This window comes from Phasianus colchicus, chromosome 1, assembly GCF_987193195.1.
Source record: "Phasianus colchicus chromosome 1, bPhaCol1.hap1.1, whole genome shotgun sequence".
Classification (NCBI taxonomy): domain Eukaryota; kingdom Metazoa; phylum Chordata; class Aves; order Galliformes; family Phasianidae; genus Phasianus; species Phasianus colchicus.
Window position 1 is genome coordinate 58,966,932 of NC_143436.1, and position 124,674 is coordinate 59,091,605.

The 124,674-nt window shown below is 39.1% G+C and overlaps 1 protein-coding gene and 1 long non-coding RNA gene across 3 annotated transcripts; one reads left to right on the forward strand and one right to left on the reverse strand.

Moving 5' to 3' along the window:
• The first annotated feature begins 4,416 nt into the window (after positions 1 to 4,416).
• Positions 4,417 to 44,698, forward strand: MTPN (myotrophin). Its single transcript, XM_031589812.2, has 4 exons — positions 4,417 to 4,743; positions 30,393 to 30,506; positions 31,690 to 31,773; positions 41,487 to 44,698. The coding sequence occupies exons 1-4, from the start codon at positions 4,672 to 4,674 to the stop codon at positions 41,571 to 41,573; spliced, it is 357 nt and encodes a 118-aa protein (XP_031445672.1). The 5' UTR covers positions 4,417 to 4,671; the 3' UTR covers positions 41,574 to 44,698.
• A 19,304-nt stretch (positions 44,699 to 64,002) lies between these two features.
• LOC149919646 (uncharacterized) lies at positions 64,003 to 86,053 on the reverse strand. Of its 2 annotated transcripts, XR_016468504.1 has the most exons (4): positions 85,982 to 86,053; positions 84,525 to 84,701; positions 72,570 to 72,730; positions 64,003 to 68,900 (listed from the first exon to the last, which is right to left on the reverse strand). It is a non-coding gene; the product is annotated as an uncharacterized LOC149919646 (long non-coding RNA). The 2 variants fall into 2 exon arrangements; XR_016468503.1 differs by lacking the exon at positions 64,003 to 68,900 and having other exon boundaries at positions 72,292 to 72,730.
• Positions 86,054 to 124,674: the final 38,621 nt, after the last annotated feature.

Genomic DNA, 124,674 nt, shown 5'->3' on the forward strand with positions numbered 1-124,674 from the left:
CAAAACTGAGTGCTAGATCGTGTTTACTAAATAGTGTTCAAGGCAAAGGCAGTCCACTCTATGGGAAGATTAATTCCCACAGAAAGCTGCCTTCCTCACTATCAAAGACTGACACTCAAGTTACTATATTTGTTTCAAAGGTCCTGCCATGAACAAGTGCCAAAGAACTAGAGCTATATGTCTTCATCTGCTTTTAGTGCTATTTCAAGTACCACAACAAATACAGTCAACAGTTGCTGGTTTTCCCTAGCTGAAATCTTGTTTGATATCTTGAAGGAAAAAAAAAACAACAAAACAAAAAAAAATTCCCTTTCCTTTTTACCCCCTTTTCCTTCAGATACCTCATCTCACTTATTAGCTAAGCAAAACCTAGCCTTATATTTATGTTTCAAACATTTACACAGAATTTGAAAAGGTCAGGAATAAATTTATGTGCAGTAGCATCAGCAAACACTAAACTATTTCACTAGAGATTCATGTGACTAAAGAGAGAACTCAGGGAGAGAGGAGCTTCTTGTCTTTCACATGCTGTATAATATGATTTAAGATGCGTAGTCCAAAATCCAAGCCTTGTTGGCTGAGATGTAAGTAAAACTACTTCTAGATTGAAAAATTAAGGGGAAGATATTATCTATTCTTCTCAATGTCTAACAATGTTCATCAAATAATATAAGTATGGAAAACTAATAAGCAAAAAACAGATCAATTATCCAATATTCATCTGTCATTCTTAGATCTCCTGGGTCAGTTTCATAACTTTATTCAGTCTACTATTTTTTGTTAGCTTTATTATCTTTTCCTCAACAGAATGATCCCTTCATGATGATATTTTATGTTACTGTTTGAGTATAGTTACTAAACTAACAGCTGTTGCATATGAACTGTTTGGTATTACTGAAAAGTAATATGGCAACTGCGGCATCAAATATGGATTTTACAAAAAGCCTGTAAGAGGAGCAGCATGAATTAAAGTCTCCTGCTTGGGTTTCTGTGTTGTTCTGTTTTTCATTTGGACTGTTAAATTCACTGTCTTGTCTCACTGCATTTATGATTTATGCAATCACATGCAATACATAATAACACCATTGTATAACTGAATACAGCTTATAACAATTAATTACAATGTGCATGTTGAAACAGTTACGTGTAAAACTACATTTATATACAAAAGCATATGTGAAAATATATGAAGATACATCAAAATAAATGATACCATATTCAGTAAGTGAGATTCACTCTGGTCAGCAGAGCAGGATTAATTTAGGAGACACTCCATTAGTTATGTAGGCCTTCAAAACAGGTCCTAACATGTAAGTGAAAGCAGAGATTAATTTCATCTCACTAGGAATAACTGGGCCAGAGGAAGCATAGTTTCTAGTCCATTGATCTAGCAGTCCTCCTACATCTTAACTCATTCTCACTTCTTGTCTCCTCCAGCCACTCAAATGATGAGGCATTACATCTTGTGGTTCTTGAATTTAGGATGTAAAATATAGAATGAATAAAAAGTTTTAAGTCTTCAAAGCAGGCATTCAGAGTGAAAACACAAAGTTATGCTGACTGGGAAAATATTTGTTCTTGCTTGTAATACATTTGTATTGTATCTCTATGAAATTACATATTAAGTTTATATTTAATATGTATTTACCTACATAATATAACTTTGGAGCATGACTTGCATGTTGCATTGAAACTTCTGCTGCTAAAACTAAAAATACTATTTTGAAGTGTATGGAACTTCACCAGGTGAAGGCTTATATCCAGGAAGCCAACATAAACTCTATGACTAATAATTATGACCGTCTCAGCAATGAACTAATTCTCCACAGTGAACATAGTCCTCGCAGAGGACTTTGGCTAGTACAGTTAAATACTGCAGAAAGAGGAGATCCATTCCACAAAGAAACTGATTCTACTACTGCTTACAAGAAAGACAAAGTAAGCTGTTGGAAGTGTAAAGCTCCTAGTTTAAACAATTGCTAGTTTCAGGCTTCTAATCAAGCCCAAATCTCACAAACTGTATATTTATCTGCATTTGTTTCCAAATATCTGTAAATTTACAGTTATTTCAGAAGAAAAATGTTTGTGTTTAAGAAATTCCTGTGCTAAATGTGCATTTCTCTCACTTTTTTGCCAATTAAGATGCATGAGAAACAAAATTCTTCCATGGACACAAGCTTCTATAGTTAGAAGTAAACTTGAAAAAGATACAAGGAAATTAATGAGAACTAATTCAACACATACAGCTTTTAAGGTACATACCGCACAACTAGAAAGCCATTCAGAATTGGGGCCTAAAGCTCACCTATGAGTATGCCTCTAGAAAAGACATGTATCAGGTATAAAGGGAGTAATGTCTGAGTAAACCATGTACTTTTGGTAAGAGGACCATTAGATAAAGAGGGAAGTGTGAAACCTTTTCTGTTTCAGTGACGCAGAATGAATAAGAAAAAATTGTTGGTAAAATTGAGAGATTGGATTCAGATTTGTTTGTATACAAACATGGTAATCTGAAAGTCCAGCAACATTTACAAACAATGTGGTCAGAACATGGCTCCTTGATGCATATTAAAATGCCTAAATAAGTATGCAGAATTTAACATATGTTTTCACCAGATTTATTAACTCAGGACTACCTGGACTTCCTAATTAAGGAAGAAACTGAATTTTGCATCTTATTTACATAATCAAAGCTACTTACCATTTCTGCAGATTGAAAATTAAGCACTGAACATTTTTATACATAAACTAAGAGTATTTACAAAACAATACAATCACATTTAACAGTTTGTTTTTCAGAAGTTTAAAATCATAGAATCATTAAGGTTGGAAAAGACAACTAAGAATATCTACCCAGTCCAACCATCAACCCACCACCATCAAGCCCACTAAACTATGTCCCTCAGTGCAACATTTACCCTTTTCTTGAAAATCTCTAGGGATGGTGATTCCACCACCTTATTGGCAGACTATTCCAATACCTCATCACCCTTTGTGAGAAATAAATTCTTCCTAACACGCAAGCTGAATCTCCCCTGACGCAACTTAAGGCCATTATCTCTCATCCTACCTCTGTAACCTGGGACAAGTGGCCCAAGTTCACCTCACTTTAATGACATTAGTAGAAGGAACACAGACAAAATCATACATGCTCCAAAACTTTTCAATTTATAAGTGAAATCAATAAGTGCCTTGACTTAAAAAGGTATCGATTTTTATCTCCTTGTGAGTAATATTCTGTCTATTTCATATAAATACGGTTTAATTCCTATCAAAAGTCTGCAAACCCCTACATGTTCAACATTTCTACAGTCAGAAATGCAATGAAAACACAGAAACATCACATGGCAATCTTCACTCCCTGACAGAAACACAAATTTTCTTTGGCCAAAGAACATCCTTTCTTTGTTATTAACAATACCATAATTACTTTTTACGTTGTCTAATAGTGATAGGACAAGGGGAAAAGTGAAAGACAAGAGATTTGTGTTAGATGTTAGAAAGAAATTCTTTACTCAGAGGGCCATGAGACCCTGGCACAGGCTGCCCAGAGAAGCTGCGGGTGCCTCATCTCTGGAAACAAGGCCAGGTTGGATGGGAGGCCCTGGGCAGCCTGAGCTGCTGGGTGGCAGCCCTGCCTATGGCTGGGGGTTGAAACTGGGTGGGCTTTGAAGTCCTTTTCAGCCTAAGCCATACTATAACTCTCTGAATGTTTAAGCAGTGTTGTACTTTCTCAGCATCTTGCCAGACTGGGCGCAGTCACAGCAGCTCCAGGGGCATTCCAGGGAAGATGCTTGGTGGTTAGGAAGAGCAGCTGCCCGTTGGCAATCAGGTATGATTCACATAACAGGCCGTGTTCTCCATACGCAAAACATGCGGTATGAATAAGCAGATGCAACCGCCAAGTGCCAGCCTATTCATTAATGATCACATACTTCCTTTTATGCCTAGCCGCTCGTGTTTCTCAGTATAATGATCGTTATTCACAACGTGCTCAGCGCCCCGGGTGTTGTAGGACAGATAGGCCTTTCCTCAGAGAGAACACCCAAACGTGCAGCGCCTCGGGCAGCTCTGGCACAGCGGGATGAAAGCACAGCGTCGCCCGTGTCGGGCTATCACGAGGCTCATCCCGCGGCCGACCTCCTGCCCACGGGCAGCCCGGCGAGACAGCCCCGTTGCCATAGCAACCACCGGGTCGCTAGAGGCGGGGCCTACGGCTGGGAGAGGCCGCGAGAGCTAAGGGCGCATGCGCGGCACCTCTTCTCCCCCTCCCCCCTCCATCCCAGTCTCTCCGGGAACAGAAGGATGCTCAAGTCGGGCGCATGCGCAAAGCGCACTCGGAGGCAGCCAGCCGGCGGCGCATGCGCCCCGCGACCCCCCCCCCCGCACTCGTCGCGTGGGTGTGCCGGCAGAGTGGGTAGGGGACCGCAGGGGGCTGAATGGAAACCGGAAGCGGAAGTTCCTCGCGCCAGTAAACCGCTTTTCTCTCCAGTTTAGGCTTCTTCTCTCGGGCTGCCCCGCTCCCGCTGTACCGGGCCCCAACCGTCCCGACCGCTGCCCCGCCCAGCCCGCCCGCCACGGGAGGGGCTCCTGTCCCGCCGCCCTCGCTCCCTGGAGGCGCTGCCGGCCCTTCGTCACCTCACCCGCCCGCCTCTCCGCTCGGCGGCCACGATGTCCGACAAGGAATTCATGTGGGCCCTCAAAAATGGGGACTTGGATGAGGTGAAGGACTACGTGGCCAAGGTTAGGAGGCCGGGGCCGGGCGAGGCGGCGCTGAGGAGGGAGGGATGTGCTGGGGGCACCGGGGCCGGCGGAGGGCGGCTCGCTGGGCGAAGGGCGACCAGGAGCCGCCGCCCGTCTGGGCACGGGTGGTGCGGGAGCTCAGCGCTGTGCCGAAGCCCGGGCAGCGGGACGTGCTTCCCCTCCCCCCCGGCGGCCCTCTGCTTCCTGGGCTTCCTCCTTGTCGCTCCGCCGCCCTGTTGCCCTCCGGCCCCGCCAGCCCGCTGCGTGTGGCTGCCTGGCTCCGCAGCCCGTGTCCCGGTCCTGCCTTGCTGGTTTCGTGTGTATGCATATGTGCGGCCTCGGTTTGGTTACCCTCTCTGTGCCTCAGGGCTCATCCCTAATAGGGTGATGCTAAGCTACCAGGTGTGCTAAGGCTTAGTTTATTAACCTTCTGTCAAGTGGCTTGAGATCCAGTTAGAGCAAGTGCTACAGGAACAGTTGACACATATGTAATGGCTGAAAAAAAGATCTACTGACACGTTATTTAGAAGCTGGATTCTGTCCTTGTTTGCCTTCAGTTGTCAGTGAGTTTTGTGGGAAAAGTCTCTATATAAAAAGGCAAGACAGGGCTTTGGAGAGCCTTTAGCACGCAGGAAATACTGTCTAGAAGCTGTTACATCATAGCAGACGTTCACAAAGCTCTTTGGCATAATTTCATTTACGTAATTTACATAAATTACGTAATTTAACTGTAATTGTTTAGATCTCTGAAAAACTTAATGACTGTCTTTGGCAACTTGATGCATGCTGACATACCTTCTGATGACTTAAGTTCTTCCTGCTCCACTTGTCAAGTTTCGTCCAGAGTTACCCAAACTTGTAGCACTCTTGGCAGAAAGAAATGTGTACAAGTACTTCCAGCTGCTTTAGTACAAAGTCCAGCAGCTTAGCTTGAATAGTCCTCTCTCACAATTTCAGCTAAGCAATTGGACTTTGCATCAAAGTAGCTGTATGCTCACATGCTCTCCTCTGTCCACAAAGTCCTAGAGGTAATAACAAGGAATAATATTATTCCACTTCAGCTATTTGTTAATAGTCTTGTATGTAACTGTGTCTATGCAAACATTGACGCTTCCTTGTTTTCCTCTCTCTGACTGCCTCGACAGTGTTTCAGCTGGAGCCTTCTGTTCCTGCTACAGCTTTTACAAGAATTACATATAGGTCTACAGAAATCGCTGCACATTAGTGTTTAATGGATCCCTCTGTGTCTGTTATTGAGACAAAAAGTTTTCCAGTAGCCATCTTGAGGCAGGTTGTATCTACAAGACTACTGCAGTACTAGTTAAAAAGATTATTATTTTTAATATTCTCACCCTTCCCGAAAGATAGGGTATAGCAAATGGATTTCTTTCATCACTTTTCATCTGCTTCAGTGCAAAGTCAAATACTTAGTTCATTCTGCTACTGCTTGAGCCATCCTGGTGGATGCTGTAATGAAGAGGCTGAAGGTTCATCTTTGACATGCTCAAATGGGGTAGAAGCCTTAAAAAGAGAGATACTGTTTAAGGTTACTTTACTATAATAAAAGAAGCCTACAGTTCTTGAAAGATTTTGTTTTAGAATGGTTTCTAATGTAAAACATGAATAAACCTTGGGAATTTGTGATCTAATCTTGTTCAACCCCACTTGCAAATAGGGCTTTTTTTTATCTTTATCTGCTAAGCATCTTATTTGCCAGTAAAGCAAGAAGTAAAATGTTTTCTTTCAGTCTGTTATGTTTGTTTGACAGATGGGCTAGTAAACTTTTAGTCTGGTTTCCTGAGGAAACAAAGCTTATAAGAGCAAGTTTTGGCTGACCTCTTCCTTACTAACGCTTTGTTAGTCTCTTTCGGTAGGTTTCTGATAAGTTTTACAGGAACAAGGGTTTCCAAAGGTATTAGTGGGTTTTGTGAAACTAAATGAAAGAGGAGGAGGCAAAGTGTGCAAGGCTGAGCTTACATTTTACTGGACAGAAGGAAACATATGTTGAGGAAGGACAAGAAAACTCCAGAGTTCTCTGACTGTAGGGAAAGCCTCAATTAGTATTTCACCTCTTAGTTCCTAAATTGATGAATTATGTGAGGACAAATATGACTTGATATCTACAGTTTTCAGAACAATACTTTCTCCATTTTCCACGTTCTCTTTTGACTACCTTATGCGTGACCATCTTAAGTATGATTTAATGTTCTGGAATTTTATTGAGTTACAAAGTTTTTACTGGTAGGAATTTCCTCTCCATGTAATGTGAAAAGCAATCTTACGTATCTTAGTTTGCATCTTCCTGAAATTCTAACTTTCTTATCCATTTTTTGGGAATTTTTAATTTCCAACTTCTTTCTTTTTCTTTCCTATAGTCCTTGTTTTAGTTTTATTTTCTCATTACTTGAATTGACACAACAGCTTGCGATCTTGTGGCTTTGTTGCCAATTACATCATGAAGTTCTTCATCTTTGATTTTGTGTAATATGAGTGTTAAATCCTGACATGTTAACCAAATGACCTGAGTGTTTTAAAAACAAAAGCATGAATGGTTGTCATCAATCAGACTGCAAGAGTTCAACCCTTGGTAATGAATTAAGGCCTTTTTTTCACTTGTGTTCTTTAACCTATGGATAATATTGTCTTCGGAATCATCAGCATCTTCTATTTCACCTAAAATTAGTTTAGAAGATACAAAGAAGATAGCCCAATGACTGTCAGACTATGATTCAAACATTAGGTGAAACGTGATGTATAATGTGAAAACCTTTATTTTCAATGGCTGTGTTTTCTCCTCTTTACGTAGAGAAAGTTTCTGCCAGTTTAGCAGACGAGTGACGGGTACAGAGGCAGAAGGAAGAGTCTCAATTTGTGTTTTATTCTGTGTAAGGAAATCTTGTATTCTTTTAAATATTCTTTTCAAGATTCTGTCGTTAGAAACGACATCTTCTTTAAAAACAGAAGTTCTGAGGGGTGGCAATGAAACAGGCAGTTGCCACGTAATATTGCTTTGTTGCTTTGCAAAAGTGTGTCAATCTGTGCTTTTGGAAGACACAGCTGGCTTCTACTTGATACAAACGTGAAAAACTATTTGTATCGTTTGAATAATCCTGAAAGGCTTCTTTCTTTTCAGTAAGAAACATCTCATTAGTCTCTACATTTCTAAACTTGTAGCCTTGTAAATTCTTTGTGGTAAATGTTAATTTCTACAGATATACTGCAATTAGTGTGTTAAGCATGGTGTCATCTATTTTTACTATGGCTAGATTAAAAAGTAGCTTTTAGTGTTTGCTTTCTTTGATATCTTCTTTTTTAATATAGCCAGCATATGTTGCCTTCAGAAGTATCTTTGCAGGGTTGGGATTGAAGGAATTCTGTGCTCTTCCCACATACATCCACTCAAATGTTTAAAATTCCACAAGAAAGCAGAAGCTTTCATAGGAACAGATGAATCAAACGTGCACTCAAATGGATGAGGAGTACCCACGCAGATTAGAGAAATTTGCTTCCCTCAAGGGAGGAAGTGGGGTGCTTAAAAAGCACTAGTTAGAAGAAGGGCAGGCTATATTAAGCCCACAGAACTTCTTAACATGAGTGGCATTTGTGCTTTTCCCTTTCTTTATCCTCCTTTCCTCTGTGGAATGACAAGTTATATAACTGTTTAACATGACTTCTGTATCAACGTGCAAGTTTTCCAGTTAGCAGCTAAGCACAATTTCTTCTGTTCAGTCACTAGGGAACAAAGATTTTGGCAAGATAAACCTGATTTTGTAAGAAAGAGGCTACAGTAAGTGTTTTCCTGGAGTAATTCAGTCTTCAGTGGCTTAACTGAGAATTCCTCACTTCATGAGCTGTTCTAATCCCCTACATTGTTGCTTCTTAATAGTAGCACTGCTTACAGATGTATCTGGTATATCAACTAAGCTAATACTATAAGAAGATAGAGCAGTCTACCAAACTGAAAGTACTGTATTCTTACTGCTCAGTGGAATGGAAAGTTGAATTGATGGTAGGCCAGAAGTGTTATCGTTTAGAAAAACATACATGCTGTGCTTGCTTACTGGGCATTCCTGTTGGGGGCAGGGGAGGTCTTCATTTTAACTTTCTGAAGAAAAGAAGAAAGAAAAGAAAACCAAAAAGCTCGATGGACCTTCAATAATTCAGGTGGAAAATGGAGCAATGTCCTTCACAAAACTGTGATACTATATGAGGTCTTGCACTTTAGGATATAATATTTGTATGGATGTGACTTGAGAAATGAAGTTTGCTACTGCAAAACTAATTGGAGAGACTAAAGCAATAAGCGTGATTTAGAAATAGTTTTTTGTGGAAAGGACAGCAGTGAGAAGAGTGAGTGTTCAAATCTGTTGTGGAAGGGCAAAAAAGAAGAGACTTAAATATGCCTAGGAGAGCAAGGAGAAATAACTAACTTTTTTTGAGAGTAGCTTCTTTTCTTTTGAGTATCCATTGAAATAATTTCTTCTAGAGCAACAGACTAAATGAAAGGTTATTGTATGCAGGTGGAATGTATGAGTTGGAAGTTAATTACGTTCTGAATATACTGAAATCTACCTTAGCTCAGCATGGTGTATGCTGAAGTTCACTTTGTTACTGTGCCTGTATTGATACCTGGTTTGCCTCTTGTATGGAAGTGGTTACCTTGCTTTTAAGTGATGGGGTCTTGAAAGCTTGCTGGATTACAGTGTGATGTAAAGGAACCAGGCAGATTTGCAGGGACTCATTTGGAGTAACACTGGAGCTGCTGGTCTGAGGGTATCTCTAGTGGAGCTGCTCTGTGTTGTGGTTCCCCAGTGTTCTGCTATTACTTGCGCTACGTGGGGTTTTTCTGCATGTAGACTATTCTAGGCGTCCTGTTATTTTTCTTGTAGTTACTCAAGTGTGTTAGAATGTGGTTGCTTAAGATAGTTTTACTGCTTAATTACACTAACCTGAAAATTATATTCAGTTTGTTCTGTCAATTTGTGTTAATAGAAATATTTCTTCTGTGGAACAGTACAGTTGCTTGCTAGTGAATGCCTGCGAAGGGCCGAAAGAGAGAGGCTGTTAACAAGTTATATGTTCATGAGAGTTGTTCTTAACTAAAACACTGAGAATGTACAAGAATATTTTTCTCAACTACACAGCAAGTCTGGTTTAGTAAGATACAGGGTCAATGAAAAACACCCCTTTAGCGTGGCTGATTAGTTTCCCCAATGTGATTTGAAAAGAGTCCGAAGACGCACAAGCTCTTTGCCTGTGTATTATTGGTTTATGGGGTAACTAACTCATGTGATGCAAAAGAGGGCCTGTTTGCAACTGTGTAGTGGCCTTGGGTTGCAAACTGTGATCGAACTAGTCAATTCTAAATTGTCTAGTTCTTAATTGCTTGAGGGTATATGTTGACTTTTACTGTTTGTACGTAGTAAATGGAATCCTGAAAAACTTGCAGTGAGGTATGTGAAGCATAACAGTGATTTATTTTTTTCCAAAGCCATATGTACTGCCTCCACTGAATCTTATCAGTTAAGACAACAGTAAAAGGGGGGAAAAAAATAGGATAAATGTCAGGAAAGTCACCCTGACTTAACATAGAATGGATCAGCCTGGGAAAAATAAGAGTCTGTTAAACTGTAAGCCTGATACTGCAGTGGAATTCATGGCTTGCTGACTGGATGGGCATCCCAGAATCCTTGGATGTATCAATTTCCTGCCCAAATTAAATTCTCCCTTATTTCTCTTTAGGCTATTGTTATACTGATGTACCTAATTGCTGTTTGAATGCATGTAATTGCTGTTTGCAAAAAAAAAAAAAGTGTGATCAAAACCAGTTTTGAATAACAGTGAATTAATTTGAATTTTTGTTGCTGAAAGCTTTGCTACTATATTCAATTCCATAAATGAGAAGAAAAAAAACTATTCCTGCTGTGGATAAATCCTGTTTTGTCTGAGTCTTTAGTTTATATGTCACTAGCTATAAAGCTATAAATTAGGAACATGTTACGAGTAACTGTCAGAAAACTCTAGGTGTGGGGAAAATACTTTTAGTACCTTTAGCTCTTTTTTTTTCCCAGCCTTCCTCATTCTATACCCAGTTTTCTTTCTTGTATCCTTTTTTTCTTTATTAAATCTGTGTGTTTTTTTTATATAAGCTCTAATGTTTTGATTCAGATAGTTACTGTTGATTTCAACAGGAATGCAAATGGAAGATGAGCTAAGCTTCTTTGAAATGCAAAGTTCCACAGTGGTCTGCATCTGGAGTCATTGGTGGCAAGTTGTGTTAGTTGTGAATATTGTCTGGATATTGTGGAATTGGTGAGTCATGCAGGCTACATAAGTAAAAATACTGAATGAGTAGGTCTTGTAGCACTATCAAAATGCACAAGTATGGAATTACAACATGAAGGTCAGATAACTTACTCATGCTTAAGGAGAATGTAGTGCACTCGGAAATACAGGCTTCACAAGTCCTGTAATTTTTATGAGAATAAAAGGCGTTGTAAAGATGCATCTGAAAGGTCAGAAGAGGAGGTAGAGAAAAAATAAAGAAAGCCTGGGGATGCATCATATTTTATTACTTCAGTCACATATTCATTTTCTTGTATGTCCCTCTGTTCTTAATATTTTTTCTGGTTTTATGTTTATGCTAATACGAGCTTCTGGTGAAGCATCCAGATGAAAATGTGAACAAAGTTACTGCTTTTACCTACTTTGCACACTTTCAAAACTCAAGGTTTGTGTAAGTTGTTAATTTTTCTTCCTTATGATGGGATATTGCTGGGATATTGCTTTTTTACATACCTATACTTCTCTATGAAAAGGATTAGTTGTTATTTGAATGGGAAGATCTCCTACTCAAACAACGCTGTTACGAAGACAAAAGCATTAAGTGGAATTAAGTGCCAATAATCATAGAATCATAGAATGGCCTGGATTGAAAAGGACCACAATGATCATCTAGTTTCAATGCCCCTGCTATGTGCAGGGTTGCCAACCACTAGGATAATTGAGCAGTCTGTTGCACAACAGTTGTTTTTCTTAGAAGTTGCAGTTTTGGCAGTTTTAAACTGGTGGATGTTTTTCTGCTTTAGCTTGTTGTGAGGAGGGGCAGGTACAGGTTATCATGGCTGATATGTTATTGGATGCTGGAATGCTCTCTTCTTTTTATTGCAGGCTAATGCTGAAGCCTACATTGTTTGTGACCACCAATGGTGAATTCTTCAGTCATATGCCAGAGGGGGAGGGGAAGTATTGGTTTCCTTACAGTGTTTAAGAGACCAGTATGTGCAGTGCTCTCTCATTCAGTGGAGGTCTGTAGCTCTGCCTAGAGAAGTAATCAGTATAAATGAGCCCTGTTGACTAAGATGCAGTACTTGTCTTAATTTTGACTGGAAGCAAATTGTGTGAATTCTTGTTGGATTTCTTTTTTAAAAAAGAAATGATATAATAACTTGGTGTTGTCCTGAAAACGATTGAAATCCTGATAAGTAGAGCAGGGAGAGAAAAGAAATGCGATCTTGTAAATTCAGTATCATAATACATGTACATATGAACATGGCTTTAAAGCATAGTGGGGACTTGAATTTTAGAGCTATTTGGCACTTCAGCTGCTTTTATGCTCTTAATGTTTTTCTATTAGTGTTTTGTGTGCAGTGTAATTCTGAAGTTTGGTGAAGGTACGTAGCACACCAAGAATCATTGCATTTCTTTGAAGAAAAGATTTTTGTAGCTTTCTTTCTGCAGTAAGAATTACGGTATTGTCTAGACTTTTCTCTTTGCTTATATATACATTTGCTGCCTTTTTCAGTGGCTACAGGCCGAAAGGGAAATGGTGAAATCATTTTATTTAGCCTTCAGCTACACTTTGAAAATCAAGTAGAGTAATTGCACGCAGAGGCTAATAAGCTGAACAGAACATCAGTAGAAAGGTATTCTGGAGATTTGCCTGTCATACTCCCAGCCAAAGCTCAAAGAATATTCTAATATGTTTCTAATTATGGAGGCAGTTTATGAAACAGAATTGTGTGCTTAAAGTTCCCTATGAACTAAAATAGTCTTGATAGCTATAGTTGAATGACTTTACTCAAAAATCGGTCATTTTACTTTGTTTTTACTTTCTTTTTAACATGCTTATGGTCTATAAATTAGTGATCAGTGTAAAAGAGGAGAGATGAGCTGGAAGACCATTTAAGACAAAAGACAGATGTCTATAGAACAGTTATCATCAGCGTATCTATTCTAAACGGATTTGCTAATGATTCTATGAATATAAATCCTGTAGGCAGTATCTGTTTAAAAAAAAAAAAGTATTCTGTACTTACAGTTCTTAATTCAGGTAGTGGAGTTGGGAGGAGGGAGTTTCAAGTCCTTCTATTTAAAAACTAAAAAAAGAGGGGGAACAGGCAAAGAAAGTTATTTCCTGTGAAGTGAGATCTACATTTCTCTTTGAGCATACCCTGTTAAAGAACTTTGCAGGGTCCTTCTTAGTCATGTAGTATGTTCGGGAGTATCTTTATTTCTTAGGTTCCTAACTTCTTAAAACCTTCAGTAATAATATTTCTTCTGCTTGGCTAAAGTGTAGCTTAAGTTTTGTAGGTGGCTCATCTAAATTAGAAGAGTGCAATGTCAATATTAGTATGCTTTAATGGAAATGTTGCTATAAAACTAAATACTGCACATTGGTTTGGAAGGCCATTCTATGAATCTTAATGCATTTCTTGGATTTTTGTAGTCAAGTGTTTTATTTCCAAGGTATCTGTTGTTGTTTTTTTTCATGATTTTTGTCAGTTGCTTCAGAATGTCAACAAAAGTCTACATAAGGCTTGGAGCTTCTAGAAGTCATTAATACAGCTGATATCTTGTTTTTATACCTTTCTGTGTAATCAAAATGTAAACTCAAGTTACAGAGAAAAATGCCTTCTAATCTGAAAACTTATTCAGAAGTCAAATTTGATTGTTTTAAGGATTGATAGAACATTGTGTTTTGCCTTGAATGTGTTCCTTGTTTAGATGCTGGAGAGGGAAGTCATGCTTTTAATGCCTGATACCAGTTATAAAGCCTGAATTCAGTATCTTTTTAAATTATAGCAGTAAATTCTGAAAGGTTTGCTCATTTTCCCATTTATCCTGCCATCTTTATGGTGGAGTGCAACTTCAACTTTCAGAACGCACATAAATTATCATGATTTTTTTTTTGGTTGTAATAATTTTTAGACCACATAATACAAATACAAAGGTGACATCGGTGGAAACTGAAATTCAGTAGCTGGCCTGTTCTCCTAGAAGGAAAATAGTCATTTCCTGTGCATTCTTTGGACAGTATGCACTGAGAATTTTAATACAGATGTTGACATTGGTGCTCTTACAATAACTGAAAATATTTTCATTCAGAGCTAGCAAGTAAATGGAGATTGGGTACTTAGTCTTTGTTCATCTGCTTAACTTCCTAAGCAATGGTCTAACAATGGAAACTGCCCAAATCCTCCAGTTAAACCCCTACATGTTTTTATCCCTGACTTATTATATTACCATAACACAAGTGTGGAAGGAAGGAGATGCAACATGTAACAGTGTATTTTTTCCATCCAAATCTGTTTCCAGAATTCCATGGCAAAATGATCTCATGTATTAAGTGTGAATTTGTGTTAAAGTACATAAACGGGTATTTTGTAGGAGACTGGTCTGATTTGGTGTTATTCTTTGTCAATCTGCTGATAGTACAGTAGTGAATAACTTTGTTTCATGTGTTGTTCTTGTCTGCTGTTCAGCAGTCATCTGGCACCCCCTGAGGCCTGGAGTATTTTTCTGCTTGATACACCCTTGAAGTGGTAAATCCTCTAAATCAGATCAAAATGTAGCAATGTTAAAGCATAGACTCTAGCCAATCACTTCTGGAGGAAAAAAAATCCTTTTAAGGCCATCTCTGTGTTGTCTGTGAAAATGGACACTGCAGCATGCTCAGTGGATATGGTAATTAACATATCTTTTTAGAGTGAATATTAGTTTTTTTGTCAGATTAAGACATGTAGTCTTATATTCTGGTTATGGTTCCTTAAGAATTAATTAAACAGTTTAATTTTTGGTTGTGCTCCTATGTTCAAAATCAAGCCTGACAGACAAACATTGATGCTGTAACTAAAGCAAACATTTTAATTTCCAAATTCTAAACTTTTTTCAGGTCAAAAAGACTTAGGAGTATCTGATTGCTGACAGTTCAAGTTCATGATCTTGGTGTTTAGCATGCCAACATTCACTGACTTTAAGTAGTTCTTGTGGCCAGCAGGGAGAGGGAGGTGATTGTCCCCCTCTACTTGTGTGGCCCTCTGAGATGATCAGAGGGCTCGAGCTCTTCTGTTAGGAGTAATAATATCTCCGTCTGAAGCAGCTTATTCTGACAAAACTAGTTGCTGCCATTAGTCAGAGCTGTTCCCTAAGTAAAAGTTGAGTGCTTTTTTGGGTGAAGCTTTTTAAAAATGATTCATGAGAAGATGCAAAACCGGCCACTACATTGTTTTCTCATTGCTTACTAATGCAAAGTGAGTAGTTTCCACTGTTTATCGCTGAAATCTTAAATAGTTAAGAGTCTGGGGGAGAGTAACTACTTTCAGTAATGCAAATAATTCATACATATTCAAAGCTAGGATTGTAGCACAAGTTTCTAGAAAGTCTTGCTAGAAAACATTTGTTTTTTTTTTGCTCTACAAAACTATATCAGGTTTCTGTCTCTTAATAACGCTGATAAAACAACTGAAACACAGATGGCTCAGTAAGTCAATTTGTTTCTAGAATCATATTCTTTTGACTGAGACAAAGGACTTCAGACTGCATCCACTGTACAGTGGATAAGCTAGAAACTTGTTTACCACTAACAAATCCTGAAAAGAAGGCTATTTAAATACCTTTTTGTTGGCTTTATCAAAAATAAGTGTAAGGATGCCTATAAAAGCTTTTCAGTATATTTAAAATACCATATTAAAATAAGCAAGAACATCAGGTTCATAGTTCATTTTCTTAACTTGTGTTACCATCGATTGAGGCTTCTGTAAAGCAGAGGATTATATACATCAGTGAGAAAATAGTATCTATTTTTAAACATTTGGTTCTTCATCTGTCTGCTCTGGTTGTACTTGCAGGAAAATGTGTACTGGAGAAAACTCATGGTATGATCAGAACAGGTGTCTTTCAGGATAAACTAGTGAGTCTTCTAGAGGAAATGTGCTGAAATTCTTTGCCTGTTTTCAGCTTTTTAAATAGTGAATCTCAGATGGATGTTGCAGGCGAAGCTAATTGAAAAGACTAGATGTGAATTCAGAGCAACAGTGGAAACTTAGCTGGCTGCTGATGTCTGAGCATCTTCCACAGAGACTTAACTTTGTGTATTCTAGAAGTTCCATTGTCAGCATCTGTTAACTTGAAGAGGTAAGAACTTCTAGATCTTAAATTCTCTGAGTGGAAGCCACTATCCCACAAAATAAATGTAGGTCACTTGCCTCTGTTCAGTTATCCACAGACAACTGTGGTCTGCTCAAACCGCAGCTGGACAACTTTTGTAACAAACAGCATTTGCTTCACCACTCAGCAGCAGCAGTCTTTCTACTGCAGATTAAATGAGGTAGGGTTACATTCATTTATTTAGTGGACTGAAAATAAGTAATTTTCGAAAATACAGTACATCTTAATGAAAACCAGGATCTTGCACAAAATTGTTCAGTTGCCATGGGAAACTACCTACTTGCAGTTACCAAGTTGATTTCTTAGCCTTGGCAGAAATATACTGCTCTTATTTTTTATCTGAAGAAATCTGTTCCAAAATCATAAACAACTTGCAAGTTACAAAACTTGCAAACTTTCCTTCCCTTTCCCTCTTTGAACTTGACCCAACCTTTGAGTTATCAGTTGCTTAAATGTTTTCCATATTTGCATTTCTGCTTCCATTCTTAAGGTGAATATTGACTGGAAACAAGAGGGTTTATTTTTTAATAAAAATACAGCATAATATTCTTGTTGAATAGAATATATAGAGAAAACTAATACTTCTTTAGGTTTCTTCTGTTGTTTGCTGGATGGTTTTTGAATACATCAAGTTGAGGATGTGTTGACTTGATCTTTTTGTCTCATCCAACCAGTTCTTAGTTTTGCAATCCTTGAATTGTTGTATGTGATTTTTTTTTTTCTTCCTTTTACAGGAAAAAATATGTAAAAGTTTAAATAATGCTCCTTTTTGGCTTGTTATGTGGCGGTTATTTGACCTCTTTTCTTGTTCCTAATAAATTAAAAATTTCCAGATCTGTGAAAATAGTGGCTTGTTTGTACTAAATTGTTGTTTCTGTTAGCTTCAGGCTTGATTAGGAAGGTTGATGTGAGTACACTGCATTGGTAGCAATTTAAAACAAAGCCTGTTTCAGTAGTAGATGCAGATGGGTAACTTCTCTGGCCAGCAGAAACTGCTTCAGGCAAGTACTTCATTTCAGTTACCATGACAAAAATCTCCAGAGAAGCTCCAGGTAAGAGACTAATTTGTTGTCAGTACTAATTGAAGGTGTTTTGAGGCAGGAAGTCATTTTAATACTTGAAAACTAGGAGCAAGTTTTTCCTGGAGGGGGTGTCAATAGCTCTAGGTAAGTGAATTAATTTTAAGAGTGCATCCATCGGCAGTCTCAAAGGACCTGTGAAAGTTCTTGTAGATCTTAGCTGAATGAGCTTATACTAGAGGTCCCTTTCAACCTCAATTAATTCATGACCCTATACATCATGAAAGGAATGAAAACTTCTACCAAGTCAGTGCTGTTACTTGCCCCCAGGACTGTTCTCTAAGGGGAAGAAACTGTTGAACCGCAGTACCATCTCCAAAGACTGGAATGTTATGAATACTGTACTGAAGACATAAAGCGCAGACTAGGTGAAGAGTGTTATATAGTGAGCTCTTGTTAAGATCTGGTGTTTTATAATGATGTCAATGAACACATTTTACAGCAATAAGTATTTTGGAACAAAGTACTGTCTACAAATCCAACTTTAATGTCAGCAGAATGTGAATCACTTCATTGGCAGTCATTAGGTAAAACCTAGAGTTAGAAAATGGAAAATGGACCACCTCTAGTGGCTGATTAAAGAAGATAAAAGCTTTCTCCAAGAGGTCACATGAGGAATCTGATCTTTCTGTATATGAACCCCAGGAATGTTTCAGTAGAGAGAAAACTAAGATAGTAGCACTTGAGTTTTTAGAGTACATCTAAGCTATTTTTATGCTGCTGAAAATAAACAAAAACTTTTGTATTTTTTAGAACTTGTATAATCAATGAATATTAAGATGTTAAAATTATGAAATAAACAAGAATTAGGCGAAGTGGGTTATCATAACAAAAAGAGAATAGATAGGATGCTTACCTGTATCCTGGGTTTGCTTATGAAACTCCAGCAGAGTGAATCTCCAGAAGAGATCCTTCCCCACTGGAAGTCAGCTCTTAAATGGGTCTAGGAGAGGTGGAGCCAGGCTCCACCCCTTCTGGCAACACAGGTGAATTGCCTTCACCTGTGCTCCTGTAGCTGACTCATTGCTTGCCTCAGGTGATCAATCAGAGGTTCAGGCCATGATTCAGCAGTTCCCATACACTCTACCCCTTCACAATGTGAACCAATGATCAGGTTGATTAAAGGGTGAGCTTTTCCTAATACAGGGATCTGCTATATCATGATGCTTATACAATTTCCATTGCGATGCATGTTGGTACAATTCAAGACAAGTGATGATGGGTGAACATTAATATTCTTTTATAGGCCAGTGCTCAATGGTGTTACTGGAAGCATGCGGTTGTGAGGTGCAGGTCCATCCTATGTTCCATCAGTCCCATGTAGACCATCACCAGGTGTTGCATGTGATCTGACAGTAACACTGGAACACTTTGATGGCATTTTGTTCCTTCCGGTGATCCTGAAGGCTCAAAGACTCACGGGTAGTAATACAGACGTTTCAGGGGTACCAGGAGGGGAAGGTCTGCCCTCCAGGGCAAGACACAGGCCGTATTTCTATCTTGAGTCAACACTTCGGCTTGTACAGGGGCATGTCCCAGCTGCCTATACCACACCTTCTGGCCAGATGTCTGTGGCTGCATAACTATATCAGGCACCAAAGGAGGTGCCCTGATCTGCTACAGGGACACAATGGGGGTCCCTTTAGCAATGAAGATTGGAGTGTTGACCACAATATCAGTAGGCCATATACCTATTACTGGGGACTACTGAGCCTCCCACCTCCAATAACCTCCCCCAAGGTGCAAGTAGCCCACACCACTTCGGTCCTACCTGCACTTTCCAAAGCCATTTTCTTCTACGGGGGCCTGGATCTAAATTCTCAGGGGCAAGGAGCAGAAGGTTATTTTCATTACCAATCTGGGGTCTTACCTGATAATCAGTGCCTATAATTTGGATCCTAAGTGGGGTGGCCCATGTTGTCTGCAGCATTCACAGGGCACCGGGTCTGCTGTCTCAGGGCCTTTCATTCAGGTCCTGCAAGGTTTCATACAGTCTTTTTGTCCACTCCTGCAGGGACTGGGGAGTCTGTCTTCAGGGCAGCCTTAAGAATACCGTTGTAACATTCAATGAGTCCTGCCTCGGTTGGATTACATGGCAGGTGGAATCTGCATTCGATGTTATTTTCTTCTGCCCAGTGCTGTATTGTTGCACCAGTAAAATGAGTCCCTTGGTCGCTCTTAGGGCCTTGAGGTGTCCCGTAGGCAGACATCAGTTTAGTGAGTGCCTGGTTTGCTTTTGGTACTGGATAGGCCTGCAGTAGCCCACTTGCAGTGTCAATGCAGATCAGGGCATATCTTGCCCCCTCAGACCAAGGAAGGGACCCAATATAATCAACCTGCCATCGCTGGAGAGGATTGTGTCCTCTAGCAAGATGGGCTGTCATTTCAGGCATCGATCTCAGTCTCATCTTAGAGCAAGCGTTGCAATTCTGGCATGCCTGGATGATGTCAGGTAGCTGTATGGGCAGCCCCCATGCTTTAGCGGCTATCCACATTGTCTTTTGTCCCACATGCTGTAGCTTCTGATGTAACCAATGGGTGATGTTCTCAGATGGTGAATTCTCAATCCATCAAACTCAGGCCAGCGTGTCGGCTCCATCATTTCCCGATGACTGTAGAGGCTGATGACCAGAAACATGGTAGACACATATAGTCCTGTGTTTGACTGTATTCCATATGTCTAACCACGTGTCTTTGCTAAGTCCCTGAAAGTAACCTGCCATGCGATGTGGGGAGATACTTTCCATAACAGGTAGGGGACCCCATTTTTCAATGATAACTGCTAATTCATAATAGGGAGATGCCACAAATCCCGTGATCTGCCCTGGAATTATTTTATCTAGGGGGGTAGTATTCTTCCCCCTGACCCATTTATAGAAATTCCAAAGAAAGGGCACGATGTAAGTTTTAGTATTTTTTGCCTGCCTGGCTCACCAAGTGTATAATTAATGAATATTAAGATGTTATAATCATGACATAAACAAGAGAGTTAGGTAAAGCAGGTTATAATAACAAAAAGAGAACAGGTAAGATGCTTACCCATATCTTGTGCTTGCTTATGAAACTCCAGAAAAGATCCATCCCCGCTGGTAGTCAGCTCTTAAATGGGTCCAGTCTCCACCCCTTCTGGCAACACAGGTGAATTGCCTTCACCTGTGTTCCCGTGGCTGACTCATTGCTCGCCTCAGTTATCAATCAGAAGTTCAAGCCATGGTTCAGCAGTTCCCATACAGAGATCATTCTTCCATTTTAGTTCTGCTTGAGTCTTTAAAGGAAGTTACTTATGAATGAGGGTAGGTGGAGCTTGAGTTTTGTCTTCATCAGCTGATTAATTGAAGAACAATTAAGGAGAGACAAGCAGTAAAATTTTCTTTCTACGATGGAAGATCAGGCTCCCTTTTTTGGTGTCTTCAGATATAAATGGGACAATACCACAACCTTTCTAAAGTAAAGTTAAGAAACTTCAGGGGGCTTTCTTTGTATTTCAAGATGCACCCATGACTGTATGAAAACCTCTGAGTTGAGAGTGAATTCCATAGCTGGTACTTGGAAACGCGAAATGAGTTATCTGTAACAGTTAAACAAAAGGTGAGAAGAAAGTGGTCTACTGGAAGGAATGCAGAAACATTGTACAAATGTATGGGGTGGGGTGAAGATGTGAAAATCAAAGTTCAGCTGATGTTGAAATTAACAAGGATTCTGAAGGATATTAGAAGAGGCTAGAAGAGGCAAAGGAAGATGTGGACCACCTGGGGCTGAAGACCTGGTGATACATATGTAAAGGCCTTTTTTGCTGTTGCTGTTATTTGCAAGGCCTCAAGACCCACAGTCTATGTAGAGAGTCTATGGCAACGGGGTACTTTTGATATCATAGGAAGATGGAGTTAGGGAATGCCTTAGAAGCAAGCTGGGTATGCATCTGTCCATGGGATCAAATATGTGATGGATCTGAGGGTGCTGAGGCAACTATCTCTTGTCTTTGTGAGGCTGTTTGTTGTCATTGTTGCTAGATTGTGGTGGCTGGGGGGGGAATGCTGCTGATGATTCTCAGAAAGTAAACATAATGCTTGAAGAGTGGTGAGAAGGAAGGTGTGGGAAACTAAAGACTAGTCTGCTTAACTTCAGTCTCTATGAAGGCTATGGAGCAAGTCTTCCTTCTTGTTTAGCAAGACCTTTGTTACAAGCATACAGGGGGAGACTGCATCAAGTTCCATAATATGTGAACAGGTAAGTGAACTGTAAGGTTGGTGGAAAATTGGCTGAGCTGTGGGACTCAATAGGGTTATGATCAGCAGCATTACTTTTAAGTGGCACTTGTCTACCAGAGGCATCCATTAGGCGTTAGTTTTAGTAGTACTGCTTAGTGTCTTTGTTATGTCCTAGGCAATGGAATGCCTTTAACACTCAGAACAATAGTTTAGAAAGCAATAAACCCATGGCTGGGGTTTAATTAGGTAGGAGCTTTTCAGAAAAGAACTTCAGGGTCCTGATGGATATCAAGCTGCAGTTGAGTCTGCACTGTTTTCTTTTGTCTCACTGGAAGACAAGCAGCCAGCATATGAAGGAAATTGTTCTCTTCTCCTAAGTCTGCATCTGAGTACTTTGTCTGGTTCTTACTAGTTCAAGTAAGGTGTTGATGTATTGGAATGTGTCCAGAGTCAAAATTGTGCGGGAAGGTTTAATTGTCTTTCTGTAGCAAGAACAGGATACAAAGAAAGTTGCTTATAGGTGCACAATAAAAATATAAGAGGCAACCATTCCAACTGGAATATGAAAAATTTAAGTACTTTTTCCCTTTTATGTAACTGAACTGTGAGGATGATCTAGGTCTGAGAAAGACTGCTTAGAGTTTGTGGAATCCTCAGTCCTCATAGAAGCATGGGTCTCAGCTGTTCTGTATCCTGAGGAACCTGATCTAATGGGACCGATCTTGAGATGTTGGACTAGATAACCTCCAGAGTTGTCTTTCAGCCTTAAATAGGCTGTGATTCAATGAGTCTGTGATTCAGTGAGTCAGTAAACTCACAAGCGTGTAGTATTGAACTGTTGTTATATTTTTAGATTATTAGTCACATCTCAGGAAGTGTAGTGTTTGTATTTCCTCTCGCTAGTTCAAGTATTTCTGACCTGTGGATTGGTATAGCATCTTATGTTTTTACTGTTTGAGCAAGTAGAATAAGGGCAGAAGTTTTTACTTATAATGATCATTAAACTCACAGTGACTTCAGAAATTGTAGGATGACTGAAGAATAAAAATATGTAGAAAACAGGTTTTTTCCTTCAGTTGTTTTTTTCATTATTGTCCTTAAAGTTGTTTTCAATCAAGGGGCTGCAGTGCTAGAAAGAGAACTTCTGGGTTAAATGAGCCACAACTGAGAAGTGATAGCAGTAAACAGTTGGAAAGGCTATGAGGGTGCAACTGAAACATGAGCTAAACTGAATTTTGACAAATTCTTAAAATACAGCTATTTTCAGAATATAAATAGAATTATGATGATAACTTAGGTATTTTTATTTTTGGAGTATACTTGGGGGAGATTTTTTTTATTACTTTTTTTAAAGTAGCCTTTACCTGCGTGAATGAATCTCGAAGAAATGACACTGAGGGATGAATGAAGGGATGTGGACCGACTGAAACTTTCATGAGGAAGAAAGGGAGAATTGACAGAAGATTAATACACAGCAGTTCTCTCCCACACCTCTCATTGCAAGAAAGCAAGGTTGTTAGCTAAACCCTGCTTGAGCATACATTGGTTTTATTGGTTTTTTTTTTCCTCCCTTTTCCAGCTCAGTTTTGTATAAATTTGCTTTCCCTTCAAGGGACTGTCACTCTTACATGCTTTCGAAGCTCACATTATCTATTCCACTTAAAAACACAAAGCTTACTCTTTAGGCAGTGGTTTAGATGTGGCTAGGGTTATAAGGAAATAATTTTCATTCAGTGGATACCAGCAGAGGATATTTCATGGCAAAATCCGTCTTTAGATTTTATTCAACATGTACTGGTTTCATTTTACGAGGTTAAAATGAAATTTGCACACCCTACTGGTATTTTTAATTAGAAGACTTCTGAGTTCAAAATATCAAAATACAAGAAAGATTTTACATTCCAAGTGGAGGAGATCACTTCCATCGTTGTTGAGTGTGTCAAAGTTTACATAGCTATCTACGAGGAATTCTATTTAAAAGGCATCACGTGGAAAACACAAAAAGCAGATGCTGTTTGGAAATTTACCTGTTTGTTTTCAAATGTTTTTTTTTTTTTTCAGCATGGAATTTCTGCAGAAATTTTTTGTTAACTCCACACACTTGTAAAGTGCAGAATGTTGCTAACATTGGCTTGTAACATTACTTTATGCATCCTTCTGATATGAAGGCCATGCACCATCATGTGACAAAGAAACAAAAAAATATGGAATACTTTTATTACTTTTTTAATATTTTTAATACTTTTAAAAATATTTTAAATAATTTTTCTCTTTTGTCCTCAACTATTTGCCTACTGTTCTTATATTCAGGGAATCTCAATATTCAGAACCTGAGATGTTCCTGTTTTCTGTGAGTTGAATTATTATTGTTTTTGCTATAGATCTGTACAATGAGGTTGATTTGAAATATTGCTGGTAAACTGTATCTCAGTTCATCTTTTTGTTGAATATTAAAAACAAAGTTAGCTAGTGTGGACAAAGGCCTGTGGGAAAAACAGCAAACTACTGAGTGTTTGGAAACAGTATTCTCAAGATGCAATAAGATCTTCCTAAATATTTCAACCTTAGGATTTAAACTTTACAGAATGATGATTTCTCACTTTTTATTGTTCAAATGACACCAATGAAGTTATTGCTTTATCTAAAATGTAATTATCTGATATTCTTGTTATCTTATACCTCTTTTTATGCTAAGATATTGGAGTAATGAAACAGACTGTACAGTGAGTCCATCTTTTCCCAAGGTAATGAGGACTAGAATTACTCTGTAATGAAGCTCCTGTAGGATGCTTTCCTGCATTATAAGGACATCTGAGTGTATGGAAACTGGTTTTCTTAATTAAAGTCACAAGGAAAGAAATGTGTGAAATAGGGAGACAGTTATTTCTGCATGATAGGATAAGTACAGATGGGGATATAGATTTGTTTCTAAATTTGAAAGAGCATTTTAATGCCATCAGCATTACAGATATTGCTCTACTAATACAGTTAACCTATGCAATAGGATTTAATGAGGTCACCAGTTTCAGTTTCTATTCCTGTGGTAGAACTGTAGTGTAAATCCCAGCTCCTTATTTCTGGTGTGTTCGAGTGCCAAGTGGTGAATCAGGTGAAGGAACGTTTGTTTGGAAGGATGAAGTGATCAAGTGAATTCTCTGACTTGTTAGTTGCTTCACTGAATTCATTCAGCCCTGTCATTCATGTAAGGATAGGAAGGATCAAACTGTGGCTAGAAGTAGTGGTATTGTAACTATTACCCAGGAAAAAACAATACAAAATTAATTGAGCTAGATAGAAAGAATGTAGAAGTTTTCCCCAACACAGATGAACTGGGAAAGCCAAGGCTTTGCTGGAAAAGGGTATGAGACAGCGGGAGCTTTTGTGTAATTTTACTGACGAGAAAAGATAGAGCTAGGAATAATATGTTGGCCTGCAGATGACCTAGTGATAGAAGGTATTAAAAACAAACAAACAAACAAAAAAACCTGGAGAGTCCATGCAGTCTTGACCTCATTTCTTTTAACTTCTGCTGTCAGGTCTTGCAGGTTCTTGTGCCCAGCTCAGAGTCTGGGCTAGAAGTGATCTTTGTTGTGGTTAGTGAGTTAGAAATCTCTTAAACTAGCTTTGCACAGATCTGTGTAACTGGTGGTGTGCAATCAGGAGTATTGACGTTGTAAAGCTGCTTTTTGTCATCTTTCTACTTTGAACCATGTCAGGTAGTAACAGTTCCCGGTGGCTGAAAAAAAAACAAACAAACATGTCATACTCATATTCCAACAGGGCAAGAAGAAAAGATCAAAGCAGTAGACTGCTCAGCCTCACAGCAGGCCTCGGAATGACTGTGCAACATACTATCCTAGAAGACTTTTCCAGATCCGTAAGAGTGATTAGTAACAGCCAGCACAGATTAACAAGAGCAAAACATACCAGATAACCCAATTGCTTTCTGTGATTGTTTTCTCTGTTTTGGGTTTTTTTTATTGTAGTGGAAATGGGGGAAAGGGAGGGAGGAAATCATTTGGATACAATAAAATTCCATTATATATAATTAAGTACTGGGATAGGGATTCTGAACAACACTGTTAGGAGTTTCAAGGCCTGACTAGACACATTTCTGAGCAGTTTAATTTTAATTCAATTTGGACCTTGCTTGAATCAGGAGATCAGATTGAGACCTGCTGAAGACCATTTCAATCCAAACAGTTATGTCATTCTGAATCAGTGATTGTAATTTACCTTTTGCTCTTTATTTCTTTCGGGAGGAGGGGGCTGTATCTCGGGACTGATACTATATAATCATCAGTTGCTGAAATAGCGGAATGAAATACACCTTTATCAGATTAGCAGATGTCATTAAGCTGAGGGGAATTGGTTTATAACATGGAAAGTAGAACTGCTGTTCAGTGGGACTTCAAAAATACGTTGACAGAACCTCAAATTGTAGCAAAGACAAATGCAGTGTTTTCTTGGGGGTGAAATAACCTTCATCTGCTAATACAAGCTAGGGGCTAATTCTCTAGAAAACTGCTTCTCAAATAGAACAGGTGGACACAAATAGCACTGATTTTGCAGGATGTGCAGCTGGCTTTCAACAACCAAAGAAGTCCAGTGGTTTGAGAGAAGAGTCCAGCAAGTTTGAGAGAAGTGACTATTTCCTTGTCAGCACCTCTGAGCCCACACCAGTAGTGGTGTGTACAGTTTGGTGTTCTTTGCTGTAAGAGATGTAAACTGGAGTGAGGTCAGAGGGGGGCCACGTGTTGATGTTGAAAGGAGAATCGGATCATATGATACATAAGGACAATGTTTCTTCAATTTGAAGTAGGGACATTAGAAAGGAGATTAATAGCAGCTTTCTAGTATTAAATCCAGGCGTATAGAGAAAATGGAACAAGACAAGTTGCATGGATCACGAGTTTCAACGAAGGAAACTGAATGGACACAAGTGTGAAAATTAACCACTGCCGTAGTGAAGTAAAAGGTGCTGTACAGAGGGCTCTGTGAGGTTTTATAGTACTGAAATGGACAAGGCCTTGATTGAACTTCAAGGATAGCTCTTTTTTTGGGCAGGAGGTTGTACTAGATGATCTCTCATGGTTCTTTCTGACCTTACTTTTTCTATGATTGCTCTGTTTTTTTCTAACTATCTATTTGGTGTAATTCAAAACGCTGGACAAAGCTGAGGTATCAAATTAAGCTTATTTCACTACAAGCTCTTGTATAGAGGTTAGTGGAAGAATAAAGAGTTCATAATTTTGACAGTACTGACTTAAGAAATTATTTGGAACAGGTCTCTTTATGGGTTTAATTGCTCCACTGAGGGAAATGAATGTGGTGGTTGCTTTCAGAGGTCTTTATTATGAACCGTACTATTAGTTATTTAAAAAGCATGGAGAACTTATGAAGTATTTAGAGTCAAGCTTCAAGTTTTTGTTTTCCTTTTCCATTGAGTGTTGATAGCCAGTTTTCAACTAAAGCTGTTACTTTAAGTCCTTCTAAATGAATCATCTACTATTCTTCATGTATGCGAGTTTTCTAAGTAGAATATGAGATGATGTGTTGTAAACATCTTACATCCTTTCTTGTTTAGTAATTGGAGATTCAGAGAGAGGCTTTTCTTTACCTGTAATCAAATGTTAATAGAGAGGATTAAAGCAGATACCTGCTAACTGCTGGTTCTCATGTTTCATGCATTGAACTGTTTTTTGATGTTACTAAGTAGATTGTGACCTAGGTCTCTACAAAACAAAGAACATTAGTTTATGCCAGACTTAGCCTCAATTCTAACTAAGTAAACTCAGTGCATTCTGGAAAGTCATTAAAATAGCTGATGGTTTCTGTTTGCAAAGACAGATTCATTTCCGAGCTTTGTACTAGCATTTGCACAACTGTGAGTGAATTTGCAACTCTACTCTAGAAAGTTGACTTCTCTAGTGCATATTTACTTCTTGTTGGATAATACTATATACACAAAATGTTTGCTATGCAAAATGTGGTCTGTCATTTCTGACCAGTCTTTCAAAACTGAGAACCCATCTGCCCGTATAACTCAATATCTCTACCTGATAGCTGAACAATTACTTCAAATGCAAGAACGAGAGAATTCATTGAAGACAAAAATCACACCCATTTTAAATTACATTTAAAGGAGAATGGCATCTTGTTTAGATAATCTTTGACAACCTCATCTTGGATGTGTGATGTGTTCTACAATGCTGTCTAGCCAAGTAAAAAGCTTGTTGCAGCTGACTTTGACACCGATGTACTACCAGTTTGTATCATATATATGTATATTATTAGAACGTATCTTGGTTCTGTTGATTCCAGCTGAAATATTTTAGTGCTTTAGTTTGGGTTTGAATGCTGCTGATACTTCCTCAGTGCTATTGTTCATATCTGTGGTTGCATTTTGGGACATCTTTGCAGTGTCTGTTAGGTACTCACCTCTGTAAACAAGCTTTAATCATCTGTAAGGACAACTTAGGAAACTTGCTGCTTGGATGACATTGAAGTTCATTGTCCAGTAGGACTTTTTCATGTAACTAGTGTAGGAGAAAGCAGAAGAATCTGTTGTATATTATTTCAGAAGAAAAATATACTTTAGTGTAAGTCAAGAAGCCAAATATGTATCAGCTTAGAAAAGATGAGCTTTGAACTGTTGTAATTTTAAAACATGACTCTATAGTACAAAGAACATGAACTTTGTATTGTCTCCAGAGTTAGAGCTTGTTTGTCCTTCTCCCCTATTCCCTTTTTACTGTGTCTTTGCATGTGACAGATGTTACAGGTGTTTTAGGAGTATCTGCAAACATCCTGTGCTATTCAAATGCCAGTTGTTTTAAAATTGACAGGAAGTGGTGAGATGCAAATAAGAATGAGTGAAGTTTAATTTACTAGCTAAGGAAGCAGCACACTTAGCTTACGTGCCTTTCAGACTGATGTGACTCTTTGTATGCTGTTAGTGTATTGTGATCTGAATGATTTCTTTTTTATTTATTGGAACACATTTGTTAACATTCCCTTGCCAGTAATTTGTCCTGCAGTTTAGCAAAGCAAGGGAGGAGTTGCGTCACAAGACTTGTGGTGCTGATAACACTATTTAGCAAGTAATTTGTCACAGAGTTGGAATTGGGATTTCACGTAGTACTGTACAGTGTTGACTATCCATGGTTGAAGCTCTGGACTGTTTAGAGGTACAACACATTGCTGTTCTGAAGAAGATACATTATATTAAAACTTTTTTTCTGATGTCCAGCATTCTTTAGAATCTGTTGGTTGGTAAAAAAAAAAAAAAAAAAAAAAAAAAAAAAAAAAAAAAAAAAAAAAAAACACCTGTAGGTTTTCTCATGTTACTGCTTTGAAGCAGGAACATTCAATAATGCAAGAACAAAGTCCTGATTTCTGAGACCAGAAAACAGTATTCTAGTTAAACACTAGAAGCTAAACATTTGCTTTGACTTTTAGGGGAGCTTATTATGGAAAGAGTCAAATAGCCTATTGGAAAGGAGAAGGGAATTGCCTAGCCTCCATTGTAGAACTCTGGCAGTATAGAGCATCAAATACAGAATAAGATTTCTTTCTGACAGCCTGCCCTTCTACTCTCAGAAGAGAGCTGCTGTCTGGAAGATGCAGTTCACTCTATTATTTGAACTTGAAGAAATTTGAAACATTCGTGAGAGTATTTCAGAGGTTCTACAAAGAACTGCTGGTTTGTGCTGCAGCTGAAATTCTTTGATTGTTTTTTCTGTGGAGGCAGAAAACTTGAGGCAAGGTGCTAAATTTAGCTGCAACCTAAAATATTAAGCTCGCTTGCACAGATGAACAAGAAGTTACTTACCATGTAGCCTGCCAGTATTTGGTATTTAGTAATTCCTTGTCACTGAAGTGCAGCAAATCAGTTTATCCTTAGTTGCACAACCCAAGGTGAAGAAACAAAGCTGATTAGGCACTCAGTAAATTAAGTTTCTCCTAGGCCTTAAGAGATGTCTCAATCCGCAAATATGAGTGGCGTTAGAATGTAACTTCCTTTGTCCAAAGTTGGTTGGCTGTCTTCAGACCTCTGTTTAATATTATGGAATTGGAAAATGCAATGCTACTTATAAAATAGGATGGAAAGTTTCTTAACTGGTGTAGTGGAAATGCTAAGTCATGTCCTGAACCAGTGATTGAGCACCTGGTGGGAAGGCAGGGCCAGCTCACGGAAGCTCGGGTGCATGCAGTGCTCAGAAGGGGTGCAGCCAGGATCTACCCCCTTCACAGACCTCATTTAAGGGTTGGCAGTGGAGGCAATGGTATCTTGCTGGAGACTTCTGCCTACCTGAGGCCTTTTCCTTTGTTCCTGTGTCTACAGCTGCTGCATTTGGGCTTGTTCTTATTTGCTGTAGCCAGAGACTTTGCCACCCACTATTGTCGTGGTACTTTTCATCCCGTTACAGCATTACAATTGAGTTTTGGATTATGGTGGTTTATAGTCACTTGTTTACTAGCAAGATGTGATGCTTAGTTCTATGCATGTGACTTCTCTGTGTGCAGAACCTTAATGGGTGAAAAGCAGGGAAAGTAAATTAGAGTAGCCAGATAATTAAAATCCCAGTTAGGGGTAGGAGAAGCAAAGCAAATGAGCATTAGCATTTCTTCCATTCTCTGATTTTTTTTTTTTTTTTTTGTCAAGTTGCATAGTGCATTTGGGCACTCATAACCTGTGATGCAGTGTGGAAGAAGGAGCTGAAGCTGTCACAGTCTTAAATGTGCAAATGAAGAAGGAAAGGAAATCAAGCAACTTAATTTTTACTTTTGCTAGGCGATGCTTTAAATTTTTGGATGGAACTCTCTTCAGCGTATTGTTGAATTTCTTTTTCAAGCTCTTTTTGGTGTAATAACTCTTAATTTCACTTATGAATTGTTGTTTACATTCAAGGGAGAAGATGTCAACCGGACACTTGAAGGTGGGAGGAAGCCTCTTCACTATGCAGCAGACTGTGGGCAGCTTGAGATACTGGAATTTCTGCTATTGAAAGGAGCAGATATTAATGTATGTACATCAAAATTTATAATCGTCTGTGTTTTTTTTTCCCTCATGTAAGAGATAAGTGCTTAATTGATTACTGGAAGAGTTAGATGAAACAAGCAACTTGATGCATTTAAGAATGTTTGAGAAGTGGTCTCCTAAAGTTTAGAAGCTTAAAATCGCATTTAATAAATGTTCTAACACTTTTGTACACACATAGGGATAACTATCTATAAAAATTAATTTTAATTTGACAGTTATTAGAAAAATAGAACTGGCAATTGCATCTAAATGAAGATGTTATTAAATACTTAATGAATTTGTCTTCTGGAGTCCCTTCCAACATTATAATACATCCTTGACCAGGACAGGACCTACTCTGTTTAAATTGGTGTACTTCTCTCTTCATATTTTATTGATCTATTTGAGACATTCTTTCTTTGGGAAGCTTTGCCATGGCTTCACCTGCACAGTTTTGTGTCATTAAAAGATTTGTGTGAGTGTATGGCTCTTCAAAATGATATAGTCCTCCATTACATGAAATTTCTAAATACTTTAACTATACATTTCAAATCCTATGCTTTAGAACACCTGTATGAAAATTAATGTACATCTGTCTAATGTGCATAATATGAAAATGTACATTTGAGACATCTACAGAATGTCTCAAACTTTTTTTGGTTGCCTGGAGAGATAGGAATTTCCTTGGGAATACTCCTAGTTCTCCATAAAATGGAGGAAAAATAAGGACGTTTCATATGCTCCTTTTCTTATTCTTTCCAGGACCATAGTTCAGAGAGTTGAAATCCTGGAGAACATTTCAGGCCAAAGCAGCTTTCTGAAACTAGATTGTCTGAGAAATGGGAGAATTAAGGGTACTGTTTTTAAACTGACAAAACTTCTTATATGAAACATTGCAATTTCTGTCATTGGAAAAAAACAAATAACACCAAATATGAATTTGAACTTTTGGATTCTAAGCAGACTCAGGAGGAAAAATCTTACTGTTCCCTACCTACTTTTATGCCATGACTTTACCACAACTTTTATTTTTAAAAAAGGAGTAAAAATTTCTCAAGGAATGTATTTCTGGAAAATATTTTTAAATCTTCATTTCATTGTCAGAAAGACAAAACTAAAAAAATTAAGCAAAGCCTTTTAATGCTGTGTAAAATAGTTCTTCAAATAACTGTGTCTCAATTTACAGGCTCCCGACAAACACAATATTACACCACTCCTATCAGCAGTCTATGAGGGCCATGTTTCCTGTGTGAAATTGCTTCTGTCAAAGGTGAGATACAAATGTTTAGAAAAAGTTACCCATTCAAAGAGTATGATTTTTTTATTTTTTTTTTCCCAGTAAGATCACACCACTTCAGCTAGGTTCAGAGCATCAAACAAATGCTGTTTACATTACTGAAAGAGAGAAAGTACTCTTGTAATGGAAAAGTTAGTTGAAAGAAAGTTCTGTGACTTTTGCAGTGGAACAAGAGGGATAACAACCACTAAAAATACTGTGAACTCTAGCTGAGAATTTAAGAGAGAGAACTGAGAGCACATCAGGCAAGAATACAGTATATTTGTTCAGAAGACAGAGCAGGATTTAGCTCTGGCAGCTGCTTAGGTGTCTTATGATGGAGTCTCCAATGAAGTTGTGCAGAGGAGTGTTTTCCCTCTGTTTCTGCCAGGTGGATGAAAACCCATCTGGGTTGGAAAAGTAAAAGTAAGCAGGAAAGTAGCAAATTCTTTCTGCTATAAAGCTTGTAAATTTCATCCAGAACAGAGTAGTCTTAATCTGTTTCTAGTCTCCTTTTGATTCGTGTTACAAAGGTGATCTGCTTTACGAAGCAGTATTTAATTGTAGAAATGTTTTGTCTCTGTTCATACATTCTCTTTCTTGCTATGCCTCACTTCCTTTGAAGACAGGAGGTTTAAATTGTGTTTTCAGTATGCAAACATACCTGAATCAATCAACTAAAGGATTATAGATTCCTTGCTATGCATAACGTCATCTTCTGTGGTGAAATGGTTCCTCTTAACTGCCTTGACGCTATATGTGGGTCATCTTTCTCTTCTTTGCATCCCTAACCCTGTCTAATGTTAATTTATCTTTCTGTGAAGAAATGCTGTGACTTTTAATTTAGGATTCAAATTTGCTGCGATGACTGATCTGTGAATTCAGATAAACGAAGAAGAAAAGGTTTTCATAACTAGATTACAATTCTAACATTTTTCAGTATTTCTCCTCATGGCATTCATGAAACAGTGTTTAATTTGCTGGACAAGGTATATCATCTAATCATTTAAGAGAACACTTTGTTTCCTTTCTGAGCATCTGCTCTGTTCAGAGCTGAGGCATGTAAGTACAGACTCTTGTCCTCATGTCGTCTTGTCTGATTCAACAGCATTTTTGATACAAGCCTCAGTTCTTGAAACTTACTTTATTCATAAGCAGACTAGTAAATTTTCATATCGTTTTGTTACCTTGTTCCATGATGTTAGTCTTATTGCTAGCTTAGAAGGCTTCATATTCTCTTTTGTAGTGAAGGCTCCCTTCAAAAGTAGTCCTTTGCAACAAAGTCCCCACATAATCCATAACCAGAAGGATCTTAATATCTTAAAGGACAGTGTACATTCTGTGTAAATACTTTGTTCTTCAAACTGGAAAGAATGCAATTCAAAGCTACCAAATATTCTCTGCCTTGGATTCCAGTGGTCAAATGTTTAATTTTCTTTATTTCTCTTATGTGATTTCCATCATACAGCTTGTTGTAATTTTACGAATGTTTGATACAGTTACTCCAAGCAGTAAACTGCTAATGAATTGAATCACTAGAAGTCGCTTTTCTGCCTAACGCTCAGAATGCTATTGAAATGTACTGAATGCTATTCAAGGGAACGTATTATGAGAGAACTTCTAGAGGTGCAGGTTTTCAACTCATAAAATTTAAATTATTTGTATGGAGTTAGCAGATACAGTACATTACTGACCTCTGCTTTTTAAACGTTAAATCAAGTTAATAGCTAGTGTTCCCACATGGCTGCTTTTTCTTGTTGATTAATAGTTATTGTGGCTGTAATGCTCAGAGTGTCAGTGAGTTAATTTCAGGATTTCTATGTTATTTTAGTGTATGGTTTTGTATTAAATTGAATTTGCATCAGTGTTCGTCTGGCTCTGTTTGATTTTTATCTTGTACTGAAATGGGAAATACAGGCCTTGATGGTAAGTTCTGTGTTAATTTAAAGAAAAAGTGTGGTATAAATCTTTACTAGTGCATCAGTGTCAATAATATAAAGGAATGCCTTTTTCACTTGTTGTATTTCTTACCATTTCTATTTTGAAGTGCTTTGTTATTCTGAATACTGGTATCCATAATGCAGTCCCATGTTACAGCTAAGCCAATGCCAGGAGAACAGGGGATTCTGTTCAGTCATTTAATACTATTCCCTGCATGTTTTAGCTGCTTCCTCACAATAGCCCTGGCATTGTGTGGTGTATGTATGTCACTGACAATGACAGTACCTGTCACTTGTCCCTACTGCAAGTTATTTTTCTGTAGCCAGAGTCCTGCAAATTGAGCTCTTCGAATTTAAGTTATATTGTAAATTTAGTTCCTTGCATTAGTTACTGGAATTGGAGAAACACTGATCCAACTCAACACAGAACAGAACTAATTTCAGTTTCACTTCTGTTGTTACCTTAGGACATTTTTCAGTGCTCTTGCACTGTGACATACCTGTTCAAGAGAGCTGTCTCCCAGGTTTATTTGTAGTTTTTGTAGGTGTGCAATTAGAACTCAGTTTGTCTGTTTTACAGCTCACCTAGTATGTGTGTTGCTGTCTTGTGAAGGGCAGATACTTGCTTGTTGCTGTGTACTGTTTGCTTACTTTGTTGCATCTGTTGTGACAATGTTGTTTGGGTTTTTTTTTGTAGAGGATGGATGAATTTCAGATAAAATTTGAGAATAAGAAAAAAGGAACAGATGTGATAATTAAGCTGTAATCTCTCTAGCTGGCTCTTTGGTATATTTTATGCCCGTGTTTGCCTTTTACCATCACTTCCAAAGACACAAGTTGCTTCATTTTCTCCCTTGCCGCACTTCATGATTATTCTTGAATATCTATTGGGGAAAATATTTTCACTAAATACTGAAAATCTTTATGAAGAAATAGGGGGCAGTAACACTCCAAATGCACAGTGGTTTTGTTTAATAACAAGGTTTTGACCTTTGTATAGAAAATAATATTCAGCTATAATTATAGGAGGAATGAGACTTTAAGGAGGTGAGAGTGAAATAGGTTATTGAAAAAGTAGCTATTGCTACATGCTCAGTGAGAAGGAATTTCACTGGTAGGGATAATGAAGTCTAGAATATTATGCTTGCTAGAACAGTGTATACCATGTTATGCTACTTATCCTCTAATGCATTTTCAGGGAAATGGAACTGATTACTTTCATATGAATTTAAATTTCCTAGGCCTTACTTCCTTCCTCTTCCTTCTTTCTTCTTATGAATGCATTAAATTATGTTTTGTGTCAACCACAACTTCAAATTATGACATAGCTAACATTTTCTAAACTACCTGCAGGTCCCATGGCATTTGGCTACGTACTAAAATTTGAACACTGTGAAAACTCCAATGTAGAGTTCCTTCCTTAATCTTGTGCATTTTGTAATAACTTATGATAGTTTCACACCAGTACGTAGCCAAGCTCCACTGTGCCACTTCACTCTGCTTCATCAGAAGGATGGGAAGAAAATAAGATGGAGGAAAAAAAGTCATTGGTTCATATTAGTAGTGGGAGACTACTCATAAATGATTGTCGTGGGCAAAACAGACTTGGCAGGAGGAAATGATTGCTTTTTATTGTGTATTGGTAACAGACGAGCAGTGAGAACAGAAGGCAAACTAAGAACACCTTTACCCACCATCCACCCTTTTCTACCCTCTTCCTCACAAGGGCACAGGGGAACAGACAATGAAGGCTACAGTCAGTCTGTAACACTTCATCTCTATGCTCTTTCATGATTACTCTCTGCCCCTGCTCCACATGAGGTCCCTCCCACAGATTTCTGTCCTTCTCAAACTGATCCTACATGGGCTTCCCACAGGTTGCAGCTTTCTGAGCACTGTACCTTCCAAGCACTGTACCAGCGCTGCTCTGTGCTGCAGGGCCTATCCTTCAGGAAGTGTTCCAGCTGCCATGGGTGGCAGCTCCCCTGGACCTTTTGTTTCACTGTGGGGCTCCTCTCCATGGGCTGCAGCTCTGGTCTGGAATTGCTCTTGTGGTGGCTCTCCATGGGCTGTGACTCCTTCAGGACATGTCCTCTGCTGCACTGCAGGCCTCCTCCATGGCTGCATGTGGAGATCTGTTCCATGTGGTTCCCGTGGGCTGCAAAGAACAGCCTGCTCCTTCATGGGCCTCTCCTGGGCTCCAGAGGACTTCTGTGCACCTGGAACACCTCCTACCCTACTTCTGTAGTGACCTTGCTGACTGAAAGGCTGTTTCTCTCACTCCTCTCTCCCAGTCACTGTCATGCAGCAGATTTTTCTTCAGTTTGCTCTCCCAGAAGCACACCCAGCACTGCTTGTGGTTCAGCTCTGGCAGCAGAGGGTCTCTTTTGGGGCCATCCCTAGCTGCCTATGATCTGCCATGGGTCAGTTGTTCAGCACTGTACACACTGTACCTCTGCAGCTCTCTCCCATTAACAGGACGTTGTAGTGTAAACCCTACAGATACGGTGACTTCAGGAATTGCAGGATTACTGAAGAACAGAAATTCAGATTTCTGTCTTTGGAAGGATTTAGCTCAAAATTACTTAGATTCTCTGCAAGCATTTAAATAGTGGTGTTCTGTGAAAAGGCAGATTAACCCTGTAACATTTGATTTGACCGTGGAAAGTAAGAATATTCATCAGAAACAGTGAAGTGCTATGAAGAATCACTTGATGGAATTTCCTACTAGGTTGTATAGAAACTATTTGAAATATTATTTAATATTAGTGATTACAAATGAGTATTCCAACAAGTTGAAGCAATAATTATTACAGCTGTTTGTTTTTTCTTCAAGTTTTTACTATGTTGGTTGCATATACTTAACTCCCCATGTTTTATTTGTGTAGTATTTTCTTCTATTCGTGAAACACTGCAAAAACAAGTTACTTTGAACTTAATCATAAAACCATATGTGAACTGTGGCTTCACATGTTGCCATAGTTCATGGTGATACTTAAGTTCAGACACTTTTTTGTGTATGAAATCAGATATAACCTAGATGTGGTTATTTTTTGTAAACAGTTTGACTTCACTGTTTGAAACAAAATGCTGGTTGCACTTTGCTGAAAATGTATTACAGTATATTAGAAGAAAACAGTGTGAATGTAGTTAGCTTCAGTCTAAAGAGCACTTTCCATTTGAAGTTCAAAGATACGGCCTCCTGTCTTACTACTGCCTTAACAGTAATTATTTTTATCAATTTTACAGTATTTCTTCCGGGACTGAGACAGTTTAAAATATCTGTGGTCATTTTAAACAATGAAGTGGTTTGCAGCAGACAGTGCTTTTAAAGAAGGGCAGAACTGTCATATCTCACGTTCAGTTCTTTCACTTCTGCCTTTTCACTATTATTAATGTTAAGTAACGTACTGTTTGAAGATATTCTACTCTTCCGGAGAAAATGAATTCTCAGTAGCTTTTGACAAATATGGAAATGAATTGCCTCAAATACCAGATGTGTGTTTAGCTCACATTACAAGGGAAAAGTAAAAGCCTTCTACAAAACAAAATAACAATTAATGAGTACTATTAGCTAAGGAAATAACTTCAATTTCCTTTTAATTTTTGCAGGGATAGCAGAGATACTTAAGTTTTTCTGCATTACAAGTAAGATTTAAATTGTTTCATGTTCTTCATGCACATTTCTCATGTGAAAAGATTTTTTTTCTCGAGTGTATTGCAGGGGAAGCCAGTGTGATTACAATGGACAATCAGTTTGAATGCTCCAAAAGAAGGTCTCAATTTGTGGCAAAGTTCTTATAACAGAATACTTCTAATGTTTTGTAGCATATCTAGCAACTTGATCTCTGCTGACTGCTAAAAAACAGTTACCTAATTCATGTGGATTTGGATTTTTTTTATTTAGCACCTTTTTTTCCTCTGAGAATGGTAGAATGGATGTCTTTGGAGAAAAATAAATTTCTTTTACTACTTTGGCTCATTTATTCCTCTGCTGTATTAGGGATTTCAGAGGCTCACATCTACATAGAAGTTTGCAAGCCTACTGACGTTAGAATGTGTTCAGAAATTTATTGTCCAGGAATGTATCCTGGAGCGTCTCTCCTATGAGGAAAGGCTGAGTGAGCTGGGTCTGTTTAGCCTTGAGAAGAGAAGACTGAGTGGAGACCTGATCCAGGTCTATAAATATCTAAAGTGTGGGGGGCAGAGTGGCGAGGCCAGACTCTTTTCAGCAGTATGTGGAGACAGGACAAGGGGAAACGGCTGAAAACTGGAGCATAGGAAATTCCGCACCAATGTGCGCAAGAACTTCTTTACGGTGAGGGTGACGGAGCACTGGAACAGGCTGCCCAGGGAGGTTGTGGAGTCTCCTTCTCTGGAGATATTCAAGACCCTTCTGGACACCTACTTGTGCGACCTGGTGTAGGGAACCTGCTTTGGCAGGGGGGTTGGACTCAGTGATCTCTGGAGGTCCCTTCCAACCCCTACAATTCTGTGATTCTGTATCCACATCCTTTTTCAACCAGCTGCTGTTTGCCTCCATAACTTCATCTGGAACCTGGAAGTTCACTCCTTGCTGTGTAAATCAGCCTTCTACTGGCTTGCTTCATCAGAGTATTTCCAGTTCCAGTGAATTTAGTAACAGCTCTGTGTTGACTGTTTGCCTTTTTTTTCTGAACTGCAGGTATACGTTTCTTAACTACTGTGCTCCCTGCAACATGTTTTAATACTTGGTATTATAAGAGTGCAAACATTCTTGTTTGCTGTAATTATCCTGCCAAACAGGTTTTAGTGTGTGAGTGCATATATAAATATATATATATATACATACAGGAAAAGAATATATACACACACACAGGAAAAGAGACTTAATGTAAGAGATTAATATGTTTTTTACTTCAAGGAAGTAGAGAGTACTGTGGAATCTTTTGCTTTTATGAACTTTTAATTAAATTTGCTTCCTGGCAGTGCTGTGCTTCTGAAAATTAAAGTTATCATGACTTGAACTTTATTATTTCCTTCTCCTATTGAATGCAGGCAGGAATCTTTCTGTCTAGCTTTGGGGCCATTCTCCTAACTTAAGAACACCGACTTTATTAAACGATGTCTTCCTTAAGTAGTTGCGGCCCTCCTATCCTACATTCAGTAAAAATGTTTTTAAAAACTTCAAGTTTTGTGTTTTTGTAACTTCTCTGAAGTACAAATACATGATGGCTATTCTGAAACTAATGTCTCCTATTTAATTATGTAGGCCCGTGTTGTCAAAGGTGGATGTTGGTGGTATGGCAGTAGAGGTTGCACCTTCCCACCAGTATTCCATTAAACTTTGCTGCAATGTGACAGATGACAGCAGAAGGGCAGCCTGTCAGAGTGATGTCTGACATGAAAGTGTATACGAACCAAAGGTGTGTCATATTTGCATTGCTTGCTGAACCAAACAGAAGATGTGACCGCAGTGAGCAGTGGCAATAGTAGATAACCTACACTAGTGCAAATTTGTACAAGTACAGCTTGCAGGCTCTTTGTCACTGGTTTTTCATCACTGGCTAATGCATACCTAGTGGTGACTATATTAAAAAAGAGTATTTTGTAGCATAGAGTTTGGTCTATCAAATAGTGATATTGTACTCTTTGTAGCTATTGTAGTTTCCTTGGAAATAAATAGGAGGTATTACTTTTGAAACAACCTTATATAAGACAGTAAAACAGTCTTATCTCTTCACTAAAAGCTCTTGTAAGTTGTCTTTTAATCCTAAATATTGTATGCTGATGGAGAGTTCTGCAAGTTGTGAAAGCTGTAATTCAAGGTGAAGGATAGGTCACTTACTGCATATATGGCATAGAGATGCTGTCTAGAGGGATCTAGAATGCCTTGAGAAGGGAACCTAATGAGGGCCAACAAGGCCAAGTGTTCAATGTAGGTCAGGGTGATTTCAGATACGTCTACAGACTGGAGGAAAAACTTGTTGAAAGCAGCCCTGTGCAGAGGTGCTTTGCAGTACTGGTGGATGAAAAGCTGGACAGGAACCAGTTGTGTGTGCTTGCAGCCTGAAAGACCAACTTTATCTTGGGCTGCGTCAAAAGAAGAAAGGGTAGCAGGGTATGAGAGGTGATTATCTCTCTATACTCTGCCATGAGGAGTACTGCATCCAGGCCTGGGGCCTCCAGTACGAGAAGAATGTGGAGCTGTTGAGCAGGTCCAGAGAAAGGCCACAAAGATTATCAGAGCACTGGAGTACCTCTCTTATGAAGGAAGCTTGAGGGAGTTGGGTTTGTCTAGCTTGGACAAGATAAGGCTCTTGGAAGATCTCATTGCAACCTTCCAGTTCTTGAAGGGAGTTTTTAATCAAGAGGGAAACTGTTAACTCAGTACAGCGGTGATAAGAAAAGGGAAAATCGCCTTAAACTAAAAGAGAGAAGATTAAGCATAGATGTTAAGTGGAAACTTTTTGCTCAGAGGATGGTGAGGCACTGGCACAGGCTGCCCAGAGAAACTGTGAATGCCACATCTGTAGAGGTGTTCAAGGCCAGATTGGATAGGACCTTTGGCAGCCTGATCTGGTGGGTAGCAGCCTTGCCCACAGAATGAGAGTTAGCACCAGATGATCTTACCCAAGCCATTCTGTGATTCTTTAAAGAAGCTCTTGAATTTCTAAGTCCAGTGTGTTCTCAGAAAACTGTGGGATGTCCTTTATGATCAGTTTGTCCATTTTCTTCCATGTAGTGTACAGGAAGGTTAGATTTGTACTTATTCCATGAACAGGTAATACATGAAACTGAGGACAGAACTCTGCAACACGTGTTCTTGCCAAAGTACGCCTATATGCAGTGTTCTTCCTGTCAATTCACTGAACTAATGTAAGAATGCTTATCTTTCATGACGAAATGTTTTGGAATCTTCACTTATTTTGAGGAAACATCTCTTTCTTGGTTTCTTGTTCTTTATTCTCTAGTACTTTTAATTATTAATTTAACTATTCTTTTATAGTTTAGTTTGGGTTTCCATTTTTATGTATATGACTAAACAGTGCTCAAAACAAACATGACTCTTTCCTTTTGTTATTTTTTCTTGTTTGCCTTCTATATTTTTGGTACTGTCTGCTTCTGTGCTTACTGTTCTCCTACTGCCCACTTGGCACATTTCTGTTATCCTCTATGAAGTATTGACAGATCTGTAAGTAAATTGTTGTATCCTTCTATGTTTTTTGTTGTTTTGAAGATAGGCATACAATATTTAAAAAGCTTCCTCACTTTTGGCTTTTGTGATATTCTCTCCAAGTAGCAATAAGACTTTTTATTTTCCTTTCACAGAAGTGTGATGCTAGATGGATGTAATCTTTTATGATGTAGAAAGGAAACATTACTATTTAAGTAAGCTCTTCTAGAGCTTACTGTTCAATTTGGCATGTGAAAAAGCCTGTTGTGCCATAGATTTCATGGAAGTTCAAGACTAAATTTTTGCATTTGTGTAAGTAGTTGCTGGGAACAAACAAAAGTCTTCTGGTTTTATCCTAGATTAATTGGTAACTTCTTGATCTTGTAGCTTGCTGTTCGATGAAAGTTACTTGACTTTTTTTTTTTTCTAGTTATCAGGTTTGAATGTTAGCTGTGTGCTATATAGTTAAATGTGGCCCATTTAATTTCTATGTGAAAACTGGACTAAAAAACTGTGATGTAATCAGTATATTCAAGGTAAGTGGTGTGAGACACTTGATACTAATACAGCCTACCTTTTTGAATTCACAGTACTTCTCAATGTCTTTACAGGGTGCTGATAAGACTGTGAAAGGACCAGATGGACTAACTGCCTTTGAAGCCACTGACAACCAGGCAATCAAAACTCTTCTTCAGTGACGGATGGACTGTTATCTTATATGTCTCTCCTGTGGCCTCACACTGCTGCCTGTCTGTCACTCTTTGCATCTTCCAGCTTCTTCGGCTAAATACTTCGGGGGGAGGGAAATTCTTGATGAATCAGACTAGTTAGGGGCCTGTATCAAAGGTGGTTGTTTTGGAGAGGGTTGAAAACTATTATGAACAGTGTTGCTCTAGGACTTCTTTTCTGTGCACAATCTCTTCCCGTCTCTAGTGAAAACAGAAGACCAGGATCTTGAATTTTTGGTTGTAAACTGTCTATGTTAGTACTAAGGTTTCCGTTGAAAGATTCCCTTAGGTGGAAGTACTGTTCTATGTACTTGAAACTAATTGTGAAGAGGACAGTAGTCCCATGCTATTAGTATCTGCCACAATCTGAAGTGTAGTAATGTAGGTGACTGGGTTGCTTTTCCCTTTTCTCTCTGTGGGTCGCTTTCTTCTTCTGACTAAAGCTTGTGTTGCGGTTTTGAGGACTTTTGATACTAGTTATTGGAGCAGGTTTTTTTATTGACTAATTGGATGTCACACTAATGCTTTTCTGACTCTTGAGTAATCCAGGAAAGATGACTTGAGGTATGGTGTTATTACACTCCAGAATATCTGCTAATATACTTCTGGAGGCATGAATTTGAAGTTTTCCTTCCCTTTGTGTGTTCTACTCCAGGATAGAGACTTAAAACAACTGTTTGAGAGAGTTAAAAATATCATTGTACTTACTTTTAAAAGGATTGTATGATAGAATTTCCTTACCATGTCAGCATAAAATCTACAGATGTTTATGAAAGTATCAAACTGTTTGGTACACAGAGATAATCAAGTTGTGCAAAATGAACAGTAATTACTTAGACATTCATGTCAGGTGCATACTGTTGCTGAACTTCTCTGGTAACCATTTGAGTTACTTGTAAACTCTCTAAGTTGAGATGTTAGAAAGAGAAAGACTTACAAGTCAAAGACTTAACTTGCTCTTATTACTGGAGAAGGCAAAACTATTAATTGTGGATATCTTTGAATTAGTATTTCATAGTTTGCTGAAGAAATGTTAAATCTCATTATTAAAGTATGGGGCTTTTTCTGAAAGTTCCCACTGGAACCACACCATATGAACTTTTAGTTATTTTACCACTAAATATGACAGTACTGGGACAGCTGTGATGGAAGATATTTAAAAATTGTGGTAGAGATTCCTGTCACATCCTACAGTCCTCAGGAATGTCAGACTGTGGCTTTCATTTTGAGAATTTTCTCTGCTGATTCACCCAAGTCTGAATAACAGATCTTATTAAACAAAAGCATATGTCACAAACTTAAACATCTTCCTTTATTTGGAATACAGAGTTCAAACTTTCTGATAACATACAGAATACAGAAGACAATGTATATAATATCTCATGCTGAATTCTTTAAAGTAGCAGATATTACTTTGATATCACTGTTGAAATTGAGAGGGTATGTAGAAATAAATAGGCTGGTGACTACCACTCGTAAATATTTAATGGAGACTTAGTTTTACTTGAATCATGTTGCATATTATTATTGAATGTCTCAGATATAAAAAGCCTTGCATTTAGATTGTAAAGTGAGAGCAGAAACTGATTTGCATGTACACATCCCATAAGAAAAGCAATGGAGAAAACAATCAACTCTGGCCATAAACTGTACTGTGCAATTACTCTTTGCTTCTTGGATATGGATGGCAGGAAGAGCAGAAGGACTGGAAGTCAGTGATAAAATAAATTGATGAGCTGCTGATAAAAGATGAAGCATGTTTGGTGAACAGTGCTTTCAGTGACTATTTAAAGAACTCTTTAATCTTATCTCTGATCCGTGCTTAATTGTCATGTCATTGTGATAGTGTGAACACAAAATATAGGTTTAACTTTTTATTCAGCTATGAAAGAACCACCTTTGGATTAAATTTGCCTCCATGTTATGCTATTCAATACTTAGCTATTAGAGTACTAGTCTAGAAAACTGCAGTCTGTTTTTACATGGGAAAACTTGATTATTCAAGTTCTTTTGTGTTAATTAGTGTCAAGTTCTCTGGCTATAGCGTTTTTGATATTTTTTTCCCTGTATTCTTTACTGCCCTTCCCTTCAACTCACTTAAGTGAGTACTATCATAGTAAAGAAACACCATCTTTGTACTAACTCTTGTGGTGATTCACTGAGGTAATTTTGCCTCTCTTTTTCTACAGCTATGTGAACACCTTACTTTTTCTTAATTTGTTTGAGCAGAAAAAATGCAGACAAACTTCAGTGAGACAAATGTTAATCTGGCTGTAGTATACACCCAAGCTGCCTTTCTGGATAGTTAAAAGATGGTATTTACTGTTTGACTGTAAAGAATAAATATTTGTTTCTTTTCTTTTTGCATTATGTGAAAAGTGATTGATAGTTTTGCCCAGGACTTTAAAAAATAAAAAAATTATTTTATAATTCTCTAGAAGCTTAGCTTGTTCATTCATTCCCTTTTTGTTAGCTACATTCTGGGGGGAAAAAAAATTGATAGGTGGCTGCCTGTATCTTTGTAGAGGTCCTAGCTAGATGGAAATACCAAACTAAATTATTTTACTTTCTTTAAACAGCATTTAAATACATTGTCAGACTGGATTCACATATGTTTGGAAGATTGCTGTTCTTAAACCCTTACCTTTGAAATTTGTGCTAAGTTATAACCTAAAATGTATTTTGGATTTTGTGCCCTCTGCTCCTTCTTGTGAAGGGGAGCAAATGGGGAAAAATGATGTGGTAGCTGAATAAAACTTTATCTTCAAATATAATATTGAAATATTAGCAGAAGAGGCTGATAAGAGTGGAGTGTCCTAGGTCAAGCAATTGCAGTGTTGCATGCAAAATTTCAAGATGAACTTGTCTTAATTATATTTTGTAAATGGATAAACATCTTTCTACGCAGTGATGGAAGAAAAGTAGTGCTTTGTGCATTTTGATATTTGACTTCCTCTTTTCACCATTGTTACCTGTTTTGACACAATTGGGTTCATTATCATGGTTCATAGACATCAGAATGCAAAATAATACTGTATTTTTAAGTTTGTGTTGCAAGAATGAATGGAATAAACTTGAATTGTGCGGTATGAGTATCCGGAGTTTTATTTCCCTTTTTGCTCCTGTGTTTTATTAATTTCTTTGGCTACAACTCTAGTTGCCTGGAGGGCATCTAACCTTTCACTTGCATTCACAGTGATTGAAATATAGAATACATAGAATTCAAATGAGATCTAAATATGTAAAGCATTTAATTCTGTAGCTTGGTAGTCTACAGTTTTCATTTTTAAATGATGATGCATAATAAGGAAGAATTTATCATGATTAACAGATCTAAGAGCCATTCTGTGGGTGGGAGGACATCACTCCTACTGCATGTTAGGAAGACTATAAACTACTTCAGTTTTTATCAAATAAATTAAATGAGTTGTTTACAGAAAGCACAGCTCAAAACTAAATAAAATTGTCTGAAAATGTGTATTCATTATTCTTGTGCACTGTGAGCTTCCAGTTAGAACTTAGTCACTAGTGATTTAAATCCCACTGCTTGAGTAGTTTGATACTGTTTATTTTAAAATATAGATTTCTGAAAAAAAAAATATAGGAAGGTACTGTATTAAAGCAATGAAATGGTATAAATTTGGAAAAGAGTATTTTTAAGGAAATCTGCTAAATTTTGGAAACAGGATCTTAATGCCATATGCACAACTTTTCAGTCAGTATTGGGAAACAGAGATCAGTTCCCGTGTACATCTTTTTTTTGTTTGTTTTTAATGGAGAGCTTTTCTGTAGAATGAAATACCAGCTAATGTTCTTGCTAACCAACTTTGTCTGTTCATGTCAACATAACCTCATGTTTATCTAAGGGCGCTGGAACTAGCTAATCCTTAAAGTCCCTTCCTATCCAAACCATTCTATATTTCTTTGATTCTGTGATTTTTTCAGCTGCCTTCCTTTTGAAGTTGAACTGAAAAAGCAATTTTTTTTTTCTCTAACTGAATAATTTCATTCTTCTCTGTTTTGAGAAAAGTATATTCTTCTTAAAATAGTTTTGTTACAATTGGGCATCTTGGAACAGTTTTCCATTTCCACTAAGTAATACTATAAAGTGGGAGACTTAAAGGACTTTCATTATTTGGAAAGCACTTTAGTGCCTTAAAAGACTTCAAAACCAAATAGCATTAGCCCACCTGCTAAGTGAATGGCTGCTTTTCCCAAGAGTCATGCTTCTCTTTCCTTTGTGCTAGCAGTCAAAACAATGTTTCTATTAATTTTAAACTAGAAAAAGTTCCACTTAGCTACTGTAATTTGCTGTTGTGATCTAATGTTAATTTGGAAATCTGGAAAGCTTTTTTTCAAAAAGGGTAAGTCCTGGACTTTTTTGATTCTTCACTCTTAAAATTGGTTCTGGAAAGCACCTGTGTACGCGTGTCCATTCTCTTGTGTCCTGAATATCTGGTTCTCTTGTTGCAGGCCTTTTTCGACAGATACATTCCTTCTGCACACACCTTCAGAAAGCCTGCTGCTGAAATTACCTGAATTCTGATGCAGGCACACAAATCATTTAAGAGTTCTCTCGCACTTGGTGATGTTGCTGTAGAGACCTCCAAAGTAGTCTCTCCATTCCTGACCTAATAGATATGGGATAGATCAGGTATCTACAGAGTTGTAGAGAGGAGTCCCAATATGAACTTCCTGAATCATTAAGGAAAGAGAATGGCTTATTAGCATCTGAAAGATGTTAGTGTTTTAGGTGTATTTACTGGAAGGTATTTGTGACATGTACGCATGCAGGTATTGACTGTTACTAGAAAGATGTTTTAAACTTTCAGGTTTTTCGTGTCTGTGTCTTAAAGCTGCTACTTCTAAGAATATTCCCTATATTTTAGTATGTAGGTTGTGCCTAAAATTATACCTTATATTTTTTTTCTTATCAAAATACAATAGAAACAAAAAGCACAGTAACACTTTGACAGAGCAAGCAAGTTCTCAGCTACAAAACACTATTGTTCATTGTAGACACCACCATTAACTATGCATTTTGGCCAGCAATGAACAAGAGCCTGCATGCTGCACTAGCAAAAATGTGTGGCTGTCAAGGCCAGGGCTTGTCTTTTGCATTGCTGTTGCCCCTGTTGAAGTGTACCACCCACACCTTACTGTGCTGACACCGTTGTTTGGTCTCTGTAAACATTCAGCAAGTATTCATAAATGTCAGTGGGTGCCATTTTCTCTGCGTGAAGGAATTCAGTGATATACCTTCGCTTCATGTGCACTTCTGTAGCAATGGGACAGGTTGATACGATGGAAAGGCATTAGAACAGAGGTGTGATGACAAGGACTGGCGCAATAGGAAGGTGCTATAAAAGAAGAGAGGATGATTATTCACCTGTATCAGAAGATTCCAGGTTTGCAGGGGGAAGCCTCGACAAGGAGGGATCTCCAGAAGGAGATCCTTCCCCAGTGGCACCCCTTCTGGTCGCACACATGAATTGCTTTCACCTGTGCTCCCAGGGCTGACCCAGTCTTTTCCCCAGGTGCTCAATCAGTGGTTCAGGCTGTGATTCAACAGTTACCATACATTTTATCTCTTCACAGCATGAACCAATGATTGAGCCAGCTGGAGGGTTAGCCTTCCCCAATACAGGGATCCAACACACCACAATGCTTGTGCAATTGCTCATCATTATGCAGGCTGACAGAGTGTAAGACAACTGATAATCAGTTTGTGGTTGAAATTTATGTTCTCTCATGGGCCAGTGTTCAGTAGTATTACTGGAGGCATGCAGTTGTTCGAGGCAGGTCCGTGCTGTGTTCCATCAGACCCACATAGGCCATCACCGGGTGTCACGCTTGATCACACAGCAACACTGGGATGCTTTGATGACATTTCTTTCATTTCAGTGATCATGGGAACTCAGAGACTCATGGAGAGTAGTACAGATTTTTTCAGTGGTACCAGGAATGGGAGGTCTGCCCTCCAAGGCAAGATACAGGCTGTATTCCTGTCTTGAGTCAATGCTTTGGCTTGTGCTGGGGCGTGCCCCAGCCTCCTGTACCTCACCCTTTGGCCAGATATCTGCGGCTGGATAACTATATCAGGCACCAAGGTACAGAGTTCTTATCTGCCACAGGGACATGATGAGAGTCCTCTTAGCAATGAAGACCGAAGTGTTGACCACAATATCAGTAGGCCATGTACCAATTACTGGAGGGACTACCAAGCCTCCAACCTCCAATAATCTCCCCCAAGGTGCAAGTAGGCCACACCACTTCAGTCCTACTTGCACCTTCCAAAACCATTTTATTCTATGGGTACCTGGTTCTAGATTCTCAGGGGCAGGGAGCAGAAGGTTATTTTCACTGCTGATTTGGGGTCTTACCTGATTATCAGTGCCCATAATTCAAATCCTAAAGAGAGAAGCCCATGTTTGCAGCATTTTCATGGCACTGGGTCTGCCATCTCTAGGCCTTTCATTCACGTCCCACAGGGTCTCATAGAGCCTCTTTGTCTACTCCTGCAGGGATTGAGAGTCTGTCTTCAGGGCAGCCATTGAACGTTATAACGTTCAATGAGTCCTGCCTCCGTTGGATTATATGGCAGGTGGAATCATCATTCAATGTTGTTTTCTTCTGCCCAGCATTGTTTCACTGCACCAGTAAAATGGGTCCCTTCATCACTCTCAATGACTTGAGGTGTCCCATAGGCAGTCATCAACTTGGTAAGTGCCTCGATGGTGTATGCTTGATTTGCTCTTGGCACTGGACAGGCCTGCATTAGCCCACTTGTGGTATCAATGCAGGTATGCAGGTCGAGGCATATCTCACCCCCTCAGACTGAGAGAGGGGCCCAATGTAATCAACCTGGCATCGCTGGAGAGGATTTTGTCTTCTAGCAAGGTGGGCTGTTGTTTCAGGCAACAGTCTCTGTCTCATCCTGGAGCAAGCATCACAGCCTTGTCAGGCCTGGATGACATCAGAGAGTTGTATGGGCAGCCCCCATGCTTTAGCAGCTGCCTTCATTGTCTTTTATCCAGCATGCCGCAGCTTCTGATGTAACAAATAGATGATATTCTCAGATGGTGAATCCTCGGTCCATTGAACTCAGGCCAGTGTGTTGTCTTTGTCACTTCCCAGTGACTGTAGGAGTTGTGACCAGAAACATGGTAGACATGTACAGTCCTGTGTTTAACCACATTTCATATGTCTAACCGCATATCTCTGCCCCAGATTGGTTAGGAGTGGATAGTTCATTCCTGGGTGGCCCACTGTGCAATCCAAAGATTGAGCTGCTGGTACAAAGCCCAACTATCTGTGCAGATATTCAGAATACCATCATCAGGTTCCTCGGTTATAACTGTCCACACGGCTCACCGTTCTGCCTACGGGCTACTCTGACCATCCCCCTCTTCAAACCAGATTGTTTCAGTGGAGGGATGGTATGCCAATGCTCTCTACTTGCTTGTGTTGCCCTTGCTGGACCCATCCATTTACCAAGCATCTTTAGGAATTGAATAGTTCTCCTCCTGAATGAGATTCTTCTCTGGTGGAGCAACCACTGTTTCTTTTGGTGCATCACTGTGATATATCACTGGGCCTAAGATCTTTTGAAGTTCGTCTTTCAGTGGTGATAAAGACAGACGACTCCTCTGGCTGAGACAGGTGACCTATCAATGCCACTGCTTGTGCTTGGACCTCCCCTGCCTTAGGAAACTGTGAGTCAGGTCTTTCACCCACCCCTGAATTGGCAGGGTGGTCTTAACTATGATCTCAGCTGTTTGGGTTATTGGCTCTACCACCTGTCATGTGGAGTAGGCAGCCAAGAACTGGCTTTCAATCATACTGTATGTTTCTTCTGCTTTGTGACAGACCTGAGACTAGAACCCCATCAGATTCTCTGGCACTGCCACTGGCCCCAGCCAAAGCCATCCTGAGTGACATAAAGATCCAATTCAGCTGGGAGAGTAGGATCAAATATACCCAATACCTGGGTTTGTTTAACTGCCAGTTTTGCCTGTTGGAAAGCCTCGTGCTCCATTCTCCTCCAGTCCTGTAGTTGCCCCTTTTTCATGAGTCTGTATGATGATCTCAACAGCTGTGCTAAATGAGTTGTAAAGGAATGTGAATATCCCAGTATACTTAAAAACACCTACAACTGCTTTGGTATTGTAGGGAATGGGAATGCCTGAACGTTATATATGACAGCACTGGGTAGTACTTCGGTCTTTCCTGACCAAATTACTCCCAGAAATTTCACAGACAGGCCCGGACCTTGCATCTTCTGAGGATTTATTACCCATCCTCTTTCTTGCAGATAGGTAGTGAATGAATCTGCCACCTGTGAGTGAGTCAGACGTCAACAAGTGATCATCAATATAGTGATACAGGCTAACATTATTTTTTTCCCAATTAGCCAGGTCACATGCCACTAGATTATGGCAGTATGTTGGCGAATGCACATACCCCCGTGGCAGGACCTGAAAGGTCCACTGTCTCCCTCCCCATGTAAATGTGAACTGGTCTTGCAATTCTTCAGCAATTGGAATACTGAAGAACGCATTTGCCAAATCTAGGACAAAATGGTACCTTTTGATCTCCCTACTCAGTGTGTCCATTAGGGAGGCAACATTGGGTACAGCTGCATGAACAGGCAGTGTGACCTTATTTAATTCTCTATAATTTCTGTCATTCTCCACGTGCCATCTGACTTCTGCACTGGCCATATGGGGGAATTATATGGGCTATGTGCAGGTTTTATGATCCCTACTTTTTCTAATTCCTGCACAGTCCTCCATATTTCATCTTGCCCCCCCTGGGAGTCTATACTGTCTCACACTAGTAATCAGGCATGGTTCCAACAGGTGAATAGGTTCATGCTTTGTATGACCTCTCAATATTGCCTGCACAACCCAGACACTAATACACCTCCGTCAGAGTGTGAATTCTCCTATGGTGTCTGGAAAGCCAGACCCGAATAAAATGTCTGTGCCCAAGATGTACTCTGGGACTGGAGCAATAGACACCTTATACTCCCAGGGCAGGAGGCACCCAACCCCCCAGTTCCAACCATATCTGGGTAACTGGAATGGTCCGTCCCCCAAAGCCACCGATCATCACTGTATTCCCATTAAATTTAGTTGGATGCCTGTAAATGGTTGATGTTTCCGCACCTGTATCAAGCAATGCCATAACCCTTTGTATGTTCTTTTGGGACCAACAAATTGTCAGCTCGACATAGGGCCTCCAGTCCTGTCTGGGGGTGCTAGTTACAGGGGGGCCGGCATCCCCTGTCATGCAAGTAACTGCACAATTGCCAATTCTTTTTCCTCAGGTGGCTCAGGCATAGTGGCCCGGGTCACTTGAGGAGGCTTTTTCCTTTTACTGGGTTTTAGTTACGGGGAGGACCTCAGCCCCTTCCAGTGTTCGGATATTGCACCTGGTCTGAAGGCACTCTGTCTCCCCTAGATCAGACACCAATTGGGCAGCTTGTTGGATGATGGCCTCAGAGGCCACTAAGGGCTTTAGTATGGACACCAGTGTGCCATACTGGTGAGGAGGAGCTTCTTGTAATACGAGGTTCTTCATCCCCACTGGAAACTTAATCTTAAGTCTGGACTCTCAAAGGAATAGTCATATATTGCCTCTTTCATTCCTAATTCTCTAATATAATTTTAAAGTTCCTCCGTTGAGGTCCATAGACCAGTATTTATCAGAATATCACTTCTGTTTGGCCGTGTGATTCTATATGCCAGCATTATCCATTGTATTAGAAAACGGTTTTTGTCATTATCCCCCACAGTGGCATATAGCCTTTGTCTGAGAGCTGGATGCATGGTAATGAATGCCAGTTTAGAAATCTGAAGCCCACTAATTACCACACTTTTGGCTCCCATGTCCCATAATCTCAACCGTCAAGCTACTATGCTCTCTCATGATCTTTGCTTAAATCGTTGTAACAGATCCATGAGTTTGGCAGCTGTGTACAGGCACGCCATTACACGTAATGTGGTATGTGCAAGGGGCCACTCCTTGGGTGCCAACCCTTCTGGTTGGTGTTGGATTTTCTTTTTCTTCTGAGTTATTACCGGCCTTATTTCTAAAGGATCTGAGGTTCCCAGATTCTCTAGTTGGTTTTTAGTTTGCCTAGCCTTCTTCGGTTCAACTAGGATCCAAGAATCCTGCTGATCTTTTTCCTTTTCTAATGATGCGGATCTTTATTTCAAAGGGGAAGTTCCATTTAAAGATGGGGTAGTTTGCCCTGTCAAAGATGTAGTTTTATTTTTCAGTTGTCTAATATGAACTTTCAGAAGCTCATTTTCATCTTTTAAGTCTTCCGCTGCTGAATGATATGTATTAATAGTGAGAAGCAGCAGCCATGCCACAGCAGATGCTGCTACTATTCTTTCTCAATTGTCAAAAAGTTTTGTCCTAATTTATTCAGGAAGTCAGCCATTTTTGAAGAGGATTTAATAATGGAACCATTGTCACTTATGGGTTCCCATTCATCAATAATCCAAGCAGCATTTAGCCATAGAGAACCTAGGAGACCCAGGGTTTCCCCCAGGAATTCCTCTTGTGGTGTATTTGGTTGTCTTTCATCCAACACATAATTTTTTTAAGGTAATCCATCATAATTAAATATGCAGCTTTCATTGAAAGCTATTCAGTTAGGGAATATGATTGTTCTTAATTGATAAGTCTGTCATTTCAAGTTGCAGGGGACTCCATATTAGCCTAAGTTAAAAACTGCAGTTTTAGGACTTGTAGTATTGTGTGATGAGAACATAAGAAGTTCATTTAAAATGAAGTAAGGCCACTTCCCTCCTTGTGGTTTGTTATCTGTTCTTCTGATGAAAGTGAAAGATGAAGAAGATCTGCTTCTACCTTGGCGTACTCATCAGTATTTTGCTACCTTGATTTGCTGTTTATAAGTAACACACACACAAAAAAGGGATTTGCGAAGCCTGCAAGAAGAAGGTTCATTATTCCATGTTAGAGGTAAACGTTGGAGAAGGAAAGGAGAATCAGAGTCTATTATATAAACAGGAGGTTAATCTGAATTCAAAAGCCAAGAATGCCACAGCAGTGGTATCCACTCACCAACAAGGAACTTCCACATATACAATGGGAAATGTATCATGTTGTTTTTTTCATATCAATATACAAAATACAGGATCAGCGTAGGAAGTTTGTGAATTGACTTGATCTAGCAATAACAGATTAAGTCACTGCAACTGTGATTGTGAAATGAGTGGTGATACTGATCTAGTCCTAATTTAAGGAGCCTAAAAACTTCATGTGATTAATTGATGAGACAGTTTGTATGAGACAGCTCTTTAATACCAAGCAGACTTTGACTAACTGCAGTTTCCAGTGATGCATAGTGCTTCTCTAGCCTTCTCTAGAATTGCTCAAATTCCATTTGTAAGAAATAGTGCCACTGATAATATGGCCTGCTTTGGACCAATCAGAATGGGAATTGTATGTATTAGAGGATTGGGTTTTTTTTTCAAGGTATTTCTTGATACTATGAAGCTGGGAGTCAGCCAAAATCACTAGCATAAATCAATTTTTCTACCAAACTTACTATTCATTAAAAGAGAGGTCATTTTGTTTTTCTCAAGCTGAACATAAATGTGAAAGATCCAGAACCATTACTTAGTCTACAAAATATTTTCTTGGCCTATGATAAATTCAAGTTTGGTGCATGTATATAATGACTTTTGAATGATTCCTTCATATATTCTTCTCATAAACTTACTCTAACTGAAAATAATTTCTCAGTACATTCAGAAGAATCTTCAGTTTGTTCACCAAAGCTTTTGTTTCAGAACAAACCATTTTCTAGTTTGTACCTAGTATTTACCTATTTAAAGGCAAAAGTTTATTCAGGAAAAAAGACAAGAATCTGAATGATGCTATTACCTAATTCAATTTCTGCAATGCAGAAGACTTCCAAGTCTACACCTACATTCATCTACATTCATACAGGGCAGTGAATGCAGGAAGCTGCCAAGGTTAAGCAGCAATTTCTCATTAAACCAGAAGAGCTATGACCATCGTTATGTGGTTGTCTTTTAGAAGAAGCAAAGTATTTCTAATATAAGGTTATAGAAGTCTTTCCCAGAGTTAATTCTTGTTGCTTGTGTGTGCATATATTTCCTTTTTTTTTTTTTTTTTTGTCTTGCATATTACTAAAAAAATAATTATTTTTAGCTTTCATTGCTCCTTTTCATAAAGCAAAATAGTAACTTTCTCTTTTACAGAAGAAATATATCTTTTATTTTTTAAAGATGTCTCATAGGTATATGCTTGAGTTTTCTTATTTATAGCACAATGACAGATATGCCAAAAAATACTTCTCAACTACAGTTTTGGCACATTATTATCAAAAGCTATTTCTACACCTACATGTAGACAAATCCTGAACAGCAGGAGTAAGTAGAATACATGAGGAGATGTATGAGGCACAGGGTGAGATATCATTACAACTGGGATTAGTATAACAACAACATATTTGTGACCATGCCCAAACCTCTCTGTATTTCACTTCTCAATTTGAGAGAGTCTCTTCTTTTCTTCTTTCCTTCGTGTTTTATTTGTGCTCTTAGCCTGCAAGCTGGCTGAAGGATTATCTCGCAGAACCTGATGCACCTTAAAGGCTTTTTGTGTGTTTTGCAGTCGATGTCAATAACCTTCTCAACTGCACAAAAGAGCTTGGCTTAAAAAGGGAAATGAAACAGATGGGAAGCACACCAACCTCTAATGTCAGAGGTATAAAATGGAAGAACAAAACGCAACCTTATAAATTAATGAAATTTCTGAAGATAAATTTAAATTAAATATTTACAAAGCAATATTAAATGACTGGAGGGAAAAGGAAAAAAAAAGAAGTAAAAAACGCCCTACAGCAATAAGGCTATACAACCTGTATGCTTGATAAGCAGGTGTTTCTAAGGCTGTGTTCTCATTATTAACAGCTGATTATAAACTGACTGTTCTCTCGTCTGTTTCAAGTAAAATAAAATTGACACCTACTTCACAGGCGGTTGCGCTGGGGGGAGGCAATTCCCTTGATTCCAATTTTCAAAACTCAGAGGTTAAGTTTGAGGATGTTTTTTAGGGTTTTGGATTTTGTTATTAATTAGTGTCAGAAGTGAGATTTACAGAGAGTGTAATATTCTGAAAATTAATGTCAATCTCCCTGAGTAGTTTCTAAATACCACATTTAGTCAGGTGCGTTCATTCCCCACATGCCAAAGCTGACCTGAACTGACACTTCCTCTCACATGCTCAACTTTATCTGCCCTTCATTAATGGACAGCTTTCAAAAGCATACGTGATTGCTTATGACACATTCAAACCCTGGGACTCTCTTCCGATGCTATCAGCTGGTTTTATAAAAGATAGTGCCCCTTCTTTATAAATCTTGCTTCATTTGTATCCTTAAGTTTTTGTGGCTTCAACATTACGTGGTGCAAACGAAAGTCATTTCTTCTCAGCTTGCCCTCCTGAAGTTTATTAAGAACTATTAATAGTGATATGACTCCTGCTATTGTAGATTATTATTTAAAATCTAACATTTATAATAAAACTATAAGACATTTCCCATGCTACTAAGTTTTTTTATCCTGAGATTTACTGTCATTTCAACACTCTTTCAGTGTCCTATTCATCCACCACATCTGTGCGAAAGAGCTTAGAGGGTAGATTTAGACTAGGTATTAGGTATTAGGAATAAGTTCTTTACTGTGAGAGTGGTGAGACATTAGAGCAGGTTGCCCAGCAACATTATGAATGCCCCCTTCCCCTTCTTGGAAGCATCCAGGTGGGATGGAGCTTTGAACAATAGCAGGGGGGTTGGAACTAGATGATCTTAAAGGTCCCTTCCAACCCAAACCATTCTAAGATTCTATGATTGTTCTGAGTATTTTAGCTCAATGAACTTTGAGTAAAAGTTGTTAACCAAGTACAACAGATGCATATTTTATAGAATTATCTACCTTGGAAAAGACCTTCAAAATCATCAGGTCCAACCATCAACCTGAGCTATCAAATCTCATCGTGAAGTCCCATGTCCCTGAGCATCGCATCCACTCATCTCTTAAAAGCCTGCAGGGATGGGAACTGACCACTTCCATGAACCACATGTCCAATGCCTAACCACCCTCTTGGTGAATAAATTCTTCCTGATATCGAATCCAAACCTCTCCTAGTGTAACTTGAGATCATTAAGGATTTTTCTACCTACTGTCCTCCTTAATGTGAGAATTACATTCATAAACCCCATTTTCTACAATTTACATGGTAATCACATCCACGTTTTATTTGTTGTGTTGATTTTGAAGCAGTTCTTCAGCCACCAGTGTTCAGTCTTGTGTTTCTTCAAGAAAACATATCCTACCTTTAAAATTCTGGAATTTACCTCACGTTTGTACAGAAACTTCTTTCCTAGGAACTTGACTTAGCTACTCGTAGGGCGAGAGCTGAATTGAGAGCTGTGGGCAGCAATCTTCTTAGCATCTATCCTAACCTTCCCAGTGCAAGTTATCCATGACTGGGAATCACAGTTGTCAGAACTTCTGACATTGAATGAAGACTGTAATTATCATTTTTTTAACCTTTGTAGCAGATTAATTTTCTTAAATCAGCACAGTCCTTAATTTACATTTTAAGCTGTTGGAAGTTAATTTGTCGTAGGAATAGCAGAAATGGAAGACTTCTTGAATGCTGTTGCTTTTTATAGTGTTTGTCCTTGCAATTCCAATGTTGTTAGTTTTAATACAGCATAACTGAAAATATACTTGGACAGATGCACTCCTTGAAGATCAGGCATTTTAGTGAGCAAGACGACTTAGCAACAAGCATTTTTAATTAACTGGCCATAACAGCACTGTAAAGAAGAGTAGGAAAAAGTATTTAGAAGAGCATCCATGAAACAGGTTAAAATGATAAACCTAGAAGCCAGATCAAAGATGGAGCAAACTTTGCTGTATTTTAGCACTTTGCACCAGGAGACTAGACATGCAAATGAAGGATATAAAAATGAAACAAAGATTTAGTAGCTTTTCTCAGACCACTTTCTATCTAGAATTCAAGTCTTCACAATTAGCATTAGAAAAAAAGCACTTTTCAATAACAATTGGAAGCCAAGTTCATAGACATCTGAGCTTCAGACTGTATGGGGAAAAAAACCCTAGATGCTGAAGGGATAAGGCAGAGTTAAGAATTACATACAGTTTTTGTGTTTAACAAGACATCTTATTTTCCAGAACATCCAGTATTTTAATGAGCAAAATTTGTGTGTGCATTTGTGAGATACAGTCCATAATCCCAATGGCTGAAACATCTTGGCTTTTCTTACCATTACTATTTTGACTTCCAGTGTTCCAGTGTTCTATAGCACTTTTGTATGTTCATGCTGAAGGTGTTTTATATTGTTTTCCTGCTCTGAGATGATAGATGAAACATGTTCTATGAATTTATTCATTCAGAAAATCTTAGATGTCCTTTGTTCCTCAACCATTTGGACTGAGAAATGCTGCTGTGTTGAGCTGCAGTTTTGCTGCAAGGCAGAGGCCCATGTCAGTGCAGAGCTGTCTGCTGCGTATATAAGCATTTTTGCTGCAAAGAGCAGCTGAGATGGACTGTGGAATTCAAAACGCATTTTTCCCTACTGGTGGCTGTGAAAATCAATCAGTAGTTGTGTTGGGAGAGGAGAGGGAAGGGGAATACTCACTGGATGTGTAAGAGAATGCTGGAGTAGCAGGTTTGTTCAGAAGCTAGAGCAACAGTAATAAAGGCTAACAGCTAGTATGGAGTTGACCAATTAAGGTATTTAATTAAACAAAAATAAAAAACACAGAAGATGTGAAATTTTACTAAATTTTCAGAGCAAGTTAATGGTAGGGAGTATTGGTATCCCTTTTTAATGTGTTATCAGAACTTGCTTTTTTCTAGACTCTAATTTGTCATAATGTGAAGTCTATTTTCTCCTTGTTCTCACGTTTCACCTGTGTATAATGGTAGGTTGTTGGTTAATCTGTCATTCTCTGTTCTCTGTTTTAAAACTGGGATGTATACTTTGTATACTACTGGGACTTAAAAACCAAAACAAAACAGAAAAAAACTTTATAGCCAGGGGAAACTTTTAAATATGTAAACAGGCAGAGTGATGGCCAGCATAGTTGATTTATTTAAGTTACTTTGCTTTTGTTTCAGAAAGGGAAAGAGAGACAGAGTAATTTATCTTACTCATGGACCATCGATCACAAGGTAATAAGGAGTAGGAATTTCCCCAATTCGTGGAAACTGGGGACAGTTTTCTCATCAAAAACTGATACCTTCCTTATCAGGATATCTTTGGCAAGTTAGCATAACAAGAAGACATGATGAATTTTTTTAAGTTGAGTTCTATATAAATGGATCGTGTTATGGATCAGTTTCTTGTCACAACTGGTACCTAGTATATAAGAATTTCTTTTTGAGAGCTGAAGAATTTGGGGCAATTTGTTCCAACCACTTTCTCTATAATGAGGAAATAAATTAATGCACTTGGTTTTGAATGGCAGCTAATAAGCAGGGATGGAAAAACCCATGGGAATCTTCAACTTCCCTTGCAAATATCTGACTAGATGTACTGCTGGAAAACTTAAAAAGCAGAATAAATGAACAAAAAAGAATACATAGCTCTGTGCTCCTGCCTGAGAGAGCTGAGAGATTAATATTCTGTCTACCAACATTATAGGTTTTGTCTTCGTACCAATGTCAACAGTGGTAGCATCTTAAAATTGGTTTCCTCAGTGTTATGTGACTTGAAAAGAGGTACAGGGGATATCAGGCCTTAGTGTTTGTGTTTTAGCAAACTGCTCTTCATTTCTACAGTGTCTACAGATAAACTTTTTCACATGGCACTGTTTCAGTTGTTAGGCAGGCCAAGTGTCTACAGGGATGCCAGGTCTCCCAGTCTGCTTCTATGAGATGTGGAGCTTCTCTTTCTTCAGAAATATTAGGGGAAAATATTACAGGTGGGGCTGATTATTCTATCTAATTTGATCTGTGGTGTTTAGCTTTGGCAAAGCTGAAGGCGAGCTTCAAATGTTGTTCTTATAATAACTGATTTTTTGCAATAAAGGAACATATAAAAGACTGCTCCGGAAGTAATGCCTCCTATTTTATTATGTTGGCCCACAATATCAGAGGTGAATGTTGGTGGTACGGCAGTAGAGGTTGAACATTCCACCAGTATTTATGTCTTATGTTACCGCGTAACAGATGGCAGCAGAGGGGCAGTCTGACAGGATGGTGTCCAACATGGGAGTGTGTATGAAGAAAAGGTGTGTCATTGAATTCCTCTGTACAGAAAAAATGGCACCCAGTGACATTCATCAATGCTTGCTGAATGCTTGCGGAGGCCCAACAGTGGATGTGAGCACAGTGAGGTGGTGGATGATGAGTCTGAACAGTGGCGACAGTTTGGCACCTCTGCAGAGTTTTATGAGCACAACAATGCATGGCTAATGGAGGTGACTGTGTTGAAAAACAGTGTTTTATACTTGAGCATTTTCTCTATCAATCAGTGTTATTGTGCTCTTTGTTGTAGTTTCCATGGACATAGAAGCACTCTTTCAGGCATTCTGTGTAAAACAGCAAAGAAGCACAAAGCAGACGTTGATTTTTGTTCTTGTTTGTTTGTTTGTTTTCCAACATATAAGTAAACTTAGACCTTAGAAAATCTTCTTGATCATAGTTGTGTAGCAAGACACTCCTTTAAAACATTGTTTTGATCTTGCCAACCTCTGGAAAGAGATGACTGAAAGTAGTTACAGCACGGTAGTATAGCTGCACAAGGTACCTTTACCAAGGTGATGAAGTCTGAATTTTTCTTGCTTACATGCCAAGAAAAGGTATTTGGTTGGGGGAAAGAAAAAAGTGTGGTTGAATAGCGGAGTGAGGAAGATTTTGTAATGATGAATCTCAATTCTTGACTTTGAATTGATGATTTTTGGAGAAAATTACAATGGAAAATGACAGATCTCCAATGGTAACATATAAGCAGAGCAAAGCACAATTTTTTAGTATTTTTAATGAAAACAGACCACTATTGAATAAAACAAAACAAAAGCAAAAAGAATGCAAAGTATATATCACAAGAGCAGTTGAAAAAAAAATACAGAATGGCAAAATATAGCCAGCATTTCTGCCTGTGATTACATACCTAGGTTCTAATAGGAAAGCTGTCTTTATGACCAGGGCAGTGGAAAGAATTTTTACTCCCTAGGGAGGAAAGCAATGAGTAGCAATCCTGTCTATTAGAATGCATTTACTAATAAACTTCAGGTTTACACAATCCAATGGATATTAGCTTGGTATGGGGAGAAAAGAGCTGAAAACATTTTTAATGCTATAATTTGGGGAGTCCAAACTTGAGGAGAGCAATTAGAATCTTATTTTCATGTGGATGAATTATGCCATTTCGTTTACTTTTTTTTCCTCTTAGTTGTGATTTTAAGTATGTAAAAGCTGAGTGCATGAAAGTTGCAGCTTTGAAGTCCTTAGGCTCAGTGTTTACTTTCTAAATGGTGTTATTATTTAATCTTGAACTGTAAAACCACTGTATTCTGCAGGGCTGATATTGTGAAACACACTGTTGCAAGAAGCACAGGAAAGCATTTGTAATGCTTATTGCTGAAACAGGCAAAACCAGCAAACTCTTTAAAACACAAAAGGATGTTTAAAATTTGCAGTAAGTGAATAACCCTTTCCAAGCCATGCTTCCCACTTTCTACACTTGCAGTCTCTCTTCTCATTGGGAATGACCAACCTCCAGTTACTTATTTGTAGCTGGTCAGAAGTTGAGAAACTTCTGTTTTGACACAGACTCTTTAGATAGAAATGTTTAAGAACCAGTCACCAAGTCCAATGATGCTTTATATAGAAATAATGAAGGCAGATGTATATTTCAACACAATAAGCCTGCACTAAACTCTTTCCTTTTGTAACAGTCAGTCCCAGGAGAGGTTAGAAAGTCTGATCTGTTTGGATGAAGGTTAACCAGTGTGGTGTGACAGAGCTTTTGTTCTCCTGCTAGTGTCCTGTCCTGTCCTTGCTGCAGCTCCCTCTTGCAGCTAGCAGTGGCAGCAGTGTCTGTGTAGGCTGGCTGCAAATGACTTCATTTTTCACAGCCATCACCTCCAGGTTTTCTGTAAGCGGTGTTAAATTCCTTGTTAGTATATAATCTTCCAGGCCTTGGATGGTGGGTTTTTGTGAACCACAACAGAAGAGGAAGAAAATTGCTATTCAAAGGCTAATGCACCGGGAACTGCCTTGAAGGATCCTTATGCAACTCGTAAGAGATAGAGTGGTATGAGCTGTCAAAGCTTTTACAGGTGTGTTGCCATCATTGCAGCTGTGGTGGGAGAATTACAGATACCCAGAGTACAGAAGAACAAGGGGGACAGCCCATGGATGTCACTACCTCCACCGAGAAGCAATGTTCCACATGGCCTAGTGGCTCTCCCCAGCTTCATGAGAGCTGATTTCCTCAAAAGACAAATTGATCTTCAGACAAATACTTTACAGTACAGCTGGATGGAAGGGTTGAATGCTGCTGAAGAGACAGGTTCCTCCCCCTACACCAAGCCAAACCCCAGTCTCTTTTCTTGCATTAGCACTAATGCTCTCCTGGTCCTGAAGAGAGCTGAAGCAGCAGAAAATATTGCTTAACAGCAGTAACAGAAATATAATAATCCTAAAACAATATTTCAGCTCTTGTTAAGGAGCAGAAGCAAAATCCTTAATTTACAGCAATGACAAAAATCATATCTATCTGCAGATTCATTGCATCTGGCACTTTCCCTAGGCTTGCCAGGTCTTTCCAAATCACTGGCCTCAATAAACTAGAATAATAAAGGAGAAGTAGTCACCTCGCTTTTCACCTCTTCCAGTTCTTTAATATGTAGGTAGAATATCCTCAGTCTGGACCTAACCCTGGTACCTAGGTCACCCCAGTATTAACCTCTGTCAACAGTGAGAAATAGCTACTTATGTCTATTTCTCTGCCACACAGGCTTTATAACACATCATTACTTTGCCTTGTGATGGCTGACAAGTTTCTTCAATAACTTCTCGTGAAGGAGGCTTTAAAAAGTCTTTGAAAAGTTTAAACATCTTCTATCTGTAGGTTGGTCTATTTAAAATCAATTGGGTGTTGTGTGCGGAGGGTCAATAAAGAAGAAATAACGGGAGGATTTTATTTAATATGGTTCTGTAACAATCAATAATTACCTTGCAGCTTTAGCCCGTTAGGTCCCTCAACAATAACTTCAAAGGAAATAGGTATGCAGGTATCCCTAAGATGCAGATAGAGAATCAATTAAAATCCAGCAAGAAGTTCTATTTTCCCTCAAAGTCCTATTTTAATCTAAAGAAAGGATCTTACTTTTTAAGCTGCTCCCTACAAGGGTAAACATATGCTTCGGGCATTAATCGATTCTTTTTCTAAATGAATAAATTAACTCCCTGTCCCTCATCTCTTGTAACACAAAACAAATTACCACCTACTGTTAAGGCAGCTTCAACACAGTTTCATCTCCACCTAAACTAAATTTGGACAGATCACTGATAAAGCAGATTCAGGAAAGGAGTGAACTTGCATCTCTGCAGTATTTTGAAGTCCATTTTTCCAGTGGAAAATCCTGGGTTTCTCAGCAGTCTGACAGTCCAAACAGCATGGGATGAGCCATTGGGCTGTCCTACATAGCAGTTATTTATCATTATGCCGTGGATATTCTACACTGTCATTTAGAAGTTAAGCATGCACTTTGAATGATGTGTAATCAGTTCAACTCTACATCATGGTCCAGTAGCTGAAAAGTATAATTGGTAACTCAAGGTTCCTGTGCATCATTCTGCATGTGGGAAGCCTTACAGAGGGTGTAGGCACCCTCCTGATCAAAGGCAGAAATAGAAGAGTTCACATCCACAGATTCAGTGCTATTAAATCCAGCTAATGCTCTATGGTCAAATCCAGATGCCCTATCCAAAGACTGACATCTCTTTTCTTTTGTGATATAGTGCAAACAAATTAAAAAAAAAAGAAAGAAAAATTATAACAAGCTCAAGTCTTACACCTACTGCTATTCCAGGTAATTCTGGCAGGTCAAAAAAATTCTAAATTTCATTAAGAATTCTGAATGTGTCTTGATACATGCATAAGGAGAGCAGCGAGAATGAACAGAGGTCAAGAAAATATAACAGACATAGTAACAGACTTCCAGACATGTAAAATAGTTATTTAAACACCTAACAGTACCATTACCATAAATATTTCTTCCTAGAACAGTCATCTTCTGTGCTGCACATGCCTGTGATGATTGCAGTGTTTCCATGTGATACAGTGCAGCTTCTCAACATGCATGTACTATGCTACACGTAATTACAAATGAATGACCTGAATCATCTCAATGCCAGCTCTCAGTGCCATTTTTATTACAGATTTCACCTTCTTCTGAGGCTGACAAAGGAGATGAGAGATCAATGTAGACACAGGGGAAATGAAGTGGAAAAGAGAATTAGGAAAATATGGTTTTGAGAAACTGGATGTACGTGTAATCTTCAATGCTACACTATTTTGGTCTTTAACAGAAAACTCAAAGCCAATGGTTGATCTGTGTAAGAGAAAGGGCATTTTGTTTGTTTGTTTGTTTCTTGTTTCCCCCTCTCTCTCCTCCCTTTAGTATTCTTGCATATCTTGAGAATTTATGTCATCATTTATTGAACTGTTCCATATATCCTCATCATGAATAGTTAATGCTGTGATATTAAGTGTCTGATATCTCTGATGTGAAAAGTCTCAGTTGCAGTTCTTATGAGATGTGCACTTCACTTTTCATTTTTAAAGCGTCCTCTTAAAGATGCATATAGAAATTCTTAAAAGTACTATCAGTGTCTTTTTATCCTAGGCTAGTTCTCCTTTTTTTTCCTTTTTTTTTCCTTCCTATTATTTTGGACATATTTAGTTTGTTTTCAGTCAGATTCTGTGAGTTGTGGAGGCACTAAAATACATCATGTAAGAATGAAACTGAAGAAATAAGTGCCTATACCTCAAGGACAAAAGAAAACCTCGGTTAACAGGCTTTGGGAAGAAACATAACAGGAGGATAAAATGCTCAGCATGCTGAAATGGGCATTTATATATATATAGCTAACAAAAAATAAAGATGGGGAAGGGAAGGGAAGGGAAGGGAAGGGAAGGGAAGGGAAGGGAAGGGAAGGGAAGGGAAGGGAAGGGAAGGGAAGGGAAGGGAAGGGAAGGGAAGGGAAGGGAAGGGAAGGGAAGGGAAGGGAAGGGAAGGGAAGGGAAGGGAAGGGAAGGGAAGGGAAGGGAAGGGAAGGGAAGGGAAGGGAAGGGAAGGGAAGGGAAGGGGATCTCAGGTTATCATTTCACAAAGTTTTACTGCAGGTAAGGTTTCTAGTTTAATACATGAATATCTGACAGTGAAAAAAAAAAAAAATTGTTAGTTTTGGAGATTTCACTTGGATAAAGTTCCCAAAAGTACAATTTGATTTTAATCTTTATCTGAAAGTACTGTTGCTTAGTTAACTTTGATTTACGGGTATTCTTGGATCAAAATAAGTGTAGCTCATTTTGTACATATTTTATCATTTCTGAATTCAGCCACTGTTAGAAATAAGCAGTGCAGAATCAGACAACTGTGGCCACAAAACTATTTTAAAGCAAATCAGCTTTATTTAGCTTTGCTTTTTGAAGAGTGGAGAAAGATCCCTCTGAGAGCAGCCATTGTCATTAGTTAGAATATTAAACATGTGAATGACTTGTAGCCTGACTACCCCCAATTTCACAGTCATGTCTATGAGCCTCAGGATACATCAAAAGACTGAAATGGAAGAAAGAACTTTCTAACTCAAAACCTTAAAGTAGGGTCCCAGCAATTCTTTTCTTTTTCCTGTCCTGAGCTTTCAAGTCCTGCTCCTCTTCCTGGCCAGACACTGGTGCTTGTGTGACTGACTGTGGAGGGACAAGAAGGCAGCCATGAGAACTCCTGACTTTTTGGGGAGCCCATGAGAACTCCAGACTTTTTGGGGAGGAGCTCTGTTGGCTCAGGATGTCCTGGACACAAAGACTGTGGCAAATGAGTGGGTTGGAATGTGTGTTTCTAGATGACAGCTCCGAAATGGTTCATGTGAAACATCCATGCAGCTGCACAATGAATTATTTAAGTGTTATCATCAAAGTGGCTGCAGACTGAGTGTGGGCAGGAGACAACACTTGGATTCAGCAAAAAGGCATAGCACTGAGATTCCAAATCGATCTGCCCATTCTTAGTGTTAAAGAATAATGTTACAGCACTCAAAGTTGGGAAAAATAAGGATTTATACGCAATTTGAATTCAGTTTCCCATTGAGTTATTTTGTAGTTTTGTCTCAAATAATCAGTCTGGAACACTAGAAGGAACTGGCAGTTTTCTAACAGAAGGTCCTGTAGTATGTCATGGAACCACAGTCACATCATCTAGTTTAGGGGATTTTTTTTGTTTCATTTTATGATTTTGTTTGTGTGTTTTGTTTTTTTTATTTATTTATTTGATTTTACATTAAGCACTTGTTTACAAAGGCCTTAGTGTTGGAAAAGGCTTTCCCTTGGGCACCTTTCATTTCTTGATAAATATTTCAGGCAAGGGGAGCACACTCCTCTTGGAAAGGAACATCACATCTCTTCAGTAGCCCTCTCTGGTCACAGGTTGTGTGCTTTTCTCATGGTTATATGGCTCGTGACACTGGCTTTCTCCCCAGTGACGATGAGGATGAGGAAGAGGGAGCTTTGCTGTGTACTTTACATCCAGTGTTTGGAAGGATCGTTGCTGGGGAGTAGTGCAGAACTGCTGGAGAGCTCCAGTCACATCGTTGTCACTTATAGACTGAGAAAGTGAATCACAGTGAAGACCTGACCTATAGATGAATACAGGTTTTGTCTCTTATTAGAAATGACTAGTTTGAAATGCAGCTTTGCTTCCTTGCAGGAGAGGGAGCAACCTAACTCAGTGCTAATGTAGCAACCCCATCCTGTCCTGTCCTGTGACATGTGATCAATTGCTTGCTCTTTTGATGTGGATTTAATGCAACTTCAAGCATGGAAATGCTTGATTTAATCAATGCATGGATTTAATTTTCCTATCATTCCTTTTGCTCTGTAAAATATGTTTCTGAGCTATGGCAAAGGATTTTTTTTTTTTCTTTTTCTGGGGAGGAATGATGGATAAGTGGATACCTGTAACGAACTCATATTATTAATTGCTTCTTGTCCTGCTCAAGATGTTCTCTTTGATCATCAGTGACATGTAAGATTTATTTCAGTGTTATGAAGTCAGGGGCTGAATGAAATAAGTAAACTCTTTTTTCTCCCCTTTTCCTGCAGGATTGTTGGTTCCTCCCTAACATGTAGATTGGGTAAATTATGAGTCACATTTTCCTGTTGCTCTTTCTGGAGAGAGCTTTGGTGGAGGGTTTTTTTTTTTTTTGTGGTAGGTCTTCTGTGCAAGAAAACAAGTCAGAGATTTGGCAAGTTAGTACCATTTGAAGGAAAGTCTGTTAATGTTTGTTAAAAAGCACAGTAAAACATAGTTCTACCAGTTGTCTATTACAAAGATCAGCAAAAACTTCTAAACTTCTGAAGTTTCAGTATTACTCAGTTGAGAGTTTGCAGAGGCTTGCAAAGGTCAGCTTGACTTTCTGAAAGCTTGTCTAAATTATCTTACATAGGGGAGTGGTGTCCTTTAAGAGAAAAATAGTGTCCTCAGCTTTAGAAGTGAAGTGTGCAGGTGGAGTTTCCTTTGCGGTCACATATCTCGTTCCTTTGATCTAAAAATAAGAACTCTAACAACAGATTTTGTTGTAGTTTTCAACTTATTTTCAAGTTCAGGCAGTGTTCTTGTGCTTCAAAAGTAATGGGACTCTTCAAACTGGATTAACTGGCATCCGTCTTGCAAGTGCATTCTGCCTTAGGGCTGGAAAACTGGGCAGAAACTGAACACAAGGGTTAATTAGGAACAAAATGATAATTATCTGGATTTGGGGTTTTCTTCTTTGTTTTCCTATGGCGACCTTCACTGTCCTATAGCTATTGTTAGTTAATTTTCCATTCTGAACTGATATCGCTATGCATTTCAAATGGCTTTGCCCATTGCCTTTCTGTTTAAATAAAACCTTGGGGAATATTCAGCCATTAAAGAAAATTACAATAACCTTTGTGTGTTGTGCAATTACCTTTTCCTTTGTTTTCCTGAAGAAATGTATTCGACACCTCCCTGGCAGGGCACCATCATTAACACATTAGTATCACAGCATCACTCCTTGGGAGAGATCTCAGCATGTAACACCCCAGTCCAAGGTTACATGCTGATAAGCAAAACAACATTAAAGTGAGTTGTTTGCACAAATGCCTTCAGGGAAGTGAACAAGGAGCAGGTTGTTCATTCCTGTCATGTCTGCAGAATCCGTTATAGACAGAAAAACAATTGTGATTTAAGTCAAGAGGTTTTGGAATAGGCAAGCAACTTATTTTCCTCTTCAGTACCCAACACATCCCTTCTGCTACCCAAAGTCCTTTCACATAAGAGATACTTTAACTTGTACCATTGGCATTGCCTAAGAATTGACATCCCTCTTGCATCTTGGCTTTAAGCACTGGGGTCCTGGCAATGGCATTCTCCATTCATTTTGCATCCTTTTCCTGGCATACCGTGGGTGCAGAGAAACAAAAATAATAATAAAAAAAAATGCATATATTTATATGTATATATGTAATACATATATGTAACTTCAAAAGTACATTTCATTCTGGGAAATGATAGAACATTGATGTAATGGTGCCTATGAAGGTTACATTAAAGCCTGATTCCAGTTCTGGGACAGCTGACTTGCTCTAGAAGTCAGAAATATATCTGTATGTTTCAGCTTGCATATCAGAAAAATAATAAAAATAAATAAAATTGTGGACACTTTTTGAAAGCTCTGATCTTGTTTATACACCAGTATCTACTGCCAGAACAGATGGCAGATAAGAGGCAGGTGAAACCAAACAATCAGTGCAATAGGAATAAACAGCAACAAGAGTCTGGTGACAGAAATTTTCATAAAGCAACCCCCACCTCCATCCTCCATCCTCCCCACTGTGACTCTGCAGGGAGATTGCAGCAAGCCTGGAAAATCCTACTTTTATAATGCTGTTGCAGATTGAATTCATGGCTCTTAGCAGGATTGTGCTCTGTCCCTTCGCAGCTGATATAAAAGCTGTGACTCTGTCTGCTTTTGACCTGGTCAAAAACATCTATCACAGATTCCTTCAAGTTGGAAGGGACCTTTAAAGGCCATCCCATCCAGCTCTCCTGCAATGAACAGGGACAACCACAGGTAGATCAGGTTGCTCAGAGCCCCTCCAGCCTGACCTTGAGTGTCTCCAGGGATGGGGCATCCACCACCTCTCTCAGAAACATATTCCAGTGCTTCACTACTCTTACTGTGACAAGCTTTTGTTTTGTTTTGTTTTGTTTTTCTTTTCCCCAATCTAAATCTCCCCTCTTTTACTTTGAAACCATTTCCTCTTGTTCTATGTTCAAGATTTTACTTATTCTCCTTTTTCAGTGCATTCAATTCATTGTATAAAGAATTTTACCTATCTCTTCAAACCTTACCTCTCCAGGAAGATTAGCAGTACTGATGATATTGAGGTTTTTGTTGCTGATAAGTCAGTAAAAGGGAATTTGGGTTGTTTGTGCCCAATCCTGAGCAGCGGGAGTCTTTCCTTTGTGTGACAGAGCAGATGCAGGATGGGCACTCCTGCAGCTGGATGAGGCTGCATCTTCCTCATGTTCCCTCAGTTCCATGGTGCTCAATCAAAACTGAATACAAATTGCAGTGGAACACAGTCATTTTAGAGCAGATAAATGTGTCAGACTGGAAACCTGGGTGTCCATATTCCCACCATTGCAAGTAATACACTCACAGTTTTGGCCCAGACATTTCTCCTCTTTGTGCTTCAGTTTCCTCATCTGTAAACTCATCTGTGAATAATATTAATAATCTCCACTCCATAGTACCATAATTAAAAGAATTACAGGCATCTATTGAGGTGCTGTGAAGAAGTCCGGGCAACAGGGTCAGAGGTCTGTTCTGGGAGCATTACGTTTCTGCAGGTCCTAGGGTGCTCTCAACATCATGTACACCTCAGCTACTGTTGATCCGCTTATTCGTTCCTCTTCCTTCTTTCCCTGCTATATTCTTGTGAAGACAAAAGCCCATTAATCCCCAACTGTGTTTTCCTCTCCTTCAATACTAATAAACAGCTACAGAGGAACCACAGCCTCAACAACATTTCAGAGCCGCAGCTGGGTTTCCCTCTGCTGCTACTGAAGCAAACCAGAATACTCAAGTAAATGTGCACTTAGAGCAGAAAATAGAGGGCCTCCAGCTCTTGCTAGGCATGATTCATGTGCAAAATGAGAGATTGGATGTCCCTGCTCATAGACATTCACAGCCTGACTAGACAAATCAAATCACTTGAGGAAAGTGTGTTGGTGACCACCTTCAGACATCAGACTGAGCCACGGAAAGGTAAAGAGATCTCCAAAGGATGGAACTGGGACCCAGCAGAAGAGGCTGGAATGTGGTTTGGTTTCCCAAGGAAACCAGCTCATTCTGGCTTTCTGCCCTGCTCTGCTTTGCAGTGTTGTTTGGGCGTATCCAGCCATAGCATCATACATCCTGGTGAGGGCTACAGGCAGAAAAAAACATGTAATTTGTTTCTGGATGAACAGATACTTTAGATTCTGAACTATATAAAGATTTTTAATTTTATTTTTATTTAATTTTATCTATTTTATTATTTTATGTTATATTTTATTTTATTTTATATTATTGCCTTTTGATTTCCCTATCTCTTTCATCCCGCCTCTCTCTTTGTTTTTTCAGGCCTGCCCTTCATTGGATTATGTTCCCCAGGGACAAGCATTTCTTTCTTGCATAGATGCTTTTTTGGGAATGAGCAGAGGACAGAAACGTGGCAATGCAGGCACACAGAGCCACAAAGCTCCAGGGAACGTCAGCCCAGCACCCATGCAGGGCTCAGACATGTGCATACCTCACAGCCTGGCTTTGCTCTGCTGTTTTACACTCCCTATCTCCAGTCAAGTTATCAACTGAAATCTGTCACCATCTCACCTTTTGTTACCTCACACAAGTGCTTGCAGGGTGTTGGTGCCAATTCTTTTTTATCCAGTGATAACTGAGCTGTAATTTCGGTCTTGCCAGAACAACTTGACACTGCAAGTAGCTGGAAACAAAAGCTACATGTTTGCATCCACGTGCTTGCTCTCCATGTCTGCTGCTGTTTTCTTTTCCACCTGCCCTCCCCCATCTTGCAGTGCTCTGACCACTTGGTCACCTTTCAGAGCTGTGCCCGAGATGCTGTGCACTGACTGCAGAGATAAGGTGTGGGAGCTGGGACAGCGGCGCTGAGCAATCCATCACCAGTGCTATCCCTGCTGGAAACTAGTCATCAGCAATAAGAAAGGGGCATGACCGTCTGCTCTCCAGAGCATCGGCACAGCTCAGCACTGAATGCTAATGGCTTTGCTTAGGTCTCATTGTCCTCAGTGTTTGTTCTGAAACGCAAGAGATCTGCTTCCATAGGATAGCATTTTCAGCAAGACCTATAAACAAGAGAGTTTACTTAAGGAGTTGTTCCTGCAGAGGGTGGGCAGGGAGAAGAGCCTACCTCCTGCTAAGAGTGCATTCCTGCAGCATACTGCTGCTGATACACCGCCACTACTGGTCTGTTATCTCTCACAACTCCTCTTTCATCAGTCCCACACAGATATGTCAGAGTCCCCATCACCAGTGCAGCATGAGGTCCAGAGACCTTTCCCATAATGACTGAGCCCTATGCTTTGATGGATACATTAGTTTTCCATTACATACCACTTGCTTTTAAGTCTTTCCCTTGATTCCTAAAATCTCTAATCAGCAGAACATCAGCTGTCTCAAAGGTATGTACTGCTTCAATGACCAAAACCTGCCCTATTGACTAGAAGACAGAACAGCAATATTTTTTTCATTTGTCAGAGAGAGAGGCCCTGGGATTGCAAGTCGTATAACCCTACGGTCTGTAGTCCAAGAGCTAAAAAATGTCACAAACTTCTCAAACCATCTTGATGAAAAACTGTTTCTTCTGCCGCAGTAAGAGAAACCGTCACTTTTAATGTGTCTTATCTATATAAATTTTTCTCTGCTCATAACTGGGAAGAAGCTAAAATACTGCAGTGGATTCACAGATTTAGACTAGCTACCAGCTTTACAGTCCTGAGAAATTTTGACATAACTAAGTGATGTATCATTCAAATATGTAAAACAGTTCTCTGTGAGGAACTTTCAGTCTGCCTCAGATAAGAGTTTTGCTTAAATAAGAGCAGAACAGCCCTGTTGGTACAACTTCATGAAGCTTGTTCCTTCAGGCTGTCCATCCCTGAAGTTATGCAGGTCCTGGCCAGGCTCTGTGGCAATCCAGCAGAAGTGCTCACCTGCAGACATTACCTTTCTAGCTCTGCCAGTGCTCCTCTCCCAGGTCTGTGAGAGGCTGATGCTGTTGTCCTTTGCAAGTAACTTAAAGTGATTGTTTGTTTGTTTCAGAGAAAGGACATAGGAGATCTGGTCTGAGCCTCAAAGGAAGTTTCCATGAAACTAAATTATAATAATTCAGCCTTTGGCTAACTTTGCAGTTGCATAGTCACAGTAAAGCAGTTGTGGCTTGTTTTCTTACCAAATACACAATGTGAGTTGTCCCTTAAAGTGGCAATTCCTGCTTCCTGAAATAGATGAGTGGCATTGCTTTCCCATTATTTTTGATAACTTTCCCACCTCTCCTTAGTCTTTAAAACACAGGGATTTGGAGATATTCTGTGCCAGCACTGAAAACTATATTCAAAAGTACAACTGAACATTTCATATAAATTATCTTCAGGAATTTTTAGAGGCAAATTTAGCTCAAGACATGCAGAGAAAACTGGAAAGATAAACTAGTCTTGTACGGAGGAAAAAGGAGAAGGAAGCGTGTAAGGACAGCAGATAAGACAGAAGCAGAATATGATAATTTACTGACAATTGTCACATTATGAAGAATCTTGCCCTTTGGGGCAAAAGACACAAATATGCCAATTGGCATAACTCCAACCTTGTTCTCAAGATAACTTTTCTTCCACTCCAGTTTCAAGCAGGTGCTATAAAAAGCCACTCGTAGGCACACACAAAGCAACTAAGAAAATAGAAGCAGGCATTATTTCAGCCCATGAAAACAGAACAAGCATCACATGCAGATGGCCTTCTTTGAAATCTGGCTTTCTTTCAAAGCATGTCCGCACAACTATATATCTTTCTGAGCTACTGTGACAAGAGCTAAGAATGGATGGATGACTGTTTTTCTGCAGGTTTTTGATAGCAATTTCAAGAGTTTAGGGCTGTTTTGGAAAGACGAGCTTTAGAGTCTGCTTTCTAAATATGCTTGAGATTAGTAAGTAACTTTAGCAACTCTGATATCTCCTTCAGAGATTATCAAGGCTGAAGGAGAATAAATCATAAAGGAGAATTCAACTCAGTTTATCACCTCACATTTGTTTAGGGCGGGCATTTTAAGACAGTTTTCAAAGCCGACTTCATAGCATGCATTTCAGTGATAAAGAGCTGTGATCAAAGAGAGTGAATATACTCTTGAGTGTGAAACATCTACACTGACACAGCAAATAGCTTCTCACATTTGTTGGAAAGAAATAGGATCAGCAGGCAATAAACCTGGCAAAATGTCTTTGATTTTCCTTATACTAATTATTCAGTTTTGACTTTTTTTCCCCCATTTAATCTTCTATTCTCCTTGCTGGGTTCCTGGTGTCCTAGGCTTACCTTCTATTCTCAGTTATTAATCTCCCTGCCTTGATGAGAAGTTGTTACATTCTGCCGATGTGGTACATTTTGTGTGGGTGATTCCATAGAAGAATTATGATGAACGCTGTTAGTATTAATCATTGTATTCTTGAATTATGGCACTTGAAGTAAGGCACTGTCTGGAGAAAAGAGGAGAAGAAGAATCATATCTATGTGACGAGCTGATATAGCTCTTCCAACACCCTACCAGCTCTATCAACACAGTGAGGCTCCAGGAAGACTGTGGCCTTCCAGTACTTGAAGGGAGCATATAAACAGGAGGGAGGACGACTGTTTACATGGGTGGATAGTGATACGACAATGGGGAATGGTTTTAAACTAAGACAAGGGAGATTTACATTAGATATTAGGAGGAAGTGACACACTGGGTGGTGGTGACACACTGGAACAGGTTGCCCAAAGAGGCTGTGGATGCCCCATCCCTGAAGGCATTCAAGGCCAGGCTGGATGTGGCTCTGGGCAGCCTCGTCTAGTGAATGGTGACCCTGCATATAGCAGGGGGGTTGAAAGTAGATGATCTTTGAGGTCCTTTTGAACCCAGGCCATTCTATGATTCTATGAACACCCAGAAAGAGGAACTGTGGAGCTCTAGAATGACTAGGGTCTCTTATTTCTCTTAAGATTAGTTTAGATTAGGAAGATTAGGAAGATTTTTCTTCCTTCCAACATTTATGTCTGCTTATTCATTTAGTACACTAAGTAAAATTATGCCTTTTGCCAAACTTATATCACTTCTACTGAATCCAGTGAGAAATGAAGTTTTCAGACTGTAAAATATGTGATCCTTATACATTGCAAAGAAGGGAAGTGTAACATGTCCGTCAGCAGTTCTTCATCTTGTGCTGTGCATGTGAGGTAAAGAAACTTCCCCTGGCCTCACTCTTTAGATAATTGAATTGTGCTGTAACTCCTTATGGTCGGTGACTGCAGAATTGTACTTCTGGGAAAACAAGACTGGTAGGGAGAGCAATAAATCTTACCAGCCTTCCTGATGTATTTGGAAAAATCAGATGAGCTATCAGGTTCCTGTAGTTGACTCTGTGCTTGAAAATGTTTTATATTCAGTTTGGTGAAGGATGTGAGCTCTGCTCTAAGTCTTACTTTCTCTGGCTGTCACAACTACAACAACAACACCATTATAAAGCAAACTGAGAATTTTACCTTCTTTCCCAGAGACCTGAAGAAAGACTATTATATGTCCCATAAGATTCTGGGAGGGAAGAAGCAATGATTTTAGTATCAATAGGCTATGATCTATCTCCAGCCTGATCACTCCAGTCCCTCCTACTCTGCATCAGAGCTGAAGCTGTTCACTGAATCCCCCCATTTGCTTCTGGTTACCCACTCTCAGGCCAACAGCTTCTGCTCTGTTTAGGTCAACAACTCAGATGCACATTTCATAGACATCTGCTTTTGGTTTTGGTTTTACAAAACATGCAAAATAGCTTCACTTCCTCTGACATCCATATGCTGAACTGCCATATTATACAGATGCTTTTCTTTAAACTTTTAATTTGCAAAGTCTCATTAAATTGGGAGTTAATTGTGAATTGATAATTAAATCATTTAACTGTCTTAATGTCACATTTCTAAATGAATTGTTTTCTAGGACTTTGACAAGTCATTTTTGTACATGGTTTATACAATTTGGGAAGCTGTCAGGCCTTGATCCAACATTCTCTCTTCTGGAACGAAGAATTAAATGCCCAAATGGACTTTCAGAGGAACCACTGAGCCTAACATCTGAACCTCTGTAGTACACCTTACATACTGAAAAGAAACAGAAGACAGGAAAGAAAACATATGCTGGAGAAAGAGAACATTGTCTGAGATAAATAGACAATAGATCAACAGTTAAAATAAGTTTTGTTACTTTTATACATTACATGCATTACATGTTTTACAAGGACTGCTCTGAATGTAATGATTCCTATTTTATTATGTTGGCCCATGTGACAGATGGAAGCAGAGGAGCAGTCCAACAAAATGGTGTCTGACATGGAAGTGTGTGTTAAGCAAAGATATATCACTGAATTCTTCCATGTAAAAAAAAATTGCAGCTACTGACATACATTGACACTTGCTGAATGTTTCTGGAGCCCCAGCAGTGGGTGTGAGCACCGTGAGGCAGTGGGTGTGCATTTCAGGTGTGGCAACAACAGTGTGAAAGACATACCATGTTCTAGAGGGCCATGCAGATTTTTATGAGCATGGCATGCAGGCTTTTGTTCATCACTGATGAAAATGCATAGCTAATGGTGGTGACTACAGTGAACAATAGTGTTTTGTAGCTGAGAATTTGTTCTATCAAATAATGTTATTGTGCTTTTTATATCTGTTGTGGTTTCCATGGGAAAAAAAACAGGAGGCATTACTTTCAGAGCAACCTACATACTTTTGGGCAGCAATTCACTGTGGCTTCAAAAGCTGGGTTTCTATTGGGTAAGGATATTTGAAAACAAGAAGACTGAACCATTGTGATTGTTGTAATTATTGTGATTTTTCTCACAATGAACTAGAGGTTTACATTAGAGTTTTTGCTTGCTCTTATACTCATTAATGACAGTTCTGCCATTATGATGTAACCCATTAAATGTAAGTTTTTATACTAAGGCACTTTCATAGCCCCACTTACATCATGAAGATGAAGAATGCTTAACAAATCTGTTAGCTGGATATGGCTGTTATTTCTCTCTAAGGGTTACCCTAGTGATTTGTAATGTTCATTTAGATACCAGCAGCTTAGCGTCTAAGACAGGCTGGTATCCCAACTTCCCTGACAAATCAAGAAAACAAGAAAATCAGCTGATGTTTATTGGCCTTGCTATATTTGCACTTATAAGTACACTTATGATATTGAAAGACAATTGTGACAAAGCTTGTTTTGGTTTTGGCCAATGCTATGCAGTCTATTTCAGCAAACATATACGTATGCCCTCCTGGTGTGTTAATCAGTATAGTTAAAGCTATTCCAAAGCTTTTTCTAAAAAAGAAATACAAAAATCACTCCTCTAAGCACAAAATTACCTAAGCTGATAACTGAAACAGGTTTCATATTTAATTTATGCATTTTTTTTTTCTGTCAGGATTTTTAGAACTAAGAAAGTTCTACAAACAACATGTGTTGACCTTGTCTTAATTTCAAACTGAGGAGCTTCTCGATGAGTTGTACGCCATACTTGCACACTTGGATTTGACATATCAAGTTATGGCAAAGACATAACTTTAATCAAGGGTCTCCTGGTAGAATCATTTGCAGGCTGTAAGATTTCCAAAGTTAGAATGTATTCATCTCTGAGTTCTCTTCAGATGCCAGTTTGCGGTAGCTTTATAAAAGTATGACTCAGAGCATATAATTAATCCCTAAAGCATATCAGACTTTTACAAGTTATCTAGCAAATGGGACTTTGCCATAATGGTTAAATCATTTCATTTCCAAAAATGCAGGAACGAGTTCAGCTGTAACAGTTCTTATGGGGGTAAAGTACTCACTTCTGTGCTTAGGAAGGAACACAGTAAAGACTGATGTATTCCTCTTCAAAGTGAGGAAAAAATGATGAGATTCTAGAATATGTACAAATGTAGATCATTACAGACTTCTATAGTTAATTTTCTTTGTGATCTGTTAAACAGGGAGAAGAGCTGAAAATCTATTACCTGAATCATTAACTAATGGGTGAAGACTGCTGAAGTTCTGGGATGGTGTTCACAGAATTACCTGTGCTGCTTGAAGGTAACTATCCATACTGCTTTCAAAGTCTGGTTCACTGAGTGTAAGAATGGCAGTGCAGTTCAGAATAAAAATTAATCTAGGTGATCTGGTACCCAGAACTGACAGCTTAGAAATTTAGCAATGAGCACTAGCTCATGGATTCATAGTAACATATCTTGGGCCAAGATAACAGCTAGCTACTGACAAGAGATAAAGGTCCTGCTCTTTCTCTGAGATTCAATACCCCCAGCTCCTGGATTCACAAACCCTTGCCTGTACATTTCTGGTCTCATCCAGTCATGCAGCATGCAAACTCACTGAAATAGCAGAAAGCACACTTAAAAGCAGAAATGAAAAATAAAAATAAAAATGAGAAAGTGCTTTTGTATTTGGCGCGTTGATCAGGCTTGCCCTATGATCAGTCAGATACCAGAGCCAGACTGAGGGTTCAGACACTTGTAGTTAATGAAGGTGGGAGGGAAAAGCAGGGAAACCTAGATAGGAGGGGGAAATGAAAATGGAAATAGCTAATTCAAAACTTGTCATTTATGCAAGTTTTTTTTTCTTTTGTTTTCTTTACATAAGTGCATTACTTTCCACATATTTTCCTTGAGTTTCACTGGCTATTACTTGGTCAACCAGCATCATGCAGTTCTGTGGCAATTCACTGTATCCAGCACTGTAGGCAGCATTAGATCTTAGTATTCAGAGCCTGGGAGGACCATGACAGCAACTACCTTCCACTGTGAAAATAGATCACATAGTTCAGTGCACTCTTTCCTACTTTTTAAGTACTTATCAGTCCTTGAGAGAACCTTTCCTTCCAACTTAAGAGATCTGAAAGGCTTTTTGTATGGAGGGTCGTTGCCACCTTTTCAGGTGACAGATGGACCACTTGGGCATTGATTTTGTCCATCTGATGGATAACTTTCCTGAGCAAAAGTCATGTTGATACATATATCATATTTAGTATTCATTCCTTTCTTTTTTTCTATCACTACATCTTTATGGGAGTTGGGAATTTTAAGCTGGGGCCATACTGCCACCTTCCATTCCTCCAGCACTTCATTGATGCTGTGCTATACAATCACACATCATGACAGTTCCTCAGATAATAATCTTTAAGCTCTTGAATAAATATAATCTGTTCCAGGTAATTTTCATTGTTCATTTTTTTATTTGTTTCAAGCTATCCAGTATTGATTCTTTGAGTCAGTCCTTTCTGATGAAGAATGTCTCTACTGTATAAAATTCAGAGGCAGTCAGGGCCATTAGATACTTCTGAAAATCTCTGAGGTTAGCAATATTTCCAGTCAAAAACATTAAACAAATAGTCCCTGTGGTAGGCAAAAACTCCTCTGAACAGGCAGTGCGTATTTATGTGCATGCAGTGAAGGCTGAATGTCCAAACATCCCGGCTGGAGAAAGACCCTGGGAATAGGGGAGATCTGTTGAGACAAATGCTAAGGGATGCCCAGGACATTGGCTGCTAACACTAGAGACTGACAGTGGCAAGCAGCTGCACAGCAGGAACTTGACTTGCTGCCTGATCTTTCCAGACCAGAAAGGACTTCCCATTTAGGAAGGGAAACCCAGACCTAAGGAAAACAGTGCTTCTGGGACAGCAGGCAAGCATGTGAAATAGCTAGGTAGGACCAGAGCTCTAACCTTGAATGCTCTTGAATAGACTCCAATATCCAAATTCATATGAGTTCTGATTTACTCTGCATCTCATGAGTCAGGCCCACTACATCTTTCCTTATTTATTTATTGTATAACAGATAACAGTAAATTGAGGTTTCATTTCCCTTTTTATGCTAAGAATCTTTAAGTGCACTTTCAATGTTTTGAAATATTGCTTCTCAATTAGAAGTATATCTGTTTTTATTTTGAGAAAGGCTGTATGTTTCCCTAATTACCTAATTCTCATAAGTGAATAATAAATGAAAAAATTCATTAATGTGCATCTTGCTCTAGAATTTAAAGAACCATTAATACTGGGCAATGAATACAATTATAAATGCAATCAGAACTGGTGTTGCAGTTATTTAAGCTGAAAGTGATTTCCTGGGGTAAGAGTACATCTAATTGAGCCCTGTTTTAAATCCAGTATGTTTTATTCTATGCCATTAACTCTCAGTTTGTAAGTCAAGCTTGTATTTATTCTACAGGAAGACTAGTCTTCAGAAACCAGTACTTCTTTTTCCTGATCAGAATTATATATAAGACTACAGGGTCTGAACAACTCCAGCTCTCTCAGTATGTCTTTGTAGTGTAGGTGTTCCATCCCTTGGATCATTTCTGTAGCCCTTTGGACATGTTCCAGCAGGTCCCATGCCTCTCATGTCCCTGAATTCCTGAACTTCTAAGCAGGAGTCAGAGGAGCAAAAGCCCTCCCAGAGTAAGAGGGGATCGAGTCTGATTCCACCTCATGAGGCTTAGTGTATACACAAGTCTCTGGGGCCTGATGACATGCGTCCCATGGTTCTGAAGGAAATAGCTGATGTGATTGCCAAGCCATCCTCTGTCATATTTGAAAAATCATGGCTGTCAGGTGAAGATCCTAGTGACTGGAAGAAGAGAAACATCACTCCCATTTTCAAGAAAGGGAGAAAGGAATGTCTGGGGAGCTACAGGCTGTTAAGCTTCACATCTGGGCCGGGGAAGATCATGGAGCAGATCCTCCTAGAAGAGATTTTAAGGCACACGTGGAATGAGGTGGTGATCTGAGACAGCAAAAGCAGATCACACCTGACCAATCTAGTGGCCTTGTATGATGGAGTGATGGTGGACAAAGGAAGGGCAACTGATGTCATCTACCTGGACTTGTGCAAGGCCTTTGACATGGTCCAGCACCACATCCTTGTCTCTAAATTGGAGAGAGATGGATTCGAAGGCTGGACTATTTGGTGGGTAAAGAATAGGTTGGATTGTCATAGCCAGAGGGTTGTTTTCAATGGCTGTATGTTCAGGTGGAGGCCAGTCACAAGTGGTGTTTCCATGGGTCCGACTTGGGATCAGCATTCTGCAACATCTTTATCAATGACATAGATAGTGGGATTCAGTGCACCCTCAGCAAGCTTGTTGATGACACCAAGCTGAGTGGTGCGGCTGACACAATAGAAGGGAGGGATGCCACCCAGAGAGACTTGGACAGGCTCGAAAAGTGGGCCCATAAGAGCCTAGAGAGTTTCAGCAAGACCAAGTGCAAGGTGTTGGTTGCACTTGTGTCAAGGTAATCATAGAACCATAGAATGGTTTGGGTTGGAAGAGATCATTAAGTTCCCCCTGCCTTAGGTCTGTAGTTCCCAGGGTCCTCCTTCCTCCCTTTCTTGTAAATGAGAGGGATGTTTCCTCTTTTTTCAGTCTCTAGGGACTTCACCTGACTGCCACAATCACAGATATGAATACAGACTGGGAGAAGAACTCATTGAAAGCAGCCCTATGGAGAAGAACTTAGGAGTTCTGGTGAACAAAAAGCTGGACATGAGTCAACAGTGTACACTTGCAGCCTAGAAGGCCAACAGTATCCTTGACTGCCTCAAAATAGGGATGGCCAGCAGTGTCTCACGTGCAACCTACCATCCACCAGTACACCCATACCCTTTTTGGCAGAGCTGTGTCCTTACATCTCCCAGCTTGTCATGATCCAAGTGCAAGATCTTGCAATTGAATTTGTTGTTGTTTCAGAACATGAGGTTCTGAAAGCAGGACAGGAGCTATTTCATTACTACCTCTTACTTGAGTTGGGTTCTGGCAGTGCTCAGTCCTTAACCCTGCTATCCAGCATGCTGATGAAGATAGGTTCTATTTTCTAACCAGCCTGCTTCAGAAAAGGAGTTTTGTACCCCAGAAGCTGTTCCTAAGTCTGACTCATAGGCACCTGACATTCCTGTGGGTACCCAGAGGTATAGACAACTTCAGAGCATCAGCTATTTTGTTCTGATAAAGCTAAACTGGAATGACAGTTTGATTTGTTAGTTAATTACCAGCATTTTGCTTTTTTCTTGGAACACTGTTAGAGTTTGGTTCATACTGACCTGCAGAAACTGCCTACTCACTTATTTATCTCTTCTAGTCAGCAACATAATGAATAGCAGCCAACATCTTTGTAATGGCTTTGCAGATACCTTCAAACCTGATGCCAAGCCATATATTAAGATCTCTCCGTGGAAATCAGAATTTGATCATAATAGCTACCTTCAGTTTTATGGTTTGAGGTGTAATAATAATACCTGGGATCCAAGCAGGTTCAGGATGATGATAACATACTGATTTTAACTGTGAGAATGATTGATCATTGACACAAATTATCTTCTGATTGGAGTGGATTCCCTGTAAATTGGAAATATTCAAATCAAGGTTGCTTTCAGAACTATGCACTTGCTTCTGTCTCAACAGTAATTGTTACAGGAAAGAGTGATAGTAGGGATCAGATTGTATTATTGCAGCTTTCTCTTTTGGTCCTAAAACTTCATACATTTTATTTCTTAGAATGGAAATGTTTGCATTTTGAATTATTTACCAGATTGCATTTTTATTGTCTTTCTCCATATCTTCATTGCATAGTGAAAGGAAAAGTAAAAAAAAAAAAGTTTTGTACCTTTATATCTGAAGGGCAGAAAAGATTCCCATCTTTTCAAGTCATTTTTCATCTCTTATGAATTACTGATAAGGACAGATTATCTTCTCCCTAAGCATATGCTGAGCTCAGATAGTCCACATCTCATTGTTATCTCTGTAGGTAACTGTTATGTGCCTGAGCACACAGACAAAAGGACTGAATTTGTACTGGATTAGGTTTTGTGTTGTTTTTTTTTCTTTTTTTTTTCCTGTCTAGCAGGATTGGTAGGAAGAGTAGTAAATCAAACAAAATTAGTATGAACCCCAAGGTGAAAATATACTTAACAACCAATCTGAACATACTAAGACATAGCGTGCCATAACTAAGAGTTTTCTTCAGTTTCAAGTCCCTTTTAGCTACAGGCAGGCATGCCAAAGTCCAAATAACAACTCTGGGATTTTTAATACACTCAGATAGTTTTTCCTCTTTTTCATTTCTCTGAACTTGTGGCTAGTTCAGCAATTCTAAAGAAAATGCTAATTTCTGTTTTGTTTTGTGTGGCAGGTATCCACCCCACACAGCTGTCACAGCAAGTCAGTACCCTCACCATTAATCTTTACAAAATCACTCAACTCCTGCACTTCCATGGAAAGCTTGTACAGGATTATACAGGATACTTCTGTACTTGCTCTGTCATTATTTTCTGATACCATTAAATGCATCCTTTCTCACTAATTTTATGTTCACAGTGGTCATTTCCTTGCCTTCCAGGTGTAAAGCATCATGGCAAATGCCATTTTGACATTTTAGCTTGGTCCTACCTCAGGACCTAAACTCCCATTAGAACTCTCTAAAGAGCTGTATTTAAATTTAACAGCAATAATAAATGTCATTAGATTGACTATAGTTAAAGTTACATCCTAAAACTTTACTCTTTCAAGTGGATGTTCTTGTATCTAATCAATAGTTTCAGCATTAAGATGATGCAGCTTCCCTTATCCTTTTGTGCTGGGAGACAAATGAAAAGACCGTGGTATGCTTCCAGTCTTTTTTCACACGTTCAATAAAAAGTGAGGAAGTGTGCATGTATGCAGATTTTCACACAGGTAGTTTCCAACAGCCTGGGTGTCCAACTAGCTGTTTTCTCAGTTCCTCTCTCTCTCTGACTTTTGCAGAAAATATGTTTTTCTGAAGATTAAGATTTTGGTGAGGGAAAATGGGAAGTCCCTAAATCATTGTTTTCCTGCAGTCAGCACTGCTGGCTGGGGAGCATGAAATACGCTTACTTGACAATTTATTGTAAAGGAATAGAATCAACCAATTTATTTTCCATCAATGACTGCAAACCTCCAGTTTCTCTTTTTTTCCTGCCTTCCCTACCTTAGTTTCTGTTGGCCATGGTCACTACAAGTCAACTTCAACTGACTGCTAATAGCTTGTTAATTACTTGTTAATTACTTTACTGGCCGTACCAGTAGAAGAAGATAACATTTTTGTTTGATTTCAAAACTCTTCTTTACATCTCCTGTTGTCCATGGTGTAGGAATTGACAACTTTCAAATGAAAAAATTATTTATATACAAAGGAAGATTTGAAGAGAAAAAAAAATGCACTGATCTTAGATGTGCTTTGGTACTTCCTCTTTTTGAAATACAGCCTAAAGGAAATAATTTCTTCACCTATTGCATCTAGGAGGCATTGTAGTCAGAGGGTGGGTGGGATCATGGTATCTCCTGGGATTGCCTGTTAGTGATTTGTTACTGTCTTCCATCTCTTACAAAAGCAAATTTTATAGGGCTATACTGTTATAAATTCAAATATTATAGGCTTGCTATAGTGAGTTATATTGAGTTATGGAAGATGTATGGTATAAAAGCAGATACAAAGCAAGACTGTAACTTAAAACCATTCATTCATTCAAATGGATCAGATACAGTAAGTAATTTCAGGGCCTGTACTAAATGTGCCTTCACTGTGCAGTTAGACAAGACACCTCCTTGGTTTTCTCCCCAGTTCTACTACTTACATGGATAATCTCATGCAAATGAGTCAATTAATCCCCCTCCAGAAAGTCCAGGGGCTGAGGAAGCCACATTCCAGGTGGTTGCTCTCTACAAAGTGACAATAAAGCAACAAGAACACAATTCTCCAATGCTCTTCCTAAAAGTCACTCAGAAAGACAGATATCATTTGACCCAGTTGATAAGCACAATATCTGCACCTAGGGTTATAGAAGCTGCGTTCAAAGGCAGAAAGGACAGCTATTTAGCTAAAGCTTTGCAAAGAGTATGTGTTTTGCCTATATTCTAGTTCGAGGGTGCTGAACATCTAAGATAACATAAGTAGTAGGTTTCTACTTGAACTTAATTTTTTTCAACTTAGTTGCAATATTTTACAAAGGAAGCCTTAGAAGTAAAAGAATTGCATTTACAAATAAATAACTGAAGCCAGTAACTCAGAAGGGCAACCACCCTCTTCTGGTAAAATTCCTTCCACAAAAAGAAAAAAAACCCACTGAGGAACCCATCTGAGCCTCCTGGCATTTCCATGCCCTGCAAAGTTAAGTTCAAGTTTTCTTGATAAGGGGAAACTGAAATTATATTTTAACTTTAATTGCAACAAGAAGAATGATGATAAAGCTTCAAGCTTCTTTATTGGTGAAAAAATGTTGTTAAACGTTTAATAAAACGTAGGAATCATTTGCCTAGGGAAGCTGTTGTGTCCCTGTTATCAGCTTTTAATAATATATTAGAGTCAGATAGCTGTCTGTCAGTGTTGCTCTAGTATAATATAACCTGCCTTGGGGCAGATGAACAAAATACTTGATTTACGGAGGTCCGTCCCAGTCATAATTTTCTATGATTGCATGCCATCCAAGAAAAAAGCTTTCCATGCTGCTCAAGCACGTGAAGAACTTGGTGCTCTTCTACACATCTTAAACCTTGTTATGTGCATGCATCCAATGAGATGGTGTTTCTGCCCTGCCAGTTGCAGTGGCTGACATAAGCAACGCAATCCTCATCCAAGCAATTGACTGAGCCTAGGCTTCAGTGTGGAGGGGGAATTCTTCACAGCTTCTTGATAATTAGGGAAGCTGGGAAGGCAAATGTTTAATGGAACATCCATTGTAGCAATTTAATGGTAAGTCTGCTCTGTGGAAAAGAACCACCCACTTGGGGGAATGTATCTACAGGCATTGTATCCTGCTTCATAGCTTTTTACCTGGCTGATACCAGAGATCTGCTCAGAGATTTAATTCATGTTTCTAGAATCATAGAATTATCATAGAATCATAGAATGGCTTGGGCTGAAAAGAACCTCAAAGATCATCTATTTTTAATGCCCCTGCTATGTTCAGGGTCACCAGCCACTAGGCCAGGCTGCCCAGAGTCACATCCACCTTGGCCTTGAGTGCCTTCAGGGATGGGGCATCCACAACCTCTCTTGGCAACCTGTTCCAGCATGTCACCACACCCTGTCTTAGTTTAAAATCATTCCCCCTTGTCGTATCACTATCCACCCTTGAAAACAGTCATTCTGCCTCCTGTTTATATGCTCAAGTACTAGAGTTACAATGAGGTCTCCCCAGAGCCTTCTCTTCTCCAAGCTAAACAAGTCCAGTTCCCTCAATCTTTACCTCATAGGAGAGGTGCTCCAGCCCTCTGATCATCTCAGTGGCCCTCCTCTGGACTCGTTCAAAGAATGCATCTTTCTTGTGGTGGGTGCCCTAGGCCTTATAATTCACTTTGTAGTAGTTGCTATAAGGTTCCATTCATTTCTTGTCTAAAAATTCCATAGTCTGTAGAGTATAAAACTGTTTGAAAGAAAAAATAAATCCTTTATAGAGTAAAAAGAGTAAGTAAGTCAGATTTTTGAAGGGTATTACATTTTTCTTCTATTTTAATTTAGAATGACTATTCTATTCCCTATACATGTTGCATATGTATACTAAAAGCTTCTTAACCGTGTGAAATGCTTTACCTACATCATTTCTGAAATGAAGAATGAACAGATGCTGTTAGCAACTGATAAAGAACACTTCATTTAAGGTTAATTTGTATTGTTTGTGTCATTACAACAAATTGCTTAGCATTCTCCTTAAAATTTCTACTGGAATACAAACTAAGTAGAAGTGTAGCAGTAATGAAATATTAGGCTTTCTTGGTCTATAAAATTTTGTGTGGACTGTAACTGTGTGGACTTAAAAATAATTTCTTCATGCAATTCTTTTAACATTTTACTGAAAGAAGCAGAGTAGACTTCTCTAGACTTCAAACTTTTATTTAATACAGATTTTGGTTATGGGCTGTAACATAACATAATATTCCCTGGTGATTTACCACAGAAGTAATCTGAGTTAACAAACATTATTGTAATTCCTTGCATTTACATAGGGGTGTTCTGGAGCAATTGATCCCATAGCGGTATACATTATTGTATCCCACACTGCTTTAGAAATGTGCATGTGTATCAAAATGCTAATGTAAGAGTAAGATTTCTACCACTGCAGAAAGAGAGTAGGAAGCTAAAGAGCTGCCTGGAAAAATAATTACAGGTACAAATATTATATCAATATTGTTTTGTCATCACTTAGGATCTCCTTGAGTCCATTACTGAAAGATTAACCTCCCTTTACTTTAGCTTGAACAGTTCACCTAGTCTGTCAGGGGCTCTCAGTAGTGTACAGAAGGTCAGGGATGCACCTGGCAAGCGATATACCTCAGCTGCAGCCGCAGGATAAAGTATGATCTGGGAGAGCCTCTCTACCCATTCCACTATGGGTTGTTGTATTTAACTTAGAACATGCCACATCAGTTTTGGAAGGCTATGAGGTAGTAATAGTGACCTATCTTCTGACTGGTTCACAGACAAAGAAATCTTGTTCATTTTCACAGTTTTAAGTACAAATCTTCATATACTGCAAAGACTTAATCAAAGTAGCACAAATCAAAGTAAGTGGAATTTGAATTGCTCAAAGGGTCGCCTAGACACTCATTTCAGGAGAAAACATCATTCACTAAAAATGCAAGTACAGCTTCTAAGGCCCATTAAGCCTATTTTCTAGAACAGAAGAACTTAAGAGACAAGACTTACCTCTGTATTTTTCTTCATTTTTCTCTAAGTATTAGAAAAGGAGAGAGGAGAGGAGAGGAGAGGAGAGGAGAGGAGAGGAGAGGAGAGGAGAGGAGAGGAGAGGAGAGGAGAGGAGAGGAGAGGAGAGGAGAGGAGAGGAGAGGAGAGGAGAGGAGAGGAGAGGAGAGGAGAGGAGAGGAGAGGAGAGGAGAGGAGAGGGGAAAAAAATAAAGTGATGATTGAATTTTGAAGCCTCTGTCTGATCTGCTTCCTTCTCATTTTGCTCTTCTATGAAGTGCACGTAGATCTCTGTGTTGCAGAGTCCATACCATCCACAAAAGAAAACAAGGAAGTGTATTGGTAGCATTGCTGAGATAGCATTTCTAAAGGCAAGAGGGCCAGTGGAGGAGTCAACAGCAAAAAGATTTTACAAGGCACTTATACAAATAATCAAGTTTTAAATGTGAAATATCCCCCTTCAACCAGTGTAGAATGCTGAAACAGGACCTTTGTCAACAGTGCTGTTCATATTAGAAAGCTTTCCAGAGAGTGCAGTAAAACAGATGAGCTGGTAGCCTTGGCTCCTGGAGGCAAATAACTTACAATCATTGTATGAGTCACGGAGACAGGCAGATAAAATATGCTTGTTAGTTCAAAGGAAAAAAAATATTCTGCACTGGAGATCAGCATTCTCATCAGGCCACCACCTTGCCACATCTTGTATACATTCCTAGCTCAGTGCAGATAAATAGGTCATTTAGGAACAATGGACTCCAAAGAATTACAAAACTGGAGTAAAGGACATGCACTGCCTCACTGCTGATTTTTCTCATTACTTTCAAAGGTACTGTTCAAGGGCTCGGGTTTACATTTAGATATACTATATACAATTCAAAATCGAAATTCTAAAGTAATGTTATTGCAGCTTAGTGAAAGTTTGTGCATCCTTTCACAGACAGTGGAGCATAGAGAGCCCTTTAGTACAAGAGTTGGTTGCTTATTTTCTGTTCTCTAAAAGGAGGTGCTTTGTCTTCTCAGAGTGAAGACTTACATTCCCACCAGAGAGTAGAGCAGAGAAAATGAACAAGAAAAGAATGATGGACTGTTCTTCCATGAATTTATCTCCTTGTTTTTGTAATCCACATATACCTTTGACTTCCTGAGCTTCCAAAGGCAGAGATTTTTAGAGTGTAGTATATGTAAATGTTCCTCCTTTAGTGATTCTTCCTTTTATGAAAAGAAAAAAAGAAAAAAGAAAAAAGAAAAAAAGAAAAAAGAAAAAAGAAAAAAAAAGAAAAAAGAAAAAAAGAAAAAAAAGAAAAAAGAAAAAAAAAGGTTTATGAAGTCTAGGGAGATGTGTTTGTTTAAGGTAGCATTCATGCAGTTCTCCTGTTACATAGTTATTGTTTAAAAATGGATAGACTCAGCTATTTGGACATGGCAAATAGTAAGCAGTAAATCACTCTAACTGGTTACCTGAGCTAGGTATCTGTGAAAATCTGTAATATAATGCACACAGAGAAGAGAAACCAATACAAGGTACAACAGCACAGTCACAGGCCTTCAAAGAGGGGAAAGTAGTGGGAAAAAGGAAAGGAGTTCTTTTTCCAGAATTTTATTTCTTGGAACCTTTTGCCAGGATATGATCTCAAAACTGTTAGGAGGTTGTCCTGTGATTCCACTTTGGATGACACTACCTCTTCCTACAGCTGATCAAATAGGACTTGTTTGCCTGGCAGAAGTAGCCATATACTCCTACCTCTGTCCTTTTTGCAGGTTACATAAGGAAATCTCAGGAGGATAAAACCAGAGACAAGTCAGCAATAACAGTAGGCCCCGAAGAGACCTTGCAAGGTGGCTCTTATAGGAACCAGTGGTTCATGAATGTGAGTGGCAGACTTCTTTCCTTCACTACTGCCTCTTCTGCTCTAGAGAACCAGAGTTTCCTTCTCTTGTAATGAGAGCTAAAGGAATCAACAGCTCTTCTAACTTAAGAGTTACAGTGGATACACTGGATTACCCACCATGGTGTGACAGAGCTATAGAATTATTTCAAAGAGTCTAGATTGGATACTGGAATATCTACTTCTTACTCATGCTCTACATTGTATACACATGCACATATGTCAAAAAGCTTGTGTGATATTGTGACACTAATCCTATGCCAGGTTAAGAGGTCCGTAAAAAAGGAATTAGAGTTATTCTCTGAGGATTAGTCTGACTACCTTGCAATTGCCTTAAGTGAAAACACAGAAATAACAAACTACAATAGTAGCTTATGTGAAGAGGTTGTCTTGTTCTTTTCAAATTTCTCTCTTTGTTTGTTTACATTTCTGAAATGTACAGACATAAAATTAGATCACATTCCAGAATCAGAATATTGCTTCTTTCTTCCAAATCCTTTGTTCTTCAGGGACAGTGAACTGACTCTGCAATCAGTCAGTGTCTAACAAAAGCAAGGTACAGTAACATAAAAGAAACAGTGTCTTTTACTGTGCAATTTATATAATCCCTTGAGCACTATATAGAAGATCTCAAATAGGCTGACTTGCATTCTCACTCTTCCAATATGCCATATATGCCCTAGAAATGTTGTGAGATTTACTGTTATGCCACTGATGATGAGAAATGCACTGTAAGCTTGACTTCTAGAGACTGAATCTTGCTGAACTGATTTTTTCTCTTTATAACACTTCCTATCTTTTTAAAAGGATCTTCTTGACATTTCACACTCCTTAAAAAAAATGCGCACCTGACTGAAGTAACCAGGACTTCTGTCACTGGTAATGGCAAAATGAAACAAAAATGAAACAAAAACTCAGCTTCTGTCCTCTGAGTAAAAATTTTCTTTGCACCATTTTCATGTGCTTTTCATGGACTGTAGTGAGGCAGTGGTCGTCAAAAAACATCTTCAACTCATACTAAATTCCAGGAAATATTTCCTCATGGTCTTATCCTAATCAATAAACTTTGAATCTCATCAGTGCTCATTTGTCTTTGCTGAACTGGCAAAGGAGAAGTGGATTTTTAAGATGAACACTTATCTCAATCTGAGCCAGGCAGAGGTTACAGTCTCTTTGAAGTATCTTCTGGCAGACATGAATTCTAATCAGCCACAGATGATGATTTTCATTCAGTGTAGACTTGAAATCAAAAACAAGAGGTGATGAAGCTCAATCTTGTTAATTTTCTAGGTGTCTTCAACGTGCTAAAGTCAATCGTATGTTACTGATATTGACCTTTCTTTCCTTGACACCAGGAAAAGGCGGGACCGACTGAATTCTTTTCCTCCAACCTGATGAGGTGGCCTACAATTCCAACAGATTGTAAGATGTAGATAATGATATGAATTCCCTCTCTAATGATCAAACACAGATAATCCCATGGACACTCGTTGACAAAATCCCACAATGAAAATACTGGACTAGAAACAGTGCGATTTCTATGTTATAGATTCCTCCCTGTGCCTGAGGGAAAGGGGAAAAATTTTGCACATGGATAAAGAATGACATTACTTTCTGGCTATTATGGAGTTTTATATTCTAAGGTACTTTTTAAAGACTAACTAGAATGCATGCATTTTTGAACATGAAGTTATATAGAATTTGACAAGATCTGCTGAACTATAACCAAAAACTGCTATTAACAGAAGAAAACTCTTACAATGCATCAAAAAGACATTTAAACAAATTGGGGCCATCTGATCACTAAAAGTACTAATTTTTGTTCAGCAGATATAAAGAATCTTGAGTGAATACCTGACAGACATCTAGAGCTGAGCAAAATTAATCCACCCTTCAGTAGAAGGTACATTAATTAACAAATTACAGACATAATACTAAACAGGTTATGTGCACCGTATACCCCCAAATATGCTTATGTATCAAAACAGTGAAAATATTCAGTTGTTCAAGTTTCTCTCCACATTTATGCTAAAAAGCCCACTTCTGCTGGTATAGCTACAAAATGGCTTACTGCTTTTCCTGAGGAGGAAGTCAGTGTTTGTTGGATGTTAGCTGGCTGCTGTATTCTTTGCTTGTGACGGCTAACCAAAGGGGAAAACATAAACACAACCTTTTGGTTTGGGGTCAGACTACAAAATGGCCCTATGAATATATAGCTAACTTCATCTTACAGGATGAAGAAATCAGTCTGTCAATTTGTTTTGTGTATCAACTATTCTCACCCTCTCAGAACATGACACTGCTCTGCTTGTGGCTTTTTTGGTTTTTGTTTGTGTGCTTTTTTTTCATATATATATGTGTCCTTTCTCAGCAATAGCATTCTAAGTGTTATGAGCATAAAAACGACAGGGAAAGTATAAGAGAAATTTATTTCCTTTACTCTCTCCTTGCAATTATGTTTCACTGCTTCAATAAACAGTAAAATCATTCCTTTCACACATCATTATCATTGAAAAGATTGAAATAGACTGGCTATCAGAAAAAAAAAAAAAGTACCTCAAACCAAGGAGAAGTTTCTGCATGTACCCATCCACCCCAAATTCCAGCACGTGGCCTCTCCTTGCTCAGAAATGTCTGTATCTTTCCAGAAGACAGGAGGTAGTCTCCCTCCTTCAGCCCAAGCAGCCATGGATATGTTGAAATATGAGCAATGAAAGGCAAAAATAGATCATTAAAACCAAGATAAAGCAAAACAGAATACAAAATAAAACAAAACTAACAGGACGCAGAGAAAAAAAAAAAAAGAAACAACATGAAGGCTCTTTGCCTGTAATCTATCAACAGTTCCAGAAAACCAAGCAGTCTCTTATCTGGTATCCAGAACACGGGAAGAGGCTGAAAAGGGCCAATATTTCAGTGCCTGAGCCATTTTTTAGTTCAGTTGTGCCTGTACTATTACACAGAAGAATGTGTTATGATTTGTACTGGGAGTGATAGTTCATTAACCCGAAGAATATGTTGGACAGCTTCATTACACACACAATGGATTCATATGGCTGCTGCCTACCTTTTGTGAGACAAGCTTTAAGAGCAGTCTATTGCTTCCTGGACATTTGATGAAAATATATTTAGACTCTTTTCTCTAAACACAGGCTTATTTGATAGGTTCCATGTCCTAATTATAACATTTCACTGCACAATAAATTGAACTTAAGAAAGAGCTATTATCCATGGTCTGCTCAGCACTTGGTACAGTGGGGTCGTTTTCCTGATTGAGGCCTTGCTGCTCCATTACGATGCAAATTATTTTAGAATAATAATAGGAAAACTATTTCTTGTTGATTGTGATGTCTAAGCTATTTTGTAAGCAATATATATGATAGCTCACGTTGTGCCTTATACAGAGCAAAATTGCAATGGTTTCTTTCTTATGCATAATGCTGTACATGAGGCACACTGTTTTTCTCGAGTCTGCGGTGTCTTTGTGTGTACATCTACATTGCATTACAAACACTCATTTGCTAAAATAACCCTAGGTATGTCATCCAGAGCTATGTCCTTGGCAATCTCACATTACTGCTGAAAGTTCCAATTCTATTCTGGCAATCTTTGCTTTTGCTCAGTAAGTTCCTCAGCTTTCAGTGTTGTTGCTAGTTAGCCAGCAAATGATCTCCAGCAGTATTAACCAGAAAACACAGGCTGCACACAAGAGACTCTTCAGCAGTGTGTGTCTGACCTTCATTGGCCTAAGTCAAAGCCACACAGGCACAAGATGTTGGGTAATCTCTCCTGTGTCTCACATTCTGTCTGTCTCTTTTACTTCCTTTAAAGTCAGGTAGGTAACATTAAGGGATGGAAATTTTCCCCTGACTCCATCTGAATATCAAGGACAGCCCTTAAACCCTCAGGGAACAGACAAGTATGTGAGCTGAACATGCTGCTTGACACAATTTGTCTTCATGAAAACACTTGTCAAAAGTAAACACCTGCTAAAAGCTGTTTCGGTCTGCTGTAACTCCACTGCTTGACTTGCCATATTAAAAACATAATTAAGGAGCTCATGTCGTGTGTCATAGCTGCTCACTACTTTGTTTTTGTAGGTCATATCTTACTTATGCTGTTGTCCCAGTGCACTGCAATATTCAGAAACAGAACAATTACTGTGCTACTCTAGGCTAAGCTAGGATAGACTAAAGTAGGGTAGGATAAGGTAACATAGAGGACAGGACAGGACAGGACAGAACAGGACAGGATAGGATAGGATAGGACAGAACAGAATTTTTAAGGCTACTTGAATTAGTTGATAGTTTTTTTCACTTTGAGGCCTTTTTTTCAGCATGTTGGTAACTTGACACATTTTGCTATATTTAGAATAGGTTTGGGAAATGAAGATGAGCCACAAATCTATAGTTAAAATCTTGGTTTTTCATCTTAACCATCATGATCAGATTTGTTTACTCTTGTGACCACAGAATGTCCTATTATGGGTGTCTACTCCAGAATGTTATTTAAATTCTGTCTTTCTGGGTAGCTAGGGATTACATCAGAAACAATCACTGCACAGTGCCATGTTTCTGTTACTCTGCAGGTTTAAATGTCAGATTGATATGAAAGACAGATGCAATAACTGAATCATTCAGATTTTAAGGTTATTGTGATAAACACTTTTGATTTTAATTTTAATATTTCTGTTTCCAGAAGATATAACAATGTTTTCCTAAAAGAAATTCCTTAAGAAATTATATATTTTCTATTAATTTTAGTTCTATGCAGTTGTTTGAGTTAAAGTTCTTACATGTTTTACCTAGTATTTCTGTACTCAGAAATGCTAGCTGTTTAAACATGACTTGTGCTGTGAATTTCCTCACAAGAACTAAAACAGTGTTGTAACAACTTATTTCTTAGCTTTTGGTTATGTGCCCGCACATTCAGTTCTACATTTTAAAAATAAAATATTTATGCCTGAGCAACTCTAAAATAGCTTAATACACTTTTTAAAACTTAGATACAATACACAGCTGTCAATATTACCAAGGATTTGTTGCTAGCTGATTTCTAAATCTTTTCAATTCCCTTGTAACAGTGAAGCCCCAGAGTGGTGCAAAGACAGTATCACACTGTGGCCGGAGAAACTGAGAACCCAGCAACACCAAGTCAGATCGGAAGCACCATGCAGCCAGCGATGAAGACATTGTGTAGTTAGCAGTTTCTTTGCTGTCTTGTAGGGTGTGATAACACAGTCATTTCAAGAGCTTGTGCTACTTAAATAGTGAGTGTTCTTAATTGGGATTATGGCCCTGAAACCTGAGGTTCTTCAGCCTGGAGAAAATTAAGAGGGAATCTTATCAACGCTAGTATCTAACAGGTAGAGGTCAAGTGCTCAGTAACAGAACATGGGGCAATGGACACAAACTAGAATACAGGAAGTTCCATCTGGACATGAGGAAAATCTTCATTACTGTGAGGGTGACAGAGCACTGGGACGGGCTGCCCAGAGAGGTGGTGGAGTCTGCTTCTCCAGAGATATTCAGAATACATCTGGACGTTCCCCTGCAGGAGGGAACAAGCTTTAGCAGGGTGTTGGACTAGATCAAGTCCAGACGTCCCTTCCAACCCCTGTGATTCTGTGGTTCTGTGAAGTGCCCTGTCTTTGTTTCTTGGCTTCTCAAAATGAAGTTAGATTCTCCTTCACAAAGAAGGTTTCTAATCCAATCCACAGCAAGTTCACCTGGGCTATAACTTACCCTTACTTGTAGTCCACCTGCTATTACTTTGAAATGAAATATACTTCCATTCTCCTTCACAGAGTCTTGCAAACTACAGCCTGGTAATGTCTTAAACCATTCTATCTAGACCCTAAAAGTCTCCATGAGTGAAATTATACAATATAAAGGAGGCCAAAAAAAGCCTATGTTGCAAAGAAATCTGTAGTTTAAAAACTTCAGTGTTCTTACCTTAGCTCTGACAGTTCTTTCTACCTTATGCAACCAAATACTAGCTACTGAAAAACTTTTGATAACATTGCAAAAGCTGCCAGAGCTTTGGGATGAGCTTTTAAACTGGTAATAATGAAAAACACTGAAAATGAACAGTTATTTATTTATTTATTTATTTATTTGTTTGTTTGTTTGTTTATTTATTTTCTGTTTGGGAAAAAATAACAGTTCACCATTGATAACCTTGGAAAGAACAAGCTTCCTCTGTGCCTAGCTTGGGGTAACTAAACAGGCCTATGCACTCTCCGTCCTGTCCTATAAGGCACGCATCAGATCATTTAATTCCCTGTCTGTGTTCTTTTCCTGGTGCCTCTTTTTTTTTTGTTGTTTTGTTAAATCTGGAAGATGGAAGGGAGATGTGAGTACAGGCATATTCAGTCTCAAAGGTAATAGAGACTTGCCCTGTAAGGGATGTTGATATTTTGTTTAGGACAAATCTCAGTTTATCAGAATATTAGCAGTATATTAGCAAACAATGCAAGAGCTGAGGACAGGATAGAACGTCAGAAGATGATATGTCATGATCATGATGACATGCCTGTCACCTGGAATAAGTTCCTATCACCTGGAAAAAATTCTGTTTCATGCTGTGGAGTTTGACCAAAAGTTTGTAAGATGTTCCCAGGGTTTAATAATTTCTGTCTCCTCTGCAATGAAGGCTAAAAGACAAATGAGTAAAAACAAGATGAAGTATTGCTTGCCTTAGAAGTTTGGATTTCTTAGATTTGACATCCTCAAGTGTTAATGTAACATTGTCATAAAGCAAAGTTTTTTATGTATCCAGTTACTGGTAGAAGAAAATTCCTGGGAAGGTTGATATTCTACTCTCTCAGGCCCTTAATTGAAAAAAAAGTAACAGGACAGTTGTAAGCAGCCTCCCAGGAGTAAGACAAACCAAAATTATATCCAAGGTCTTGAGAAATATGTGCAAGTCCCCAAAGAGTCACACATAGCTTTAAAGTCAACTGCTGCTGCTGCTGTGACAATTGGTGACTGACCAGCAGCCCTGGGTTGCATGTTGCTTTCAATTGGTTCAGGATGGTGACTGAAACTCATAATGACTTGGGTATGCTGGGCTGTGTGTAGCTTTCATTTTTACTGCCTTTAAATAACTATGCATTGGTCCGTTGCTCAGTTGTGTGCACATTTATTGAGAGGCTCACTAGATGTGTTACACAATTTATACCTACATCAGTGTATTCACCATTTTCTCTGTGTTTCTCAGTGCCACTTGTTTCCTCTTTAGTTAACACTGACACAGAAGTGAGTGCTGGAGTTCAAAGTCCTATAAATGTTTTTCTCTATGTCAGTCAATCTGTCAACTCATTTTTTAGGCAGGAGAACAACAGATGTTAAAATCAAATTATTTTTTAATGCTCACTGATAGAGCCAGATTGAATCTTCTTTCACAAGTGGATTTGTAAAGATCATACAGCAAAACACTAGAAATAGAAATAAACATTCCATTGTATTTGTAGTCCTAAATGTATGATTTCTTCTCTAGTTCAAACATATTGATGATTTCAGAAGGCGCTTGCAAAATCTCAGTTCTGTGACATGAGAACATCTGGTGTGACAGGCTGACGCCTCACTGAAGCAGTTAATCCTCATTTGTGGCATTGTAGGAATACATTGCTGACGGAGGGACAGAAAGTCTTATCCTTGTGAACAACAACACCTCGAATAACTTGATTTTCCCACTGCTGGTTTCATGTCAGTCCTTAGCACAATTTCTGCTTATGCAACTACTTCATTGGCAGTTCACTAGCGTGTCTCCACCAGTGCAGATCTGTGTTTTACAGTCAGGCTAGGCTGAAGAGCTTTGAGAAGAGCTTTGAAAGTATTCTGTGAAATAATTCTGAATATGTCAAAAGATGAAAACAATCATGTCAGACTATGTCAGTGTTTGCTTTCTGCAAAGAAACCCACCTAACGGATTGTCCTAGAAGTATTTCTCACCTAAAAACATTTTACACGTTTTACTTTATTTTCTGAGGGAAGAATAAAAGGATATATATTTCCTATAATATGCAACAACTAGTATTAAATCAAATCCTTTTAAAACATTTCTGTCTGTAGGTCCCATTTGAGTTAGGATATGAATTGGGAAGGAAATACATTGTTTAAACCAATCTATCAATTTCTGTGGTAATTATACATTGATTTGCCTTTACCTGAATTTCTATCTCATTTTAGTTCCCTCAGTATCATTAAGAAGATTGTCTGGATCTTGTTTTCTCCTATTTCTTCCTGAAAAGAAGACCTTAACTCTCCTACTGCTCTGTGAGGCCATGCAATAGCTCAACAGCAAAGTTAGATGTCATTCTTCTTAATTTCTTCCTGAATATTCAACAGTTTTGTTCAAAACATATCACAGTGGGCAAAGATCTTAATGTAATCTGAAAGAATCCGGATCTGCTAGCATTCTGCAAAGTCTTCAGTTAGGCTACACTGAGTGGACAATGAGTGTTTAATTCTTCAAATCCAGGTTTTGCTACATAAACTAGCAGTAATGAGTAAATATGTATACTAATCTATCATCCAGAAGCAACTTGTGATATTCTTTCATTACTTGTCATGCAACGAAATTAGGACTGGGATTTAGGCCGGTGAGCCTCGCCTCTGTGCCTGGGAAGATCTTGAAGCAGATCCTCCTAGAAGGCATGTTAAGACACATGGGGGATGAGTGGGTGATCCAAGACAGCCAGCATGGCTTTATCAAGAGAAGGTTGTGCCTGATCAATCTGATAGCCTTTTATGATGGACTGATGGCATCAGTGGACAAAGGGAAAGTGATCAATGTAATCTACCTGGACTTGTGCAAGGCCTTTAACATGGTCTCCCACCACATCCTTATCTCTAAATTGGAGAAATACAGATTTGACAGGTGGACTATTTGGTGGATAAGAAATTGTTTGGGAGGCCAGAGACAGAGGGTTGTGGTAAATGGCACTATGTCCCAGTGGAGGCCGGTGATGAGCAGTGTCCCCTGTCTTGTTCCCTGTCTTGGGGCTGGTGTTCTTCAACGTCTTCATCAACGACATCAATGATGGGCTCAACTGCACCCTCAGCAAATTTGCCAATGACACTAAGCTGAATGGTGTGGTTTACACAATAGAAGGGATGTCATCCAGAGGGACCTCAACAAACTCAAGAGGTGGAAAGATGAGCCTGTGTGAACCTAACAAGGTTCAACATAGCAAAGTGCAAGGTTTTGCACGTAGGTTGGAATAATTCCAGGTATGTATACAGAGTGGGAGAAGAACTCCTTGAGAGCAGCCCTGCAGAGAAGGGCCTGGGGGTCCTGGTGGATATAAAACTGAACATGAGCCAGATGTGCTCTTGCAGCTCAGAAGGTCAATGGTATCCTGGGCTCCATCAGAAGAGGAATGGCCCAGGGAGAGGGAGGAGATTGTCCCTCTCTACTCTGCCCTCATGAGGCCCCATCTGGAGTACTGTGTCCAGATCTGGGGCCTCCAATACAGGATAGATGTGGAGCTGTTGGAGAGAATCCAGAGGAGGGCCATGAAGATGATCAGGGGGCTGGAGCACGTCCCTGACAAAGACAGGCTGAGGGAGCTGGGCTTGTTCAGCCTAGAGAAGAGAAGGCTGCAAAGAGACTTCACTGCAGCCTTCCAGTATTTAAAAGGGGTTTATAAATAGGAGGGGAATCAACTTTTTACAAGAATAGATAGTGATAGAACAAGTAGGAATGGTTTTAAGCTCAAGGAGGGAAGGTTTAGATTGGATGTCAGGGAGAAGTTCTTCACAGAGAGAGCGGTGAGGTGCTGGAACAGGCTGCCCAGAGAGGTTGTGGATGCTCATCACCTCCACTTTTGGAGGTGTTCAAACCAGGTTGAATGGTCAATCCCATCTAGTACCAGATCTGGAATTTGGTGGCCCTGCCTATGGCAGGGGGGTTGGAACTCCATGATCCTTGTGGTCCCTGCCAACCCAAGCCATTCCATGACTCTGTGATTCTATGATTAGTTGCCTACATACATGCCACTTGCCATTTTAGGCTCTGTAGGACACATCATTTGGCCTCCAGTGATCACTCCATAGGTTTGCATTTGATTCACACTATATATACCATCCTTGGGAGGATTGTCCCAGTACTTTAGAGCATCAAGGTCATATGTCCCAGTGTCCAGATTTACAATAAGCTTTCTGAGAAGCAGATCAGGAACTGCTGAAAAAAATCCATGTTTTTCAAGATAAGAGATAAAGTTATATTAGCTAGAAAGTGATCAAGTTATTGGTTAGTGGCAGATAGCCTCCCTGATTCCTAAAACCATACTGACTGCTGTTTTCTGCAGTGCTCCCATTCACTGTGTTTGCTTCCTGCTTTGCTTCCCTTGAAGCTGTTCACCCAGCACTATTTCCTGAAGGCGGTCGACTCTAAAACATCAACCTCTTATTCACAGGAATAGCTTTCTTATTTCAGGGAAGATGTGTACATGATGGAAGTAATGACTCCACTTAATGGATTTACAAGATTGAGGCCAAAACACTCTACCTCTTAGAGGGTGGGATTCTCTGAGAATAATCTATGTATTTGGCATACAAATTAAGAGTCTATTACAATTATAATAAATAATCAAATGCATGATTTTGTACATGGAAAGCTGGGAGATTAAAAACTACCACAAAACATGAGGAGTGAGAGATTTGCCCTAGGGCTAATGCCTCAGTTTTAAGTAAATCCTTGAAAATTCTGGCTTTCAGTTCCAGGTTAGGCACCTCTGTGTCTTGTCATCCTCTCTTTCTGGATTACTTCATTGCTTCTTTTTCTGCATTTCTTCTGCTCCTTCCATCATACTGTTTTTTTATGTTACAATATCTAGGGCTGTACCTTCAAGTAAAAAGGAAAACACTTCAGCTGCTCTACTTACTTTCCTTATTTTACAGCCCTACAGATCAAACCTTTTCTTCCAGGGATGTTGTCAGCGGCAAACTACAGTACTATTCTCTATACTTGCTCTACAACAGAGCTCAGAGCTTGACATTAGTTCCATTACAAAACAAACAAAAAAATTGTTGTTTCTGTATAATTAAAATAAACTTCCTCTTTCTCAGGAAACAACAGAGTGCATTTCATTTTGTTTAATAACTTTGTATGCTCAATTTTTTAATTACCACGGAACAGAAACATTTCTGTGAGTTTGTTGGTGGGTTTTTTTTTTTTTTTTTTAATCACCATTTGCTAATCATGAAACACAAAGGCATTTTTTGCTTTCTTATTTTCAGGCACATTACTAATCTGAATTCAAGAATGAAAGAACTGCAGGCAGGATATTGATATATTTTGATATTACACTTTGCAGCAGTAAAGAGAGAGAAAATGCTGCATTGTTTTAGATATTTCTAATGTAATCACACATACATAGAAAACAGCCATTTCAAAGCCCAGAGCAACCTTACCTTGCTCAGCACATGAGATATGTTCCCTTGCATAAAATTTCTACCATAGTTTCTGTAATACTGATTTTTTTTTCCCCCTGGCACAGTAAAAGTCTGAATTCACATTTTGGCAGTGGTCTTGATTGCTACATTAGGGATGTTACAATGCGAAGCTTTTGCTGCTATACAAATATCTTTTTTGTTGGTGGTGGTTTGGTTGCAGAAAGATAAATAAATAAAAAACACAGACAGAATATATTCTCCAATGTAAAACTTAATTGAACTTCACTGTAATCCTAGTTAAATCAGCCCTCAGACTGAGCATCCTGTGGGAACAATAAGAAGCTATATGGCAATGCATATTCCTCAACCTACAGAGGGAAAGAGAGATCAGAAATGTATACTCTTTAAAGGTAAAATCCACAGAGAGAAACATTAGCATTTACATTATTCTAGTGCCCTTTAGATGAGAGTCAGATTTAACATTCCAAATTACCATCTTCAGGCAATTTGTTCTCTGAAAGTCAGGGAGTGCTGTTTTGTATGCCTAGTGCAATGTTTAGTCATTAATATTCACAACAATGTCCCAAAGTTATGATATTGTTCTTTATTTGCCAAAATTTTTTTAGTCTCTCTCTACTCCAAGCTGGAATCACTGGAAAAAAACATTATACCACTTAGGTGTGGTCTGTTGCCTTCAGTGTCCAAGTGCCCAATAATACACTTTATATAATTTCAGCTAGACACAACTCCATGCAGCTCAACTGGCTTTTGCAGAAATTTCTTGGCAACACATAAAACATGTCTCCTCCAGAGAAACATAGCATTTATACTAACCAACAGCCAGCAGTGATATACCAAAGTACTCTAAATGTGGATCAACATTTCAGTGCTCCAACAACATTTCATTTGTCTTTTAGGTGCTGCCGTGACAGCTTTTCCCTTGGGACAGGAGTTCCTGTCCAGGCAAGTGACCACACTACTTCTATCCATCTTTTGTAACACTTGTGCCTAAATGTGCCTACAAATGATACGTCTCAGAGAATGGTGCTGGTATATGTCTGAAATTCAAGTAAAGGGAGGACTCCAGTGAGGTCTTTCCAATTGTAATATGAAGTCATTAATCTAGTTACTACTATTGGATGATGTTTTGTGATCCTTAAAATCAGGTTTCATATTCCTTTCTTCCTTGGAAGTTAGTATTTCATGTAATATTCTAGATGCTCTATCATGTTAACAGTGTCAGCACATTTTTCATAGTATAAGAGCTTTGTTTAAACTACCTTATTTCCTCAGATTGGCAGAAGAATTTGCCTCATTAAGAGCCTTTCAGTGGTCAAAAGTAGTTCTCAACATAGATCTAACTCTGTACCCTACAATCTGGGATCAAGGAGACAATAACTCTTTTTTGAATTTAAACATTTAACTGTAAAATCCTATCACAACAATTTTTCTTTCTTATATTACTTTATTTAAAGCATCAATTTGGTCTGGAGGTTTATTCTCTTCCACTGCAGAAAAATGACCAGGTCCAATGTCATAGATCTGACCAACGGCTGCAAGAGTGGAGGCCCCTGCCACTCACCATGTCAGATGAAACCATACAACCCTGTATTTTTGGTATCTCTGAGAGCAGAAGCTAAACAGTGTCTCCTCTCGCCACTCTCTTCCTCTCAATCTCATCGGCTCATTTCATCCACTGTTTCCTCCTCCCACTCGAGCTGGCATTAGAGATGTGCCAAGAAATTCTCTAGATCAGCTCTGCTTCCCAAGAACTGGTGAGAACCAGCCTGGTGAGGTGAAGCAGCCTCCCGGCTGGAAGTGAAGGGCTGCCTCCCTGCAGCCCCCTTGGCTTGAAAGGGATTCACTGGAAAGACAGACCAGCAAGCAGGAAAAAGGCACAATGGGAAAGTGTGTTCCTTTATAGTAACACCCTGCTGCAAAGGCCAGTCTTACTGCTTGCCCTCCTTTAGTCATTTGTGTCCTGTGATCTTCACTCATGCCTGCACTGGTAGAGGAGGAAAACAGAAAGGAGACTGAAGTGAAGCTGAGTGACAAGGCCTGACCAGCAGTGCATAAGAGCTGGAGTACAGGGGTGACAGGAGCACAGGGGCCTTGAAGACTGTGAATCAGAATTTCCATCCCAGTGAAATTGTTATCATTTATGTATTTATTTTTATTAAAATAGTATTACCATTCTGTAAAGTTAACATGCTTTTATTTTAATATTTTGACTGAAAGGAATAGCTTATATGTTCCCAAATAAGAATGTTTTGTTTGCTGAACTCAGCTGAAACTTTTTATTTGAAGCTAGTTCAAAATGAACGTGCCTCTGCCAATGATGCAGCAGACTGCTGACTTTCCACTTGCTTGGAGAAATAAAGAGTGAAATAAAGGAGATTTACCTGTAATGGAGCATGATAAATAAGTAATATGAATTCTGACATAACAGAATTTGAAGTGTTCAAGAAGAACGTAGCACAAGAACATTCTGAATATAGTGTTATGCTGCACAGTCCTTTTGTTTGGGAGACAGGATACACTGGCATGGCAGACACAAAGGAACAGCATGTTTCCACTCAGCCAAGTGCAGCAATGGGTCTCTAGCAGTGCTGTCTTCCCAGAGATAAAACTTGTTGCAGCAGATCAGCACGTGTTTTGTTTCAAAAAAGTACCCACTGCAAACTTTAAGAAAAAAAAGATAAGTTCATGGTGTACAAGAAAAAATGAGAAGTGTCATTGTTGCAGGGTTCTCAATTTACCATAACAGGAATACTCAGTGTGCATGACTTTGGTTTATAAGTTGCGCAGATCGCTGCCAAATACTCAATACTGTATGAAAAATTTAACTATTTTTATCCCATTCCAACAGATAAAATTGTTTTTGAAAGTTCCCGTAGGCATTTTCATATCAATAGCACAATAGCTTATTTTAGACATTTTAAAAACTAAGCTACGTCCCAGATTTCAGTTTATGTTCCTTCCTTCGCAACAACCCGCAGGACACCTAAATCATCCAGCACATGGAGCACTGGGCCTGGGAGATGAGATTCCCAGGTTCTGTCTCTGCAGCCTAGCAGCTAACTGAGTCTGTTGCCGATTTCACTTCCTTGTACTTGCCTTATTAAGCCTGAAGTTTCTGAGCGCTTTGACTCACACTGAACATCCCAAAGCTCCAGGTTCCTGCTGTAGAGGTAGGAGCTTAGCACTAACTAGCACTGCTTAGGAGCATCAGCTAAGTGCAAGCACTCCAACAGCTTTTAAACCCAATTTCATCAGCGGAGAACTAAAACACTTGGCAGTTAGTCTCAGATGATGCCAAAAGTCTTTGGTGGAGCTGAGACTTGAATGCAAGGCTGTGAAGTAGGAAAGACACTGTAGGCCACTGACTGTCTATATGAAATGTAGACTACATGTGGAAAACTTCAATATTGAATCAGTTGTTACACAGCAGCAATGATATCATCTGGTACTGGAAAAAGGTGTTCAGTGCCTTCACACTGCATGCAGTTTTCGTGACTGAAACCAGTAGAACCACAAGGAATACAGAGCAAGTTTCATCATTCCACTAACTTCTCCTGAATATCAGTTTCACACTGTGATGGGATTTTCTGTCTGTCTTTGAAGGTCAAATATTAATTTTTTGTTTGTTTGTTTTTGTTTTTGTTTTAATTGCAATTATTTTTAGTAAATGTTGGGTCACAGAACAGCTTTCTTGTCTGTAGATATAACTACAAATCATGGATGATCATTCAAATAGATCGCTAGGATAATGGTGGAAATATTTATGGGCACACGCAAGCAAAATAATCTTTACCAATGCCAGCATCTACTGGCACTTTTCACAAACAACGTAGGTAAGGTGATATAAAGAGCTTGACACTGTGATGGCTGGAGGTACACTTGGAATGCACACAAGAAGGACAGAAACTGACAGAATTTTTGAGGCACATTTTGACAAGGAATTTCCTTGTTTCCATTTTTCTCCCTGAGCTCAGGTTGGAGCTCACAGTATTCATCTCACTGAATGGCAAAAATAGCTTGTCCTTTACATACCAGATAAAGTGGTCACCAAATTTAAGAGTACAAAAATGTGTTCTTCAAGCACCAGAAAGGAATGTTGAAGCCCATAGCAACCTACCTTGTAGATGGCATGGACATGAATTCTCCAAGACTGGGAAAGTAAGTAATGAGGGGAGAATGGAAAGCTGGAAGAGAAGGCAAGATCCTCTAAGGCAGTGATCCAGGATATATGAATTAATTTAGAGTGCAATATTTATTTCTACAAAGTAAGTTAATTTGCTCTATTACTATTATATTGCTGAGGTGATCAGCTCTGGTGCAAGTGTGTTCCACAGTGAAGCAGCAGATTGCAGAATACAGGGGCATTTCCTAAAATGTCAATGGGCAGTCAGAGCATGGCTCAGCACTTGGTATGGGAGTACATGCAGAGAGGGCATTGTCACTCCATCACTTCAGGCTGCTCAGGGAACTAGTTAGTAATGTCCCCTGGGAAAGTACTTTTGAAGCCGCTGGGGTCTATCAGTGCTGGTCACTCTTGAAGTACGATTTCTTAAGAGCACAAGAACAGAATGTCAGAAGTCAAACAGGAAGGAAAGAAGGTTTACTTGGCTGAGCAGTTATCTTCTAGTAATTACAGGCCTGTCAGTCTCACTTCAGTACCTGGTAAAATAGAGAAGATTATTCTGGGAATTATTGAGAAACATATATGTACAAAACTGGGGGACAGTGCAGGAGAATAGCTTCACAGAAAGGGATCTGGGAATTCTAGTTGATGGCAGGTTGAATCTGAGTCAGTTGTGTGTGTGCTGGTGGTCAAAAGATCCAACCATATCCTGGGGTGCATCAGGCCCAGCACTGCCACAAGGGAAGGGGTTGTCCTGCTCTGCTCTGTGCTGTGTGGCCTCACCTCAAGCACTGGGTGCAGGTTTGGGGCACCACAATGTAAGAAGGACATAAAACTATTAGAGAGCACCCAAAAGATGCCTATAAAGATATGGAAGGGTCTGGAGGGCAATGTGTGAGGAACAGCTGAGGGCACTGGTTTGCTCAGCGCAGAGCAGGGGAGCTGAGGGGAGGCCTGATGGCGGCTGCAGCTCCTCACAGGGAGCTGAGGGGCAGCGCTGAGCTCTGCTCTGTGTGACAGCGACAGGGCCCGAGGGAACGGCATGGAGCTGTGCCAGGGGAGGGCAGATGGGGGTGAGGGACAGGTCTGCACCACAGGGCGGTGGACATGGAACTGCCGAAGTTCAAGGGGCATTTGGACAACACGTCTCAAGATACATGATTTAAGTTTTGAGTGGTCCTATGTGGAGCCAGAAATTAGACTCCATAATCTATGTGGACTCCTTCCAATGCAAGGTGTTCTGTGATTCTATGGTCCTGTTCTGCATGCATGGTACAGCTATCATAAGAAAAGTGTGCCATCTTGTGGGAAAATAGAGAAAATATTAAATTCATCTTCTCATGTACATTTCACATACATTAAGCAAAAAGAAGAGCATGAACAAATGCTTGAGGGAATATTCAGGATGTTGTTAACCAAAGAGGAATTCCTCAGCATTAAAACAAAATAAATAAAACCTTCAATAGACAGGTTTAACTTTCTGATCAAATGACTTACGTGGATTTTATAATTCTCAGAGATGATGAACTCAACCAATTCAATCACTGAAAATTTCCAGACTGGTGGATTTATCCCAGTCAGCTGTGAACCCTTTAGCAGGCAAGCAGCTATAGGATAAATCAGCATAACCCAGCTAAGACATACCATCTTAAGCTAACAGATTTTTTTAAAAGTATATGCAAGTTGATCAAAACAGACAGAAATAAAAATTACTAGAAAAGGAGGAAACAAGAAATACTTTCAGAACAGAACTTGAATGAGCAGGGCCTCAGTCTTTGTAATTGTTGGCAAAGAACAAGCTGGAAAGACTTCATATCCAAGAGAATCCAAAGATATTAGCAGTATAAAATTAAAACTAGGCAACAGAAATGAATGTCTTGGTTGGAGATCAAATAGTCTACATCTTATCATTGGATTTATGTAGTTTGGAAAAGTGATACTTTTCAAACAGAGATTTGGATGTGAATATTAGTGGACTGCTGTTGCTAAGGAGACCTGCTGATAAAAGCATCATGAGGCAGAGAAGATGAGAGAAGAGTAACATGCATGTATGGGGTCAGGGCTTAGAGGCAAAGAAGAAGGGTGAAGAAGCTTGTCCAGTAGCAAAGGAAAGAATAAATAGTAGACATCTGTGGGAGCAAAATGTCATACTGCGCTCTTTCCCACACCAATTGCTGATGAGCCTGCCAATGGCCTATGCAGCATGGAGGAAACACACTGCTCATCTCTTTTCCTAACAGTTGGCTCAATAACTATGACACAGATCTTCTAAAACATGAAGTTAATGAACTCTTTCCAGTTCAGGCTGTTCAAGACTCAGAGTTGGACTTACCCTTTGACACAAAAAAAGTGTCAGATAAGTCTCATCAGCTGTTCTATATTCCAAAAGCCTTCAAAAGACAACAACAGCAAGAACAACAACAACAACAACAAACAAGAAAGAAAATTCCACTGAATTGAATGTAAAAGGAAAATAAAACAGCAAGCAAAAACACGGGTTAGGACCAGAAGCACTGCTATAAAATCATTTTTGAGACATGCATGCTTTGAATTGAAAAATGACTGAAAGATACTAAGCAATGGAAGGAAAAAGGATATTAACAAAACAAAACAACAACAAAAACCAGACTAGCAGAATTCTTAACAATCAACAGAAAAGAATATCTCATTTTTTTCTGATCTTTTTCTATCTTGTTTCTTTGAAAAACTTGCTTTGTTATTTAAAGTCCCTCCAGATAAGACTGTATCCAATGTATCAGACAGAATTTTTCAGTGTTTTTAAATTATTTTAGCAATAAGCATGTTCATTATAAATTAAGGAGAAAGTCCAATATCAAAACAAACAGTGATCTCATGTGATATGTCCAAAGTGTTGACAGAGCTTATTCTGAGTGTAAGTAGGCTCACAGAGTGAAGCAAAGCTCACACCAATGAACTTTAAGTCCAGATGCTGAAGTATAGAGCATAATCGCTTTCCATTTTCTGGAAGTTGATGAAGAAGTGGACTCCAGAGCCTTCTTTAGTTTTAGCTAATCTGAATTGCTTTTGAAGGAGCCTAGATCTCCGAGGAGAGGAGAGGAGAGGAGAGGAGAGGAGAGGAGAGGAGAGGAGAGGAGAGGAGAGGAGAGGAGAGGAGATGAGGAAAAATAAGCAAAACAAAGAAAAGAACTTTTGGAAGAGACCTTCAAAGATCATCTAGTCCAACTGCCTGAACACTTCAGTGCTAACAAAAAGGTAAAGATTATAAATGAGAGTCCAAATGCCTTTTGAACACTGGCAGGAATAGAGAATCAACTGTCTCCCTTTGAAGCCTGTTCCAGTTTTACCACCTTCACAGTAAAGAAAAAAATCATAAAATTCTTTCCTGAGATTCTCCATTCTCTATTGAGAAGAGAGACAGAGAAGTAGCAAGGAATCAGTGTCAACATCATGCTGCAGGGGGCTTTTTGGCACGTAAAAATGTATTATGTAAGCATATGCTGATCACATCATGCCATTGGTGAGCTCCACTTGGGAAGGTTCAGTTCTTACTCACATTAACTGGGACTTCCTTTGATGACAGGATCAACTCCAGGGAAGGGAAGGAGATTGTATTTGAATGAAGGCCTAATCTGACTAGTAGCAACTTCATATTCTCTGTGCTGAGTGGCCTCCCTGTCAATTCAGCACAGATATTTAATTGTATTCAGATTTCTTTTTTATGCACAATTTAACTGGTTTCTTAAAAGAAAATGCAGTAGTATTGTTGCATATTTACTCTAAATTCCTTTCAGTTGGTTTTGACCTTTCTAAAAGTGTAACTTACTTTTGAGTTTTGACAAAGGATCATTTTTTCTCCCTGTAGTTCCTGACTAGAACAGGGCAATGTCATCATCGACTGATGCTAGGGAGCCCATTATGAGTTCTGGCAATGCCAGGGAGCAGACAGAAATCTCTTTGGAGGAAAAAGGATGTTTATGAGATAGGAACTCACCCATCCTTGCATTAACATAGACTACCATGGGCCAGTAGGTAATGTGCACTGGTTAAACCACGTACCTCTTGTCCTCCTTTGTTTCTCCTGGCAATGGACACTCTTCTGGCCCCTTTCCCATCCCATGCTATTCAACTTGAGACAACTCCAAACCACAAAATTGAATCCAATTTAAATTTCTCAAAGGTTGGGATAGGATTTTAGTTACATATCTAGTTAAGAAGGCTGCTTCTTGTAACAAAATCAGTTCTTTCAAAAATTTAAAATCTAAAATACATCTTATATTGCTGACAAGTACAAGTATGAAATTATTCCAATGATTTTTTTTTTTTTTTCAGTTGAGCCCAGACTCCCAAGAAGAACTAACATATAGCTCCACTAACAGGACTTTTAGATGGTTTTGGTGCTTTATTTCCTCAGCACCTTTGGAAACTTACAGCCTTATGATTTCTAAAAAGCTCACTTCTAAGGCAGATCATCTGTCTTCCCTGCCCCATCTCTCTAGAAATTCTTCTCTCTACTCTTTCTAGTCTCAAACAAATCTTTAAACAAACAAACATGCAAACAGCAAAGCTGTTTTACATTACATGTATCGTATTTTCCTCTTTGAAAATTCATGGAATGAGGTGGAGGCAGGAGGAAATATTTGCCTCCTCCTAACCCATACTCACAGTCCAGGGAAACCAGTTAACAAGCCAGAGAATCATTAAAGGTGTATTACTAATCTGCTTGGGCCAGTACAAGCCTAGGGCAACCATCAGCAAATGAAGGAAGTAAGTTATTGTATGGCTTAAAATGAGTCCCTGGAGGTTTTAGATCAGAACTTCAAAAATCTAGTAGGCAATTTTTTGTCCTTTTTGTTCTTTTCCAGAAAGGAAAAGTAGGTGACCTTATTTCAGCTTCTAAAAGTTTTCACAAGCTACACTGCAAGAAAAATTTTACCAACTCTGCTTGATGACAGCATCTGTTTTCTGAACCTGGATCTAGTTGGTGTTAGGCTGTGCTACAGATGAATTGCACAGGCGGTTTTATGTCTCTGTCCTTTAAACCACATTGTTTTTAAGAAGTAGTTCACAGTATTTTACATTTTTTTACTGGTTTTCCAGACTGTCTTGGGATTTCATTTTTGCCAGATATTGTAATCGTTGGAAGTAAAATTTTCACTGCATTTACTTCCTTCTATGAGGAAAGCAAGCTTAGGGCTCATTCATTTCTAAAGACTGAACATTATGTAGAATATGCGCTGAAAATCTCTGCTGTCTATATATGTCTTATGGACACTTTTATGATGTCACACATTCACTCTTAAACATTTGTGCTATTTAGTACTGTTCTCCAGACCTCCTTGGAGACCATAGACTATAGCTTTTTCTTTATGCTTCTTGTTTAACCCCAGGAGGCAGGTAAGCTCCACACTGTTACTCTCTCAGTCTCCTCAGACATGATTGGGAAGACAATTGGAAAGGTGAAAGTGTGAGAGCTCATGGATTGAGGTAAAGTCAGTTTATTAGGTAAAGCAAAAGCCACATACGCAAACACAGCAGAACAAGGGAATTCATTTGCTACTTCCATCAGTAGGCAGCCATTCAGCCACCTCCAGGATGTGTTCTTCTATTCCTCCTTCTTGGATATCATATGGTATGGGATATCTCTTTGGCCAGTTTGAGTCATCTGACCTGGCTCTATCCCCTCCCAGCTCTTTGTACATGCCAGCTCCTTGCTGTTAGGGCAGCATGAGAACAGAGAAGTCCTTGACTCTGCAAGTACTGCTCAGCAATAGCTAAATCACTTGCATGTTACCTACATTATTCTCATAAAAAATACAAAGTGTCAAATACAAGCCTTTACTAAGAAAATTAACTATCCCAGCCAAAACCATTACATTCCTCTACCAAGAAATAGACTCCTTATCAAATTTCTTACTTGCTGATTAGAACGTTTTCCTCTGGATGCATGTTTCTTCCACATTCTGCTTCTTTGAGCTGTATCTATCTATAAATGAGTGCAGGAAAGAAGAGATTGAATTGTAGTGCTGTAACTGTTACCCTACAAGATCCCAAGAGACTAAAACTAATGGGAGACCACTGTTCCCCTTCATCTCATCACCTGAGTGAATGCAGATGCTCTCAAGTTTCCCCTTTTCATTTCCAGAGGCTTTGTTTGAAGTTGAGGTTTGGTCAGGAATTGGCATCATAGCTGGCAGCTTGGGTATGGTGGAACTTTGAGCCTGTTTGATAAGAGTTAGCAAGAAAAGGTTCTGTGGGACCAACAGAGAAGAAGCTACTAGAGACATTACTCTGAAGCATATGCAACAAAACACAAACAGGGAAACTTGGCGAACAAACACTTCAGCATGATCACTGACGGACAACTGCCTTTTAAAGCCAGACCAGCACCACTGGTCCTCATTTGTTATTCTTCTCATTCATCCCAAATGTTCTAGTCAATCTATTTTATATGAATACATGCTTTCAATGGTTCCTGTGATTCTACATATTCAGCAAGGAGAAAAGACGTGTCATAAAAGTCCTCTTGCTAACTAATGTCAAGAGTCAGGATGACTGTACTCTAGCAGCCAATCCATATCAGAACCTAAAGTAAGGGATTAATCTGATGAAAGGTGCAGATAAGCCTCATTTTTAAACTGGGAGTCTGACCAGAGAAAGAGCTGCTGGATTTTGCCTGAGCAATTTAAATAACATGGGAAAACTTGGTCAGTTTCTTAACTAGACAGTCTCTTCAGATTTAACCCAACTTCATCAAAAAGCCTTTTCCTCTGTACTGAGAAGCCCGGTATTGGGCAATGAGACTGTGAAAAGTATGTCCTGTAGTTAAAATAATCAGTGATGGTGATTTTGCTTAGAAAATCTCTTAACAGGCAGTTGAAGCAGTTTCATCTTTTGGTAACCTTGTTTAGACAAGATCCAGAGCCACCTGCTCTTGATCAAGGTGTTAAACTAGGCAATCTCCAAAGGCCCCTTCCAAATTTCTTTTTTCTATAGTTCTGTGAATCCAGTGTTACAGAAAAGCTCTAGTACAGCATATCTTATGTGTTATTTATGACTTTTAAAAGATGATGATTAACTCATTTTAGATCCTCCTCCTTCAATACTTGTGTGATTTCATCAATTTCTGGAGCACTGCTAAATGAGTGAGGCAGTGCAGGGTGTATATGTATATAATGTACCTGCTCAGACTTCACTGGGACAAAAGAATCAGCCTAGTGTGTAGGACAGTAAATACCAGTTTCAGATAAGCAGTTTTGAATTTAACTAACACACTTAAAGCATACGGTTTAAAGAATATGTCAGATTTGAAGCCTGCCTGGTTTAGTTGTTGTGTATACCGTCTAGTTGTAAGAGGAAGATGGAAATACTAAATACTCTGTTGCTTAGTGACTTGACACACTGTTCCTTTCACCAAAAATGAGACAAGTTGTGACAAAAATTATTTTATTCATGCAGAGATGACATTATATCTTCTCATCCTAATACGGCCCTAATCAAGTGATCTTCAGTGTTAATGCATGTGCAGTTTACAAATTTCTGTTGCAATGTCTATGTGCTGACTGTTTAGTCAGGAGGGTCAAAGACTTGGGACATTTGTGAGTTATGTGACAAATGAGAGTGTCACAACTGTTTATGTGACTTCAGGCTGAACTTGCTAAGTTATTTGGACATCCAAACATATAAAAGAACACCAAAGGGGGTTTCTGAGAGTCTCTCTACTGATGTAAACAAGCACTTACACTTGAAAGGTCCAACTCTGCAAAAGGACTGATATCTAAACTAAAATTTAGGTTCCTTTGTCCAAGATTTATGTTCTGATCATATTCTATTTGTTTGAAGGAGCTCCTATACTCCTTGTGTTCTGACAAGGAGATGTTAGGATATTTACTGCAGAGTAGTTTCTGACAGTTCTTTCTGAAGGAGTAATTTTGCTTGGAATAACTGAACTATCTCAGGCCTAAAGAGAGACATCGAACATGACAACCCCAATGACCAAAAGGTAAGAAAAGTGAATCCATGGAGGAAGAAGTGAAATACCTTCCAGAAGGAATGAGTATTGAATCCTTTTGGTTATTTTACAAATAAATAACAACTTAAATTTGCCTTAGGACCAATGTGCAAGTACAAGCACTCAGGTAGAAAGTACAAGGCTCCAGTTCCTAACCTCAGGCTTACTTCCACTTCCTTTAAGGATTAAAATAATGATGTTCATTCCTTGATTTTTTTTGGTTGGGTTAGCCAAGGTGAGGCAAGGCTTGTCTGTTTATGTGAAGGAAAGGCTGCATGCTCTCATATCACTGAACTATGGTTGTGCCTTGGGCACAATGGGGCTGTATATCCAGGCTCTGAAGAGCTACTCAGCACATACACTGTCTCACTGAACTACAGAATCATAGAACACCCTGGATTTGAAGAAATTTAAAGCTCATACATTTCCAACTCCCTGCTATGGGAAAGGTTCACACCCACCAGCTCAGGCTGCCCAGGGCCCCATCCAACCTGGCCTTGAGCACCTCCAGAGATGGGGTATCCACAGCTTCTCTGCACAGACTGTGCCAGTGCCTCACCACCCCCTGATTAAAGATTTTCTTCCTAACATCTAATGTAAATCTTCGCTCTTAGTTTAAAGCCATTTGCTTTGTCCAATCACTGTCAGACCACGTAAAGTTGATCCAACTCCTGCTTATAAGCTCCTCTGAAGTACTGGAAGGCCACAGTGAGGTCTCCCCAGAGCCTTCTCTTCTCCAGGCTGAATGAGCCCAGCTCCCTCAGCTTGCTTTGGAAGAGAGGTTTTCCAGCCCTCTGATCATCTTCACAGCCCTTGTCTGAACCCACACCAACAGCTCCACATCATTCCTGTGCAGGGGGCCTGGGCCTGGATGCAGTACTTCAGATGGGGCCTTACAAGGGCAGAGCAGAGAGAGACAATTACCTCCTTCTCCCTGCTGGCCACGTCTCTGTTGATGCAACTCGGGATACAGCTGGCCTGTTGGGCTGCAAGCTCATACTGCTGGTTCACGTCAAGTAGTCGGTAGTCCTGACTCTCCCCAGAAATGTCTCTCTTTGACATGCATGCAGTAAATCAGCAGTCTCTCCTTCGGATTTTATTTATGAGAATGTTACTAAGTATATTTGTACTGGTTTTATATTTATTTATTTATTGGTATTATATTTAGTTCCTGAGAGGATTAAATTGTGTATTTTCTCATAGCTTAGTATCACCGATAAAAGCGTCACTGTTGAAAATCTTTTTAAAGGTCATTTCATATCTTTCTGCTTTTGTTTATAACAGTGTTAACTATAGCAGTTAATAAACACATATCTACTTAATGTTAGGGGCTCCTTTTACTGATCCTTTTTTCAGTTGGAGTCAGGTTAGAAAACCAGCTTTAACATCTAGTTGCTACTGTCCTGATCTCAGTTGGTAGCAAGAGGGATAACACCTGCTTCAGAGTTCTCTGATCCTTTGCATTATTTACAGACTTAGAGAGAGTAGATAAAGAGGAAAAAATGGACTTTGGTTGTTGTTGTTTTAGTATTTTTTCTTATTCATTATTAGTGAAGTTCTGTAAAGAAGGGAATAAGGGCTTATGTTGAGTGCGCATGTGCAAAAGAGGCTGATGTGTGCTTTATCTTTGGTTTGGTTATCTTTGGTGTTTTTTAAGAGGAAGCAGATGTAAAGTTCTGATGATAATTCCTAGACTAATCTGTGCCTGGAAGAGAGATTGCAGGCTGCTAGTCTGCTTTATTGCTCTGCTAGTTGAAACCTCACTCTTGCTCTTTTCCTGAGAAAAGCAGGGAGAACTGCACTATGCATTCCCCTGGCAGGGCAGGGGTTCAGCAGCAGTAACTGGTATATAGCTGGTAAGTAATCCTACTTCTTGAGCAGAGTGAGCTGAATTCTTCTGTTCTGCTGCAGTTTCAACCAGTTTTCATAAGCTGCAGGCGGGAGGGATGCTTTTGTAATCATGTGAACATCTAAGAGTAAGAAGGGAAAAAAGAATAATCCTGTGCTAAGGAGCTTGAGATTTAAATACAAGCACATTGTTTCAGGATTTAAATGGATTAGTGCAATGTAACATGAACACGGGGCTAGCTAACTCTGACCTTCCCAGCTCCCTCTTCTTAGCCATCACCTCAGTTAAATGGCCACATATGGAGGGGAGACATCACAGTTCTCTCTTGCTCTCTACAGGTCTGTGCTCTACAGTTCTGTTGCTATCAGCTGCAGTTATCTTAGCACATCCAACACAGGCCGAAGCAATATATTTCTCTTCCATCAAGAGCACTAAGAGAGAATTTCTGTAAACAACAGACTCTCCCAAAACAAATTTTTTAATGAATCCCTTAAAACTAGTAATTCTATAAGCTTAGATGATACTTAAAGATGATTCTATATGGGCATGCTGGTGATGGGAAAATGGTTGGAAAAGGTGATCTTTGTGGTCTTCACCAATCTTAATGATTCTACAACTTGCTGTTTCCTGACTTGCTGAAAACTCAACTCCTTCAGGCTACCTCTGGGTTACAACAGATCACTGCAAATCTTTTGTCCTCCTCATCTTGCTCTCAACAAGAATCCTCAGCTGCACAGCCTTTTCAGTGGCTTACTTCGGTACTGGCAATGCAGCTAGTTTGGTATGTGAAAAAAAAGGGCATTATCCTGCAATTATTTCCAGTCCCACTCCTTCCCCAAGTAACTTTTACCTAATAACGTTACATTTTCCAGGCTGTGTCTTTCTTATCATCCATTAAGGAAGAACAGCTTGTTCACACAATATTGTAACAGTCCTTGGTCTATTCATCAACCAAAACTGATGCACAGTATTATAAATTACCACATTTGTATTATTCCATAGTGACTCCATGTCTATCATGATAAAAATAGATCACATTAGTCTGTTGACAAGAAGCATTGTCCTGTTTTGGAGGTGGCTCTGCCTAGATAGGATCTTACATCACTAATGCTATTCAAGAAGTTCTTCTTATGGGAAGCATCAAATACTGTTTATATGTGAAGCATAGAAGCATTCTTTTCAAGCTGTGAAAATGAGATTATTTGTGCGTTCAATTTCATTTAAAATTCTATGGGAAAAAAAACAATACTTGAAGACGTCTCACTGTCTCACAAGACAGTGTACATGTACATGCTATTCTTTTGTATCTTTCTATATGAAGCAGCTATCGGTTGTGTTTTCTGAATCAATTGGCTCAGCCAAATAAATATCATTAAGTTCTTGTTCTAGTGTTTTTTTCCAGATTGGAAAAATCTTGAGCTTTCAGTCTGCTTGCTAGGTTACAGGTGAAGACAGTGCTTTGTAGTTAGATCCCTATGAACTCAATTAGTCTGAGTAACCATGCAGCAAGACACAGTAATTTTGACTAATAGAAAACTTTGATTAGAAGAGTGACTAAGTTCAGTATTTTATGAACATTTGTATCTTCAGCTTAAATACAATCATGTATTTCAGAACCAATTGAATGTCAACCCACATCCTCAAGCAGGTGAGAAAGTCTGGGGAAAAAGCCTCTCTGAGCTCAGGTCTCCACTTGAGTTTTAGTGCTAATTAACACTGCAGTAAAAAAAAAAATTTTCCAAGCTCCATAAGTGCAATGAAGCTTGTTCAGCCTATCAGTTTCACTGCATTTTTCTGTCAGGCAACAAAGCACTGATTTTGAACGAACAAATACCAAACGATTAAGTAATTCCGTATACAATAATATATGCATCTATAACCATGTAAGAATTTCTGTAACAATATCTATAGTGCATTTCTTCCATGTGCATAAAATAAATCATAAAGTACTAGAAGGTAACAACATAGATTAGGTTTTAGTTCTTGCATACAAAGAATGAAGAAATAAAATCTAATTTCTTGTTAAGGGCTCACATTGAATTTTCCAGCATAACAGTTAAAAGGTTATTGCTGAAAATGAATGTGTTTGTGTGCATAATTATTAAAACAAAGGCCCTGTAAAGAGCATTGTTATTATTTCAATCCTTGTACTTCCTTCACTTTCAGTGTTGCTTGAAGAGGAGAAAAACAATGTATGAATGTTTTAATAGTCACTTCAAGCTGATGAGAAAAAGTGACCTGTATTATTTTTGCAACAGGGCTTACAGATGTATAATACTACATAGCAGATATTATATCTTTTTTCATTCCATTGTTTCATTTACTAAAACAAGATTTTATGAGAATTTGATATTGTTGTCATTGACCTTCTCTCCTGAAAGCATTTACTATAACTTCTACCACCACTATTCCTTTCATTGGCACATAGATATAAGGAAATTAAATCTTTTATTTATGTTCTTGATATACTGATGTTTTTTTCCTGTTATGCTTTGACTTAAGAAAAGACTCTTTAAAATGATCAGTAAACCAAGCATGTGAAATATACCCATCCACTCCCAGAAACAGCCCTGGAATGCAGATAAGTCTGAAGAGAGGAAAAAAGGAAATATTTTACGAAACAAAAAAAACAAGGAACAAAATGAAAAACAACTACAACAAACAACAACAACAACAACAAAATAGCTATTTTGTTTTGAATCACAGTTTTTTATCCTATCATATCCCCAGGGAAAGGGGTAGCTGCTTTCCATTTGATGACACAGAAGAACCAAAGACTACACAATAAAAGTGAGAGAAAAATAGCCATTTTATTTGTCAAAGGAAGACTGTTTCCAGTTTACTTGTCGTACTGCATCTGTGTTTTCTTCTGAATTTGTTTTGGAGTTTGTGTCAGCGAAGATTTCCCTCTAAGATTCTTCTTTAAGACAGCATTGTCTAGGGACTTGAAACACTTGACAAAGCAAGAGACTTACAGATGGCTTACAGACTAAAACAACAGAAACTTTGAGAATAAAAGTACACAGAAGGCTTAAGATGATCTAATGAGTTCCTACCACTGAAAGGGGAAAGTCTCCCTTTGCTTCCCAGCCTCTGAAGATACCACCTCTGGGCTCAGCCACACACTTTCAATACCATGTCATGCCAGTGGGTTTGCATGTCTGCTGACGACTCCAAGGACCAGAGATCTCATTACACTCAGTGAATCACTCAATTCTGTTGATTTGGCAACAGAAGTGACCAAAGAAAGCAGGTAAGGTCACTCAGTCATTGCTTTATTTCTCCCTGGAGCGAGGTATTGGATTGACACAGGTATTCCTATAGTCTAACCTGAGCTCAGGGTTTTGATGAAGGAAATACACAACTCCGCTGTGATTCAGTGCAAACAAATATAAGCCCTCTGTTTTAAAAAGAACTAAATCACTTTAATCTCAGGCTATGAGCTGCGGCAGTGATGGGAACATTCTCTCTTTTTTTTTTTTTTTTTTGTTTCTGCATTTGTGATATTGCTTTTACATCACTGTAAAATAAATATTAGGCTATCAGCATGACAGTATGTGGCAAGCAGCAAAAATAATCTTGGAACACATAAGAACCACAAGAAAAAAATGGCCACACACAAAACTCTCATATTATATCCTGGTTTTCTGTCTAATCCTGTGCTGAGACACCCAGCCTTAGAAAGGTGTACATTTAATGTTTTATTGTATTCTACTTCTGTTACAATCTGAAAGCACTGAAAATGTTCTTGATTCAACTGCTGGAACCTTCTCAGTGATATAATGTGAAACATCAGCTATCCAAGGTGTATCTTGACTAAAGGGACATTTCCCACACAAGGAAATTTGTGCTCAGAAAATGTAGTTATTTGTTCTTCACTGCACTCATGTGATTCCTCTGTACAAACTAGCAAAAAAAAAAAAAACAACTACAACAACTTGAAGTTTTCCCTGAAGTCAAACAAATAGAGGTATGTTAGGAAGGAATTTTTTACTCAGAGGGTGGTGAGAAGAAGACTGCAGAAATGATCTGGACTGGTCTTGGTTATTTTCATATGAAGGAAATCTGTGTTCTCAGAAAGCATTAGGCTCTTGCAGATCATGGTTTAAGGGAGAGTATCTAACATCTCAGCTGTAACTATGGGAGAAACATCTGCTGCTGCAGACCTTGTAAAAGAAAAAACAAAACGCACCTTGGAAGGTAAGAGAAGTTGCATACGTGGTTTGAAAGGCAGCATTTGGCCACTGGGGATGCCATTCATTCCAAAACAATATTCTCCCCTAGGATGCTGGCCAGTCAAGCAATTCCAGGCAGGCAGAAGTGTGTCTCTGAATCCTTATATAACCCTCCTTGTGCAGTAGAACCACAGAACATAAGTCCTTAATTGTTAAAATTCCTCTTCACCCATTCGTTGGCCCACAAGTGATGTTTCCTTTACCAAGAACTTCATCACAATGCCAGCACTCACCAGGAAGAATTAACTAGCAAAGGGAAAGGATAACATGAATTGTGGTCTTCAGCCCAGCATGAAAAAAATGTCTTCTCATCAATAGAATGCCCCTTTTTCCTAGCTCAGAATGGAACTGTCTCACTTTTTGCACAAGCACATTTGCAGTTTCTCATGAAGTATTTCACAGCTACTAGGGCAGTGACAATGTAGTTCTACAATAGATCAATACTGAAGTGTCTGTTCAGGTAAGATACAAAAGGATTAATCCTTGTTCTCCTATTGCCTGCTAGCATGTCACCTTTTCCATGCCCTAGCATGCCTGAAAATCTTGATTCTGAAATAGTTTTCCATAGCAATCACAGAACAACACTGATTCTATGATCTACATTGTGCCTCATTCATCCTGTCTTGCTGAGGAGTTCTAAAATAGTAATATAATAAAGGCAGTGCAATTTATCATTTATTTAGTCCCAGTCTAGTGCCTTGATCACCACAAAATCACCTTCTTTACCTCAACTTGGTTTGTAACCTCAGTGGAATCTATCTGTATACTGAGGACTAGTTACTACAAAATTTCCTTAGCATATGTTTTAGTTTTCAGTTAAATATTTTACTTTTTTTTCATGGAAAACAAAAGCTAAATTACCACAGACATCCCAGTACACCAAAAATGCATGGTAAATTATCTCTCTCCTCAGATGGGGTTAGTAATTACAGTGCAACAAATGAATAGCAAACACAAGCTTTTTTTGTGTGCATGCTATCCAATTATAAGCGAAGTTAATCAACGTGAAAGATGAAGCATAAGCCTTTAGAAGAGTGTATGTGGAAGGGAGAAGAACACAAAAGAAGCACCCATCCATGCACTCAGTTTCTGCTGTCACTTCTATACTGAATCTTTTCTACTTTAAACTTGCCTGTATTTAGTCAGTGATCAAAAGATATATTAAAACACTTCACAAGCAAATTACTCAATAAATCAATATGAATTCAGCCTTGGCTCACCTACTCAGCTTGTGAGAATGATAGAAAGCTGCAACAAGAGCTTTCTGAAACTGCTCTGGGAATGCTCACCTATACTTCCATTTTCTAGGAAACTTTGGGAGTCTTGGGAATAAATGCCAGTGAGAATGTTCTTCCACAAAAAGTACGTGACTTTGTGATTTTATTATTTGCTGTGTGACTTTAAATTAAAGCACTGTGATGTTGATAATGAGACACAGTTTTTATAAGGTGAATTAATCCCAGTTACAGTCTGAAAATACAGCTGTGGGTAAGACCTTGTTTTTTTTAAATAGTCGTAAAAATAGTGCAGATAGGATTAAGATAAATAAAAAAAACCAGTGGCATAACCAAATGCAGAGTATGAATTCCTGTGAAGCCATCACCTTTTGTGCCACTGAGATTATCCATTTCCTGTACTGCCTTTTTACTCATGTGTCTGTACTCTGTGATTGGTGTCTTCTGTGCAGTTTAATTTCATATTAATTTCATCTCATGTAACTGGTGATAGGACAAGAGGGATTGGCCTCAAGTTGTGCCAAGGGAGATTCAAGTTGAATGTTAGAAAATACTACTTCTCAGAAAGTGATCAGGCGCTGGCAAGGGCTGCCCAGGGAGGTGGTGGTGTCATCAACCCTGGAGGTGCTCAAGAAACATTTAGATGTTGCACTGAGGGTCAGGGTTTAGTGGGAAATATTGTGATAGGAGGACGGTTGGACTGGATACCTTGGTGATTCTATGATTCTATGATCTGACTACAAAGCATACGTCAGCTGGAAATGTCATATTAGTCAATTGAAAACAGGAACATTTGGGTATTATTCAAACTTCAGTCTTCTGTGTAATGATGTTCTTTTCAGCTAATTTCCAGATAGTATTCATAATTTCATCAGAAAACATTAGGATTTTAAAAGCCTTAAAAAAAAAAACCCTAATCTGTAACCAAATCCACAGGCTTGGTTTTTTTTTTTTGATTTGGAAGACAAGACATGTAGGGTAACTCTTTGTGTCTCTTCAGTGTCTATAAAAGAAACCATATGAATTTGAAGTCTAGTAGAAGAGACTTTTTGTGGTCCAAAAGTTCAGAATATGGGTCATGTTTCCTGACTGAGAAAATATTTCAGAGTAGGTTATTTCATATTTGAATTATGGTGTTTATTAGAAATACTTTTTTTAAAGTTTTTACATTTTTTTTTTTTAATTTGTACTTATGATGGTGTCCAAAATGATAATTCAGATAACTTCTTTCTTTCATTTTTCATTCCCCGTGGCTTCAAACAGATAACTCAAAGCTTCCTTAAACTTTGAAACAGGAGGAACACATCTTGCTCCTCTATTTCAAGGAAAGAGAAAAATATTCTCATGAAAATAATTTTAAGTTAGTCCTTCAGTCTAGTATCAGCAGAAGGTAGGAAATTCAGTGCTTAAATAAAGCTCAAATATGTCTGTACTTATAAAGGTTTAACCTCTTTCTTCAATTTCATTGGACTTTGAAATTGTGGAATACATAAAGTATACAAAATGTTCATGATTGTATTTCTCCATTTTGGGGTAAGTTCATTTTTGGAAAATGAATCCCTTTCTGTCAACACAGAAACTTTGTTGACCAGCCCTGCAGTGCCCTTTAGTCCCCAGTTCTGTATTTTGCTAGTGGGGAAGGAGCAGCCACAGCCACCTGGCAGCCCCTAGCCAAACCTGGAGGTCCACTTGCTATTGGCGGAGCCCCATTCCATCCTTTGATACAGACAGCCTAGGATGGGAAGGCTGTGGATTCCTCTGTGAGTTTCCTTCTTCCTCCAGTATCAGCAGAGCCTCCAACTACAATGCTGACCTTAGCTGAAAATACACCTATATATCATTTTTGCTGTTTGTATTGCTGAGCTAGAGCTCTCTCTGCATCTAATCTGAGTGGAAGCAGATGACTTTCCAGGTGAGAAAATGGCTTTTTATTTCAGCTGTCGTCCTATGTACAGGATGAGTGCGCCAGACTCAGGTATCTAACTGACAAAGCTCAGACCTGAAAGTTCAGAAGGATCTACCAATGGTGGTATTCAGCAACATCAGCAGTTCGTGCTTTTTTGGCAGCAGCCATCCATCTCAGTGAAGTGTTCAGGGAGTGTTTTCCCAGTGCAGTGCATGCTCATCTGAGTTACACTGAAACATAATATTTTCTTTCTGACACACAATTTGAGATTTTCTTTTACAAATTTTTCAGAGTGTACATTTTTATTTCTTAACCTTTTCCAAGGCTTCTCCAAATTTGCAGTCAGCAAATATTTTCTTTCTTCTGATTTTATGTAGTCCTCACATATTTACAGATATTTTTAGAAGGGTGCTCACATTGCAGAGTTTTAGTCTTGCAATCAGTCATACATTGAGATTTTCTTTCTGAAAACAGGAATTCTTTTCCTCCAGTTTTTAACTAATACATAAGTACAAAAACAAAATATATATGTATTAAAAAAAATATCCAAGATGGCTTAAAAACAGATCTTTTATATATATTTCAGAGATATTTTCTCTTTGAAACACAACCATCTAAACAGAAATAGCTCCAGGCCCAGGTTAATGGTTATAAGGCTCTAAAGAATATAACATTAATTTTCTCAAGACAGTTTAAACCAAACGCAATTCATATCAAAAACCAACATGCCTTCCTAGCTGCCACATGCACCAAAATCCAATGGTCTTATTTTCTTACTGTAAACTGATAATAAAGAAAAAGCAGCTCTCTTGTTAAGAACAAACAGTTCATTTAAATAGGATTCATAGCTTTCATACCAAGTTTGAGATCTTGAAAATTTAATTTCTATGGGAGGAAGAAGCGTTCTCCTTTCCTTGCCTAAATACAACCTTCAGTTGCACTAGATGAGGTGGGCTTTGGACAAGTGTCATGACAGCAAATAATGATTGGTTTATTTTGACCCCTGGGTGAGCATTCTGTACTCTTTGAGTATGGGAGAGGAAACTGAACTGCTGTGAAGAGGCTTGAAGTGCTGTGGATGGCCATCCACATACACAGGTAGTCTGCCAATGAAGGTGAGGGGACAGCAGCCCCAGTCCAAAGCCCAGGTTATGACCACAGGTTTAGAAAACCTCTAATCCAGCTCCATATAGAAGCCTGCTTTAACTGTGCAGGAGAAGACTCAGGCTAAGACATAGTTACAAGATAAATAAGAATGTATTTTTCCTAAAACATGTTTTTCCTTTCCCTGTCACAATGGTGAAAACTAATTATAAAAGTATGTGCTCATTATAAGGCTGACTAAGGTCCCATTGGTTGTCTTCCCAGTTTATTCAGTACTCTGAGGTGGGGTCTTGGACATTTTGGTCATTTTTTTTTGCCAGTGGGGTCAGCTGCTTCCTCTGTGTTGATGTGTGTGCATGTGAGAGAGGGAGACAACAGCAGGAAGGTGTTAGCACATTCGTCTTCACTGCACATCCTAGAATCCAGCAACGCCTTAGCAGACTATTAAGCAAGCCACAGGAACCACAGGGAGTAAGTGCTTGAAGATATTCCAATTAGGAGTAAACTAATGAGAGAGAGACCTCATCAGGGAAACATTGTGGCCTTCCAGTAAATGAAGGGAGTTTACAAGCAAGAAGGGGACTGACATTTTAGACAGGGAGAATGACTTTAAACTAAGAGGGAAAATTTAGACTAGATGTTAGGAAGACTTTTTTTTACTCAGAGAGTATTGAGACACTGGCACAGGCTGCCCAGAGAAGCTGTGGGTGCTCCAACCCTGGAGTGCTTAAAGCTGGGTTGCACGGAGCCCTAGGCAGCCTGATGTAGTGGATGGCAGCCTTGCTCATGGCAGAGGCTTGGGGCTGGATAAGATTTGAGGTCCCTTCCAACCTAAGCCATTCTGTGATTCTATGGATTTCTCAGAGCATTTGGACAAGGAGGGAGGGAATAAATAACTGAATGTAAAGAGTTGAAAGTCACAAACCTGACATACAGCCCTTGTCTCCAAGTCTGCTCTCCTCCTGCCATTCACCCTGTCCTGGGGACTGATATGGGAGGAAGCAGGATGCTGGGTCCCTAGAAGGGGAGACTGTGGGACACAGAGGTAGAGGAGGAACGAACAGCAAGTGGAGCAACTGTAGTTGCTGGAGAGAATTTAAATCCTTCCCACTTTGCGGCTTTCTGCAAGTCAACAGCATCTGAAAGTCTTATCTCTTTTCTGGCAGCCAAATGCCAGACACAGTTACCTTCCATTCAGCTCTCCATAAAGATCTATTGGGTCTGTTGTGAATATTCTGCAATTAAAATGGGACTCCTGTTATGTGTAAGGGCCCCTTGTCTGAGAGTGTTTCAGGACCAAGCCCTAGTTTACTAGGAGAAAATTAGAATAACGTCAGAGCTATTATCTCCCTGGGACACATGCTTGAACCCATTTATCTGTTCAGTTTCTACTTTCCAACTAGAGGCAGTAGGAGATGAACATCCCCGGAGGGAGGGGGTTGAGGGAATGAAAGAGGTTATTGTCACAGAGGCAGTAACCTGCAAAATCTGCAAAGCTGCCTTCATCTTTTCCCTTTGCCATCCAATGTTTCATCAACTTAGCTCAGCTGTTGGTATTTTCCATTAGGCTTACTGTCAAAATAAAAATAAGAAGGGAAGATAGTGGCTGAAAGGGAGAGAGAGGGAGAAGAGACCAAACATCTTTAATTTATAATTTCAAAAAGGATTATGTTAAATTCCCTTTTTTATGCTTCCACAGTTTGCTAACATTTACATTTAATCTCACTTTGATACTTACCAGTATCTGCTTTAGCATAATCTGTCTCTTACCCTCATTCTTCTATTCTGACTAAAATGTGACATAACCACAAGATTCAGCTCTTAAAGATACAGGATCATATTTTACTTTTCCCTAAGTTATGCTGACAACAGCCAGCAATATTCCAGCAGATACTGAGACCTCTCACAAGGGAAATGATTATCTTTGTGAGGTTCTCCATGCGTCTGTTCCTGTTGTCGTATTTTAATGATCAAGAGGTTATACAAGTCACAAAACGAGGCTATCCAGTGAAGAGCTTAATATGATACAGAATGTACATCCAGAGGCTACTTGGGCATAGCAGTAGAATCAAGAGGTACAGCATCTGGACATTTTCCCCAGCACAAGAAAGATGTGGAGCTATTGGAACAGGTCCAGAGAAGAATAACAAAGATACTCAGAGGACTGGAGCACCTGTTTTCTAAAGGCTGAGGGAGCTGGGCTTGTTCAGCCTGGAGAAGAAGGAGACCACATTGTGGTGTTCCAGTACTTGAGAGGCTTATAAGCAGGAGAGGGTGTGACATTTAACATGGTCTGACAGTGATAGGACGAGGGAGAATGGCTCTAAACTAAAAGAGAGAACACTTAGGTTAGATGTTAGGAAGAATTTTTTCACTCACAGGACAGTGAGGCACTGGCATGGACTACCCAGAGAAGCTGTGGGTGCCCCATCTATGGTAGCAGTCTGGGCTAGGCTGGATGGAGCCCTGGGTGGCCTGATGTAGTGGGTGGCAGCCCTGCCCACAGCAGGGCTTGGGACTGGACAGGCTCTGAGGTCCCTTCCAACCTAAGCCATTCTATGATTCTGATTTTTTTTTCTACTCTTTTTTGAAATGTTATTAGGTTTCTAAACCACCTTTTAATGCACACTATGCACTATACTTGTTACTACTGTGGTGGTACCTATCATTGCTCAGAAAAAAAATGGTCCTGCATGCTTGCAGCATCCAGCCATCTGGACGCCCTCATTAGCAGAAGGCACAAGATATGCCCTGGAAAGAGCCAGGTCTGGGCCAGTGAGGCCAACGAGGTCCCACCTGCACTAGCTGGATAGCCAGGAAGAGAGACCATTAAGGGCTCAGGGTTGTAATGAGCCGATAGGTGGTAAGGAAGCTGCACTGGCTAGAGAAGAGTAGCCTGTCTGCATCCCCTAAAATAGAGCAGTGTCAAGTGAGGATGGGAGTAC

Excerpts from the sequence above, each read along its gene's own strand:
- MTPN (XM_031589812.2), top strand. The coding sequence starts at position 4,672 with ATGTCCGACAAGGAATTCATGTGGGCCCTCAAAAATGGGGACTTGGAT. Across the intron at positions 4,744-30,392 it reads TGAAGGACTACGTGGCCAAG|GGAGAAGATGTCAACCGGAC; the intron begins GTTAGGAGGCCG and ends TTTACATTCAAG. Across the intron at positions 30,507-31,689 it reads TGAAAGGAGCAGATATTAAT|GCTCCCGACAAACACAATAT; the intron begins GTATGTACATCA and ends CTCAATTTACAG.